The sequence below is a fragment of the Cydia strobilella genome, chromosome 5 (assembly GCF_947568885.1).
Source record: "Cydia strobilella chromosome 5, ilCydStro3.1, whole genome shotgun sequence".
NCBI lineage: Eukaryota > Metazoa > Arthropoda > Insecta > Lepidoptera > Tortricidae > Cydia > Cydia strobilella.
The window spans coordinates 2,332,356-2,476,534 of NC_086045.1; the positions used below are offsets into that span (position 1 = coordinate 2,332,356).

General features: G+C 38.2%; 2 protein-coding genes and 2 long non-coding RNA genes across 4 annotated transcripts; 2 read left to right on the forward strand and 2 right to left on the reverse strand.

Annotated features, from left to right (window-relative positions):
- Positions 1–2,173: 2,173 nt before the first annotated feature.
- Positions 2,174–3,606, reverse strand: LOC134741829 (uncharacterized). The gene is made up of 3 exons (XR_010127900.1): positions 3,514–3,606; positions 2,595–2,706; positions 2,174–2,299 (listed from the first exon to the last, which is right to left on the reverse strand). It is a non-coding gene; the product is annotated as an uncharacterized LOC134741829 (long non-coding RNA).
- A 1,398-nt stretch (positions 3,607–5,004) lies between these two features.
- Positions 5,005–72,431, forward strand: LOC134741336 (uncharacterized). Its single transcript, XR_010127876.1, has 2 exons — positions 5,005–5,047; positions 69,852–72,431. It is a non-coding gene; the product is annotated as an uncharacterized LOC134741336 (long non-coding RNA).
- Positions 10,097–25,702, reverse strand: LOC134741306 (ATP-dependent RNA helicase SUV3 homolog, mitochondrial). The gene is made up of 15 exons (XM_063674051.1): positions 25,206–25,702; positions 25,011–25,131; positions 23,421–23,589; positions 22,223–22,406; positions 20,344–20,421; positions 18,451–18,542; positions 17,214–17,353; positions 16,515–16,649; positions 15,490–15,596; positions 14,904–15,097; positions 14,321–14,500; positions 13,149–13,297; positions 12,931–13,029; positions 12,602–12,731; positions 10,097–10,790 (listed from the first exon to the last, which is right to left on the reverse strand). Exons 1-15 carry the CDS (start codon positions 25,630–25,632, stop codon positions 10,686–10,688), a joined length of 2,310 nt encoding a protein of 769 aa, XP_063530121.1. The 5' UTR covers positions 25,633–25,702; the 3' UTR covers positions 10,097–10,685.
- Positions 25,941–72,431, forward strand: LOC134741325 (eukaryotic translation initiation factor 5B). The gene is made up of 18 exons (XM_063674076.1): positions 25,941–26,159; positions 26,237–26,299; positions 28,597–28,757; positions 30,448–31,577; positions 31,964–32,119; positions 32,853–32,987; positions 33,311–33,529; positions 34,143–34,256; positions 35,101–35,328; positions 36,157–36,339; positions 37,332–37,493; positions 38,740–38,870; positions 40,129–40,261; positions 40,939–41,046; positions 44,443–44,607; positions 46,045–46,152; positions 46,999–47,160; positions 67,418–72,431. The coding sequence occupies exons 1-18, from the start codon at positions 26,113–26,115 to the stop codon at positions 67,523–67,525; spliced, it is 3,513 nt and encodes a 1,170-aa protein (XP_063530146.1). The 5' UTR covers positions 25,941–26,112; the 3' UTR covers positions 67,526–72,431.
- Positions 72,432–144,179: the final 71,748 nt, after the last annotated feature.

The following is a 144,179-nucleotide window of genomic DNA, read 5'->3' on the forward strand; positions in this document are numbered from 1 at the left end:
AGCTTGCCATAAGATGCCCTGTGTTGACCTACCGCAATGAGGTTGTCGAAATTTATTATTTTTATTAAGGCCGTTCCATCGGCTTGCCGCTGTCACTGTCACATTTCGCAAGAAATAACGGGAAAGAGCATGCGTGCCAATCTGCCAAATATTACACATGTGTCAATTTTGATCGAATTTTGTCGATTTTTATTTATTTTAAAAACGTTACCTTACAATATCGAAATTCAAAAGCTATGAAATTACTATTTAAGTTAAGATTGTTTTTTCTTCTTTTTTTGTTTATAGTGTCACATAATAAATAACCGAGTAGTTTGATTAAAAGTCCGAGTTAGAGGTTACTTTGGGAATTAACATTTATTTACATACAAGATATATACAGTGGTACTACGTAAACGAAATTAATAACTAGCTTAAATCTAAAATAGGCCCTTGAGGCATTGTACCAAGGATGCTGGCGGCATTTCCCCGCTGTATCGCAATGCTGATACGTTGTGCGAGAAAGTCGCCAGCTCTTCGGTCACCAGTTACGTCAACCAGACGCTTCGCGATTTCTGCAAACAACTTATGCGCCCTGGGACCCCATGGACCTAGAGTTTCAACTCCAAATGGAACGAAATGATACTCTCTACCGAGGCTCTTATATTTATTACGTTTTAAAATTTCGGCGCTTTCCTTTGGGAATTAATTGTATCGACTGAAGTGTCATAATTCGTGTATCGGAAGCTATGTTATTAAAGATAATATAGTCAAGAACTATAGGTACATATATTTTTTCCACGTCTACGAATATCAACGCCTCTTAGAAAAACATGATCATATAAGGAGATTTTTCGCCTTCTGGCTCAGGGAACCGCCTTAAGTACTTTATATGTTACATACCAGTGACGACAATTTGAGTAGTTTGAGCAGTTTCCCCAGCTCCGTTTCGAGCAACGCATCTATAAGATCCACCATCTTCCACTTCTATGTTCCGGAAGACGAGCTGTGCGCCTCGGTTTTCTACACGACTGCAACAGTACAAGTTTCTGTCACAAAGTTGAATGACAAGCAGAGGTAGATTCGCTAAATCAAAACTGGAATTTCATATAACATGCTGGTCCTCGTGTTTACGCTACAGCACTTGAGGACGAGCGGAGAATGACAAACTCGATAAGTGAATGTTAAGACCTATCTTAACAAGTAACAGATAAGTAGGTGTTAGCATACCTAAATACCTACGTACCTAATCTAGATAGATTAAGTCTCTCAATCATCGGTAGGTGGTACCACAGTTCCATGATAATTAACCTCATTAAGGTGACATCTACCGAAACTCTTGTGTACTAGCATAAGTACTCTCTAAGCTTAGTTAGCTATGTCATATGTCAGTATATGTAATAGTTCATAAACAATCCGTAGTGTCATAGTGTGGCGCTGTACTTAGCTATATAAGCTTCTTAGCTATATACGATCACTTTTTCCAGCCAGCCTTCTGTTAACATTAAACCTAGATTATTAGTATTCCTTGCTTTCATTTGGTCGTCATTACCTCCAACGCTGAACAGTGAGTTTGTGTGCGTGCGAAATCGGCTTATCATAAAGTCACTCTTTCTAATTTCTGGATACGAGTATAGATGTCGACGATTAAGAGATATTGTACCGGTCGTTTCAAATACCTGGAAAAAGCCCCATCAACTCGTTCCAAAGACACCTGAGCGTTGCCTTCCGCCACACATTCCAATGGCAACTCCTCTCCGCGCGTCACTGTCCTCAAATGTCACTGTTGGTCAACGCCAACAGTGACAACGCCTTTTGTCAACGTCAGTCTATGGTAAAGTTGACGCAGCAAGAAACCCCCGCCTGTCTGCAGAGGTACTCGGCAGCGTTTTTGGTGGTTGCCTGTTTAATCTAAGTCAAGTAAGTTAAGAAAGCCCCGTCAAGTCGTTCCCAAGACACCTGAGTCTGCCACCACACACTCCACTGTCAACTCCCGTGCTTTACAGACGGTCGCTCCGAGCGTATAACGAGGCGGCACAACTATCAACTCTTCCTAATCCCGGATAGATAGGCAAGCGTAACGACCTAGTCTCAAATCCTACCTGGAGAAAGCCCCATCAACTCGTTCCCAAGACACCTGAATGTTGCCTTCCACCACACATTCCAATGTCAACTCCTCCCCACGCGTCGCTGTGGGTGTCTCCGGAAGGATGACGACGCGCGGCAACGCCAACACCTTCAGTCTGAGGTACAGCTGACGCAGCAAGAAACCACCGCTAGTCACTTTGCAGAGGTACTCTGCTGCGTTTTCGGTGGTTGTCTGTTAGGAAGAGTTTGATTTTAATGTGCCATTCTCAATCAAAAGAGTACTTATTGTCGGTTGTCAATAAGGCGCTATTTCCATATAGCTTCAATTTGAAATCAACCTTATCCCATTACCACAAATGTACAGTTAGGGAAATATGGCACACGAATTATTATTAGTATTTTGGTATAAAAAAAACTATATTCATCTACGAGAAACTATTAGCCAGTGATTGGGTCCAAGTACCGTCAATTAAAATAATAAATTATTTCAATTAACTTGGTGTTTCCCTTTCAATATAGAAACTTACTCTCTGAAAGATAAGTTCTCTGTCGTTGAGTTGAACATTTTGTGGCAATTGACGTTGATCAAGCCTGCTCCATGAGATTATCTGCTGGTCGTCGCCAGTTTTGAAGTCACAGCTGAAATAGCATAGAAAAGAATAGATGAGTATTACATGAAGTAAAGGTTGTGAGTACTTTACTTTTTAGTATAGGTGACATTAGCATGGGCGTTGAAATGTAGATTTTAACCAAATATACCTATAGCAAACAATTAATTTTTCTATCTATGAAAAATTCAATTCAATATAGTTTGATGGCTGAAGATGATAGCGCTGTATGGCGCCATATGTTGTGTCGTAACTGAATTAAAAAACGTCACGATTTGACAACCAGTGTTACTGCATAAAAATACGGAACAGTAACAAATACATTTTCATTTCTCATGCTCTGAAAGAGGGTCATTGTTGTTCTAAAAGGTGTGCAGAAAATGATACGTGTCTGCACTAGAGCATTTTACGTTCAAAGTACGATTCTTTTTAATTTTTTTACGATACGCAATTGAAATTTGAGTTTAAATAGATTTGTTATACAATTTCCATTCTGATATTTGACTCTCCATTCCATAAATAACGATACTTTTGCCTGAATTGTTAATTGAAAGTACCCTCAAGGAATACTATAAAAATGTATACTTAGTCATGTTTTAAAAAGTAGAGTGTTTAACTCGGGTGAAAGGCATCATTTCTGCCTCGGACTATTGGCGCTCTCACTGCGTTCGAGCGCCAAAATACCTCACCGGCAATGAGTGCCTTTCATCCCTTAGTTAACAATCTACTATAGCTGTACATTTCAAAGCTTATAATTTATCTTAGACTATATCAAGGACTTGAGGATTTTGATAAGCATAGACGGTTGTTCGATTACTGTAAAACTATTATTACTTACCTTATTGTAATATCCTGGCCTTCGGCGACAGGCACGTCAAGTGGCTTAGGAAGTTGGTCTTGACGATACGGTAACGGTATAGCTTCGCTACCTATGAATAAAGTAAAAGACAAAGTAAATAGAAGCGACCTCTGGCTCTTTAGGTATTTTATACGAAAAGTTTCATTATTTATTGTAAACTACAATTAGAATATTGTATTTTGTTACAAATTATGACGTGAAAGTCGCTAAGATTGGTGGATAAATTAAGTGGATATATTTTTTATTTGATAGGGTTTTTTTTTTTCTTTTGGGACATCTTACACATCAACCTAGCCCCAAACTAAGCAAAGCTTGTATCATGGGTGCTAGGCGACGATATACATACCTATATAGATAAATACATAATATACATAGAAACCACCCATGACTCAGGAACAAATATTTGTGTTCATCGCACAAATGAATGCCCTTACCGGGATTCGAACCCACGGCCATCAGCTTCACAGGCAGGGTCACTACCCACTTGGCCAGACCGGTCGTCATTTTATTTAGAACTACAGTGCTGGACAAAAAGAATCACACACTGTTTTATGTGATATTCAGCAAACGAGCAGACGAGCCGCCTGATGGGAAGAGGTCGCCCATGGACATAAGCAGCACACTTATCCGTATTGACCTTAAGGACGTATTTACCTGGTACTATTACAACTTGAACATATTCCGTCCAAACAGTAATTGCGTCCACAAGACCGTTGCATAAGTAATTTCCTCCATCGCCATCTTGAGCGTTGGATATTATCAAAGTGTTTCCATTTGGTCTCACTCTGCTGTTGAAATCGCCTTCCTCCTTTACATGAAAATAATTAAAGCATATTTTTAATCTTTTGCTAAAATATCTTGACAAATAGAGTTGATATAAAACCAAATTCTACCTATACGCATAGGTATATCTATAAGATTTAAGGAGCTTTCCCAATTCTTCTTATCAGAATTCGTCCGCAAATTATTCGTATATTTTTTGTTTGTTTGTTTGTATACAGCTGTTACAATATAAGGAAAATTGGAAAGCGGAGTAATGGTCCTCAGGTGAGGAGTTGACTTAGAAGATAGATAACCAAATTTACTGTTTTGTTATACTGTTGTCTTCCCTGTAGGCCTTTTTGGCTATTGAAAATGATGAATTGATCACCGTATTAAATCAAAATTCTATCGGGACTCTTTATTTGTTACCTTTATTTCCGACGTTTCGCCGCATGGACGTCCAAGGAGAGGCAGCTGCTAAGAGAATAAAATTTGGAACTAGATATATGCCCCTACCCCTCTCCTTGGCCATCGGTTACCCCCCCCCCAACCCCTCTAGCGGTTGTACCTTGTTTTGCAGAAAATTGCTTCATAGAATGTAATGTTTCGCAGAATTTTTATTTCATAGAAAACATAGCACAAAGCGTCGCAGTTCCAACCTAACTTAACCTACTTTTCTGTTAGACCTAATGGGTTCTACATAATTACCTTTTAGCTGTACCTAAAAAGTTAACTGTTTGTGAAAAAAAAAGTTTCTATGAAATGAAAATTCTGCGAAACATTAGATTCTACGAAACAATTTTCTGTGAAAGAAGCGGACACCCCCTCTAGCCCATCAGCTAGCGACGTCCTTTCGACGAAGGATACACTGGTCGTGGATGATGTCCCAACAAAATACCAGTAACTACCAGACGCAAAAGTTGTTAATATGTGTTCAAAACGGGAAAGTTTTAAATATTACAATGATCACCTTGTTCCACTGAATCCTCGGCTGCGGAGATCCCTCGGGAACACACTCAACCGTCCCGCTTTGCCCCCTCGATATTCTTATTTGCCTCACGCTGACTCTAACTCTCGGGTTGCCTGCGTTTTGAGTCTGTGGTTGCGGTGCTGTGGCTGGTTGACGTTGGAGTAATCTGACGGGTTGTTGAGGTTGTGGTGGTCTGATAGGTTGCACATCTAGAATGAAACATGTGGCATCAAAAACAATATTAATAGTAGATACACATACCTAAAGACTACCAATGTGCAACTTGTGAAGATTCCAGATATAAATAATACAAAAATATAATGTTTCCGATATTTTTTAAATCAACAAATTAAGAAAACTGACTTTTCTTAGGACTTCAGCTAATAATAAAATCATTACATTGACAACATATTCACAAATGCCCTGACCACAGAATAAGTAATAGTATTATCATACAGAACGGCCACGCACCGCCCCGCCCCGACTCGAATTACCTCGCCCCGCGACAGCAGATTGACGGCCGTTTGCCGACCGCTCAGTACTATTTTTAAACAGCTTACTCACACTATGACGCATGCCGCGTGTACAGACGTGCGTTCACACATAGAAACGCAAGTGATTTTTGATGTATAGCGTGTCCGCAATGTGCCCTGACTGTCATTACACCGCCCTAAGCGTCCGCTAGTTGGCGTGGGTGCACAAAGCGGGCGCACGCATGCGGGTGCCATTGTAGGCAGTGGCAACCGCGCTAGCTAACGGACGCCCTAACGGAGAAACACGAGAAATAGTGAGTCTAAAATGTATTTAATATATTATATCTGTGGCCCTAGTGAAACAGGGAACAATAAGTCTCGCGAAGCTTAGGTGTAAATAAAAGGGCATAGGTGTTACGTGGAACTAACGCCATTTTACAACTGCGCTGCCCGAGCTGCCATTTTCACTAGGGCCACAGATATCTGGAAAGATGCACCTTACCATTCACCTCGACCAGAACGTACTGCTGTGTGACGACCTTACGGTCCACAACACCACCGCACATGTAATATCCTCGGTCGTCTATTTGAGCATTAGATATTATCAGCGTATTTCCTGATTGCTTGGTTCCTGCTCCGAACTGGCCTCCGTGCTATAAAAAGTAAAATAAAAAGTAAAAACCGAGTCGGACTCGCCCACCGAGGTTTCCGTACTTTTTAGTATTTGTTGTTACAGCGGCAACAGAAATACATCTGTAAAAATTTCAACGGTCTAGCTATCACGGTTCATGAGATACAGCCTGGTGACAGACAGATGGACAGACGAACAGTGGAGTCTTAATAATAGGGTCCCGTTTTTATCCTTTGGGTACGGAACCCTAAAAAGGTCATGAGTAAGAGAAACATGGTTTATTTTGTTCGGGGCAATATATAGTATGAGGAATCCCTAAATAACTACAATTGTTCCTCTTGCCCCAATGTTGATCTTATCCCATCTGACCTCAATAGAGTCCCAGGGTTTGAAATATTGCAACCAAAAACGACCTCAAACTCTTAAGCATGGTTTAATTAAGGTAGCTCTTTGAAAGCATCATTTGGTGACGCGGAACTGCTTTATTTTGCTGAACATACATGGGGTAAAATCGGTAGTCCTTGTGAGGAAAAGAGGACAGGCGTTTCTCCATACAAACGTAGTTCCTATTTTCCTCTCTGGATATTGACATTATGGAAAATATTTTTAAATAATTTGATGTATATTAACCATAGCTATGCCCCTTAGGTATGACTTTTTTCGATTTTTGATTATTGTAAAAATTAGGAGCGAAAAATAGATTTCATACAATTTTTTAAATGCTTCTAACTCTTATAATAATTAAAAATTTGAAAAAAATACGTAGGGGCATAGCTATGGTTGATATACAACAAATTGTGTCAAAATATTTTCAATAATGTTAATATCCAGACAGGAAAATAAGGACCACGTTTGTATGAAAAGGCGATTTCGCGCGGGGCCCCAGTTTTGTCTTAAGGATCATTGACATTAAAATTTGTTTGATCCGAACCAATAGATTGTTACCTTTTTCCACTGTACTTGCGGTAGCGGAGATCCCCCAGGTGTACATATGACCGAGCCAGTGCCTCCCAGTGACACATTCAGTTGTTTCACACTAACTTCAACTGAAGATTCATCTACGACCGCTGGAAAATACACAATTAGGGTCCTACACCAGCTGGATATATCGTAAACATTGTTTCAAAGATAAAGTGGAATGTTGCCGTCGGTTTGCTAAATGAAAATATGCCCAGATAAGAAGCGTCGTATGTGGCTGCGGCTACCGCACAACAGAAAGATGCCACGCTCTTCAGCTTTTTGAAAAAATCTCGAAAAATATGTGTCCAGAATTGTTTTTATTAATAGTTATTCCGAGGGTTGAGATTAAATTTTAATAAAATACTAGGTTTTTTTTTTGTAACCTAGTTATAATGATTCATTTATAGTACTTATAGTTTCGCCATGTCCGTCTGTCTGGTTAGTGCTATATAGAAAGCTGCAATTCGGCAGGGATATATAAATCACGCATGGCGACAGAACGGTAAATAAAAATGACAACATTTTTTTTAGGGTACCTCTTATACAATAGTGTGGGGTATCGTTGGGTAGGTTTTTCAAAACGAATACGGGTCTCCAACAACCATTTTTTGATAAAGCTAATATTTTCGGAAATAATCGCTACAAAAGAAAAAAAAAATTGTCCCCCCTACCCTTCTACCTTTTGAACCACTTTTGAACCATGTGTCCGAAATTATAAAAAAAATCGTAAAACAATAGCGTGAACATGATCGGTCCAGCCATTTTTGAGTTATTGCAAAAGTCTTCTCTTTTTGGTAAAAAATTACATTACATTATGTGGAGAAGAAAATAAAGCATACCTATAATTACCTTGTGTCAATGCAATACTCAGAACTAAATAAAAGAAACACTTCAAAGAAGCCATCTTCTTTCTTTCACTTTTTACTTATTAATTTTAAACATTCATAGTTACGTAACTACACACACCCGGTCAGACCTCGAATGGAGTCAAATAATTATAACTGTTAGTTTATCGTTAATAAAGGTCAAAGTTATCAAAAGTAATAAAAAACCGGTCAAGTGCGAGTTCGTTTAACTCGCGCACCGAGGGTTCCGTACAAACTTTCAATTATCTCATGTAACTTTAAACAAAAAGACTTTTGACCAATTGATGCCTTTTGATGCTAAGTGAAATTATGTTCAGCGCCATCTATCGGCTAACTAATTTGCGCGACCGGTAGTAGGTATGTATGTTGGTTTTACAGGGATAATTCTTTATCATGTAAACCGATTTTAACAATTTTTATCTTATTTAAAAGAAGGCGTTTCAATTGTAATCTCATAGAAATTTTAAGTATAATAAAGACTCGCAAAGCTGGCAAAATTGCACATTCAATTCGGAATAGTGTTTTGATAATTTAAAAAAAAGATTTCATGATAGACGCGTGATTATATTTTTCCTGTAATATTTATGATATTAAACATATTAATAACGGGTCACTCACGTATTTTAAGTCGAAAACGCTCGACGTTTCACTCCGTACCGAAGAGCGTCATCAGGAGCTTGCGTCGACGGTGACGGACCGGCGCAGACTGATACTTAAAATACGTGAGTGACCCGTTATTAATATGTTTAATATGTCTGTGTCTCACGGAAGTTTTGTTATATATTATTAGCATTTTTCAAATTTTATAAAAAAAAATAACACTATTGTTCATGACTATTACAAGTTTCAAATCGATGTGACAGACAGACAGACGGACGGACGGACAGAGTCGCACTACCTATAAGGGTTTCTTTTGTACCTTTTTGGTACGGAACCCTAAAAATGGTAGTCCAGCTTTTTTTAATAAAGCCTGATAACCAAAGAGTCAAGGGCATATGCGAATTTTGTTTGAATTAGCGGGCCGTGTTCCGGGAACTTATGTAATGGTTATCAACTTAATTTTAAAGGCTTATTTTATTAGGCTTATTTAAAATTTTATCTGATTACTTCCGAAAACATTTTTTTTATAACGGCCGCTTTCTATCACCGCACCGCTCGCCGTCGGCAGGGTGTTCATCCTCACACCCTAGAACCTAAATGGTCGCGCATTGTGCGGTTTAAGAGGAATTCCCTCCCGCGGACGCTCCGGCTGTGGAATGAACTCCCTTCCGAGGTTTTCCCGAAGGGCTACAGTATGAGGTTCTTCAAAAAAAAACCGGCCAAGTGCGAGTCGGACTCGCGCACCGAGGGTTCCGTACTTTTTAGTACTTTTTGTTATAGCGGCAACAGAAATACATCATCTGTGAAAATTTCAACTGTCTAGCTATCACGGTTCATGAGATACAGCCTGGTGACAGACAGACGGACAGCGGAGTCTTAGTAATAGGGTCCCGTTTTTACCCTTTGGGTACGGAACTCTAAAAAGGAGTGTACAGGTTTTTAAAGGGTCGGCAAAAAGCGACCTATGCCGTTACTATATAATATATGATTCATCTTGTCGGGTGGGGTCCCGTTTTTACCCTTTGGGTACGGAACTCTAAAAAGGAGTGTACAGGTTTTTAAAGGGTCGGCAAAAAGCGACCTATGCCGTTACTATATAATATATGATTCATCTTGTCGGGTGACCGCAAAATTCAATAAAAAATCTTGATCACGTACATCACTTTATTCCACATTCATTCAGTATTGATCCACTATGTACACGTATTTCAAACTATTTTGTGCTGGACAAATGACTCTAATGCATTTGATTTTCTACCTAAACACAAATGAAATAAAGACAAAATTTAAAATTCGCCACTTTTCAGGTGTTATTAATGTTATTATTTACCAAATTTTTGATCAAACATGGGTGCACTTGACAATTTTGTAAGTCCCATGGTTGATAGTATTTTTACGATCATATAAAACGGACCAGGACTCTAGTACTGTAGAAAATAAAAGCTTAAACATTTCTACTGGAAATAAGGAAGCTGAATTAGAATCCCAAAATATTCCATTAAATAAATCGATGGAAGATCAGAAGTCTCAGCAGAACAAAGCAGATGACGACAGTATGTTTATCCCCGAATCGCTGTCATACTTCGGTTGCGTAGGAAGTGTCTTTTCTGTACGGTAGTACTATTATATATCGTCGCTATACTTACTCAACCTCATATCTGCAACAATCATTTGATGGAAATGTCGCTTTTCTTTCATTCGGAATACGGGTGTTTTTGTCATCAAATGAGTATTGCAGATACGAGGTTAAGTAAGTATAGCGGCGATATTCTGTGGTTTTGGGAGAATTTTGCTCGGCGGGAAATACTATCGCAGAAAGGTAGAAAAACAAATGTATAAAAAAACATCTGGCAAGCACAAACTAAAGATAAATTGTACAACTAGTCCACTCATTTTCTTCTATTTCTATAAGGCTTCCCTCTGATGGCGTCTGGCTTCTTATCTGTTGATAATTCTTGTTGCAATTTCTTTAGCATCTGTGGTGTTATTAGGCCCTAGAAAAAAAAAGAAGGTAAAAATTTACAGCATAAAATAATTTTTAACAAGCAGAAACGTCTGCGATCGATGCTATTAAGCTTAGAATAAATTTAAAAGTGGAAAAATTACTGCCTTGGGTGAGACTTGAACTCACGGCCTCTGGATCGATACTCCAGCGCTCTGCCAACTGAGCCACCAAGACCTCATCCATAGTCAGCAAATCTTCCCACTATATGGGTCTAGGGGACCCTAGCGACATCTACCGTAAGAGTGTTACACTTCTTAATCGGCCACCGGAGTTCCAAGTCATATTGGAAATTCACCAGTTACGATGTGCTACCCATTCTAAATTAATTTTTAACAAGCAGAAACGTGAGGCCGCTCCAGAGGCCGTGAGTTCAAGTCTCACCCAAGGCAGTAATTTTTCCACTTTTAAATTTATTCTAAGCATAAAATAGTTTTTGTATTGCGTATTTTAGTTGGAGTTAAACCTAACTTGGCGTCGACTGTGTAAGTGTTATTTTAAACGTCATAATTCCATAGAAGTTTGACGTTTAAAGTAACACTAGTGTTTGTGCTATCAAAATCGCTGCCAAATTAGCTTGGTCTAACCTTATACTAGAAGCTCTGTGAGTTGTAGACCTCAAGAGATTAAAAAACCGGTCAAGTGCGAGTCGGACTCGCGCACGAAGGGTTCCGTACCATTATGCAAAAAACGGCAATAAAATTACGTTTGTTGTATTGTATGGGAGCCCCACTTAAACATTTATTTTATTCTGTTTTTAGTATTTGTTATTATAGCGGCAACAAAAATACATCTGTGAAAATTTTAGCTGTCTAGCTATCACGGTTCATGAGATACAGCCTGGTGACAGACGGATGGACAGCGAAGTCTTAGTAATAGGGTCCCGGGTACCCTTTGGGTACGGAACCCTAAAAATAAACAATATTTACTTCATTGACTCATTATCACAGTAAACTCACAATGGTCTTAAGCGCCATAAACCTGTACTAAGTCCTTTATGCCAACTTCAGCCAATAAATTATTTAAAAAAAAAAACTACTTTTCCCTGATCAGAACACGATACCGATTATTACCGAATATGCTTACGGATCCCCACTATTTTTGTTACATCCTGTATATCTGACTAGTTTTTTTTGTATAATCCAATGACATAAAATGGGACAATCAACCTGCCTGCAATAATTTTCAGGACGCTATTTAGGCTTTTTCTCACGCGTTCTAATAATAATAAAGTTATCAGTACTTAGTCCATCGCTTTCACCCAATAACCTACTTCATTTTAGATTCCATCAACTCTCAATAGTCCTTACACCCTGCCGGATGCTGTCTCTGCGTGCGTCTCATGACACGGGCAAGGGCATCATCCGCTCAATGTATCCCTTACATTTCATTAAAGTGTCAAAAGGGCATCTACGTGTTGGCTTCGGCTCCGCGCACACCTCCCAAAGGTCCGAAACACCATTGTTTTGTGATGGGAAACACATAGTTACACTTGTACCAGGCGTGGCTCACTCCGCGATTTCGTCGCGTCGCTACAAGTACACGCGGCCCACACCAATTTTGGTGTCTAGCCGTAGTGGTTGCCGCGCACCACTACGGAACGGACGCCTGTTCGCGCTTGCGCCACCTAGCGGTCATATTTGTCGTAATAGATGCATTTTGTTAGAGAGTGAATCTTCTGTACTATTATTTATTTATTTATTTTATTTATTTGGAGATCCAACAGCTGTGACATTAACATGAAAATTATAGTTGATACAGGAAGCCAATTATAGGAACTCACAGGTTTATTAAGGGACTAACCTTAGAGACGAGCATTTCTGACAGTTTCCCCTTGCTCTCGTCTCTCGTTTGAGTTCTCGGCTTTCTGTGTCTCGAGTGTGCGGCGTCCTCACTGTCTTCTCGAAGCACTTGCTCGGAGTTCCTTAGTAACCTGCGAAAGATATCAGTGGACTCGTGAACAAGGACAACGATTTGTCGTGGCGCAGAAAATCTATCAATTTTACATTTTTGCCCCAAAATCGTTAACGGGCTCTTAACCCGGTGTCAAATTGTACTGGTAACCATGGTATCTCCAGGTTAGTGGAATGGTGCTATGGGCCTAAGTGAATTTGACTTACAAAAAAAATTACCTGGTAATTTGGAAAATGCCTTGCTGAATGATGGCGTCCAGTTCTACCTCCATTTCTCTGACCAGCTTCACGTCAGGGAACATGTCAGGAAATCGGTAACTGTGGACAAAAAATAAATAAACATCTATACACCTTATAAAACAAACTCCTCCGCCGCACCATCGACAATAAGTGCCCTTTTTATAGAAAATACGACATATATATATATGTGAACTTACCTTAACCACAGATATAGTTCAAGTACGTCGAACACAGCTTCAAGATGAACTAAATCCATAATAGTCTTTGGCGCTGGCAGCGGCCAATCAACTGTGTTTGACATCCAGTTTTTAGTGATTGGCTCGTTCCGGCTGTATTGGCGGACCATCTGTCAAAAAAAATAGCTTAAGTAAATAAATAAGTATTGTTGCGAACGCAACTCTTTATTGTATTAAAGACCGAATGCAGTAGCTGAACGCAGCCGTCGGGCTCGACAGCGCTCCACATATCATGTATCGCGGCCAATCAGAGGCATACATACATATACTTCAAACCATCTATCTATAACATAGATACATCTAAATACATCTATCTATAACTCAGGAACAAATATCTGTGATTAAACTGATAAACAAAAATTTGAACTTATCAGAGTTCGATCCCACGATCCCTAGGCCTCGTGCTTCGCAGGCAGGATCACTACCTACTAGGCAAGGAGGCCGTCATCAAGTAAAGTCTGATAACATTATTTGTCACCCTAAAGTGTCGCTGCAATCAGCTTACATAGTTATGGCAACTATGTGCATACGTTATGTATTTTTTTTTTTACTAGCCTAATTTAGTGTCCCACTGCTGGGCAAAGGCCTCCCCTCGTTTCCTCCACTCGACCCTGTCGTTTGTAGTGTCCCGCTAAAATCCGGATAAAATGCGTCTAAGTCGTCCCGCCATCTCCTTTTCGGCCTGCCTGCACCCCGGCCAGTTATGTATAGTAAAAATAAAATGTCAGTAGTGGTCATGTAAACTATGGAGGGTAGAGGTAAGCAGAACATTCTCTGTGTATGAAAAAGTGTCCGTCAAAAAAAAACCTGAAATAGGCGGCACAATACCTAGAATATTTGATAAAAAATTTCAAGCCATTGACAAACACACTTCACTCAGTCAATAACGGCTAATTTATAGCATAGCTACTCTAGCGCCACTCTGGAGATTTGGAGCTGTTATTTATAGCTGACAGCTGGACACTTTTGCAACTGTTCTCACATAAGTCATAAGAGAGTTTTCTCCCATAATGTAAACGACCAATTTCAAATTGGAATGCTACGGAATCCTTCGTCCTTTTTTCGATGTAAATATTAAAAATAATTTAAATTGCATCTTTGGGAATCTTTTCTGGCGTTTTTGTTGAACTGACCTTGAGGAAGGTGGCGCACACAAAAGGCAGTTTGTTGTTGATAGGCGCGCAGCAGAAAACGTAGCGTGCGCGCAATGGCAGCGGCACGTGTTGTATCATCTCTGCTAGGAACTTGAAGGCCTCCGTGTTGCACATGAAGTATAGTGAGTCATCCACGGTGCAGAGGTGGACGAATATATCCTGTGAACAAGGTTACAATAATAAGTTTAAAAATCACACGTTTCGCTTATGATGGTTACGTTAATACGTAACTAAACAAGGCTGTATCAAACGTGTGAAACGTGGTGTGGAGAGCTAAGGCGAAGGACGAATGCAGAACTCCGCGTAGGGCCGAAGGTCCGAAGTGACCTAGAGGCGCGCCTACATGCGAGGCCGGAGGCCGAGCTGCAGGAGGTTAGTGCTCAAATACAGGACAATAGTACAAGTGTTTAAATGCGAAGGCCGAATGCCAAGCTTCCGAAGGCCTGAAGCGTCCCGAAGAAGCGCGACTACGTGCGAGGCCGAAGGCCGAGCTGCAGGAGGTTAGTGCTCAAATACCTACAGAACAATAGTACAAATGTCTAAATACGAAAGCCGGACTCACCATGAGACTGCTAAGGCTAGCGTGAGGTAGATGGTACGCGTATAGCTCCATCTGTTCGGAAGTGGGATGGAGACCGGCTTGGCTGACCGGGTCTGGAGGCTTGCTCAGTAACTCCTTCAGTGTGGGCAGGTCTTCCGGCTTGTATGTCGTGACGTGTCCGGTCTCCCAGGCGCTGCCGTAGCGACCGGCGCGACCTTGTTAAGACATTTATATCTCAAACAGAATACAATTCACTTGATATGAGAAATATAGTTATTTTTAAATAGCTTACACAGAAGGTGACACGCAGAGAACTATCAACAATTTCTTAACATTAAAACCACATATGTAACAGGAAAACGTTAGTAAAATAGCTTAACATAACAATGTTAGGCAATGAGAGTACAGCATATTTTAGATGGATGCGGATGAAACGCTCGTAAAAATCATTTTTACGACTTTTTATCTAACTTAACGTAATAGTATGTTTGCGTGGTTGATCACGTTCAAATTTGACAAATAGACGTGACAAAAAATAATATTTTTTTATATAAGAAAATAACTAAATGATTAATGAACTACTGTTGACTATATAAAACAATCTTACCTGCGATTTGTAAAGCTTGTGATATACTTATGACATCCATTTCTTTATCGCCATCTTCGTTTATTACGGGTTTTATTAGGGAGTAGAAAATTATCCTTCTTATGCTCCTAAAAATATAACAATAAATAAAATTACAAATAGTAATAGTTTATAAATAACACATAACGTTACCATGTATATTCACTATTTTATTTTGAACATTTGTGACGTTTTCAACCAAAAGGTACCACATTGTCGCTTGCCGATGAGGTTGATTTCAGATTGAAGCTATATGGAAATAACATCTTATTGACAACCGACAATAAGTACCCTTTTGGATGAAAATGGCACATTTAATAAATAATAGAATATTCTCTAATAAATAAAATAATGGGGAAGGTAACTGTCAAAGTGACATTGCCAGCAATGTTCTTATTATAATGTGTATGGCGGGAAGTTGTTTTAATTTTTTTTTCAACAAGCGTTTGTACAAACAGCAAGACTAAGTTGTTTTTTTTTCAACAAGCATTTGTACAAACAGCAAGACTAAGTTGTATTTTTTTTTCAACAAGCGTTTGTACAAACAGCAAGACTAAGTTGTTTTAATTTTTTTTAACAAGCGTTTGTACAAACAGCATGACTAAGTTGTTTTTTTTTCAACAAGCGTTTGTACAAACAGCAAGACTGTTGTTTTTTTTTTCAACAAGCGTTTGTACAAACAGCAAGACTAAGTTGTTTTTTTTTCAACAAGCGTTTGTACAAACAGCAAGACTAAGTTGTTTTTTTTTTCTCCAACAAGCGTTTGTACAAACAGCAAGACTAAGTTGTTTTTTTTTTCAACAAGCGTTTGTACAAACAGCAAGACTAAGTTGTTTTTTTTTTCAACAATCGTTTGTACAAACAGCAAGACTCATGACTGTACATCGGTAGTTAACAGTGTGGGCGATGGTACGAGACCAGTAAAACGCTCCAAAACCATGTCCTGGGGGATTTGAAGTAAGAAAAGAGAAAGAAAAATATATAAATCTGTTCTAAAAGGCACTTACAAGTTTATCCCAAGTCCTATGGCGTCCGTGGCCACCATGACTTTACAAGAACTGTCTGGGTCGTTGAACTTATTGGCTTGGGCCAGTTTAGTGCCGGGAGGTAAGCTTCCGTATATAACTGCTACTTCATGACCCCTGAAAAGTTTTAAATGTCAAACTAAAAACAGTGAAAGTCATATAAACTTCTACAATAAAATATACCAAACTTTTTAGATCTACTAAACATATTTGATTAACTGCGTAAACCCACTATTTCAGATAAAATAAATTGTAAATTATAGATATAAAATATAGTTATAAAGTCGTCGTAAATAGAACTTGCAAATAATGTTAACAAACCATTTTACCTTTATCACTTCGTAATCTCGCTCTTTAAAAGAACAACCATGGTCCATGACCTTATCAACAGACTATATACTTAGATATTTTATTTATATACATTTTTTGTTTAATTAAATGTTAATTATTAATATTTCAGAGAAAATAACCTTCGTAAAAATGTTAGGTTATATGTCAAACGCTAACAAAATCTGTCATATCTGTTTACATTATTTGCAAGTTCTATTGACGACGACTTTAATCGTAGTTACGTATCATTGATCACTGTTATAATTCAATTTCATTTATTCAAAGATCAATTATTATGAGGATATAGATATATAATCACAGAAATAAGGAATACCTGCCTGTAGGACTGACCTCTGTTCAATGGCTCGGCTCACGCTGTAGATGTCGTTTTTATTAAAGCACACTATACAGTCCCCGGGCTTCACATTGTCGAGTGACGCTAGTGCGCAATCCTCTACTTTAAGCTCCGTTAGTCTTTTGTATGTTCGTACCTGTAAAGTGTGCGTTAAGTTTTAGATAATTAAGCTTAGAATAAATTTAAAAGTGGAAAAATTACTGCCTTGGGTGAGACATGAACTCACGGCCTCTGGATGAGTTCAAGTCTCACCCAAGGCAGTAATTTTTCCACTTTTAAATTTATTCTAAGCTTAATAGCATCGATCGCAGACGTTTCTGCTTGTTAAAAATTAATTTAGAATGGGTAGCACATCGTAACTGGTGAATTTCCAATATGACTTGGAACTTCGGTGGCCGTTTAAGAAGTGTAACACTCTTACGGTAGATGTCGCTAAGGTCCCCTAGACCCATATAGTGGGAAGATTTGCTGACTATGGATGAGGTCTTGGTGGCTCAGTTGGCAGAGCGCTGGAGTATCTATCCAGAGGCCGTGAGTTCAAGTCTCACCCAAGGCAGTAATTTTTCCACTTTTAAATTTATTCTAAGCTTAATAGCATCGATCGCAGACGTTTCTGCTTGTTAAAAATTAATTTTAGATAATTGATATAACAGGAGTTAATTTGCGGAAATGCATATTAAATTAAACAAAAATATTACTTTGCTAATACGTGAAATAATAACGTGCTAGTCAATCAGTGATAACCCAATATAATTACACCCACAATACAAATAATAAGCAAATAAATATAAAAAGCGTCTGTCGTTTCCCATAAAGTTTTAAGTCATAATGTATTGTTTGTCCACATTTTCGTTAGTCATAATTTGGTTTTTCTTAGATCATTTTCGCCGGCTAAGGGGCTGAATTCCGAAAAATACTTTTTTGGTGAAGCTCTACATTTTAAATATTGCTCTACATTTAATGTTCCAAATCTAAAGATCCTACCTTCAACGGTTTAGTCATTGTCCTGCCTGCTATTATTTATATAAAGCAACAGCCTTATATATTTTGATAAATAAAACTTATCTCAGGGGTTCAGGCAGACCGAAAAGAAGATGGCGGGACGACTTGGACGCATTCTACCCCAAATGGTGGGAAAATGCCGATGTCAGGGTCGAGTGGAGAAAACGAGGGGAGGCCTTTGCCCGGCAGTGCCAAAGCCAAGGCAGGCTAATAAAATAAAAAAAAACTTACCTCTACCTCTTCACCCGTCGTGTTGCATATCTCTTCGACTAGATTAATCGCGCCGGCTTCGCCACATAAATGTATTTCATCTGCTTGTAATCCTGCAATGCAATGTTATTAATCAAATGATGAATCTTATTATATAGAAATAATGTGTTGACATGTAAAATAGGTATTTCTATTTTATCAATAAATTCGTAAAAACTAAATTAGCTATAAACCGCTTGTAGACAACGAGCAAAAAAAAAATTATGCTCGGCGTTTGACAACTGAAATGTATAGCCTTGTATCTTAGGGGATATAACTAAACTGAGTAGCCATTAGCCAGCGAGCGTACAATGCTCTACGAATACAGTACAATAACGTTTTCAGGATGCTGATGGGACTGCCACGTCACTGTAGTGCGTCCGGAATGTTCGCGGAGGCGCACACGGACGACTTTTTTGCGATTATACGCAACAGATCGGCGTCACTTATGCGGCGACTGTGTGGCAGTAACAATAGTATCCTGAAAACGTTGGCAGGTAAGATGGATGCACCATTACTCAAACACTGGAACAGTCTACACGTGGCCGCAACAGATGTTGAGAAATGGTGCATCTAGATTGCCTAGATTTTATTCTAGCTGTTATTGTATTTTATTTTATAATTTATGTGTGTGTTTTGTGAGTTGTAATTGCATGTCACTAACCTTATTTCATTTTAAGTTTTGTTGTACTTACTAACACTATATGGATCAAAATGATTCGAATTAAATAAATAATTGAAATTGAAAATAATTGAAATTAACAGGCGTTCCCCTCTGTCGAAAATAGTCAAACACAATGTATGGACTGACGTTTATCTGACATGGCTATTTTGACGTTACGTATACATTTGACGTTCCCCTAAAATTAAAAAATTAGCAGACTTTTTTATACAGCAAATTACAGACGTGGCGGCTCCGTTTGGTTATATCCTTCTAGGTTGCACCAAACGGTTTGTCATCGTTAAAGATTTCGCTAAATTTTATTGTATGGAGTTTCATAGTAAACCGCCGCGGCGCGCCGGGTGACGTTGATCAGTCTGTCAAGTGCGGATGGTGCAACTGGCACTTAGTGGCAACTGAATTGTTAAATGTAATCTTTTGACAACCAGTTACCGTTACCGCATATTCGCATAATATATGTATGTATGTATGTATAACGCCATCTGCAGTAACGTCATTCTCAAGAAATATGTCTGCGGTCTAATTGCCGCGACCCATATATAATTATTTTCTTACAAAATGTATGAAAAGAGTAGTGGCAATTAGACGCAACCGCAGACATATTCTCAGAGAATGACCCTCAAATGCGAAGCATGCATTTGTCTTACAGTGAATGAATAATTGGTAGAAGGTACTATTATTTATTTTGTGCTTTTACATTTATTCCTATAGCATTAAGAGTCGTTCTACAGTTTTATTTATTAATTTACAGATTAATAGGTGAAGAAACTAGACAGGTTCTTCACCCATTGGGCTGCATTTTCATTAAACGCTATTAGGTCCATAGGGTCACCAGGGTACATTCGTTTTGGGCACTCGTGAATTATATGATGGATTGTATAAGCGCTCAGCACAATCGCATTTCGGTGAATTTTTTCACCCACACCTAAACATGAAATCGCCAGATCGACCGTGCCCTGTGCGAAGTCTAAGCTGACACCATTCCCGTCTTGGGGCCGAGAAGCCTTTGTGCTGAAAATTAGTAACACTTTTCGAAATCTAAATGTGACGTTTTCAATCAAAAGGTACCACATTGTCGCTTGTCGATAAGGTTGATTTCAAATTGAAGCTATATGGAAATAGCGCCTTATTGACAACCGACAATAAGTACCCTTTTGGATGAAAATGGCACAAATATGCATACTAGTACGTACCTAAAATCGCTCTTGTCCATGCCCAACCACGCCCTCTGTCTCCAATCATTTGTATTTCGTCAATTATTGCTACTTCATCTGCAAATGATTAAGACAAATGTTTAGTTAGAGAATGAATTAAACACAGACAATGATCTAACAGTCATTGGTAGGTCTTATTTCATTGTAAATCATCAATTAATTTTGTCAACAATGGCTCCGTGTTGGCCACCATGTAACTTCTACTCTAGTTCTAGTGTACTTAGTAGTACTTAAGTAATTAAAATCATAGAGTAACTTATACTAGAGCGGTACTGTCATAGTAAAATTTGTAACCCCAGTAAATTCACTGCCATCTGTCGACACACTTTAAAACTAAAAATGAAGATTTATAAAAATACGATAGAATGTATTTAAATATAGATAAATGATTTTTTTTATTTGCATTAATTATTTTTATGATTTTGACCCATGTTCTTTCACTGATATGCGTTAAAATTGTTAAATAACAAACGAAACCGTCAACGCCATCTATTCGACTGTAGGCCAAAACTAGTAGCGCCCTCTGAACGAGAATCAAATTTTCTTGATTTTCGAGGCACGTTTTTTTCTTAGACTGTATCTATCTATTACGGAGTTATATCTATCTTTGTTAAAATTATGTTAAACACACCATTATTAAAGATGTTGTTAACCTCTATGGAGCGGTGTCTCTTGACACAGGTATTTTTATACTTAAAAAAAGGCACCAACCTGATTCCTGTAAAATAACTTGTGCTGCTGAATAAATCATTTTTTTTAAATAACTTAAATTGAAAACTTAAACATTGAAATAGTAGTTGTAGTATTGTTGAATAAAAAGGTGCTGCCCTCTACAGCTCTATAGACTCCTTTTGCGTTTTAATATCGGCCACGTTGTGGCCTGAATCGGAAATTTGATCAAATAATATAAATATCATGTAACACGTTTTAGTGTAAAAACACTTTACTTCAACATCCACACCCTACGGGTCATGCATAAGTAATAAATAAATAAATATTATAGGACATTCTCACACAGATTGACTAAGTCCCACGATAAGCCCAAGGAGGCTTGTGTTATGGGTACTCAGACAATGATATATATGATATATAAATACTTAAATACATAGAAGACACCCATGACTCAGAAAAAAAAATCTGTGCTCATCACAATGGACTATTATGGACGGAGAACCCAAGAATACTTAATCCCCAAAATTTACAATGAAAATCCAATATTACTAGGTAACCCCAAATTAAAAATAGGAACCTTAAAAGAAAAATTGAAAGAAATATTGTTAGATAAATTCGATAACTCCATAAAACAATAGTAGTAAGTACTTATCCATAATGTATACAGCGCCACTAGCCACCTGTATTTTTACGAGTTGTTAGTTTAAAATAAAACATAGTTATTAGTGTAAGGTAGATTTTTAAGCACCGCTGTACTCCTGTCCCGCGCCCGCGCCACCAGCGATGGCTCACTTATCCAATGTCCACTTATAATATACCTACCTATAGGTACTTGATAAAAAAAAAAAAAAAAAAAAAAAAAAAAGGACTACGCTGGGACGGTAGGACAGTGCAAAAATTATGTACCTGCTTTTGATGTATAAAAGAGCGAGCTCATCGCCAACAAACTGCTCCGCAGTTTGGCGAAACATTGTATTATGGTGCACATGTTGTATTTTCCATGTTATTATCAATAAAAAAATATAAAAAAAAACACAAATAAATGCCCTTATCGGGATTCGAACCCAGGACCATCGGCTTCACAGGCAGGCACTATCCACTAGGCCTGCATGTTCCTTATTCTAGGTACCACAATCTGAGGGTCTATCGCGAAGAAAATCGAAATAGTAATGATTCTATGACTTACAAGTATTATTGAGTGAGGTCATCTCCACAGTGCAGGCGGTGTGGCTGGATGGTGTTAACTCAGTCTCAATCTCTATAAGTGTGTCTGAGTTGTCTGAGGTAGATTCTAGGTCTGACTCAATGAGGGAGCTGCTTTGACTGGCGTGTCGGCGCTCTTCCCCAGTGATTAGGTCGCAGGGTGTGCCCTGGAATTATAAAGATAAGATATATAAAAAAGTGGCTGAAGTAGGTACCTGTACTAGTTCAAAACGTTGATAAAAACAAACGAAATTTACTAAACAAAAAGTACTATTTTTAATCTAATATTTGTTAGTTAAGGAACACTACTCATCTACCCCCGATCTCCAGCAACGGTCCGTGGCCTACGTGACTCCAGACCACGCATCCCCATATCATTCCCTCGTTTTTGGAAGAATATAAGCAGCAACCCCGACCGGCGGAGGGCGGTTCTCATCCAGCAACGAATCAGTAACCAGGCTACACGTGAGCTCCAAATTGCTTGATGTACCGGTACACCCTCGCGCTTCTACACTAGATATTCTTTTAAACTCGTAATTGTAAAGTTTAATAAAGTAAACACACATACACACGCACGCACGCACACACACTAGGTTAAGTTAATTTAATATATATATAATATTGTATTGAATTCAAAATAATTTATAGCATGTCTTATAGTAAATTATAAGTAACATATTGCTACACATTCAATTATATTTTGGTTGTATCCCTTCAAATTATGCAAGAGCCTTCTGCCACAAGTATATTTTATACTTAAAAGAAGGTTCCAACTTATTACTATTGAAATGTAAATTCCAAATAAATTATTTTCATGTAATTTTTGTCAAGCAGCCAGATTTTAATAATTATAGTTTTAAATATCTTTTCATTAGCTATAAAAAAATAAAAAGCTTGTTTTTTAGTAGGGTTCCCTACCCAAAGGGTAAAAACGGGACCCTTTTAGTAAGACTCCACTGTCTGTCTGTCCATCTGTCTGTCACCAGGCTGTATCTCATGAACCGTGATAGCTAGACAGTTGAAATTTTCACAGATATTGTATTTCCGTTGCCGCTATAACAACAAATACTAAAAAGTAAGGAACCCTCGGTGGGCGAGTCCGACTCGCACTTGTCCAGTTTTTTTGGGGTTTTCAGTTAGTAAATATAAGTAAGAAATGCCATGAACAGCAGTAACCTCACCCTTTTATTAGACTTATGATATATCTCCGTGGCCAACAGTTTGAGCGGACCACAGTACACGCCAGACTTCGCTTCTAGGAACCTTTCCATAGCGTGGTATGTCTTTCCAGAGTTTGTCGGGCCAGCGTGGAACACTATCTTTCTGTTCATAGTCCTTGCTTGAGGGTACCTGGAGAAAGACATAGAAATATGAACATGTATCAAAAAAAACTCTGCGTAGGCGGCGCCACTACCACAATCTGAGGGTCTATCGCGAAACAAGAAAATCGAAATTTCGTTATCTAACATCTCTGTGACTCTTGCATATTCGAGTGATAAATAAGCAGATAGCGAAATTTCGGATTCGCGTTTCCCAGTAGGTTCTCTGTAAACAAACCGCCGTGATGCATCAATGTCATGTTTTATTATCTCTGAAAACTTGTCAAACACCTGTTAAAGGTACCGTATGTATAAGTTACTCTATGGTTTACTAAAAAGGCTAGTGCTGCACTCTGGTGGCAGAACATTGCAGTAATATCCCCTATTGGTAATAAGAAGTTGGCATACATAAAAGACTGTAATGCAAATTTATTTTCATTGTTTAGGCTTATTGTGCTAGTTTCCGATCATGCTCTAGTTTTTGTCCACTTTTTCATTTTATTTAATTTCATTTTCATTTTATTTATTTTCCATTCAATCAGCACTAACAGCTCAACCTTATGTGCTAATTGGCATTATAATTAATACTTAATGGCTAACATGCATTAATTGCTAAGTCACTTTACAGGTTAGCAAATAATATATTTCACTTTTAATTTGATACATACATAGAGAGAAAAATATTAAAAATCAAACTGATGGATAAAATACGCCACACAAACATAAGAGCAAACACTAAAGTGATTGACACTCTCGAGCACTCACTCAAACAAAAATGGCAGTGGGCCGGACACGTCGCAAGGATGAACGATATAAAATGGACAAAGCTAACCACTACTTGGCTCGGCCCAGGAGGCAAGCGTGGAGCAGGGCGCCCGCGCGCGCACTGGGCAGACAATATTGAAAAGATATCCCACAACTGGCTTTCGGAGGCACAAGACCGAGAACGATGGAAGAGGTTGGAGGAGGCCTATACCCGACAGGGGTCCTAACACTATAGTATGTAAGATTAAATATATTTTTTTAAGATTGTAAATGTTTTATTAGTAGTTATGGAATAAAAAGGCTTTTTATTTTATTCTTTATTTTTATTTATTTATTATTTAATTTGATACTTGAGAAATATCATTTTTATGTAGATAGATATATTATTCAGACATAAAGGATTGCAATAAGTCCAAATTTGTGCAGCAATGTAGGTTTATATTCAAATTTCGTCAAGTGGACGAAAACTAGCGCAATGACCCTATATTATTACTGGGCTTTTTTTTTTTACAATAAGTTGACAGATAAAGTTGTTCATATTAATAAACCGTAATAAATCTAACACAACTTTTAGAAACCGGAATAGTAATGAGCATAGAAAAAGACATTCAAAAGCGACACTTTTATATCCTTATTAGCTGTTAACTGCTATTTACCGGGAAAATCATTTTTATGAGAAAATCTTACCAGTTTGCGGGAGTTCTTAGGTCAGATATTTTCTTCAAGTCATCTAAACAGTCTAAATGTGGGAAGGCTAATCTAGCATGGCGAAGAAAATAGGGGAACAAGTCATCCACGTGCCCAGCACCTGAAAGTTAAATAATAAACAATATTGACGGAGTTTTCATTCAACAATCAACTTATGTCTTAATAGATTTTTACCTTGGATTATATCACTTATAGTTATATGTAAATCAGGCGGCAGATCATGCTCTAAGCAATGTCTTCTAAAGGACAAGAATGCCTGATGCAATAACTGGTCATCCAAGCCATTCTCAGACGCTAAAACGCGTATTTCTGGCTTTTGATAAAACCGGTTCAAAATCTTCAGTAAATCTTGTTTCTTCAATCGTCCTGTGAACTCCTCGCCTATGTTCATGTCATCAGGATTCGGCTTAACCGGTACAGGCACAAATAAAGCGGATGGACCGCCGCGGTCGTGTTTTTTAGTCCTCTTAAAAACATAACCTATACAACCCAACTTCCCGTTACGAGTACATAACACATTTGTTCTTATAAATGGAGAAACACATGTCTGCACTTTTTCTGTACAATGAAGAGCCAATATTCTTGTGAAGCCTTTATACATAATGAATACAACAAAAATAATTTGACTAAGAATTTAATCTTTCACATTGGTGAATTTGGTTTGAACTTTGAAGTTTGAAGAAATGTCAATGTCAATGGTCATGTGTCAAATAACACCATTTCGGTCAACGAAAAACACACCATATCGCCCGAGTTATCGCGTACTGTTCGGGGCTTTATAAGGCGATAAAAGCATTAAAGCTCTACTGACCTACATTATAATAAAATAACCAGTTGAGTGCAGAAATACGCCTAAGCAATTTAAAAAAAAAAAAAAAAAAATTTAAATATGTCAAACCAAAAATTGACGTGAATGGAGGACGTGTGTCTGTGAATACTGAGTGCGACGGCAAAGTCGTTTTAATTCGGCTACTTAAAATTAGTGCATTGATTACGTTTCACATGATAGAATTTACCAAAATAAAGCAATTAAAACCGTATATAAAAGACGTTGTGACTTAATAACAGTGCAAACATCGCAATGGGTAAAGCTAAGAAGGGAAAGAAACCGCAGAACGCCGAGGACGGGTAATTTCCTCTGCAAATATCTTATTTGTCACTACGAGGCATATTTAGACAGTTTAATAATTAAATAATCTTTTTAGCGACAGCGATGTGGAAACCACTAACACCGAGAGCGTGAAACCTTCGCAAACTAAAGGGAAGAAGTAAGTTATTTTTAGGTTAAGTACTTTCAAAAATCTGACCAGCTGGTGGTCGCATGGAATGACGTGAGACTGCACTTTCGCACGTAATTTTTGAATTGTACTGCACTTGATGGAACTGTATTTTTGAGTATGAAATTATGACTATGTGGCACTTGTATTTATGTACTCAAATATTGTATGTACACAACAGTGTGTAACTATATTAAAGGAACAGTCAAAAACTCATACGATGTTATTATTATTCATAATTGTTTAAAAACGACAGTTATGTATGGTCTCACCTACAAATTGAACATAAGTTCTCAATACTAGACTTATGTAGAAGTATTAAATCAGTTATTTAAACTATTTTTAAGCCCACAATTCCCACAAAGTTAGTTGTGTATAAAGCTATTTGCATGGTACTATTTACAAATCCAACATTTATTTTTAATCAACAAAATTAATAGAAATTGAAAGAAAGCACAATATTATTGATCCCCTTTCCACCCCGTCTGATACCTATGATAGTGCGGGATGTCAGTTTAATGACAATTTTTATGTTTTTTTAACTAAATAAATATTTTTTACCTTAATATTTATAATGGATGGAGCGCAGTATACTAGGTGTTCGCAGAACTGAAAGAATCAGAAACACGGAACCGTGCTCCAGAACTCGAGTTGTAGATGTAGGTGTCCAGACCGCTAAGCTTAAGTGGGACTGGGCTGGGCATGTCTGCCGCATGCACCCTGAAAGGTGGGCCAAAATGGTTACCGAGTGGGACCCACGGAATACCATAGATGGTGCTGGCCGGGGTGCAGGCAGGCCGAAAAGGAGATGGCGGGACGACTTAGACGCATTTTATCCGGATTGGCGGGACACTACAAACGACAGGGTCGAGTGGAGGAAACGAGGGGAGGCCTTTGCCCAGCAGTGGGACACTAAATTAGGCTAGTGAAAAAAAATTTTTAATTTACTAGGGACCCGTAAAGTAATAGAAATCTTCGTATAGAAATAGAAATAGAAATATATTTATTTGCCATTATTATTTATAGAGCCATACACATTTAGACTTTAAAAAGCCATGCAAATTGAAAACTTATACTAAATTTAAGTTTAATTGACATCATTATTTTAATCAAAACATGCAATTAACCTAGTTATAAAGCCATTAGTTATTAACGTGGACTGTTACTAACAAATTATGAAGTGACAGTTAATTAACTAAAAATTCCTTCAGACTGTAGTAACATTTGTCGACAAGGAAAGAGTACAGTTTGTTTTTAAATTTATTGAGTGGTAGCTGTTTAAATAAACAAAATGTTCGTATCTATTAAAATAAACCACATCAAAATCCGTGTCGTAGTTTTAAAGATCTAAGCATACATAGGGACAGACATCCATCCAGACAGCAGGAAGCGACTTTGTTTTATACTATACTGTAGTGATATTTTATTTTAACACGTCACTAGAATTCATATTTTAACATGTCACTAGAATTCATGCATAAGGTAGCAAATCTCAATTTTCCAGTCGTTGTTCGGGCTAATGATTAATCCAAGGCTTCAAGGCTCTAAAAACAGAGAGGACATCCACTGGCCAGGTGGGACAAGAAGGGCAAAATGCACTAGGTCTGGTGGAAACAGCTGGAGGAGGCTTTTACCCAGAAGGAGTCTACAGAATAAAACAAATTAAATTTTAACTTAACATTTCAAAACAATTGTCTGCAGAATAATTAAAGCTTAACACATTCGCGAACATGAATGCTATAGCAGTCGCGTAGTTTTTAGGGTTCCGTACCCAAAGGGTAAAAACGGGACCCTATTACTAAGACTTTGCTGTCCGTCTGTCTGTCTTATCTTATCATATAATTTTGGGGGCCCTTGCGGATACACTTCGACCCATAGGGATCTTTTGTGCAGTTACTTACTTACTTAGATCTGTCCGCTACTCAAGAGCTTTCCCCACCATCTCCATATGCCGGATGATGGACCTTATGGGTAGCGTTTTGAATTCCTTTGGTTCCAGATAGCCTGTTCCAAAGTCCTTCATTCTTTGTCTTTGTCTCGGTCTGTCTGTTTGTCACCAGGCTGTATCTCATGAACCGTAAAAGCTAGACAGTTCAAATTTTCACAGATGATGTATTTCTGTTGCCGCTATAAAAACAAATTCTAAAAAGTACGGAACCCTCGGTGCGCGAGTCCGACTCGCACTTGGCCGGTTTTTTGTTTCTTTTGGCCTATGACACGTGACGTCACTAGGCGTCAGCGAACGTGTTAAAATGAAAAATAATGAATAATCCACTATTTTATTGCAGAATTACGGTAGATTCAGATGAGAGTGACGATGAGAAGCCCAAAGCCAAAGCAAAGCACAAGAAGTCAGTAGACGAAGATGTCAAGGAGGTCACAAAGAATATTAAAAATGTTTCAATATCTAAGAAGTCTCAAAAGAAGAAAGTTGAAGCCAGCAGTGAAGGTATGAATTATTACAATAGGGTATTCTCCTACAAGTCAAATCAGTTTCTTTTTTTAGAACTGTCAAAACGATTTCCTAATATGTAATTTATATGAAACATTACACACTGACGCCAGGTCAACTCACCTACTTTTTATATTTCAATCCGACTGATTAAATATAAATTGTGTTTAAAAATAACTGCTCTCTATGTTTTTCTAATAAAACACCAGATGTTTTATTTCATGCGTGATGTGAAATAATTTATTTTAAGTACAGTGTATTTATTACTTTGATAACACCATATTATATTATATCACATCCCTACAAACAAGTTTCTGTGCATGATGAATGTTAAATCGTCACCACTGTGTGTAAACTGTCAGAATACTGATGATTTGTCTCACGTGTTGTTGGAATGCGTCCGCGTCTAATGGCTATCAAATTACTGAATTAGAAACAAATTGTATAACACTTTAAAAGGAATCATTTACACAAATCTAGTTACCTATATGTCATGATCTCTGTAACTTTAGCTTAATATAATTCACTAAAGGGGCCCACTGACTAACAGTCCGCCGGACGATATTGGCCTGTCAGTGAGAACAAAAATTTGACAGTTCCGAACAACTGACAGGCCAATATCGTCCGGCGGACTGATAGTCAGTGGGCCCCTTTAAACTGATTGTGGTTGCTAACATACTAGCAAAAAAAAACTTGTTACTTATATGTGGTTAGCTTACATTAAAAACCCACAAATTATGTAACAAACACAGATTTAAGTACAAATAAATCTGCATTATATCACAAATGCATGAGATAGCCAGAATTGCACAAGTACATTTGTACCTATATGTACAATAACCATAAAAAGAGTAATGACAAGAGATTTTTTTATTATTTATTTATTGAAGAGAATTATAATTGACTTCCTGACAAAACATGATTGAAATTAATTTCACTTTAGCACTGGTTCAACTCGTTTCACTGGTTTCACTGGTTCAACTAATATTGTAATTGTAATAATATCGAGTTATAGTAATTATGTTTGTTTATGTCTTTAGCACTAATTTATATGAAAACTGATTGTTCAAAACAAATGGTTTATTTCATTTTAACACAAATTAATTAATAACTTTAAATTAATACTTAATGTACAAACACCCATGTCACTAGCTTTACTACTTTAATCTGAGTCTCAGCTTGTCTTGATGTTTGGCACTTATACAATAAGGAAGTGCATATTTGGCACCGTCACGTAATTATTGTCAGTATTTATTTGTAGTTTAGATGTCTTGATGGGTAAATTTATATTATGATGCAGGCTATTGACTATTTATTGTATGGGTATGATAGTTTATGTCTATGCGACAGTGTCAGTCTCTTTTAATCACACGGTGTAGAAAAGTAACAGGTGTTTTATCACATGGATAAATATATCCATTATATGCACACTGGTAAATTTATCACTTAGTTATTATCAGAATGAACATGCAATGTTTTATGTATTGTTAGTATGGAGTTCTAATATGCCAGGGCAAAATGGATGGTGAAAACAGGAAGGCAGACATCACCATTAGATGGAACCAATTAGTGATGAAGTATTGCACCATACTGTGACTTTTGAAGATGGCTGTATAGTGCTTGTTAACTATTCTTATTAATTAAATGTAAATTTGAAATTAATTAGGTTTTATTTTCTGTTAAACAGATGAGTCTGACGATGAACCACTACCAAAATCAGGCAAAGGAAAGAAGGCAGCAGATAAAAGTGCTTTCTCCTTCTTGGAAATAGAGGATTCGGCCGAGTCATTACCTGATGTTGCTATTTCATCCGATGATGAAAAACCTCAGAAGCCACAGAAAAAAGCTCAAGAAAAAAAAGAACCCGCCGGCAAGAAAGGTAAAAAAGCCAAAAGGAAGAAGGATGATAGTGATGATGACTTAGAGAAGGTACTTGCTGAACTAGAAATGGAATATGCTGGAGTTAAGAAGGAACCTACACCACCCACTGAAGGAGAAAAACCGACTGAGCCTGTTGAAGAGAAACCTAAATCCAAAAAAAAGGGTAAAAAAGAGGAAACCAAAGTAGAGCCTGAAGATGAAAAAGAAGGAAGTGATAATGAACTTGATGTGACAGTCAAGACTGCTGCTCAGAAAAAGAAGGAAAAAAAAGAAAGGGAAAAACAGAAAAAACTAGAAGCCAAGAAAAAGGAACAGGAAGGCAAAAAGGATGAACCTAAAGCGGAAGTTAAAGGTGAAAAGAAGGAAGAAGTTAAGACTGAGGAACCAGGTAAGGCACCATCTGAAGAAAAAGAAGATGCAGACACCCCTGCTACAGACGGTAAAAAGAAGAAGAAAGGTAAAGGCAAAGATGAAAAAGAGGAAAAAGATGATAAAGGTAAAAAAGGTCCTGCTAAAAAAACTATTGCTGCTATGCAGGAAGCTCTTAAGAAAATTAAAGAGGAGGAGGAGCGTTTAAAGAAAGAAGAAGAAGAAAGAATAAAACAGGACGAGGAACGTGAGCGGCAAAGACTTGAAGCTATTAGATTAGAAAAAGAACGCAAAGAAAGGAAAAAACAGAAAGAAAAGGATCGCAAAGAGCGTCTTAAAGCCGAAGGGAAACTGCTAACACCTAAACAGAAGGCAGAGAAAGCTAGAGCTCAAGCTATGCTGGAGTCTCTGAAAGCACAGGGTATTGAAGTAGGTGGGTCGGAGAAGAAGCCACCAAGGCCAGGCACGAGAGTTAAACCTACAAAGCTCAAGAGTCAGATATCGCAGGATACTCCGTCGACGCCGCAGGAGGAGAAGAAAGTTGAATTGGAGATTGTAGATAAAAAGGTGAGGCATTTATTTATAAAATTTAGTACTTTGTACTTTATAAATGATTGTTTTATGCCTAAAAGAAGGGGTCTATAATATGATACTTGGGCCTAAGACTTCCTCTCCTTTTAATGTCTTGCGTGATTCAGGGGACATCACATTGGAACAAGCAAGACAATTTGACTAATTGTAGAAAGTTTTCAGTTTCTGGGTTTTGCGTGTGAACGAGTCTTAAACTGCAGTATCTTTACAGGCAGCGTCAATAGTAGCGAGCAGAACTAAATAGTTTTAACGCGTAGTATCCCCCGCTTTTATGGATGCTGATTAGCTGATAGTACTAAATTAGGAAGATTTTTTTACAATAATCCGATTCTCTAATCAATCAAATTTAACTTGATATCCAGGAGGAACCTAAAAAGCAGGAAAAGAAAGAAGAAGAAGAAGGCATCAAAGACTCATGGGACGCGGAGTCCTCCGAAGAGGAACCGGAGCCCGAACCGCAGCCCGAGCCCGCCAAGCCTGCACCCCCCACCCCCGCTAAGGAAAAAACACCGGCCAAGGTAAGTGTAGAGTCATATGTAGAGTCATACCACACTGCTTCAGTAAGGCCAACGTAACGAGATAAATAATTATATTATTTTGTTTTCTTGGCCTTACTTGACACGCAGATACCGACTAAACCGTAATCAATCGTTGTAATGGTAACTACACAAATATAAAGCGGTCTTCACATTAGATGCGCTCCTGTGTGAGTGGAATATCGCTATACACGTGCGTAGCGCTGTCTCGCTCACACAGTGATAATTACGTATGGCATCAATGATTCATGGGATGCAGAGAGAGAGAGAGCAATAGAAAGCCCGTCAAGCCCGCTAAGGAAAAAACACCGGCCAAGGTACGTGGATACTCATAGACCACCTGCAATGGACACATATAGCGCTATGTATCATGCATTTAGATCTATTAAGTACGCAGCGCTTATGGCACTAACGTATCGTCGGGACTACTGACCCCCAAGAGAGGAGTCCCCCAAGGCTCTATTGTAGGCCCCATGTTATATAGTCGTGCATACCCCGCTGGCTCCACAGAAAACCAGCGCCGTTGATCACGCTAGTCATCTCATCACATCTCTATTTCTGTTTTATTTACTTATTTGAATTTGTTTTACTCTTTGTTTTTTGTATTGTTGTGTTGTCTAAATAAATGATTTGTATTCAATTTTATAACGATTTATATTATTAGCAATCATTCTCACTTAATGTATCCTAGTGAATTTGTTACTCTCCTTTTTAGAAGGTGGAAGACGAAGAAAGCTCTTCAGAGGAAGAAGACAGTTCAGATGAAGACTCCAGCTCTGAAGAGGATTCTGATGATGAAGGGATGACTGATGCACAGAAAAAGAGAGAGCTTATCTTGAAGAGATTAGAGGTAAGATACAATGAATAAGATTGTCGAACTAGTGAACAAATTAAACTCTTTGAAACTTCTTGGAAATGTTGTACTGGTTAGGAATTAGGCTTTAGTGTGTTATCTTCTATTTCCATTTCAAGTTGATCAACATACCATATAATACTAACCATTGAGACATGATTTAAATATGTTTAACTTAAGCCAGGGGTTTTCAAACTTGATTTTGACCCGTGTGCCACGGCTTCTAGTTCACGGGCCGTAGTTTGAAGACCTCTGACCTGACAATTTAAAAAGAAAATGCTCACGTCACTAAACTGAACGATTCTCTTAAATATCCCCAGAAACGCAAAGAAGAGAACGAGTTAAACAAACAGAACAACCCTCTCCGCGCGGCCGTGGTCTGCGTACTCGGACACGTCGACACCGGAAAAACTAAAATTCTGGACAAACTGCGTCGAACCAATGTCCAAGATGGCGAAGCTGGGGGCATCACACAACAGATAGGCGCTACTAATGTACCTATTGAGAATATTAAGGAGCAAACTAGACATGTTAAAGGGGTAAGTACTTAGATATCAGTCAGCAATCTTACTAGTATTAGGTTATCGGAAATCGGAAAGACGAAACCTCTGGACAAACTTCGTCGAACCAACGTCTAAGATAGCGGAGCTGGGGGCATCACACAACAGATAGGCGCTACTAATGTGCCTATTGAAAATATCAAGGAACAAACTAAACATGTTAAAGGGGTGAGTAGATGGTCAGCAATTTCACTAGTATTAGGTTATCGGAAAGACGAAACTTCTGGACAAACTGCGTCGAACCAACATTCAAGATGGCGAAGCAAGGTGGGTATCACACAGCAGATAGGCGCTAGTAATGTGCCTATTGAGAATATTAGGGAGCAAACTAAACATGTTAAAGGGATACTTAGTACAGTGACGAGCACGCCACTTTGCTCGGTCCAGAGCGGTATCACGCCAGCTCACGGAGATCCGCCTCCACTCCATCCACCCAACGATATCTAGGACGACCAATAAGACGCCGTCCAGTTGGTCGACCCAAGTGGGCCCTTTTGGCTGCCAGATGTTCACCCATCCGTTCGAAACCTAAGAAAATCCTTTATAATTTTTAATAAACGGGGTATAATAAGGTTCTAAATGTCATTGACAGGTTACCGAGATTGCCTTCAAACTTCCCGGCCTGCTCATCATCGACACCCCCGGCCACGAGTCCTTCAGCAATCTGAGGAATAGAGGCTCTTCGCTCTGCGATATCGCCATCTTGGTAAGAATTTTATGATTGTATGACTGTATTTTCGTAACAAGTACGATTGCGAACTAGGGTATGGACAGTTTGTCAATTTGTCAAGATATTTTCGGATTTTAAGGCGGGTTTTAGTGTCACGCGGACCGTCCGTGCGGATCGCTCCGCCTCGCGCAATTGTATGAGAAAGCTCTCCGCGCGAACCACTCTAAAACGCTCCCTGAACTTAATACATAATGGTCCGGATTGCGGCTGAACACACCCGTAAAAGTCCGGACAGATTATTGTCAAGATATTTTAAGTTTCTTATGAACTTATGAAGTACCTGTATATTAAAATCTTGTCAAAAGTCTGCCAACAATATGATCAGTTATATGTATTTTTTATTATTACAATAAGTACTTCCTTAGATATTTACTTAATGTTTTATTTTGTGCCTTACTATATTTTGTAAACTATTCAACCTTATTTTAAGCCAGCAGTGCTAAATTTTCTACAAAAATAGTGACCAAAGACAATATTTAAAAGGGTCAATCATTGTGCACTTGACACTTTCTTGTTTCCTTGTTGCGACGACTTGTCTGGCCTAGTGGGTAGTGACCCTGCCTGCGAAGCTAATGGTCCTGGGTTCGAATCCCGGTTAGGGCATTTGTTTGTGTGATGAGCACAGATATTTGTTCCTGAGTCATGGGTGTTTTCTATGTATTTAAGTATATATTATATATATCGTTGTCTGAGTACCCATAACACAAGCCTCCTTGGGCTTACCGTGGGACTTGGTCAATCTGTGTAAGAATGTCCTAAAATATTTATTTATATTTGTTTCCGTTAGTGTTTTGTTCAATAACAATTCTTATTTTTCCAGGTGGTAGACATTATGCACGGTCTAGAGCCCCAAACAATAGAGTCCATAAACCTACTGAAACAAAAGAAGACTCCCTTCATAGTAGCCCTCAACAAAATAGATCGTCTATACGACTGGCAAAGTGCTCAACGTAAAGACGTTCGAGATATATTGAAAATGCAGGCGACCAACACACAGATCGAGTTTGAGAAGCGAAGCAAGGATGTTATGCTGCAGTTTTCTGAACAGGTAATTTTAAATAACAGGTATCCTGAATAAAATAGATCGTCTATACGACTGGCAAAGCGCTCAACGTAAAGACGTCCGAGATATATTGAAAATGCAGGCGACCAACACAGATCGAGTTTGAGAAGCGAAGCAAGGATGTTATGCTTCAGTTTTCTGAACAGGTAATTTTAAATAACAGGTATCCTGAATAAGAGAGATCGTCTTTACGACTGGCAAAGCGCTCAACGTAAAGACGTCCGAGATATATTGAAAATGCAGGCTACCAACACACAGATCGAGTTTGAGAAGCGAAGCAAGGATGTTATGCTGCAGTTTTCTGAACAGGTAATTTTAAATAACAGGTATCCTGAATAAGAGAGATCATCTTTACGACTGGCATAGTGTTTAACGTCATATTTTATGTTTTCGCCATATTTTATGTTTCTTTCCTTTATGTTGCTTTCTTTCTGTCCGTTACCTTCCGTGATTCTCACTTGATGGTATCATCGGAAAATCAGCGCTGGAAGTCGCCAGCAACATGCCGAGATGGGGCCATTTCGTGACACTTTCTTCACTTCTTTTAATATATGTCTATTGTCTGTGTGTTTACGAATACGTCCGAGATATATTGAAAATGCAGGCTACCAACACACAGATCGAGTTTAAGAAGCGAAGCAAGGATGTTATTCCATGATCATAGAGATATACCATAACATGATCAACCGAGCGAGCTCGAAGCGTCTCCGTTTGTCAAAAATAATTTTGTATGTCTGGCCTCCTCTACAGATCGGATTACTCGGCTCTTCTAAAATTTAGTAATTAGCTTCGATAATTTCATTTTTATTCCAGGGTCTGAACGCTGCACTGTTCTATGAAAACCCAGACCCCCGTTCATACGTGTCTCTGGTCCCCACTTCAGCGGTGACGGGGGAGGGCATGGGTAACCTTCTGGCGATGATAGTGCAAGCATGCGAAGGACCCCTGCATAAAAGACTGGTGTTTTCGCAACAACTATTAGCTACAGTGCTTGAGGTAAGACATTTTGGATTCTACAGGGTGGAAAAAATTAATGGGCCCTCGAGGGAAAGTGTCTTAAAACCTTAAGTTAGCTCATTTAAAGGAAACATTCTTTTATTTTGAAAAAGAAACAAAACTGCATTCAAAGATTTTTAATTTTTTTGCTTGTCTAAACATATTCTTTAGTACTATATTTGATTTTATGGATATTTTGAACCACAGACGAGTGTAAGACCTAATGTTTCTTGGAAAAATGTTATCTTTAACATTGTATCGAATAGTAGAATAAAATAGCCAGTGTTTATTTTTTGGAATTTTTAGTCGGTTCGATTCCCGCGAATTAAAAAAAAAAAATTGAATGCAGTTTTGTTTCTTTTTAAAAATAAAAGAATATTTTCCTTAAGTAAAATAGCTAACTTAAGGTATTAAGGCACTTTCCCTCCAGGGCCCATTAATTTTTTTCCACACTGTATATGTTACTTAAAGAGCCCAAAGTACGTTATTTATAACCCAGGATTTGCCAATTAGTAAAAGAAACTGTTTTCGAACAGTCGCCATCAGATATATCGGAGTGGCCGAGGTGCTCAAAAATATCTGAGCACGCACTCTAACGCCTTGACAATAGATGCGTGTTCAGATATTTGTGAGCACCTCGGCCGCTCCGATATATCTGATGGCGACTGTATTACCAAAGATTCAATAATACATACCACATAGCTATATTATTATTATTATTTAGCTTTATCCCACATTAGTGGTCCCCAAGGGTATAAGCCTCCTCCATCTGTCTCCACCTCTCTTTGTCGGTGGCAACATCCATCCATTTTTTTCCCGCAGCCTGTACAATGTCATCTGCCCATCTTTTTCTTTGCCTTCCCGCTCTTCATAGCTATAACGATGGTACTAACAATATTGTATGGAATTTTGAACGTTCCGAAATAAAGTTTTTTTTTTTCTTTACATTTCTTCAATCAATCTAAAATCCGATATAAATATATTTTATTTAGGTGAAAGCGATCCCCGGTCTCGGAACGACGATCGACACGATTCTCATCAACGGAACCCTGCGGGAAGGCGACACTATGATTCTCGCGGGCACAGATGGACCAATCGTGACGCAGATCCGATCGCTGCTCATGCCGCAACCCATGAAGGAATTGAGAGTCAAGGTAAATAATATCTTACCAAAACTTCAAATATTTATTCAGCAAATAGGCCACAGGGGCACTTTTACATGTCAATTTTTACAAGCAATAAAATGAAACCCAAAATTACAAAAAACAATTACACATGGACCAATTAAAAATTAGACACTGACAGAGATGTATCCAGTCTAAATGTCAAATTACACAAAAAAAAAACAATTAAAAATATACAAACAACAGACAAGTACTAAAATTGTTTGCAAACCTATACAAGTGCGAGTTGAACTCACTCACCGACGGTTCCGTACTTTTTAGTATTTGTTTTTAATTAATCAATGTTTCTTTATACATCTAACTCTGTCTTGCTCATCCTGTCATTTTATGTCCAACTTGTTTTATAAAAAATAAATATATGGTCCCCTTATTAAGAGCATAGAGTATATTATACTAGAGCGGTACTGTCATAGTAAATTCTGTAACCCCAGTAAATTCACTGCCATCTGTCGACACACTTTAAAACTAAAAATGAAGATTTATAAAAATAAGATAAAATGTATTTAAATATAGATAAATGATTTTTTTTATTTGCATTAATTATTTTTATGATTTTGACCCATGTTCTTTCACTGATATGCGTTAAAATTGTTAAATAACAAACGAAACCGTCAACGCCATCTATACGACAGTAGGTCAAAACTAGTAGCGCCCTCTGAACGAGAATCAAATTTTCTTGATTTTCTAGGCACGTTTTTTCCTTAGACTGTATCCATCTATTACGGAGTTATATCTATATTTGTTAAGAGTCTCCGGCAAGCTCGGTTCTCCATACAAACGTAGTTCCGCTCTCATTTTAAAACGACTAGCTAGTTTGCTCTGAAACTTTGTACTTACAATAGGATAAGGTATATCCATGTCTGTAATTAGTTTATGTAGCTTCAGATACAATAGTAAAAGAAATACAGCAATAAGTTCTTCATACAAAACTTATTTTTGCTCTATTTCGTTTGTTTTATAAACTGAAGCTATATAAACTAATGTAATAAACATATAATTTTTGACTAGGTTAGACAATATTTAAGAAGTTCACGGTACAGTCTGGCAAAAAAGAGTAGAAATTAAAAAGTGGCAACACTAGTGTCGTCCCGTTTTTCTTAGATTGATTTGAAAGGGACGACACTACAGTGTTGCCACTTTTTAATTTCTACTCTTTTTTGTCACTGTATACTTTCTGAATTTCTGATTCCTACTCATCTTATTTCTTGTTAATCAGAACGCGTATATGGAGTACAAGGAAGTAGTGGGCGCGCAGGGAGTCAAAATCGCCGCCAAGGAACTTGAAAAGGCCATCGCGGGTTTGAATCTGCTCGTGGCACAGAAACCAGACGAGATCGACGTCTTGAAGTAAGTCGGAATTTATAGGTCAGATAGACACCAGCTTACGGTCAGCTGCAGAGATAGTTGACCCCCCTGCAAACTAATTTCTATGCAGGGGGGGTCATCTCTTTTACATGACTTTTGTGAAAAATAACATTTATTCAAGTACACTAGTACAAACTAGCCTAATTAATTTCAGTAGGCATTCAATTAAATTCAATCATTTATTAATGAAATTACAATTTTACACGTCATTCAAAATTATTAGGAATACTTGGCGCCTTATTATGTCAAATACACATACTTGTCTGATAGAGCGAATACCTTATAACACAAGTTTTTAACTTCAAAGGAGGATTCGTCGCCTATGTTTGTTTTTTTTTTATATATATATATAAATTTATCGCTTATTATATTAGAATCGAAATATATATCGCTTATACAATATTTGGATTGTAATGTTTATAAAAGGGGCTATCATCCGCAGGGTGCATTAGTTTCATAAACCGAGATGATCTGTTCAAAAGCATCTGCCATACTCTAAAAGTTTATCTTTCTGTGCCATCAATATCAAGTCGTTAAGTCTGTAGAGACGGTTCTTAAATAGGTTCCAACTTACTAGATGGCGCTGTTTTAATCAGGGACCGGCCCGCTATCCCTTATCGGGGTTTTATAAGGGTACTGCATAAGGCTTAACTCACCATACCCTTTGCCAGACGAAACCCTTTGTTTTGGTTTTAAAAACCCTTATATAAAGCTACCACATTTGAGTAATCGGTAGCCCAAATACCCTTACAAAACCCTTATCATCCGCTCACCAACACCTTGCATATTGCTTATAAGGGTTAGCCTTATAAAGGGCTTCCCTTTTAGCATATAACCGTGCTAATTTAAGTCGTCTACCTTGTTCATAAAGCACACATTACTTCGAATCCGAGCGATCGTCGGCGGCGACGGCGGCGTTCTTTGACTAGGCACGTATTTTCTTTCCTTTTCATACACTACCGTAGATATATACTAATCCTGTCTCATTCACGCAAAGGGAAACCTTTATAAAAAGCGCTTAAAAATAAGGGTAACCCTTATTAAGAGCTAGCCTTATTTTTGGTTAGCTTTTCGGTAAGGGTTAGTCAAAGGTAAGGGTATGAATGGGCTTGCAGTTCAAAAGGGAAAGTCTTTCAATGTGTTAGCCGTGTTTAAGTGTCCGGTCGCTGGTTTTAATTTTGTCGTGGTTTTAAAATTGATAAGTTACCTGTTATATACAACAATTTATTTTTCTTTCTAGGGAAGAAGTAGCCCGTGAGTTGAAATCCGCTCTATCATCGATAAAGCTGTCTGAGCGCGGTGTGTACGTGCAAGCGTCCACACTGGGCTCGCTAGAGGCGCTGTTAGAGTTCCTGCGGACCAGCAAGATTCCTGTAAGTTATAGTTTCATTAATATACACGCTACAGACCGACTAACATACAACAAAGCTGATTAGGCTCGAGCCACACTAACCCGATAAAGGGTCCTTCTTAAGGCCGTTCCATCGGTTTGCCGCTGTCACTGTCACATTTCGAAAGAAAGAACGGGAAAGATCATGCGCGCCAAGTGTACATTTTGATCGAATTTTGTCGATTTTTATTTATTTTAATAACGTTACCTTACCACGACCTTACCACGGTTCGGCCACGTAATGCGCCGAAATGAAGACCACATGACTCGAGAGGTACTGGCCATAGAAGAAGGCAAAAGAGGTAGAGGCCGCCCACCAACCACCTGGATACAGACAGTCCAAAAAGACTTGCTGACGACGGGCTTAACGCCAGAAATGACGCAAAACCGCCAAGTTTGGCGAAAAAGTATCAGGAGGGCTGACCCCGAATAGGGATAAAAGCCAGGGGATTGATTGAACGTTACCTTACAATAACGAAATTCGAAAGCTATGAAATTACTAAAAATGTTGTCTCACAAATGTTGTTGTGTAGCAAAGTATATTTAACCCTCGCATCGCTCAAATTTTGGTATCTTTCACTTGTTCGGGCTTCAATATAACAATTCGACTTACTCTAAAAAAAACTTTTAATTTAATACTAAAAACCTATTTTTTTGCAGTACTCAGCCATCAGAATAGGACCGGTGGTCAAACGTGACGTCATGAAAGCATCCGCCATGTTGGAACATGACTCGCAGTGGGCCACCATACTAGCGTTCGATGTAAAGGTATGTTACTAGTCTCATAATATACCTGTACCCGTACCATGAGTCACTGACAGTGTCAAAACCAAGGGCCTGACACTCTTTGGTAGAGAAAGATAGTCTTATTGCGGGGTCTCTATTGTTTGACATAATTATTGAAAGTCATATTGTCATATTATCATTAGTCATAATTTGTTTTTTTTTCAGAAACGCGTAACTTTTCAGGATTGCCATAAAAACAAACCTAACCTATCTATAGAATAACCCGACGAAGATCCTGAAAAGTTAACGGTTTCAGAATTATGACTAATGATAATATGACAATCATTACATTATGACTTTCATTAATTATGTCAAACAAACGGCCCCCTTATTGCGATTCCTATAAGAGGAAAGAGAAAATTGTGCCATGCTTTGTCTTTATCACCGGCCGGGCATTTTTTCATGGTCGGTTATGGCATCATAGCAAGGAGGCGATGGCGAAATACCGAAATTTATAAGAGTGAAAGAGAAAAAGGATTATGCTGCCATACATGAAACTGTCAGTACATGAATATGTCTTTCTCTTACCCCTGGTCGCTCGGTTTCATGTCTATATACTATGTTTATGGTCAAAACTGACATATACGCTAACGTTTACGTAAATTACTTTCTATACATCTCGTTCGCACTACCATAGAGTAACTTATACTAGAGCGGTACTGTCATAGTAAATTTTGTAACCCCAGTAAATTCACTGCCATCTGTCGACACACTTTAAAACTAAAAATGAAGATTTATAAAAATACGATAGAATGTATTTAAATATAGATAAATGATTTTTTTATTTGCATTAATTATTTTTATGATTTTGACCCATGTTCTTTCACTGATATGCGTTAAAATTGTTAAATAACAAACGAAACCGTCAACGCCATCTATACGACTGTAGGCCAAAACTAGTAGCGCCCTCTGAACGAGAATCAAATTTTCTTGATTTTCGAGGCACGTTTTTTCCTTAGACTGTATCCATCTATTACGGAGTTATATCTATCTTTGGCACTACGATGCGAGTACGAGCGAGATGCATAGAAAGTAAATTACGTTCTCGATAGCGTTTATGTCACTGCCAAACTGGTGGTAGCCACACTGATGTATGCAGAGTTCTACGAATAGGGAATATAACGCGAAACTGAGTAGAGGGCGTCACTAGCACAATCATAGGGCCAAACGAAACACGAAAATCTAAAGTTCGGTTCCTGCCTCTCTATCACTCTTGCATATTCGATCGATAGAGAGGCAACGAAATTTCGATTTTCGCGTTTCGCGGTATGCCACCTGTAAACAAACCGCCTTGATGCATCAACGTCATAGCATAGAGTAACTTATACTAGAGCGGTACTGTCATAGTAAATTTTGTAACCCCAGTAAATTCACTGCCATCTGTCGACACACTTTAAAACTAAAAATAAAGATTTATAAAAATACGATAGAATGTATTTAAATGCATTAATTATTTTGATGATTTTGACTCATGTTCTTTCACTGATATGCGTTAAAATTGTTAAATAACAAACGAAACCGTCAACGCCATCTATACGACTGTAGGCCAAAACTAGTAGCGCCCTCTGAACGAGAATCAAATTTTCTTGATTTTCGAGGCACGTTTTTTCCTTAGACTGTATCCATCTATTACGGAGTTATATCTATCTTTGGTCATAGTTAAAACTTGTCAAAAAACTGTTTAAGGCACAGTATACATGTATAAGTTACTCTATTGTTATCGATAGATGCTAGTGCTGCACTCTGGCGGCAGAATTTTGCAGTAATACTCCCTATTCTCTAGTTCAAACTCGTAAAAACTTAGTTTAGCGACTTAACGAGAAGTACCCTTATATTACTTACTGCCTTTGCCATTTAATTAAGAACCGTAACTATCGAAAAGGTCCACATTTATAATGTACCTACTGTATGTAATTGCATGAACTCTATAGTAATTTAAATTTTATATTCTCGCCGAGTTTGTTGCCGGTTCCATATTGGGATACCCTCCTCCAATTGAGGGGGGATTTAAATCTTCTCGGGGCAGAGGTGTAGGGTTAGAACCGGCGTAGCTTTATTTGGCTTTCATAAGCGCATAAACATAAACTTATCTTTATTCCTTTGAATTGTCCAAAACTCCAACTTAGCTGGAAGAGATCCCTTATAGGGATAAGTTCGCCTGTGTACTTCCATTACTGTAATTTATTTTTGTAAACCTGTGTTGTGTACAATAAAGTGATTACTACTTTAGTCCGTCTTGGACAGTACAAAGTGAGGGAGTGTCGTTATAAACGTAATATTCATATGAATTTGTTATCAATAATGACATTGCCATACTTTGGCATCAGAGTGTGCTTAGTCCGACTCATATCTCTCATGCTGCCATTTAAATAGGAAACGTAATTACTGTAGAGAAAATTCAAATATGATTGACTCGCTCATAACCTCATGTGTCTCTCGCTATATAAACCGTAAATATTGTGAATAAGACTCAAATTCCTTCACTCATGCATAACCAGTAACCACATGCGCTCCTTCCATTTAAATATGAAATCTAACTACCTGTAAATAACGTTGAAACCCCTTTGACATTCTCCTCAGATTGAACGCTACGCGCAAGAAATGACTGACAAGATTGTGATTCACAACTTCATGTTAATCTATTTAAATATGAATTCTAACTGTCTGTAAATAACGTTCAAGTCCCTTTGACAGATCGAACGCTACGCGCAAGAAATGGCTGACAAGATTGTGATTCACAACTTCATGTTTATCTATTTAAATATGAATTCTAACTGTCTGTAAATAACGTTCAAATCCCTTTGACAGATCGAACGCTACGCGCAAGAAATGGCTGACAAGATTGTGATTCACAACTTCATGTTTATCTATTTTAATATGAATTCTAACTGTCTGTAAATAACGTTCAAATCCATTTGACAGATCGAACGCTACGCGCAAGAAATGGCTGACAAGATTGTGATTCACAACTTCATGTTTATCTATTTTAATATGAATTCTAACTGTCTGTAAATAACGTTCAAATCCCTTTGACAGATCGAACGCGACGCACAAGAAATGGCTGACAAGATTGTGATTCACAACTTCATGTTTATCTATTTTAATATGAATTCTAACTGTCTGTAAATAACGTTCAAATCCCTTTGACAGATCGAACGCTACGCGCAAGAAATGACTGACAAGATTGTGATTCACAACCTCATGTTTATCTATTTAAATATGAATTCTAACTGTCTGTAAATAACGTTCAAATCCCTTTGACAGATCGAACGCGACGCACAAGAAATGGCAGACAAGATTGTGATTCCCAACTTCATGTTTATCTATTTAAATATGAATTCTAACTGTCTGTAAATAACGTTCAAATCCCTTTGACAGATCGAACGCGACGCACAAGAAATGGCAGACAATCTCGGCGTGAAGATATTCGCCGCCGACATCATCTACCATCTGTTCGACAAGTTCATCGCTTACAGGGACGAACTGAAACAGAAGAAGCGAGAGGAGTTTAAACATATAGCTGTGTTCCCATGCAAAATACGGGTACTGACTTTTCCTATAAGTTTCGATTTTTTAGGGTTCCGTACCCTAAGTGTAAAAACGGGACCCTATTACTAAGACTCCACTGTTCGTCTGGCTGTCTGTCACCAGGCTATCATGAACGATTCTAGCTATCACAGTTGAAATTTTCACAGATGATGTATTTCTGTTGCCGCTATAACAACAAATACTAAAAAGTACGGAACCCTCGGTGGGCGAGTCCGACTCGCACATGTCCGGTTTTTTTTAGGGTTCCGTACCCAAAGGGTAAAAACGGGACCCTATTACTAAGACTCCGCTGTCTGTCCGTCTATCTGTCTGTCTGTCTGTCTATCCATCTGTCGCCAGGCCGTATCTTATAAACCGTGATAGTGATAGATATTTCTGTTGCCGCTATAACAACAAATACTAAAAAGTACGACACCCTCTGTGGGCAAGTCTGACTCGCACTTGTCCGGTTTTTTATTTATTTAATTAATTTACCTCCAGCGTTTCGAGGACGGCGTTGTCCCCGTGGTCTGGCCCCGTGGCGAGGTGGTCTAGGGGTTCGCCCGGATAGCTAAAGACGCCGGTTCGAATCCGGTCTTCACCAATGGCTTCGTCATTTTTTTTTTTTTTCAATATATGACATCTATTTCAGTTTATAATACAACGAGGGCTACTGTTTTTGTGCTCACCAGTTGGCGCCACTGTAGATGTAGGTCCAGTAAAACAGATCTCAAAATTCTTCTATGCTTATTTTTATAAAATCAATACGTTCTGATATACACAAGGGTGTTTTAACGTCTAAATGTGCCATTTTTTCAACCTGTTTAATTTTTGCGTATATTTTAGTTGACACTTTCTTTAAACCACTTTTATTGAGCTATATCTATTGTTCACCTTGATTAATCAAAGATAGACAAAGATTTACCACAATTATGAATAAGGAGTGAAAATTCCCGATAAAACAGCTTGAAACCCTCCAAACTTCTATGCATTTGACATTTTGAAAGACCTCCATCCACACTAGCGCCTCTAGCGGCGAAATTAAACGCGATAGCCCTCATTGTAATGAATGTTATATTGTTCTTTTCTTGATGGACTTGAGGGCGGTGTTGCCCGTAGCCAATGTCACGTAAAAGGGTAGGAACAAAATAAATGCTCTTAGAGCACGACGCTGTTCGGTGGTTGTTGTAGTTGTCTCGTAAAACCGATAGCTGGATTTTACGAGAAGCACGTGGACTACCTGCCGTCGACTCCAAAATGGTGGTTAAACACGCTTTGAGATTAATTCTCCATTCACTGCACACTACCACATTAGATTATTGTATAATAAAGCTATCGATATTACACTTTAAACAATATTAATGAGCAAAAAACAAAGGAATTAATCACGAGGCTACTATCAAGATGGCGTTCGAACCGGAAGTCTGTTATATTGTTGTTGTCTGTGTGCAGGTGTTACCGCAGTTCGTGTTCAACTCTCGCGACCCCATCGTGTGCGGGGTGATGGTGGAGGCGGGCATCGTCAAGGAGGGGACTCCGATTTGCGTTCCAAGCCAAGAGGTAAAAAAAATATATAGTAGATACATTTTTTGTTCAAACTTTTTTATTAACAATACCCGAACTTGATACTAAGACATTTAAAATTCCAATAAGTTGCAATATATTTTGATGGCGACTTTTTTCACCCTTTTCGTGTGGATTTAATATAACCAAAGATGGGATATAACTCCGTAATAGATGGATACGGTCTAAGGAAAAAACGTGCCTTGAAAATCACGAAAATTTGATTCTCGTACAGATGGCGCCACTAGTTTTGGCCTACTCTCGTATAGAGGGCGTTGACTGTTTCGTTTGTTATTTATAATTTTAACGCATACAAGTGAAAAAACATGGGTCATAATCATATAAAAATAGTTAATGCAAATAAAAAAAACATTTATCCATATTTAAATACATTTTAACGTATTTTTATAAATCTTCATTTTAGTTTTAAAGTATGTCGATAGATGGCAGTGAATTTACAGTGGTTACAAAATTTACTATGACAGTACCGCTCTATCTTATTATATACTCATTAATATAACAAACAATTAACAGAAGTTAGAATTTAGTGTCCGTCAGTAGATGTGTTAAAACCTTGTAAGCATCTAATAAACTGTGAGAGCAAAAGTGGTAAAATATATTGCTTTACGCCTTTGTCATCATAGGAATAATCTTGATGCTGAGTATAGTTCACATAGTTCAAATAATGTTATGTCCAGCTGCTTAAGTATAATTCTTAGACCTCAAACGACTCACCTTCCTAACTTGTACTCGAGAATAATTGCTGCAACATTACGAAACATACAAAAAATCACACCTAAAGAATATAATGAACATATACTGATTTGTTTTCCATTTGTCTAGTTCGTGGAGCTCGGCATCGTGACATCAATAGAAAGTAACCACAAGCAAGTGGAAACGGCGCGAAAGGGCCAAGAAGTCTGCATCAAAATCGAACCGATACCGGGCGAGTCGCCCAAAATGTTCGGTCGGCACTTCGACGAGACGGACATGCTAGTCAGCAAGGTTAGCTACAACCTTATGTATTTCTAATAAAGTTGATAATAGATTAACTGTAAGTTGCCTAAAAGTAACCACAGGCAAGTAGAAACGGCGCGAAAGGACCAAGAAATCTGCATCAAAATCGAACCGATACCGGGCGAGTCGCCCAAAATGTTCGGTCGGCACTTCGACGAGACGGACATGCTAGTCAGCAAGGTTAGCTACAACCTTATGTATTTCTAATAAAATTGATAATAGATTAACTGTAAGTTGCCTAAAAGTAACCACAGGCAAGTAGAAACGGCGCGAAAGGACCAAGAAATCTGCATCAAAATCGAACCGATACCGGGCGAGTCGCCCAAAATGTTCGGTCGGCACTTCGACGAGACGGACATGCTAGTCAGCAAGGTTAGTTACAACCTTATGTATTTCTAATAAAGTTGATAATAGATTAACTGTAAGTTACCTGAAAGTAACCACAAGCAAATGGAAACGGCGCGAAAGGGCCAAGAAATCTGCATCAAAATCGAACCGATACCGGGCGAGTCGCCCAAAATGTTCGGGCGACACTTCGACGAGACGGACATGCTAGTCAGCAAGGTTAGTAGCAACCTTATGTACTTAACAATAAGGTTTACAGTCAATTAACTCTGTTACCGCCAAAGACGTCAAATGACGCGCGTTTGCACCCCAATATGAACCTTTCCGACAAGAATAATTTCTGTATTCTCTGTATTCCCTGATCAATATGACCTCGGTCTCTTTAAAACAAGAGTGAATAGGCTGTTACTGAACCGGTGAGCTCCATCTTAGGCCCTGTCTTCACTTTCCATCAGGTGTGACTAGGGCCAATCGCTGATCAGTTTAAAATAATAATAAAAAGGTTCACGATCACGCGCCGCGCACGAGAGGCGTGCTTTCAACAGGTTTTGTGTACAATTTTGCGAAAGTTTTTAGAAGTAAACCATCAAGCAACATTTTCAAGCAACCCGCAATGATATTTTACTAAATAATTCGCCGACTCACTGCTCTGAATGCAGGTTTTCGGGCGAAAAAGGAACTGATAACAAAATTTAGTTCGTTCAGTTGGGAGTTTAAACTCGTTCACGCGCGTCTATGCGACTACTTATCTAACAAGATTCTTGCCGTTTACGAAAACAGTACATTTCTAACAACAAACAGCACTTATAGCACAGTTTTAGAAAGCGACAACGTGATTCGTTGTCAAATTCACATTCACAGTTCAGCTCTGAAATTTGAAAATTTGAGGACAACACATACTCCGACCGGAGCGAATGACAGCGGTCTGAATGGCGGTCAGATAAATATAACGTCTACACTAAGTAATATATGTCAAAGTTTATCGATACCTATCGACTTATAAAGTAACTTTCATTTGCCCTCGCACTATTTAACGTCTAACGTAAAATCTAAAATTGCCCCCTTCAGACCGGCCTATAGTTATCGCACATTATTTTATTTTCTTTTTATTTTCTTTATTGGGGAAAAAACAGATACAGGCCAGTGACAATACACAGATAAGACTATAAAATGATAGGTTTAGCATGCATCCTAACACAATTCCCACTAGGAGTTCAGGCATTAATTTTAAGACAGCGTTGTAATCGGAACTTAAACAGTTAATATGCCAACTAAAACCAAAACTAAACAATAACGATAATTACTCGTATATTCTATCGATGTTCTAATGAAAGAGTTGCAGTATCTACATTATTTCCCGTGTTCGCGGTTGACATCGATCTATAAATAGCGTGCGCATGATTCACTTATTGTTTGCTTCTAACTATATAATTGCTTGCATTCAATATTTGCTTGAGTGAGACGCATTAGATGTGATGTGTTATGATGTGGTTGTAAATTGTCTTCTATTTTTGCGCGACTATAAAAATTCCATAAGTGCTCGATTCGGGTGTTGGTATTTTGTTTACGTTCGTTACCTCAGAACTCCGTCATTTCTCAACCGATTTGACAATTTTTTTTTTGTTTGAAACTATACTAACAGATTGGCCTCGTTTTGTCAAAATCTTGTTCTGATGATGGATTCCATGAGGAATTGAGGGGACTTATCAAATCTTATAAACATTGTAGTGTATACTAGATATAGTTATGTATGTAGCTCATAGGATATATATATAAGGACCATTTACATAAGTATGCAGTGCAGTAATAAAGCATCGTTTAAGCTGAACACTCGTTTCTACTCAACTCCGAATCATCACCTTACATGGCGACCCTGCCATATACGGTATCGCGCGTGCGCGACTTATAGCGGTGTTTTATTAAATCTAAAAAACAAAGCATTTTGGTGAAATTGAACTGTTCAAAAAGACCAGAATAGGACCTCCATGACAACTATTTTACGTCTTGGGGTTAACTATAATGGGGTTGGCCAGTCGAAGTGTTTAGCAGATGGCGCCAGCATAGCTTGCCCTGTCAATCCCTAGAACTGTGTCAATTTTTTTAATGGAATTTTATGCCCTGGATGCCAGCCCTTTAAGCTAAATCTCATAGAAAAAGGGGCAAGCTATGATGGCGCCTCTATGCAAACCTTTGACAGTTGCCAGCCCCGTTGTTACGAGATACACTTTACAGATACACTATTTTAGTGCCATTTTAAACTGTTACATGAAGTTTTTTTTTTCTGTTGAAGATTATTAATGTAGGCAACACCCTATTCGAATAGGGACACTGTGGCTAAAAAATAAGTGCATTCCCGTTGCCAGGGAGGTTGTGGGATTATACTGAGCAGCTTTTACTATGGGACCAACCACGAAATCGCGAAAAAAAATTTGGCTGTTTCATACATTTTGGCTGGTCCATTTTCTATGGGAGGGTAAATTTTTTTTTCGCGAGTTCGATTTTGGTCCCATAGCAAAAATTGCTCAGTATAATCCCAAAACCTCCCTGGGAATGGGAATGCAGTTATTTTTTAGCCAGCCTGTATATTTGCCTGCCTTTCATCCGACCCGTCGCCTCTTCAAAATGCAAGATCTACGCGCCAAAACATGTCACGTTATAATGAATGAGGTGCATGTATCTATTATCTACGACACGCTATACCTACTTACTGACAATAACAGACACACTGACAGAGTTAGAAGGAACTTTAGTCTTCTGACTTCTGAGTCTACATTTGAAAAACTGGACTCGTTTTACGAGACTTGAATTTAAAAGCTTCTGAGTCTTAAATCCCGAGTTGAGTCTTGAGTCTTTTTTAAGCTCAACTTAAAAAGACGAATTAAAACAGAGTCTAGAATTACTACGTCTACATTTTGTAGGTTTTATACAAAATTACACTAAAAAACCGGCCAAGTGCGGCCGACAAATATGAGGTGGACTCGCACACGAAGGGTTCCGTACCATTACGGCAAAAAAATCGCGTTTGTTCTATGGGAGGGAGGTTAAATATCTATTTCATTCTGTTTTTAGTAGTTTTTGTTAAAGCGGCAAAAGAAATACATCATTTGTGAAAACTTCACCTGTCTAGCTATACAGCAGACAACAATAGCAGAAAATGTTCTCTGTACGACTTCACCATTTTGAAGTTCAACCGGAAATCTCCTGTTTATGAAGTCGGTTAATGCGAGATCTACTGGCAAAAACATGTGACGTCCGAATGAATGAGGTGCATGTAGCTATCTATTTCCTGCGATTGACGCGCTATTAATAGTGCGCGGGCGCACGATGCTCTGTCGCATGCGAAATGGTGCCGCATAGCTACATATACGGTACATACGAGTACACAAACACCTTCGTTCCAAGCGTTCCAAAAATATATGTACATGCCTCTCACACACTGACTAGGTCGTATAAACAAAACAACAATAATAATGTAACAAAAATAATGGGGATCTGTTTAAGGGCAGATTTCTATGGGGCAGGTCGTCCAAGTCGGCCAACCGTCCATACAAAGGCCAAAAAAATTTCGCGTCAAAATAATGTTTCTTCTAATTTTCCATAATCAGAACACGATACCGAATATGCCCTTTAACGAATCCCCACTATTTTTGTTATACCTTGTATACAAGGTATATAGGTAGATACAAAATGTACATTTTTGCGATGTAATATATCGGCCGATATATTCGGCAGGCTGATATATCAGTATCGCCGATTTAAATACACCCGATATCACAGTTTGAAAATCTCAAATGCTAAATTATTTGCGCAAAACATTATAGTATGCTAAACTTTGTTTCCTTAAAAATCTACCTAAAGTGAACTTTAATTACTGATTTTGATTTACGTTTGCTTTGATTGCTTGATGATTAGCAAAATTTGTTATTATACGAGTATATCTATTTATTAGACGACCGGTCTGGCCTAGTGGGTAGTGACCCTGCCTATGAAGCCGATGGTCCTGGGTTCGAATCCCGGTAAGGGCATTTATTTGTGTGATGAGCACAGATATTTGTTCCTGAGTCATGGGTGTTGTTTTCTATGTATTTAAGTATTTATATATTATATATATCGTTGTCTGAGTACCCATAACACAAGCCTCCTTGGGCTTACCGTGGGACTTAGTCAATCTGTGTAAGAATGTCCTATAATATTTATTTATTATTTATTTATTATTATTTATAAGAGATAAATCACAATTACATAATATTTGATAAAAAGCATCGTTAAACCAGAATAGTTTGTCCCGATACTCCATAAATTTTTAAAAGTCGCCGAGTCGCCAAGTCGTCGGGTGGCCGAGGCGGGAATGGAACCCACGTCTTCAGCTTACGCGGCTAACGTCCTGACCACTAGACCACCCGGCCACGGCGGTACCGGTCCCAAATTCTCTGGTGTGTGCTATCTTTGAAAGGCTAGGCGCTTTTGATCAACTCTGTGTGTGCTTAAATAAATAATAAATAAATAAATGAATATTATAGGACATTCTTACACAGATTGACTAAGTCCCACAGTAAGCTCAAGAAGGCTTGTGTTGTGGGTACTTAGACAACGATATATATAATATACAAATACATAAATACATAGAAAACACCCAAGACTCAGGAACAAATATCTGTGCTCATCACACAAATAAATGCCCTTGCCGGGATTCGAAACCCACTAGGCCAGACCGGTCGTCAAGTGCTTGCACCTTATATACGAATCCTTTTACTGGATTGCGATATAGCGAGAGAGATGGTGCTACTGTGCAACTAGGGAACAAAATATAGCATACACCAGAGAATTTGGGACGGGTACCGCCGTGGCCGGGTGGTATAGTGGTCAGGACGTTAGCCGCGTAAGCTGAAGACGCGGGTTCTATTCCCGCCTCGGCCACCGGTATCTATTTCAGTTTATGATTGGCATCTTGTCTACGCACCCTGTTGGGGTGTTTTGTGCGTTGTGTACGATTGTTAAACTTTGACTTTTGTTTCTAAATTTTGAATTGTTTTAATGCACCCATCCATACATTTGTGGTATTTTCTATAAAAAGGGACCTTATTGTCGATGGCGCTTACGCCATTATAAACGATGCTCGGATATAAATACAATGCCGTGCGGCGTAAGCGCCTTCGACAATAAGGTCCCTTTTCATAGAAAAAGCCCCATTTGACCCTAAAAACAAACTGGATCGAGGGATACCATTAAAATTTGCCATCTGGCCTATTATGTGAATTACTAAGTAGCTGACTGTACCTATACAACCTGTACATTCTCAATCAAAAGGGTACTTATTGTCAATAAGGCGCTATTTCTATATAGCTTCAATTTGAAATCAACCTTATTGACAAGCGACAATGTGGTACCTTTTGGTTGAAAATGCCACATATTATATTTGTATATCGACCAGTACTAAGTATTTTATGATATATTCCAGAATAGACCGTTGCAAAGTTGTTTATATGAGGTTTGGAAATAGTGCACAATAACGTCTAATAATAGAAATGTTTGTTTTGCTTGATGTTGAGATACCGAGTACTCGGGGTAGAATAACTATTAGATATCGATATCGCATAAATATATGCACGACAACCCAGTTTTTAGGGTTCCTTACTCAAAGGGTAAAAGCGGGACCCTAATTACTAAGTCTCCGCTGTCCATCCGTCTGTCACCAGGCTATCTCATGAACCGTGATAGCTAGACAGTTGATATTTTCACAGATGATGTATTTCTGTAGCCGCTATAACAACAAATACTGAAAACAGAATAAAATAAATATTTAAGTGGGGCTCCCATACAACAAACGTGATTTTATTGCCGTTTTTTTTTGCGTAATGGAACCCTTCGTGCGCGAGCCAGACTCGCACTTGGCCGGTTTTTTTATTTATGACACTAATAAGCACTGGCAATCATTAATACAGTATGTTTCTTTTCGTTGTAGATTATTGGAAATAACTTGTTTTTTTTATCTAATTAAAAAAATACTACTGAGAAGTAACCCTACGTGGAATTTCAGGGTTTGTCCAATGGCTAAGGACACCCTATATAACCGGGTGGTACATTATGCCCACCATTATATCTCTTTCACCCGTGCGATATTACTAAAGTTTATTTAGCAAATGAACCCCGTGGCACGAACGCCTGATCCAACGAAACTTTAGTCACTTAACATCTCTCGTTCCTTAGTTTTGCTTTAAAATGCTTTGAAAACTGCAAATAACAAGGGTGGTCTTAAACATTTAGTAATAGATATTGCTATCATATCATATCATATCATATCGTTTATTTTCATAATAGGATTTTACAATCTCTTTATGACGTCAAACAATTGTATTTACTTAAAAATTAAATATTAAATAACATTATCTAGGTTACACTATGCACATACTTATTAACTCCAAGGGTTAACGTCTTCTAAATAGTCTGATATTTTATAATATCCATTTTTGCACAACTTTCGTTTAATGACCGATTTAAATTCATTTAATGGCAAACTTTGAATATCCAAAGAAATTTTGTTGTAAAAACGAACACATTGGCCAATGAAAGATTTACTTATCCTCTGAAGTCTAGTTGTAGTAGGTACAAGTTTCTCTTTGTTTCTTGTATTTCTGTTGTGTATGTCGCAATATTTCTTAAACATGTGTTTATTTTTCTGCACATATAATAGATTTTCGTAAATGTATTGCGACGCAAATGTCAAAATGTCTAATTCTCCAAATTTGTCTCTTAAGGAGACCCTACATCCCAAATTATAAATAGCTCTAATCGCCCGTTTTTGCAATATAAAGATACAATTAGCATCTGCAGCGTGCCCCCATAAAAGGATGCCGTATGACATTAGGCTGTGGAAATAGCCAAAGTAGACCAGTCGAGCCGTATCCACATCAGTCAGGGTTCTAATTTTTTTGACTGCAAATGAGGCAGAACTGAGCCGATTAGACAATCTACGGATATGAGATCCCCACTGTAGTTTGGCATCCAAACTCATACCCAAGAAGACAGTCGAATCTTCAAAAACCAAAGGTTCATCATTAATTTTAATACTCGAAACTACCGGTTTAACATTAGGCAATACAAATTTCACACACTTAGTTTTCTTTTCGTTCAAGAGAAGATTATTAGCAGTAAACCAATCCACAACACTCGATATAGCAGCATTAACATCATTATAATTTGTTTGCTGTCGGTAAATTTTAAATACTAACGAGGTGTCGTCAGCAAACAGTACAAGGTCATGTTTGTTGCGTACTAGGTGAGGCAAATCGTTAATATTTACGAGAAATAGAAAAGGGCCCAAAATTGAACCCTGCGGGACACCCATTTTCAATTTGCTGCCAGATGAACTTGTACCATTTACAGTCACCCTCTGAGTTCTATCACTTAAGTATGATTCCAGAAGCTTAAGTTCCAACCCTCTAACTCCATAGTGGTGTAGCTTCCTGATCAGGGTGTCGTGATGTACACAGTCGAATGCTTTGGATAAGTCACAGAAAACGCCTAGCGCATCCTGTGACCCCTCCCAAGCATCAACAATATGCTTTATTATTTGAACACCTGCATCCGTTGTTGAACGACCGCGAGTAAATCCAAATTGTGTACTATCCATTAGATTATTACCATAGAAATAATTTTGTAACTGATGTAGTAGAAGTTTTTCAAATATTTTGCTCAAAGTCGGGAGAATTGAGACTGGTCTATAATTGGTAGGGTCAGAATGACTTCCCGCTTTGAACAAAGGTATGACTTTACTGCACTTCAACTGATCAGGAAACTGCCCACTTTCGATACAATTATTAAATATTTGTGACAGATATGGAGCAATATAATCTATTATTGAGTTAATCATGTATACAGATAAGCCATCAATGTCTATTATAAATTACTTTAGCAATATCTATTCTGATGATGCTGCAAGCGTAGGATGGCACGGATGCCATCCTACGGCCACGCCACGCCGCAACGTGCCATCCTTTGTTATACGGAGTTCCGTATAACATGAATAAAGTCTAAGAAAAAAAACGTACCTCGGAAATCAAGAAAAATGTATTCTCGTATAGATGGCGCTACACGTTTTGGCCTATTATCGACTAGATGGCGTTGACGGTTTCGCTTGTTATTTAACTTTTTTAACACATATCAGTGAAAGAACATGGGTAAAATCATATAAAAATAATAAATATGTACAAATAAAAAAATCATCTTTCCATATACACGGTGGCAAAAAAATAAGTGCATTCCCGTTGTCAGGGAGGTTTTGGGATTATATTGAGCAACTTTTACCTAGGGACCAACCCCGAAATTGCAAAAAAAAATTTGGCTGTTTCATACATACATTTCTCGCGGCCGCGGTGTCTTAAGCGGATTTGACTGTATTTATTTCTTACTAGCTTTTGCCCGCGACTTCGTCTGCGTGGAGTTAATAATTTGGGTAGCTTATTTTTTATCAAATCTGCTTTTTATCGATTCCACATACAAACTTCCACCCCCATAAAGGATGATTTCTGGGATGAAAACTACCCTAGGTCCTTCCTCGGGACTTAAACTATCTCTATACCAAATTTCAACTAAATCGGTTCAGCGGTTTAAGCGTGAAGAGGCAACAGGCAGACAGACACACTTTCGCATTTATAATATTAAGTATGGATTTATCCTTTCATGTGTGTGGTGGTCTATGATAATACTTATTATTAATATAATATTACTTATTCTGTGGGTGCAACAGTGCGTGCTTGTAATGGAGGGTTCCCTCGTTTTCTGTTTTATAGCAGTGATATATTTTTATTTTATTTTTTATTCAAAAGATTTAAAAACTTACATCTTGGCTTAGAGCTTGTAGTGGCATCTTTTACAATTTTTACATGAACTGAAATAAATGTAATATACTAAGAAAAAGTGTACTGTTCTACCTTAGGGATGGCCAGGGGGCGCCACACCCTTCAGTAACAAGTGCATATACTTGGAAAATTTCGACCTATGCCGCTGTGGCCCAGTGGCCGAATGGCACAGGCACCTGCCGCGATAGCAGAGGACGCTGGTTCGATTCCAGCCTGGGGCACTGGAGACCTTGGTCACTTTTTCTTAGTATATGACATTTATTTCAGTTTATAATTTATATAGTAGTGTTTCTACTTGAAATAAAAACAAATTAAAGTATTTTCTGAAAATAATTTAATTTGTTCTAATACTTCTAACAGTATATTTTACATGAATTGCCAACGTGCCATAAGATGTTATATGATACGGCCATTCATAGTTGCAGAGGGGGCGCCACCCTCGACCTAGTGACCTGGGCTCACCGATCAATGGAGGGTGCGCCATTCACGGCTCGTGGCTCAATGAAACGGTTCAGTTTCGTTTCTAACCCCCCACGTTTTATATCATCGATTTATAAAGTGATATCCATACTAATATTATAAATGCGAAAGTGTGCCTGTCTGTCTGTTACCTCTTCACGCTTAAACCGCTGAACCGATTTAGTTGAAATTTGGTATAGATATAGTTTGAGTCCCGAGGAAGGACATAGGGTAGTTTTTATCTCAGAAGTCACCGGGGGTGAAATGGGGGGTGGAAGTTTGTATGGGAAATCAATAAAAAGCACTTTGGATAAAAAATAAGCTACCCAAATTACTAACTCCACGTAGACGAAGTCGCGGGCAAAAGCTAGTCTTTTATAATTCTCCGCATGTACTTGAAAAGAAAGAAAGAAAGAAAGAAAATAACTTTATTTTGCATGAAATATGGTACAAACTGGTATGGTACTTGTAGCGACGCGACAAAATCGCTGAGTGAGCCACGCATAAGCTGATAATAGTTTCATGCTAATATTAAAATAAGTTGATTCTTTACGTCTTTTCGTTAAACAAGTACCTATAATAAATTGGATAAGTAAGTACATATAAATATAACGAAGAACGTTTTGACAACTTATTCTATAATATCGATCCTGAGGCCGTGAGTTCAAGTCTCACCCAAGGCAGTAATTTTTGCCACGTGATTTATTCTAAGCTTGACTTATCTATTTCTGATGTTTGTAAAAACATTTCAAGGATGTCATTGTGAGGCAATTATCATTCAAATAAATGTGCCATTTTCAATCAAAAGGGTACTTATTGTCCGTTGTAAATAAGGCGCTATTTCCATATAGCTTCAATTTGAAATCAACCTTATCGATAACCGACAATGTGGTACCTTTTGATTGAAAACTTCACAAATATAATAAATAAATAAATAATATACTATTATATATAATAAGGCATACCAATGGTCAACCCTAGGTACAGTCAAGGACATAAATATATATATATATACATTCCCAAAGTTTCAAAAATATGTGTACACTCTTACACTCTTAGACAATAAAGTCGTGTTCACATATTTTTGAGCCATTTGTCTGGATTGATATTTTTGCCTTCGACTGTACACAGAGTTCTATCGGATATTCAGTGACGTCACGCTGGCATTTGGGCCATGTCAGTTGTCACGGAGCACCGCACACACGCGCCGCGAAACTTAACTTTATTTCAAGTAGATATGGTCTGTTTTTGCGTGAGAGCCGATATTCGTAAGCAGGATGTGCTGAGTGCATTCACATTGCGTAGTGAGCGTAAGCAAGTCTAACGCTCAGAGGGCCGACCGCGACGCGCAGCAACACCGAAGATCGCAAATCGCAAATAGCATCTGTCTCTTTTATTCCGATTAAGGCGTAATTAGAGTGACAGAGAAAGATGCCTGCTATTTGAGAATTTCGGTGTTCGCGGTAGGCCTTCAGGTAGGGATGATGGCGGGCTTGTGGTACTGTGTCGCAGGCAAACCCTGTTATCAATGTTGAAGTTTATGGAAACTAAGAGTTGGCAAAAATAAGTTTCGTACCCTAAATTCGCCTTTATTGCATAAGTTCGCCTTAACTATAAATAAATAAAATAAATAAATAAATATTCTTTATTTGCTTAAAATATGGTACAATGAGATGGTATATAGATAACATATTTCTGCACTAAGACATATTTTGCTAGTTAGCATGCAAATGTACACAAAAAAATAAAATAAAATTATAATATAGCATTAAATCATAATTCCGCTATAAATTGTATCATGGAATGGCGTGTTCAACATTTACGACTTCAAATAAATTTTAGTATAATTTTTATAAGTAATAAAAAAGTGTAGTTGGGGACGGGTGGCGAAGTAAGGCTATTTTCGAATTTTTATTTCTTTTACTTTCATACTATTTCTACTCGGCTTATTTTATTGTAAATTCCGTTTTCTATTTCTTAGTAAAATTATTATTTTAACATTTTACTTGGGCGACGTTGGGCACTAAAGGCGAAGTTATGGTGCCCTACGCTAGATACATTTACAAACACTGATTTTTATTTTTATTTTTATTTTTATTTTCAATGAATTGCAATATTGATAACGGGGTTTGGCGATAACATTATCCAAAGAGGAGACACAAAAACTACTTTCGCCGTGTCGTTTTTAATTGGTCGTTTTTAATCTAACCTAACCTAACAGTCATTAACTAAAAAAACTGGCCAAGTGCGAGTCGGACTCGCGCACCGAGGGTTCCGTACATTACATAATTTTAACAATGTATTTTTTATGTGAAACATGAGTGAAAGGTAAATTGCGGTTTACGATTTATGACGTATTAAAACAAACTACTTACTAGATCTCGTTCAAACCAATTTTCGGTGGAAGTTTGCATGTTAATGTACCTACATCATATATTTTTTTCAGTTTTATCATTCTCTTATTTTAGAAGTTACAGGGATGGGGACACACATTTTACCACTTTGGAAGTGTCTCTCGCGCAAACTATTCAGTTAAAAAAATGATATTAGAAACCTCAATATCATTTTTGAAGACCTATCCATAGATACCCCACACGTATGGGTTTGATGAAAAAATTTTTTTTGAGTTTCAGTTCCAAGTATGGGGAACCCCCAAAATTTTTTTTTTTTTTTTTTCTATTTTTGTGTGAAAATTTTAATGCGGTTCACAGAATACATCTACTTACCAAGTTTCAACAGTATAGTTCTTATAGCTTCAGAGAAAAGTGGCTGTGACATACGGACGGAGACAGCCAGACAGACAGACATGACGAATCTATAAGGGTTCCGTTTTTTGCCATTTGGCTACGGAACCCTAAAACCGGCCAAGTGCGAGTCGGATTCGCGTTCCAAGGGTTCCGTACATTACACAATTTAAACAATGTATTTTTTATGTGAAACGTGAGTGAAAAGTCTTTAAAAAAACCCGTATTTCTAATAGGTTTTCCTGTAATCTATAGGTAAAGATCTATTTTGTGGATTTTTTTCAAAATTTTAGACCCAGTAGTTTCGGAGATAAAGGGGGGAATGGTCATTTTTTGCCTATTTTCTTGAATAACTTCTAAACTATTTATCCTAAAATTATAAAAAATATATATTTGGGGTTCTCACAATGAGCTCTTTCATTTGATATATAACACGATATAGTCTGAAAAACTTTATTTTTTTCATTTTTTCATTTACCCCCCAAAAGTGGCCGCTATGTTAAAAATTCATTTGTTTGCGTTACATGTCCGTCTTTGGGTCACAAACGTACATATGTATACCAAATTTCAACTTAATTGGTCCAGTAGTTTCGGAGAAAATAGGCTGGGACAGACAGACAGACAGACGCACGAGTGATCCTATAAGGGTTCCGTTTTTTCCTTTTGAGGTACGGAACCCTAAAAACATTTAATCACCGATGCTGCCTTATTGAACAGGCCCATCATTGTTGAAGCTCGGAATTAGTAGATATATGTAGTTTACTCTACGTCATAATTATAAATGTTCCATTTTACGGCCCAAAAAAATATGTAATTTCCTAAATTCAACGGGCATTACTAATAAACTTTAAAGGGTCGCCACATCGATCACTGCTTGATCGATGTGGCACTCAAAAAGGCCCACAATACTACAATAATAATAATCGACAAAGCTTCTTCTTCTTTGTCGTAACCTCATGGCTGAGGGACGTGACGAGTGTTCACCAGTGCTCTCCAGGCCGCTCTGTCTTGGGCCCAGTGCATGCTAGCCTGCAGTGTGGCGTTTGTCACTGATGTTATTCTGTCCGCCCAACGCGTGGCGATACGTCCATCCCTACGCTTCCTTGCCATGCGGTCAGTAATTATTAGCCTTTCCAGGCTATCTGGCCCGACAGCAAATCGACAAAGCTACCTTCTGAAAACAGCACGTTTTGCCAAGCCATCCCCGGGGCGACGGGCCCGAAGGCTCGGCAACGAAACATTCAAGGTGATATCCCATAATATGACGTATTCTACCAAAAGGTACTTTATCCATCCATAAGGGCGATTACTAACAGTGTTTTAATAGTATTATGGCCTTACCAACCGTTTCACTTTGTCAATAAGGGCGATTTATAACTGCGTCTCCAAAGCATTATCGCCTTACCGACAAAACGGCACGCATCAAGGTAACTCCCGGGGCTCCGGAGGCTCGCCGGGGCATCCAAGGCTGACCTACTTGTTGTGCCCTAATTCGCTATGACGTCATCCCGATTCACCCCTGCACGGATAGCATGGTCGCGTTTTTATCGCCTGTCGTCACATGCGTCACTTTCGCACTTACTTGTTAGAGCGTGACAGGCAGGCGACAGACGATAAAGAGGCGACCATCTTAGCCATACTGCAATCGATGCGACCGGGTCGTGAATGAATTATAATTATACCGGCTATTTTTAGAACGGCGATATAAAGCAGAAATATTGCGATGTTGCAATTCTAACGCTAACAATTTTTATATTTGTATTTTTTGAGTTTAAATTAGAACCATTAGATCTTCTTCAGTCGGTCCCTCAATACTGAGGGTCGTGACATCATGTCCTTCTGTTGAAGACCAGGTTCCTCCATGGGGTTCTGTTCCTCGCCAAGCGCATGTCCTCGTGCAGTTTTAATTGCATAGGTGCCATAATTTGAGCACACCATCTAGACCATTACCATTAGATCTATCGATCTAGGATTTTTAGGCAGTAAAACAATAGGGAATTAATAAATAAATATTTTGGGACAATCACAGTAAGCTCAATAAGGCTTGTGTTATCGGTTCTAGAAAACGATATACAGGGTGGCTAAAAAATAAGTGCATTCCCGTTGCCAGGGAGCTTTTGGGATTATACAGAGCAACTTTTACTATGGGACCAACCACGAAATCGCGAAAAAAAATTACCCTCCGATAGAAAATGGACCAGCCAAAATGTATGAAACAGCCAAATATTTTTTTTATGATTTCGGGGTTGGTCCCATAGTAAAAGTTGCTCAGTATAATCCCAAAATCTCCCTGGCAACGGGAATGCACTAATTTTTTAGCCACCCTGTATACCGTTTTCTAGTACCGATAGGTAACACAAGCCTTTAGCAATTTACAAGTGCGACAGAGAGGCAACACGTCGAACGTGGTGGAACACGGCGTCACCCGAACGCGCCCGAACAAATGATAAACCACCGCCTTGAGCTTAGTTGACCTCATTTGACCTGCATCGCCCCATTTCTCTATGACGTCATACCATTCACCCCGGCGACTCAATCGATGCCCTGGTTCGTGAATGAAAGCTATTTTTCAACCGATGGAAATAAATTTGGCGGCGCCTTAAGTGTCGAAACGAAATAGACAACACGGAAACTTAGAATCGGATCCTTAGAAATCAATGAGATCATATAACGAAAGAGGAATAATTTATGAAAATATTGTTTGTATTTTTTTATTGGGGCATCTACCAGATCCTAAGCTGCTATCCCAAAATGGTCTAAGGAGACCATCCCTAACATTTTAATTAACTATTATTGACATTTACATTACAGATGTTGGAAAAAATTTAGTCAGTGACAAAATCGACAATATTATTAAAAAAACCGGCCAATTGCGAGTCGGACTCGCGCACCGAGGGTTCCGTACTTTTTTAGTATTTGTTGTTATAGCGGAAACAGAAATACATCATCTGTGAAAATTTCAACTGTCTAGCTATCACGGTTCATGAGATGCCTGGTGACAGACAGACAGACGGACAGCGGAGTCTTAGTAATAGGGTCCCGTTTTTACCCTTTGGGTACGGAACCTTAGAAATTATAAGTAAATATAGTAGGAAATCTGTTATTTAAGTCTTTTTTTATATATTTTTTGACCGTGACGAAGGAAATACGTAAATTATTGGCACATTGTCTCATAGAATTATCAATATAATTTCTCGTGATTCTCAATAGAATTTCGACACAAAATAAATGTTGCGTTTGACCTCCTAATAGCCAAAGGCGTCCTCTGGCTCTGTATATACGTAGTTAATCTCATTCGGCTTGCAGCGTCCTATTTCCCAATGACGTCATACCTACAATTCACCCCTGCGGCTCAATCGATGCGCCCCGAACTGGGTCGTGTGTTCCCATCGCTTGAGAAACAAAAACACTTAATAAACTTAGTTTAGACTCTTCTGAACTAAAAAATACGTAGTACAAATAAATTATACATCGTCCACGTAACAATTAAAATGGACGTGTAAGCAAATTTTGCACCAACTTGAATAGAAGTGAAAGAGTGTCATATTTTCATAGAAATTTGACATTAACGTTGACATCGCGACACTTTGTCATTGGAAATGCCGTGCAGAGTTTACTTGGTCCGACTTTATACTGGTTCTTTTCACACTTCGTTGCGCTCGCGATCGGAACGCCACCCCTGAATCGTGAATGAACTATATATCATCAACGGGCTATTTTTAGTCGTCTCAATTCGGCATCATGGCCAAAGCCGGTTTTGGCGGATGTTGCGACAATTAAGGCATGAATTAAAAGACAATTCGGTGATGCCAACGAACCTACACTTACTTGGCTGGAGCGATAACCCAAAATGAGTCTTGGCCTCCAACACGAGAGCACGCCACTTTGTCCGGTCCAGAGCGATATCACGCCAGCTTTAGCCGACGCCGAACGAACCTGAACATGTTAGAGTTGGGCATGCCCGACATGCCCGTTCACTGAAAAGATCGCTTCCAACTAGTACAATCTCACAACTGTACTAGTTCGGTCTTTTAGTACAGTACACAGAGAGTCGACGTTTAGTTGTAGTTCGGTCGGATGAGTCGGATCACTCGGATCGCTTTGCTGTCATTGTCACTCCTCGGTCCTAGCTCCTATTCTGTTTCGTTCGCGTGTAGTGTACTAAAACGTACTAAGAGCAGAACCATTAGGGAATAGGTCGGTTCCCTAACATAAGTATCCACTTTTCTATACAATTAGTATGGAAACTTGGTTACTTAAGTTGGGGCACCGACCGTACTATAGGTACACAAGCCTAGAACATGTAATTAGCTTTTTCCTGGACACGCTGTTTAGTGTTTGTTTTGAGCTTAATAGTCGGTTTTCATTAACCGGTACTCAAAACTGAGGTCTTTGCACCGATTTGAACAGAAAAAAGTCATTAAGGTGGTTCGACTAGGTTACCCAAAGCTTAAACCCCGCTAGATGGCGTCACTTTCGCAAATTTTCAGGTTTTATTTTTTTGTGGAATAGTGTTGGTATCTGTATACTTAAAAGTATGTTTAGCGCACTTTTTACATAAATATTGAACTATTATAATAAACATTGAATACTTCATTAGTGTAAAAAACACTTTTAAAGTCGACAGAGTGTTTCTGTCATGCTATTTCCTACTATTACTCACACATGCAAACAGTGTTTCCGTGATTGCTTGTAGTAGACAATTTCATGCAGTGTAAGTATGCTGCAATGGCGTTGCGGTATGTTCGTGGAAATACGTGCAAGAGGATTCGGGTTCGAGACTGGTACGTCAGGGGTACTTTTTTTTTGTCCTTTTTGTGTTATCTTATGTTTCTTATACCTTTTATTCTTCGAATTCTTGTCCGATTCCGATATAACCGAAATATATTTCAGTGATATCGGAAACGGCTCTAACGATTTCGATGAAATTTGCTGTAAGGGGTTCGATCTAGCTAGGTCTTATCTCTGGGAAAACGAGCATTTTTGAGTTTTTACTTATGTTTTCTTTTCCTCCCAGATATTCAGTATTATTAATAAATTAGTTTATAACGTTTTATAAAAATATGTGACGTTTTGAACTAAAAGGTACCACATTGTCGGTTGTCGATTAGGTTGATTTCATTTTGAAGCTTTATGGAAATATGACAACAATAAGTACCCCGTTTGGTTGAAACGCCACATATATTGAAAACCTGACTTTCACAAATCTCACCTTTTTGGGTTCTTCCAACTCAGAAAGGATGGAGAATACTGACGATTCTTAGTAGCACTAGCCCAAGGAAGTCCAGGTTTGTAAGTGTCAGGTATCAGTTTTTTTTTAAAGCGCTAAATATAGTTCTACAAGTAAAGCAATCCCTTACTGCCCAGCCTCTATAGTATTTTTCAAACTGGAAGGGTACGATGATAGATTTCATCTCCATACAATTTATAACCTAATAATGCCAAATGTTGCAAAATTATATTGAATTGAGATCTATCATCGTACCCTTGTAGTTTGAAATAGTTATTTACGATACAAGTGCGGAAAAGAGAAAACTCGAAACGAGTGGCGACAGATTAAAACACGACCGCAGAGTGTTTTAAATCGACACGAGTTGCGAATTACCTATTCGCACGTGTATCGTACAACGTTTTACAGTACATATGGCCCTTTAAACTTTCGACATATGCATGAAAAGTGCTCTTTACGCACTAGGGCGAGAAAATTGCACCATATGTACTGTAAAATACTTTTTAGTACATATGGTGCTACATATACGTTACCGCCCTAGTGCGGTAATTAGTACAATACGTGCATATGTCGAAAATGTAAAGGGCCATAATTATGTACTGTAAAACGTTGTACAATACACGTGCGAAAAGGTAATTCGCAACTCGTGTCGATTAAAACACTTCCTTCGGTCGTGTTTCAATTTATCGCCACTCGTTGCCAATTTCCTACTTTTCGCACTTGTATCGTAATGTACTAATAATAAAGTAGTAATTGTAAAATAAAATTAAAACTTTTTTTATATTTATTTTTTTGGATTCAAGTAGGTACAGTGAGTAACAATATTGCATGGCCTTCTAATTATAACTATTATAGAAAACGGGATATTTATCATGTTTATTTATATTATTTATTTCTCGATATTTTGGCCGGTCTTGCAAGACCAGTCGTTGTGGAGATCCCTGGGGAGGCCTATGTCCAGCAGTGGATGTCTTGTTGGTGTAGATGGATTCACACAACAAATGAAATAACATTTTTTCATATTTGTTATCCGTAGTTGTCCCTGTACCTGAAAGAAAAGTAATATCATGATAGCACAAAATCTCTAATGTTTTAGGAAGAAAGATGAAGCAACAATATGGATTCTAATAAAGTTATCATTTACTTACGTAGTAATAATTGTGTTTTTCATTCATAGACAAAATTCCATAATTTTCATCCCCAGGAAATGTTTTATTTTACTTTATTGCAGTGAGGATGGCCTGATTTTTTCTGGCTAATGAAGGAAAACATTTTATTTCCAAGAATGCCTCTTCATTTTGCACAATACCTAAAAAAACCTAGAGTTAGTGACACATTGACTATTCGGCAACCAAAACAGTAATAATTACATTATATAGGTATTGTTCACTGCTTATATCTACCATTACGGAAGAAGTGAGAATTATTTTCTAAAAAGATCGGCACGAGAAAATTACAATGTACAATGAAGGAATGAAACTGTACCTACCTTACGAAACTTCACCATCATGAATTCCGCTTCAATTGAGTCTGAATTTTTCTGGATTTTCGCGGACCAGAACACCGATGATTTTTGTAACTTGATTTAGACGTTGCTACATATATTATTATACTCTTTGCGTTGCTATCATTTTCAATTTATTCAAACAAATTGATGTCACAATAAACATGACCCTATGTGTCAGTGTCAACACTGTCAAATAAAAATGCACTAAACATGACGGCACTGCAAATCCTGCCAGGTCGGCCAGGCAACGTCGCCAACGTCATAGAGTGGCAACGCCGCACGCAACGTATTTGTACACGACATTTGTGACACACACATACGTAAAATTGATGAAAAAATTACGTTGATTTATGTATGATTTCTGTATGAAACAAAGTTTTTCTATTAATTTAGCGCAAACGAATATTCGAAAGTAGATAAATGAACAAATATTTGTGTAGTAATAGTGTGTAGTGCCTTAATTAAAGCAGATTGAATTTTGTATGAAAATCGAACCACCTTAAGAAAACATTTAGAGAGACCCGACACTAGCGTCTCCCGATCGTCGGCGCCTAGTCAACTCTATGTCTGCTACTCGACGCAAGGTTGGCGCTACTGCACTGCGACACCATTTTTAGGGTTCCGTACCCAAAGGGTAAAAACGGGACCCTATTACTTAGACTCCGCTCTCCGTCTGTCCGTCCGTCTGTCTGTCTGTCACCAGGCTGTATCTCGTGATCTGTGATAGCTAGACAGCTGAAATTTTCACAGATGATGTGTTTCGGTTGCCGCTATAACAACAAATACTAAAAACAGAATAAAATAGAGATTTAAGTGGGGCTCCCATACAACAAACGTGATTTTTGACCGAAGTTAAGCAACGTCGGGCGGGGTCAGTACTTGGATGGGTGACCGTTTTTATAGTTAATGGTACGGAACTCTTCATGTGTGAGTCCGATTCGCACTTGGCCGGTTTTTCATGGAATTGACTAGAGCCGACGCCTAAAACACGGCAGTGTGGGGGTCTCTAAAAGTTAGTTCCAAGACGAAAACAGTACAAAAACTTGAACATCAACCGATCCCCAAAACAAATGCAGCTTTTATAAAATTCTTGTTGTTACAGATTTCGCGCGCAAGTATTGACGCTTGCAAGGATTACTTCCGCGACGACCTCATCAAGACCGACTGGCAGCTCATGGTGGAGCTCAAGAAACTCTTCCAGATCCTCTAGACCTTCGGACAGAGCTCACACCCTCGGTAGACCTTAACAAACAACAGAGCTCTCGGAGTAAGGCGCTACGTTGACGGTCTTATCGTTTGATCCATCTACTCCGTTCGCAAAATCCTCTTTTTACTGCACCGGTCAAACTTATGCGGGTTACTGTAGACTGTTGTATTGAATAACTGATACAAACATATACCTAGTATGTCTGCGTGATAATGATAACTATTGGAAGCACGACTAAAAATGGTGCATGGACCCTGGAACTATAGAAATCGGAAATAATGTGTGCTTACATATTCTGATCTGTTTTTGAAAAGGCTAAAGGTCTCCCCTAACCTATCGACGCGGAATCGGCAATAGACGATAGAAAAAGCTTTATATGTACATACATACATATCATCATCATCATCATCATGTCAGCCGATAGACGTCCACTGCTGGACATAGGCCTCCCCCAAGGCTCGCCACTCCGACCGATCCTGTGCCGCTCGCAACCACCGAATTCCCGCGACTTTCACCAGGTCGTCGCTCCATCTCGTTGGAGGCCTACCGGCAGTTCGTCTTCCGGTACGCGGACGCCACTCCAGAACCTTCCGGCCCCACCGGCCATCAGTTCTGCGAGCAATGTGCCCCGCCCACTGCCACTTAAGGTATACATTAGGCACTTATACATACATATAATCACGTCTATTCCACGGAGGGGTAGGCAGAGACCACGGATTTCCACTTGCTACGATCCTGACTGTCCATAATATTCCTCATAAAAGTGCGCCTTTCCTCAGGATTTCCCAGATCTGATCAGAGAAAGTCCGCCGAGGTCGACCCCTTCCAACTCCCGTTTCTACCTCTCTCTTATACACTCTCCTTGTTAGCCTTCTTTCACTCATTCTATCCACGTGTCCAAACCATCTCAACGTACCTTTCTTAATTTTTGTCACTACATCTTCAGTCCACACTTTTCCCTTATCACACTGTTCACACTGTCATCACACTGTTCGAGACATCTTGTTGCGTGGACATAAAGCTTTTTTCTATAGGCTTTTGACATTTACGCGTGATATATGCGGGGAGACCCTAAGACTAACGGTTGTGGCTTGACTCGTGAAATCAGAAAACTGTTGCCTGTGGTTTGATTGTTTCAGTTGAATAAGTCCACCGTATCCGTTGTATCATAGAATCTCAACTTACATAGCAACCCATCCCGTACTATAGCGATTTCAATTTTCGTGTCGGAACCTTTTTATTTTCTTTATTAAAATTGTTAGCCTATTTAAAATTTAATTTGGGCAATTTAAAATATGTCCCTCATTATTAAAATTTAGTTTCTGGTTTGTCACGCAAGTAAAGATTATACAAAAACGTGACGTAACGGAAAAGACGATTTGGGACAATCTTATTATCAAGATGGAAAGCGTTAAGAATTATATGTATGAGAAATAAAAAACTAAGTTCTGAAATCCAAAGTTTTTCGAAAAAAAAATTGAAATAGCTCATTTACATAGACGTAAGGTACAAAATTGGAACATATAGGTACATTGTTTTATAATTTATTTACTCCCATTTAACATTAATAACATTGAAACATCGTGTTGTGGTTATTGTAAATATAAATGAGACATTTATGATACATACATCATATTTTATTTATTAGCCGCGTTTTCAGCCTTTGGTATTTTTATTTCTGAACGTGAATATGTGTTGACTCGGATTTTTTTATTTTTTTTTATTTTAACAATGAAGTCTGTTGAATAACTTGTGGTTTTAGGGTTGGGTATTTCGACCTAACTATAGTACACCTGACTATAGTACAAAAAATTCCAAATATTGTCCAAAATTGTCTCGAAAATCTTCGTTCAGGTAAGTTATTTGAATTTCGCAATTCTAAGACAAAACATTTTCACAAAAGGATGAAAAAAAAACTCAGGCAAAACCAAAAAGAAGGTTGGTAATGATTCTTTATAGAACTTGTGGACCATAGGTTGGTACTGGACTATAGTCGGGTGCATTACGGTACCTGTTAACCGCATCATAATGACCATGGTAGGTATACCTTATCTTGTTGCAAATGGTTTGACAATCCCATAATAATGGCCCGATTTTACATGAAAATGCCCTCGTACTTTTCATTTACCTGTGTCATTTTATTGGTTTGCAGAAAATTGTTTCATAGAATATATTGTTTCGCAGAATTTTCATTTCACAGAAAACATATTTTTTTTACAAGGGGTCGCAGTTTCAACCTAACCTAACCTTCTTTTCTGTTAGAGCCAATGGGTTCTACAAAATTTAGCTTTTAGCTGTACCTAAAATGTTAACGGGTTAAAAAAAAAAGGTTTCTATGAAATGAAAATTCTGCGAAACATTACATTCTATGAAACAATTGTCGATGAAAGAAGAGGTCACCCATTTTATTGCATGTGTGTTTTTGTAAAATCCCCTGTATATATCCAATATAAATGTTACAATAATTAAAAAGCGATCTTATGAAGTGTCTGATCATAATTTATTTCGAGTAAAGTGCAATACGCGATCTCATCGTCATATTGTTTTTGTCTGGCAAAATCTTTTCTGGGTAGTTGTACGCTACACTTTTTCAATTTTTGGAATTTGTATATTATTTTTATTCAGAATCACGAGCGTTTTCGATGCTATTAGGAAAGAAAAGTCTCCCAAAATTTCCGTACATTTTTCGAACCTTCCATTCCGTTGCCGTCATACAAAATATATAAGAAATTGTAACAAAATGGTAGTAAAACTCTTTGGTATCTTTGTTTTTCCTATTTGGATTGAAGGAGCTCGTTATTCTGATTAGAAATAACATAAAAATGTCCAAATTGAATACGAAAGTGTATTGTAAAAAATGTCCCTTCTACGGTGCCTCTGATTCTAACGTAGTGCCAGTTTTATAAATCGATGTCTATTTATAAAGATACCTATGATTAAGTATATAGATGGGGAGTTGAGCGTTTTCAAAAAAAATACTGAAATCCTAAATCTTACAAATCTGCGGCCGTAGCACGGTCGCATTTTAATCACCTGTGCCTGTCACGTTCTAACATGTAAGTGCGAAAGTGACAGGTGATAAAAATGGATCCATGCTGCCACCGTGCACCGCTGGACTTTCTTGGACTCATTCTACTCAGAATCGCCACCATTCTCTATCCTACCCTTAAAAAAAGATGTTACATTACGTTACCTGAAAAAAATTTTTTTTCACTTATAGTACGTGAGATACTAAAATTTCCATACAAATTTTTGGTAGATTTTTTTAGCATCAGGATCAAATATGCTAGTGTGTGTTGGAAAAACCAAAAAAGATCAGGATACAGATCCTGATCAGGATTTCAGTATTTTTCTTGGAAAACGCTCAAATTGTTGGTAAAAAAACGAGTTCTAAGTCTGAATTTGAAAAACTTGATTTAGTTTTACTACACTACGATTGAGTTGTTGGACTCGGGTGTTTTTTGAAATGTATCTCAGGGCGGCCGCGGGTGCCATTGTGGGGTAAAATCCGTCGCACCGCGTCCGCGCCAGTTAGCGTTGCTAATATTATTTTTCGTTAACCCGCTTCGTGCAACCGCGGCAGCTAGTGGTTGCCCTCAGTCTTGAGTCTTGAGACCTAGAGTTAAATACTTTATCTAAATGTATGTCTAGCTCTTTTTTGAAGGTTGGTCTTTCTATTAAACTATGTTTTCCAATATTTTAATAAATCATATAAAGATAAACGCAATTGAGTTTTAACTAGAAGTTAGACTGAATAAAGTTACAGTATAAAACACTAAGTCGAGTTTTAAAGACTCTTAAAACTTGAGTCTTTGCCAACGCCAGGCGAGCACTGTCAAGTGGCAATGAAGTATAGGAGGTAAAGGTCGCCTATTGCGATGGAGTTCGTCTGAGCTAACATATATACAGGTAACATATAATATATGTGGCTTTCCATAGAGATTCTTATGTTTCATGTCCATAAGGAGACTGATGGAAAGGTCCTTATGCACATGATTCTCATGAAACCAGTATGGAAAGCCACATATATATATATGAAATGACAGTGCGGAGATGCCACCATAAATGTCAGTTCAGTTTTCTTCAAAAATGGCTTCCATCAAATGTATGATGACTTCGCCAAAGTCAAAGTGTGCTCGTAGAGCGTGACGTTGTTCGTTAGTTGCTTTCAGTAAAGTGATAGTTGGACTTTATAAACAGCCAAGATAGATTGCAGGATGTTGACTGAAGAATCGTTAATCGCGTTTCCAGATTATTGTTCATTGGCCAAGTTAGTTTGCATAATAAACTATAAATATTACACTTTCAGCTACATTAATGAGCAAGGAACTAAATAATATTCTTCAGACGACTTGCCATTTTGAAGTTGAAACGTCATATTTTCGTAGATTTGGCGTTTATGGTGGCCCTCCCACACTCAGTCACTCCAGTCTATGAATTAGCTTAGTCGAGCGTTTTCTAAAAAAAAACTGATTCTCACAAATCCTGATCTTTTTGGGTTATTCCTACTCAGAATCATTAGCATTCAATCTTGATGCAATAAAATGTCCCAAAAATTTGTATGGAAATTTTAGTTTCCACTACGTCACGTACACACAATTTCACACTAAAATGTGACGTAATGGGACGAACATTTATAGTTTTATTGTGCTAGGATCAAGGATGGAGAATGCTGACGATTCTGAGTAGAATGAGCCCAAGAAAGACTTGATTTGTAAGAATCAAGTTTCAGCCAATTTTTTTAGAAAACGCCCAGTCCCACTACTTGTCTCTCTAGGAACAGGGAAAATAATGGTACAGAGGTTGTATTATTCATGTAGGTATTTCCCTTTTTAAAATGCTTTGTATTATATAGATGGAATCGGACATATTCTTATATTGAAGATATTATATTAAATTATGAAAATTATGTTACGTTTTATTCCTTCTCACCAAGAATATGGCTCAAGTTTATAATTTTTTTATCTGCCATAATTACACACGCTTGTTTATTATCACAGCGAGAAAATAGTTACAATTACAGCCAAAACTGCAAGATATTTGCAATTTAGTGTGATAACCAATGGCAATTTCACAGGCAACCTATTAAAACTTTGAATTCTATCATAACTAGACGCATTTCGGCTCGCAAAACATCCAGAAATTGAGAGTTAACTGACATTTTGCGAGAAATATTAGGGACAATCATACCAGGCATGGCTCACTCCGCGATTTCGTCGCGTAGCTGCTACAAGTACATGCGGCCCACACCAATTTTGGTGTCTAGCCGTAACGCACCGCTACGGAACGGACGCCTGGATGCGTAAATATGCCAATCGTTCACGCTCCATAGCGTAGCGTAGTTATCTCTATCACTCTTCCATATTAGTGCGACAGAGACAGTTGCGTTTCGAGCGTTAACGATTGGCGTCTTGTCTACGCACCCTGTTCGTGCTTGCGCCACCTTGCGGTATCTGTCGTAATAGACGCGTTTTGTGAGAGAGTGAACCTTCTACCTATATCATACACATACAGATCTAGCCTAGTACAAATACGCAAAGCTTGTACGGTTCAGGAATATAATTTATGTACCATTTCGTACCTTGTCACAGTGACAATAGTATGAGGTCCCTAGCGACTTTCATACTGAGTGTCACTATGACAAAATACGAAAACTACAAAATGCTACTGAAATTATATTTTCACATCACCAATTCGAAAAAGGGGTTTTTCTTCCCTGCTAGGAGGGATCAAAGTGGCACTTTTCTTCCCTGCTAGGAGGGATCAAAGTAACACTTTTCTATTCTAGGACACTAGAGCTGTTTTTAAATTTTTTTGCACATTCTTTTTTTACCCTAAATACTATTTGTAACATCATAATTACCTCATAGGTGATGTGAAAAGCAGTGTCACATGGTAGCAAAATGATTTCCATCTTGGGCGTAACACACTTGAATCCTTCGCTTCGTTTAGAATTCAATGTACGCCCTCGCCGTAAATATGTCATCTTGCTCCCTTGTTACACAATCTACTATATTCGACTGTACCTACTAGGTACTGATACTACGCGACGATAGATATACATTTTAAGTAATTAAATAAATGCACACTTACCCACGTACCTAGTTATAAGTTGTGAAAACAAAATAAATCCAGTTACCGGGATTCGATCCCAGGGGCCGAGCCAAATTGACAATCCTTTGCAGAAAACGAAACGAAACGCTAATAATGTATGGAAATGATAGCGTTTCGTTGGCTAGCCCTTCAGGTATTACAGCTTCTTCAAGGTCACTATCGAGTAAATGTCAGCGGTGACTATGCGGACAGCGAAGGCGAACTACAGTAAGTATATGTTTTAGATTTATCCACAAAATCAAATGTGACGTCGCCCTGTGAGTTTAGTTAAAAGAGCTAAAAGATATGGCGATGGCGCGCTGCGCGAAACTTGCGACGGAAGATTTGGCAATCGCGCGGGTTTTAAACTTTTTACTTGTCAAATCACTAGCTATTTTATACTAACATTATATTGCTGTGGTACTGGTACTTGTGGTTGCACATGGTGTTACTTGAGCCACTGAAAACCTGAGACACCCTAAGAGTTTTTTTAAATTCTGAATTCATCATTCTTTAATCCTATAAATATTAAAAAAAATATTAGTTGTTTAGTTTTCTTAACAATTCAATTCGACTAGTAATTCTACACAAGATGCTTCGCCGTTTTAGTGACATCAAACAATTGCTAGTTACCATCGTAAACACTGTTAACTGACCATTTGCATACCTTACTGCAACGAGATAAGGTTTACCAATGGCCAGTTAAGGGTGTTGCTCATTGACAAATAACGTGTCAAATGCTAGTTATCGATATTGTTGCATTACAAACCCATAGAATGGGCATGTAAAAATAATAAAAAATAACAAAAAAATTACCCCCATTAAAACATAGCGCGATCGATTCTGAACAAACTGTTTTTAGGTTTTCAGTGGGTCAAGAAACACCGTGTATATGATTAAAATTAAGTTGAAGTTGTGTTGCAGAGAAGTTATTTCTATGCCTTTGAGTTTCGTGCATATTGCATTTCTTTCATTCTAAAAGTAAAATTGTATGCATTAGGTACCTACGTGTTAACCCTTTCGCAGGTCACAGGAACAAGGTCTTCCCAAAAAATTCTAAATTTATTCTAATTAATCCAGCTCTGATGATTAATTTGAAGACAAGTCACATTTCCTGAAAGTTCAATCGAATTTTAACCTTAAGTCGAAATGCTAAATTGATTTTTTTTATGCACGCGTCTGTGGTCGATAAATTGTACTAATACTTATGGCTCGAAAAGATAGTTAACGTTTTATATAGGTACCTACTCGTACTTACCTAGGTACATTTTACTAATACTACCGTCATAAACTCAATTGGCTTCCAATCCGCCGCCGCAGAGATCTTCACACTCTTTCTCTTCTCTTCAATGTTCTTTTTACACCTTCTTCTCCTGTATACCTCTCTCAAAAATTTCAATTTCTGGCTGAAGGCAGTGGCCACCGTCTCCGTTCTAGCGCGAATTTATCACTTGCCATCCCCTCTCACAAATCTCGTGGATACAACAAGTCCTTCGCAGTGCGTTCAGTGAAGCTGTGGAATGAGCTGCCAGTTTCGCTCAGACAGGCGCAATCGCTTGCGTCGTTCAAGAAGAGGTTAAAGAAGCTATGGTTATCTGATTGATTAATGTGCCTATATTTGTATTGTATGTTGCTTTATATTTTTCTATTTCTTTCCAATTTTTAGTGTATTTTCCCCATTCCTTTTTGTGTAATATATTATATGTATGAAAAAGATGAGGTCCAATCTTGTCGACAAGCTATGGTGGACCGTCTGAATTTGACACTTAAGACAGTGTCCGATTGGGGCGACGCTAACCTGGTCAAATTCAACGCAACCAAAACGCAGGCGTGTCTGTTCTCTGCGAAACGGAGTCCTTTCGGCCTGACTCCTACTTTCCGGGATGTATCCGTACCGATATCCAACCATCTTCAGCTACTTGGCACGAGTATCTCGTCTAACCTGAGCTTTGGGGCGTATATTGAATCTCTGGCCAAATCTGCAGCTAGACGATTGGGCGTCCTCTCTAAGGTCAAGCGGTACTTCACACCGGGGCAGCTTCTTCAGCTTTACGTAGCTCAAGTCCGGTCGTGTATGGAGTACTGCAGCCACCTTTGGGATGGGTCCGCCAAATATCAGTTAGCCGCCTTAGATTCCATAGACAAACGCGCTAGGAAGCTTATTGGAGATGCGGGATTAGTAGAGGCTAGACTGCAGAGCCTTGAACACCGTAGAAAGGTAGCTTGTTTATCGGTGTTCTACAGGATACATTTCGGGGAGTGTGCGATGGGATTACATAATTTAATCCCCCCATCTCCATTCTGTCACCGTGGGACTAGACGCGGACTTGCGTTTCACCCTTACGTCGTTACTCTGCCACTGATTCGTACTAAGCGCTATGCATCCAGCTTTATCATACGAACGGCTAAGGAGTGGAATTCACTTCCTGCAAATATATTCCCAGTCCACTATAACTTGGATCTTTTTAAATCAAGAGTGAATAGACATCTTTTAGGTAAGCATGATCCATCCTAGACTGCATCGGCACTTACCATCAGGTGAGATTGCGGTCAAGTGCTTGCCTTTTTGTAATAAAAAAAAAAAAAAAAATGTTTATCCTATTAATTTTGTATGTATTTATATCCTTTATCTTTCTGGTACCTTGTTGTACATTTTGCTGCATTTGTCACCCTCTTTTCACTTTCTCCTCTCATCTACTCAAAGGTTAACTGGAAGAGATCCCTCAAAGGGATAAGTTCGCCTTTGTACATCTTATTATTTGTACCATGTAATTTTCAATGTGTATATTTGTACAATAAAGAGTTTACTACTACTACTACTAATGCTTTCATCGAAGTAGGAGCTTTTGAACATTGCTTATTATAAGCACTTATAATAAGTGTCCAGCGAGGGAATTAGGGTTTATCAATTCCATTTTTTGTATAATGTCCACAGGAAAGATGAATAACGCTAACTCATACCTACTAAAAAAAGTTCTTTACCCGGATACCTGCGTCCACAGAGCATATCGTACATGAAACATGTACATACGCCTCCTGCAGGGCGCGCTGCCATTCATTCGAACTTGCTGCCACATCGTACTATTCACACCTTTTTATTGTTATAACATAATCGTGTGTTCGGGGAAAGATTTCGTTCCTGTGCTGCGCTGCGCTGTGTGTGTGCTGTGCTGTGTTCTTGTGTTACGCTATTTCTCGCGTTTAAAGAAAGAATATCAACACATGCGTTTATTATTACTTCTTAAAAACTTTAAACCGCCGGCGCAAACGCACGTCTTCAGCTATATCAATTGGTTTTCGAGCAATGGTGTGAAAATGTGTTTTAGTATTTTTCGCAAAAAAACTAGAAATTTGGATAGCAGTTAAAACTGATAAGCTAACCGTTTTCTACTACTGTTTTCACATTGTTGTTCTATAGATAAATTACTTGGCTATCGGCAAGGTATTTTGCGGATCCTTGAATTCGACGCCATTTTTATTTTATTAAACATATTGCGGCGTCGATTGTGTGACGTAACACAAAAAAGTCCCATACATTTTCCTAATTTTTGCGTTACATTTTTGCATATTTTTGTGATTATATTCCAATTAATTAATTAAGTTAATTTAAGGTAGTCTTATGTAGTACAAATTTAATGTATTATAAGTACCCATTTGCATGCTGCCAAAAAACAGCTAAAAAGGCTAGACCATGTCTTTTATAATATCAAAGATAGATATAACTCCGTAATAGATGGATACAGTCTAAGGAAAAAACGAGCCTCGAAAATCACGAAAATTTGATTCTCGATCAGATGGCGCCACTAGTTTTGGCCTACACTCGTATATAGGGCGTTGACTGTTTCGTTTGTTATTTATAATTTTAACGCATACCAGTGAAAGAACATGGGTCAAAATCATATAAAAATAATTAATGCAAATAAAAAAATCATTTATCCATATTTAAATACATTACATCGTTTTTATATAAATCTTCATTTTTAGTTTTAAAGTGTGTCGACAGATGGCAGTGAATTTACTGGGGTTACAAAATTTACTATGAAAGTACCGCTCTAGTACAAGTTACTCTATGATAATATCTTCTATGCAAAACCCTTTTTATGTGCAAATAAATGATTATGATTGTGTTACCTACACTTTTTTTGCAATTCAGTCATTCCGTGCCTATGTCGGTAAGCGCCAAACGCGATAGTAATTTGATATCAATCGGCCATTTATAGATATCTAGACTAGAGTTTTGATACCTACGTACCTAATAGTAATTTGATCTATATCCGAATCGATTCGATTTCAAAACTCGACCTGAACAGTCGCCATCATTAGATATATCGTACCGGCTAAGCCAAACATGTCTATTAAACATGAACTACTTGTGTTTGTGAGCAACTGAGCACCTTGGACAACCCGAGAATCTGATGGTGTCTGTATGTACTTACCTAGGTAACTTAGTTACCTCAAAATCCAAGCAACCTAAAATCGTAGGTCATGTGGATAATCGGTAATTTTGGAGCCTCCTATGGCACCCCAGAGCTGTAAAGGGCCTTCACAAGCTCGAGTCACGCCTTCCTATCTTCAGCGACCCCTCTGGCCTCACTCCAGCTCAACCCGACCGCTCGTAGCTCACTCATGACATGACGGACCGCTGCCAAGAGTGTACAGGGCGCCCGGAGCCACGGCTTCCGTCCGGCATTTTCCAACCGAAAGGGATGGTTGCGTTATTCGTTTCTCTCTCTCTCTCTTCTCAATTTCCGTGTCGCGATTTCTTCGCCAATAGGTGTTTGCAATCCTCCATAGGCCTATATCGAAATCATTACGAATAGTTTTTGGCCAGAAAACGCGAAGGATCGACCTGAGGGACTTGTATACTATTAAATCTAATTGCTTAGAAGCAAAGATAGATATAACTCCGTAATAGATGGATACAGTCTAAGGAAAAAACGTGCCTCGAAAATCACGAAAATTTGATTCTCGATCAGATGGCGCCACTAGTTTTGGCCTACACTCGTATAGAGGGCGTTGACTGTTTCGTTTGTTATTTATAATTTTAACGCATACCAGTGAAAGAACATGGGTCAAAATCATATAAAAATAATTAATGCAAATAAAAAAATCATTTATCCATATTTAAATACATTTTATCGTATTTTTATAAATATTTATTTTTAGTTTTAAAGTGTGTCGACAGATGGCAGTGAATTTACTGGGGTTACAAAATTTACTATGACAGTACCGCTCTAGTATAGGTTACTCTATGCTTAGAAGCAAATCTGCTCCATATATGTTCAACTTAAACATGAAGTTGTCTAGATTGCTATTTAAATAGGAATTTTTTGACAGCGCATACGAAAGGTTAACATTCACTGCCAGCTACCAGCTACCCGCTATAGGCGCGTTTTTTGTTCGTAATAGGCGCTTTTCGCTACAAAGCGGATAAACCACACGTAATCGGCTATGCTCGTAGCGTGTGTGGCAGTGAATGTGTTGCAATAAAATTCAGCTTATACTTAATATGGCAGGGAATAAAGTAAACAACTTTTTACTAAACTTTTTAAACGTATGGAAATTTCGTAACTCAAAGGAAATTTAAATAGGAATATTTTTTTTACCCAACAAAATTTTTCACTCAAAATCATTCAAATGCAATTCGATCAGCCATCATGAGGAAACAATTCAAAATTTACATCAACTTCACCACTCTTCTGAATAAAATGCTTTTTGAAGAACAATAAGAAGCCTTTACGAGCTGCGGTGAAATAAATTTTGCAATAATTATTGTTTTAAGATTATTTTGAATTTGACATTATTTTCCTTGGTATTTTATGTATTAACTTATTGAGATATAAGTACATGACTCATTTTTAGATTTTTAATGTATGACGGCAAAGGCAGAGGGCGCTGTTGTGTTAGGTACTGCGACGGATACTTGTGTTGTAAAGTTTGTAAGTATAAAACAGAGATTTTTTACAAATTAATTTCAATACGAGAATGTAAATTCGATCACTTGCAACAAACGAAGAACTTAAGAATCTACAATGTCCGTATTCACACCCATGTCATTTCCACACAAACGCCTGTCATATATGCAAAATGCACTTAACTTAATGACCTTTTAACATGTCCATACGAACAGGTACCTGTATATGTCGTCTCGTCAATAATAGACCAGGGTCATCTCATGCCCAAGAACCAATGCGATTCGCCAGCCTTTCCGATTGGATGAATCTGAACAAGGTAGGTAGGCTCTTCTCTTAAAAATACTTCCGTAAATTGTGACGTAGATTATGTAATAATCATGATTGAGCTTGATTAGTCAGTTTTCATGTATAAAAGTTCTATTTATTTTAAATTTAAATGTGTTTTATCATACTTTTTTATTGTAGTTTGGTGAGGAAGAATGTTTTTTCGAATGAAAATTGTTAGAGTATCCATGGTAACTTGTTTTGCGTGGGTGAGGGGGTGGATTTCAGGGTCTAGGTCACGCCCCGGCGCGGAGGGCGCCGGCGCAAACTGTTCGTTCAGGAACTGCTCAAACCCCGGACGACTTCCCGTTGGAGTCAACCTCGAATACGAGCAACAACAGAAAAAAAACTCGCATAAATCAATTAAAAAAAGTTAGTGCTCTGTGATTTTGTGCCAGTGTTTTAGTGCGACGATTGAGAAAGTTTTGGCGATTTTTTTTCTATATTGATTTAATATTTACTTCAAATATACACAATAAACAATAATATAACATCGAGTATACAAAGGTAAGTACTAAAAAGTAAATAAGACTATTTTTTTAGTAAAGTCTAAAAATTTGATATTACCTACTCGTTGGTTACATTATCCGTCGGCATAGGTACCTAAATAGGAATCTCACAATTTTTCTTCCGAAGTTGTTGAAAACATAAAACCAGAAATAATAACATCTTTATTATTATTTTAATCAACCGGCTCATTATACAATTAATGACTTTTTTGCATTATTTTGGGTAACAACAATAAATTATGTAAGTGGAGGTACTGGGGAAGTAATGTTATTTGTTGATTTCATAATAATTTCATACAAAAAACACAGTCGCGCCATAAGGGTTCCTTTTGTACCTTTTTGGTACGGAACCCTGATAAACAAAGCTTTTAAGGGATAACATATCGATATTTTAAACATTTGTAAGTATGTAAAATGTCTATATATGTAATGGAAACCTATTTTTGCCTAAAACACAAGATTTATTTAAGATAGAGTGACCAACCTTCTCCTGATAAATAAAAAATATAGTCGGTCAAACCAAATTGTCATTAAATAAGAACAAAAAAAAACTATACTCGTCCTTTTGAACTCATCAGTGCTGGGTGCTAGTACTTAGTGTAAGGCAAAGATAGTATGATTCTCTCTGTATATGTTTGATATTTATTTTATTTGACACAGAGACACAGACATGAGACATGACAAAGACACATACAGACATGATATACATGACATGACATGGTTTTGATATGAGACAGACAGTCCTTTGACAAACTATACATATCATTTTAATTAAGTCCTACACATTACCTTTTTGGAAATATTAAATTATAAGTAACCTATAACCTTTTTTTAGGGTTTCATACCCAAAGGTTAAAAACGGGACCTATTACTAAGACTCCGCTGTCCGTCTGTCTGTTTGTCCCACGGTTTGTCCGTCACCAGGCTGTAATCTCATGAACCGTGATAGCTAGACAGTTGAAACTTTCACAGATGATGTATTTCTGTTGCCGCTATAACAACAAATACTAAAAACAGAATAAAATTATTTTTTAAGTGGGGCTCCCGCTCCCATACAACAAACGTGATTTTTTTTGCTGTTTTTTGCGTAATGGTACGGAACCCTTCGTGCGCGAGTCCGACTAGCACTTGGCCGGTTTTTGTAGATACTTAATACTAATCCGTATTTTTATTTTTAACCGACTACGGCAACACAAAAGGAGGGTTATGATTTTGACCGGTATATATGTGGATGTGTATGTATGATGTTCATACTAACTTCTTACTCATTATAATTTGAACACTCATCTAAGGAAACGGGACGACACTACAGTATTGCCACTTTTTAATTTCTACAGTTTCTTGTCGGACTATACCTATAGATACTTTCCACCGCAATAAAACCGGCTGACTATTTTTTTAATTCATGATAGCATCTAAACTATCATCTGACAAAGTATTATGCTTAATGTATCTAAATTTGTTTTAACTATGCACAATAAAGAATATATTATTATTATTATTATGCTCCTGGCCCGAGGTCTGTATCTGTAACGAAATCATGACCCAAAAATTAATTAAATAATATTAAATAAAGGATAACCGTTTTCGTATGCTACCGGTATACGACCGGTTATCCTTTGAATATTCGGGTTATGAAATTTCTGTATGATAATTTCAGATAAGAATTATATCTTGTTTCACACTTTTTAGAGTGCGATATTCAGTAGTCGGGTTTTAGTTTTTGAACTTATTATTTATTTATTCATTCATTCGGTCACTAGACACGAATGAGTTCGTTTTTCGTAAAATTTTTGTTCCAAAAAATATCCTTTACTTAAACAAACTAGAAAAATATGTCATTTTTGTAAGTCTGTAAACCAGCTTTCAAATAGCACATTTTACTATATACCGCGCCTTTTTTAGACATGATTCTTGGCAAAAGAAATGGCAATTCCTTGAAAATGTAATAACCTGTTTACCCTCCCACATCTATCTGAAGTATTTTGTTTTCTACTAGTAAGCTTTATAATATAAGTCGAGTATGTACTTAGGTATTTGCAAATTAATTATTTTGCAAATAAGTACATACTCGAGCCAATTATTTAGCATATAAGCGCTTCTTAATAAGTGCTTTCGCGTAATGAATAACGATACACTTTAGTTACAAATTAGATAAAGCAAAATTGTAGTATATTTTATATTAGATTTTTAGCCATTTTAATCAAAGGTAAAATACCTTCCATGAAAAAGCTCGAACACGAAAATAAGACCCGTAATCATACCCGTAGGTCTATTAGGTACTTTAATTACTGATCTTGTAAAATTGCCTTGTCTTGTTTGGTTTCCTCGCATTCGATATGAAAAGTAGATTATTTAACTCGGGTGAAAGGCACCATTTCTCACTGCGTTTGAGCGCAGACTAAGTACCTCAGCAGAAATGGGTGCCTTTCAATCCTTGGTTAACCATCTACTATTATTATCTACTTTCAAATTTCTTGCATTTATTGTTACCGCAACTGTAAATATCCGACGTCTGACATTAATTTCTGACTTTTGATTCTGAATTCTGATTATTAAAATTACGAATAATACCTTATTAAATAACGTATTACAAACTAACTTATTTAGAGAATAAAGCTAAATTAAAACTGGCCAAGTGCGAGTCGGACTCGCGCACAGAAGTTTTCGTACTTTTTAGTATTTGTTGTTATAGCTGCAACAGAAATACATCATCTGTGAAAATTTCAACTGTCTAGCTATCACAGTATTCACGGTTCATGAGATACAGCCTGGTGACAGACAGACAGACGGACAGCGGAGTCTTAGTAATAGGGTCCCGTTTTTACCCTTCGTGTACGGAACCCTAAAAAGGATACTAAATAAAACGAAAATACGTCTAAATGTAATTTATTGTAAAACCGATTATGTTAAAAATTATATGAAGATACTGTCTTACGTCATAATTTGTGGCGCTTACCATAAGGACGAAATTGGTTTGTATCTTAATACGAATAACCTGTTAGTGCGTCCTTATGGCAAGCGACAGTGTGGTACCCTTTGCTTGAAAACGACACATTTTATCGACATCGACTAGTATACTCGTAACTCGTAAGTTTTACTTGTCCTCGTATTTTTAAACTATGCAAATTATAATATGACGGCAAAATAAATTCACATAAATAATATTCTTCTATTCGACCCCCTGACAGACATACTCGTATTCTCACAAAAGGAAGGGAACCGAGACTCCTAGCCACTGCAACTCGGTATTTGGAGTCGATCTCCACACCCACGACTATACCGTCATCATAATTTAGTATTATTAGTCATGTATATAGTATAGTACCTAGTAATATATTACTGACATTGTAATTATTGTATACAATAATTACAATGTTTCTACAGTTTATCCGTATTGTCTTGTATTGTTAAATTAAGTTCAATGTATACCTAGCTATAACTTACATGTTTGATATACCTGTTAATGTAAGTTAGTCGATGAATAAATAAATGATATATATATATGCGAAGAAATTATGAGTAGCAATGTGCCAATTTTTTTTTACAAAAACTACAGTTCCCATGAAATGTTATCAATATTTTTTCTGCACGTTTATTGCCAAACCTTCTTAGAGCGTTTTCACATTGTCCGATCATATCGGATCGGACAATGTGAAAACGCTCTTACAGTTACTAAGTTTCGATTTTTACGACACTTGAAATATACGCCAATGAGTGACGTAGGTAAATGTTAAATGAAACAGTCGTCAACAGAAAGAACATTAATTAAGTAATGTAATAATTCCTAATTCGAATAGGAACTTTCTATGTGTGTTGCATGAGAATTTTCTCATGAAGGTTTCCAGTAATTATCGGAAATTTTGAGAATGATATGCAACTTGCAGTATAATTATATTTATGTTAATTAAGTTGATTTACAGTAAGTGATAGGTACTTATAGTAAGTTCTGCAACCCGCAAAGGCAAACGTATAACAGCACAGTAAATTCTTTCGGCAACTGCAAGAGGCCTGCACTGCACTCTGCACTGGGCCCAATAGGTGTGTAGGAACGTATCTAGAGCCTAAAAGCTGATAAACCTTATCTCGTTGATATACAGCTTACAAATGGTCATATTTCATATATTTCATATATTTATTCAGTATAACAATAAACATTGTGTTTGAATTTCTATTATAATTAACTTAACCTAATTAAAAAATTACATTAAATAGTTAAAATTAAATATTATACAATAATCCATGCTCATTATTTTAATTAATTATATACATTTCATTTTCAACTTATTCATTATAAACATATTATTACAATTACAAGTGCGAATACAATTAATATAAATAATGTCATATATGTCTATTGTATACAAAACTAGCATAATTAACTAATATCTTGTATCGTCATTCAATAAATATTCCTCCACTGAATAGAAGCATTTCTTGAGTAGAAAAGCTTTTAATTTATTTTTGAACAAGTTGGCATTTGTGAGCGACTTCAAATCAATTGGCAATTTGTTAAATAGGACAATAGCCTGGTGACCTGCTGAGTGCTTAAATACCTTGAGATTTGATCTAACAGTCAGTGGCAAGTCCTTTCTTCTTGAAGCTAGACGAGCTTCCCGTTTCTCTATGTTTTCAATCTCGTTCAAGGACTTTACCAAATCACATAGCACTATAAGAATGTACAGGCTGGGTACAGTCAGAATTCCAAACTCAGAGAAGTAATTCCTACAGGACGTCAGCTGCGATATTCGTGCTATTACTCTAATAGCCCTTTTCTGGGCCACAAAAGCCGAATGACAATTGTATTGGTAGCTGTTACCCCATCATCGGTCATATAATGTCGGGCCCATTTTTTGTACCTATTTTTTTTCAACCATACGGCGTCGTGTTTGTGATAATAGACATAGATTTTTATACCTAAGTTATGCAGACATTGCCATAACCAATCTGTCCAAAACGATCCGTCAATTTAGTACAAAATATACCCTATCTACTATTATATAACCGAACTGTCATGGAATGGAAGGCTTAAGGATGACTCACGTTAGACCGGGCCGTGTCCGGGCCGGAGCTTCCGGCGCTTCGTTTTCTATAGAAAGCATCACGTGATCACCTGTCATGTCATAGAAAAGTAAGCGCCGGAAGCTCCGGCCCGGACCCGGCCCGGTCTAACGTGAGTCATCCTTTAAGGTACGTATCGTACGTACCGTATAATAAGTAACTCAGAACTCATATTCTAACTCATTTTCCTGTGACATTAAAATTAATCTTTCAGTTTTGATTAAATTGATGGTTCTTCAATTTCTCAACACTGACAGTTACACTATCAGTTCACGTTTTCCCGTCACATTACAATGAGGGCCATCGTTTTTTTGCTCACCAGTTGGCGCCTCTGTTGATGGTGGTCCAAAAGACTAAAGAACAGCTGTCAGTCATTCAAGTGACAAGTGACATTTGACATTTCGAACTATGGAAAAGACCACCATCTATGACTTCCGGTTCGAGCGCCATCTTGATAGTTAGCATCGTGATTAATTATTTTGTTTTTTGCTCATTAATATTGTTTAAAGTGTAATATCGATAGCTTATTATACATTAAACTAATGTGGTAGTGTGCAGTAAATGGAGAATTAATTTTGAAGCGCGTTTAACCACCATCTTGGAGTCAACGGCCGGTAGTCCACGTGCTTCTTGTAAAGTCTAGCTATCGATTTACAAGAGCTAACAAATCACCGTACACTGTCTTGTACAACCGTACAATTTTTGTCGTTTTTAAACCTCTTAATACCTTGATACTGGCGAAATAGTCCCACTGGGCTGAAGCCATAATTTTAAAAAAAGAAGAAGAAGAAGACCACCATCTACACTAGCGCCCCTAGCGGCGAATCCATACGCGTTAGCCCTCATTTCAGTGTTCGTCACAACGTCATTCATTCAAGCTCGCGAAAGTCGCGAATGAATGAGCGCGCGCGCAACAGTAGGCCGCCGCTCGCCGCGCCCGCTGCCGGCGCTCGCGCCCACGACATGATAACGACACGATACGTCAACGATAAGAGTTAAAAACCGAGTCTTAGCACGGTACGCTTATCACCATGCCTGTCACGTTCTAACAAGTATGTGAGTGCGAAAGTGACGGACTTAGTGATAGGGGAACCATGCTGCGCGGGCTTTAAATTCAACGCGGCTCTGCCTATATGTTTAATAATGTATGCTCAGATCTACCTAAATGTGTATGGTAGGGATATAACCATTAGGTACTGTCATAGTAAATTTTGTAACCCCAGTAAATTCACTGCCATCTGTCGACAGACACACTTTAAAACTAAAATGAAGATTTATAAAAATACGATAAAATGTATTTAAATATGGATAAATGATTTTTTTTATTTGCATTAATTATTTTTATGATTTTGACCCATGTTATTTCACTGATATGCGTTTAAATTGTTAAATAACAAACGAAACCGTCAACGCCATCTATACGACAGTAAGCCAAAGCTAGTAGCGCCCTCTGAACGAGAATCAAATTTTCTTGATTTTCGAGGCACGTTTTTTCCTTAGACTGTGTCCATCTATTACGGAGTTATATCTATCTTTGGTATGGTTTAAGGAGTTCCGTGACTCCGTGTAGTTACACGGATCCACCACGGATCCGAAGGATCTTCCGTACAATATGAATCCTGAGTAGACATTCCTAGTGTTTTTTATTAGGGTTCCGTACCCAAAGGGTAAAAATGGGACCCCATTACTAAGACTTCGCTGTCTCTCTGTTCGTCTGTCACCAGGCTGTTTCTCATGAACCGTTATAGCTAGACAGTTGAAATTTTCACAGATGACGTATTTCTGTTGCCGCTATAACAACAAATACTAAAAACAGAATAAAATAAATATGGGCCGTATGCTTGCTTGCCACCGACGTAGTATAAAAAAAAAGTCATTTGAGATGGTGCAGACTATACTAAGGTCTGTTTATGAGCTATATATTAAAATGACAGTTCGAATGGCAAGTCTAGCATAGTCCGTCTAAGGTAACTTTGCACCGACTTAAACAGAACAAAGTGAGGGAGTGGCATTATAAAAAAAATATTTAAAGACTATAGAGTGGCGTTTATTTTAAAACTGGTTTAGCTTTATGTCAGTGCATCCGTTCAGCGACCTTGAACCCCAGTAGCATTTATACGTCATTATGACGTCTGCGACGTCATTATGACGTAATAATGTCTTCATTATGACGTCGCTGACGTCATTTTGCTACCTAGGGAAGTGTTAACGTTACTCATAACTTCAGTAGTTTTATGTTACTGTGCATTCTTGTACTATCGCACGACACGACACGACATCGACAACGACACGCCAATCGACCTTGAAGTTTACTTTAAAAGATTAGTTGAACTACGTTCCTCGATCAGTGCTTTAAAATGTTCTTTAATTAAAGATTCGTTGAACTGAACGTTTCGGCAGTGTCACTGTTAGTTAATTGACGTTACTCATGGTGGCATGTTACGAGTTACCGGATGCTGTGACCTTTGGTAGGTACTGAAATGACCTTCCCAGCTGTATTGAGGTTATTATAGTATCCGCAAACCAAACTGACGACCAGGGTCTTCACATTCACACTCAAGTGGTCGTATGGACCGCGAGCCAGGCGCAAATTTCGTCAGTCATCGCCTCCCGGGCGAAAACTCGTATAGCGGTGAACGGCTATGTATGATGAATTGATGAACCCTCGTGAACGTCAGCTGCCGCTCCGTTGGTGGGTTGAGGAATGGCAGCCACCGAAATGCGTAACACGGTCTTTCCACCGCGATACAAACGGCTGACGATTTGTTTTATTAACAATATCATCTAAACTACCATCTGACAAAGTATCAAACGGGAGGCGATGACGCCGATGACTGAAATGAATTTTCTTTTTTACATGTTCATGTGACCAGCTGACGGTCTTTTCACAGCGATACAATCGGCTGACGTTTTTGTTTATTCACAATAGCATCTAAACTATCATCTGACAAAGTATCAAGCGGGAGGCGATGAAAAAATTTTTTATAGACTATTTGGTGCCATTCCTCAACCCACCAACGGAGCGGCAGCTGACGTTCACGAGGGTTCATCATACATAGCTGTTAACCACTATACGAGTTTTCGCCCGGGAGGCGATTGGTCATGGACAGTGTTGGCCGAACGTTAATTGCAATTAACCATTAACCAGTACAAATTGAACCGTAAACCGTAACGGACGGTTACAGTTTACGGTTCAATTTGTACTGGTTAATGGTTAATTGCAATTACGTTTCGGCCAACACTGGTCATGGAATCTGTTCCTGGCTCGCGGTCTAGTAGGTAAAACGAGTGATATCTACTATATCTATTGATATGACTTTGGAGTCACAGTTTGGTTTGCGGCTACTAAATGTTACCTTAACAAATCCCACTCAACTTTGGTCCAAAAATCCAATACGTAATTAAGTATCAATTATCAATAACAATTTCCAGTCATCTTTTTGGTCTAGTCTGTGATTATTTTTCTTTCATTTATGAAATTATTTTGTCTTAGAACTGCGACATACAAGGAATAGGTATACCTGCGGGAATGCACTTATTTCTTAGCCACCGTGTATACTATCACTGTGACAATGTACGAAATGGGTCGGAAATTTAATTATTTGGCTGTACAATATATAGTTGGTCAAACCAAATTGGCAGTAAATTAAGAACAAAAAAACTATATACTCGTCATCCTTCTCTTTTGGGTGCTAGTCCTAGTGTAAGACAACGATAGTATGATTCTCTCTGTCTATGTTTGAAATGAGACAGTCCTTTGACAAATTATACCTAACAATTTTTAGCAACGAACACTGGTACCAGCCAGCCATCAGACTAGAAATGGGTCGAATATGGACTTTGCCGAATACGAAAATTCGGCCGAACATTCGGTTCAGCTCATACCGAAACGAATATTCGGTTGGGCCAAAAATGCCTAAAAAGCTGAAAAATAGTTCATACAAGTCCGCGGTCTGCACTCATCACGTGTTTTTGATTTTGATTCTTCCGCTTCCAACCGACCGGGAAATTTTATGAAAAGAAACGGAACCGTCTCATGCCTGAGGGAAACCGTGAACACCGAAGTTCTCAAATTGCGGGCATCTTACTCTGTCACCCTAATTACGCCATAATTGGAGTAAAAGAGAAAGATGCCCGCAATTTGCGAACTTCTGTCTTCGTGGTAGGCCCTCTAATTGCGAAGTGCACCCGCAGCAGCTAGCGGACGCCTTTAAAAAACATTGAAAATTGAAACTTACATTGAAAAATATGCCGAATAGTTATGCCGAATACCGAATAATTACCGAATATTCGGCCCATCTCTACATCAGACATAGATGTTATGTTTCGTAAATGTCCATGTAATCAAAGATAGATATAACTCCGTAATAGATGGATACAGTCTAAGGAAAAAACGTGCCTCGAAAATCACAAAAATTTGATTCTCGATCAGATGGCGCCACTAGTTTTCGCCTAATCTCGTATAGAGGGCGTTGACGGTTTCGTTTGTTATTTATAATTTTAACGCATATCAGTGAAAGAACATGGGTCAAAATCATAAAAAAATAATTAATTCATATAAAAAAATCATTTATCCATATTTAAATACATTTTAACATATTTTTATAAATCTTCATTCTTAGTTTTAAAGTATGTCGATAGATGGCAGTGAATTTACAGTGGTTACAAAATTTACTATGACAGTACCGCTCTATCTTATTATATCCTCTTTGATGTAATTTAAGCATGTCATTTTAAAATAAGAGCGTTCGGTTTTATGGGAGCGGCTTTTTGGTGTGTGACTCTTAAAGGTCCTAAAACAATGTTCTGAGCCGGATGCGCCGGCGCAGTTCCGGCGATAACAATCGAGGGCTACCAGTGAAACTTTAAAAGAATAGGTATATAGACCCTTATCAGTTAAGGATCCCCGGCAAGCTCCGCTCTCCATAGTAACTAAGTTTGTATGGAGTCCATACAAACGTAGTTACGCTCTCATTTTAAAACGAGATAGTTTGCTCTGAGACTTTGTACTTACAATAGGATATCTATGTCTGTAATTAGTTTATGTAGCTTCAGATACCATAGTTAAAAAAAATACAGCGAATTTAAGTTTTTTAATACAAAACATGTTTTTGCTCTATTTCGTTTGGTAGGGTTCCATATCCAAAGGGTAAAAACGGGACCCTATTACTAAGACTCCACTGTCCGTCTGTCTGTCACCGGGCTGTTTCTCATGAACCGTGATAGCTAGACAGTTGAAATTTTCACAGATGATGTATTTCTGTTGCCGCTATAACAACAAATACTAAAAAGTACGGAACCCTCGGTGGGCGAGTCCACCTCGCACTTGTCCTGTTTTTTTTTATAAACTGGAGCTTCATAAACTAATTACAGACCTAGACATACCTCACGTCATTGTATGTGCAAAGTATCATTACAATCCAACACGTAGTTTTAAAATGAGAATGAAACTCCGTTTGTATGAGAAGGTGAAATTCGGCCGAGCTTGCCGGGGACTCTTAAGAGCCAGTGAACCTTTTTAAAACATTACTCGTATCAGTTTGGCGCCGTTGTTTTTTGCCAAGATAACCTAAAAGTAAAACATTAAAGTGATCTGAGTCATTTTTAAAAGGTTTTGTAAAAAATATAACCGTAAAATAATTGCTTGTTGTAAATAAGTTCTTGATAACGGCGCCGGCGCCGCTCTCTAATGATTCGATTGTAATGAAATCTAGAATAGTCCGTATAAGCACAGAACAATGCAAATGCCAGTCTTGATCTGACTACTTAGCTTCATTCATTCATTCTTTTAAAATTATGCCTTCAGTCCAGTTTAAAATGAGAATGAAACTCCGTTTGTATGAGAAGGTGAAATTCGGCTGAGCTTGCCGGGGACTCTTAAGAGCCAGTGAACCTTTTTAAAACATTACTCGTATCAGTTTGACGCCGTTGTTTTTTGCCAAGATAACCTAAAAGTAAAACATTAAAGTGATCTGAGTCATTTTTAAAAGGTTTTGTAAAAAATATAACCGTAAAATAATTGCTTGTTGTAAATAAGTTCTTGAAAACGGCGCCGCTCTCTAATGATTCGATTGTAATGAAATCTAGAATAGTCCGTATAAGCACAGAACAATGCAAATGCCAGTCTTGATCTGACTACTTAGCTTCATTCATTCATTCTTTTAAAATTATGCCTTCAGTCCAGTTTAAAATGAGAATGAAACTCCGTTTGTATGAGAAGGTGAAATTCGGCTGAGCTTGCCGGGGACTCTTAAGAGCCAGTGAACCTTTTTAAAACATTACTCGTATCAGTTTGACGCCGTTGTTTTTTGCCAAGATAACCTAAAAGTAAAACATTAAAGTGATCTGAGTCATTTTTAAAAGGTTTTGTAAAAAATATAACCGTAAAATAATTGCTTGTTGTAAATAAGTTCTTGAAAACGGCGCCGCTCTCTAATGATTCGATTGTAATGAAATCTAGAATAGTCCGTATAAGCACAGAACAATGCAAATGCCAGTCTTGATCTGACTACTTAGCTTCATTCATTCATTCTTTTAAAATTATGCCTTCAGTCCAGTTTAAAATGAGAATGAAACTCCGTTTGTATGAGAAGGTGAAATTCGGCTGAGCTTGCCGGGGACTCTTAAGAGCCAGTGAACCTTTTTAAAACATTACTCGTATCAGTTTGGCGCCGTTGTTTTTTGCCAAGATAACCTAAAAGTAAAACATTAAAGTGATCTGAGTCATTTTTAAAAGGTTTTGTAAAAAATATAACCGTAAAATAATTGCTTGTTGTAAATAAGTTCTTGATAACGGCGCCGGCGCCGCTCTCTAATGATTCGATTGTAATGAAATCTAGAATAGTCCGTATAAGCACAGAACAATGCAAATGCCAGTCTTGATCTGACTACTTAGCTTCATTCATTCATTCTTTTAAATTTATGCCTTCAGTCCAGTTTAAAATGAGAATGAAACTCCGTTTGTATGAGAAGGTGAAATTCGGCTGAGCTTGCCGGGGACTCTTAAGAGCCAGTGAACCTTTTTAAAACATTACTCGTATCAGTTTGGCGCCGTTGTTTTTGCCAAGATAACCTAAAAGTAAAACATTAAAGTGATCTGAGTCATTTTTAAAAGGTTTTGTAAAAAATATAACCGTAAAATAATTGCTTGTTGTAAATAAGTTCTTGATAACGGCGCCGGCGCCGCTCTCTAATGATTCGATTGTAATGAAATCTAGAATAGTCCGTATAAGCACAGAACAATGCAAATGCCAGTCTTGATCTGACTACTTAGCTTCATTCATTCATTCTTTTAAAATTATGCCTTCAGTCCAGTTTAAAATGAGAATGAAACTCCGTTTGTATGAGAAGGTGAAATTCGGCTGAGCTTGCCGGGGACTCTTAAGAGCCAGTGAACCTTTTTAAAACATTACTCGTATCAGTTTGGCGCCGTTGTTTTTTGCCAAGATAACCTAAAAGTAAAACATTAAAGTGATCTGAGTCATTTTTAAAAGGTTTTGTAAAAAATATAACCGTAAAATAATTGCTTGTTGTAAATAAGTTCTTGATAACGGCGCCGGCGCCGCTCTCTAATGATTCGATTGTAATGAAATCTAGAATAGTCCGTATAAGCACAGAACAAAGTGAGAGGGTGTGTTTATACATAAACGTCATATTATCATGAAGATTGGACATTAATGATGACATTTCCACACTTTGCCATTGCAAATGCCAGTCTTGATCTGACTACTTAGCTTCATTCATTCATTCTTTTAAAATTATGCCTTCAGTCCAGTGGCACCATTTCGCCAGTATCAAGGTCTTAGGAGCTTTAAATACGAGAAAAATTATAACACTAAACTCTCGCGTTTTGTACACATATTTAATTATACGAACTACCCGAAATTAGTTTATAAAAATGTTAGGGGTATTTGAATTTCCGTGTCTACCCCGAACATTTTTATAAACTAATTTCGGGTGGTTTAGTGTTGTTTACTTAGATCTCCGTTGACATTTTGCTGGGACGTCAGCCTTTCCGTGACCACAGCTGAAACGTCAGAATTTAAGGTAAAAACAATGAAATTAAATCGGGTTAGACCAAAGTTTAGACCCGTTTGTATAATTAAATACGAGAAAAATTGTATTGTATTGTATTGTAAAAATTAATTGTACTAGACAGTGTACGGTGATTTTATTAGCTCTTGTAAGGCGATAGCTGGGGCCCTGTTTATCAAAAGCTTGTAGCTTGTATTGTAATACAAGTGGAAGTCCCTTTCTAAAGTGAGGTTTAGACTAGCAAGAACTTGCATGCAATTTTCGTTACATTGCGGTATCTGATCCAACTTTTGAAAACAGTTTACTTTAATTAGTTTACTGCATAATAAACCAACATACTAATAAACTACCATAGAAGGGAAAGTAAACGGAAGGAGAGGTAGGGGGAGGCCAAGAAAAAGTTATATGAGCCAAGTAAAGGAGCATGCAGGGGCCGTGTCGTACCAGGAAACTAAAGGTCTGGCTTCAGATCGACCAAGGTGGAGACAACTTCATCACGATGCACCGACAAGAACCCACAGCTCTTAAATTGAATGACGATGATAATAAACTATCAGTATTACACTTTAAACAACATTAACAAGCAAAAACAAAGAAATTAATCACGACCCGATGTCACCAAGATGGCGGTCCACAAGAAGCCTCAGCTGGGATGGGATTAATTCCTTCAATTTCCATAATGTGTCATGTCACCCACTCAATTGAGAGAAGTGTCTCTGTCACCAAGATGTTGATTTATAAATGAGCGTTTGATAAGTCAGACTATAGGCATTGCTATTATTATTATTGCTAATATTGCAATATAGGTATACACACTTGTAATTGTAAGTTATTCGTATATATTAGGTTTTCTTACTTTTTTCTCATGTAGGTAGAAAAAAAATTTCAGTGTGTCACAAATGTCACAATGATTATGATATGTAGCGGAAGCAAAAGTTACTAAGCAACGTTACGAACATAGGTGGGTTTACTTAAAAAACCGGACAAGTGCGAGTCGGACTTGCCCACCGAGGTTTCCGTACTTTTTAGTATTCGTTGTTATAGCGGCAACAGAAATAGGTACATCATCTGTGAAAATTTCAACTGTCTAGCTCTAGCTGTCACGGTTCATGAGATACAGCCTGGTGACAGACAGACGGACAGACGGACAGTGGAGTCTTAGTAATAGGGTCCCGTTTTTACCCTTTTGGTACGGACGGAACCCTAAAAATTTGTAACAATTTATGCACAAAAGCTAAAAATATGAAAAATGCTTCTAAAACTGCGCAATCTTATTTTTGAGGGAAGTAAGTAAATATTCTTTATTGCACCAATAGGTAATTATATAATAATTATACATTTTACATACATGTAAAACTGCAAAGAAATTTTAAACAAAAATAGAACCAGGTAACAACAGGCGGTCTTATCGCTAAAAAGCGATCTTTTCCAGACAAGGTCCGGAACCCTAAAATGTACTGTAGAGATGTTTCTTTACTTGTAAAAGTATTCAAGGGTGACAGACTTTTGACGCGTTATTTCGTCCTCTCCTACCTAGTATTGATGCTGTTGTACATATAGAGACAGTATTGTAAAATGGTAGGTACTTCTGACGCTACTTTGGATGTTGACTGTACCTAGTGGTCCTAGTGTACCTAGAACATAGAAATAATCCTTCATCGAGGTCATTCATCTGCCGCCACTAGTACTGAGGTTGAGTTAAAAGTACCATTCGTATTCAGACGACACCAGCATTCATCATCGTTGGCCACATCATCATGACAAATGATTGTTTCGGACGTTCCAGGACAGGAGGATGCTTAGGAGTCCTAAGCATCCTCCGGTACGCATCTGAAACGTGGACAACCTACTCCAAACAGGAGCGCCGCTTAAATGCTTTCCACATGCGCTGCCTACGTATGATTCTCGGAGTCACCTGTAGGGATCGTATGACAAACGAAACAGTTCTCGACCTTGTTGGCTGTTGTTAGGACGCATGATTTGTAAACGAGAATCTTGGTAGAGTTTCAGCTTGTTGTTTTTCCAGACTCGAGCTTGAACCTTTCCAAAGTTGGCCGCAGCCCTACCTATCCGTGTATCAATCTCTCGATCATTGCACAACTTGCTGGTGGTAGTTGATTCTAGGTAAAATAAGTTCTCAACTACTTCAAGAGTATCGTCACCAAGCATGATACTGGGTATATGATCCGTGCCTTGAGCGAGAACCACGGTCTTTTTACTGTTTACAGTCATTCCAAAAAGTTGACAGGTACTGTTAAATTTTGTTAGCAGATCTTGGAGCCCATGTTCTGTGTTAGCGACCAATGCCGCATCGTCTGCATATAGGAGTTCTCTGGCCAACAGGTGGCATCTGTTTTTCTTTGATTTTAACAGACGGATGTTGAAAAGGTGCCCATCTTTTCTTGTGTGCAGATGAACTCCACATTACTGCTGTGTTTTGACAGAAGTCGCAATGCAGTCGGCAATAACATCGCGCTGCTATGCTGCTGCAGTAATACAGCAGATTTAATTTAAATTTCTTGATAAAATTGCTAAAACAAGAATTCGAATATGCATCAATATTATATTTATAGTATGCATTATATATATACTTAGTAGTTTATATTTTTATTTATTTATGTAGTTTATAATTAGGTACATATATGTAGTTTGCTTTTCTTTTTATTAATTAATTTTTCCTCTTTATTCCAATAAATTACATGTCTCTGTTTAGCCCTATGGTTGTCTGGCAGAGAATGCCATTTGGCATTAAGTCCGCCATTTGTTACTTTATTATATATATTTTGTGCAATAAAGTTTAAATAAATTAAATTTGCCTTTTTGACGTCCACTGTACGTAGTGTACCTACACTGACATGTTCTAAGTAGGTACCTACCTACCGAGAACATGTCCTAAATAGTCCGTTATCGAGGTCATTCATCTGCCTCCACTGGTGGTGCGGTGAATGGGCTAATGATAACATTATCAGGAGCCCATTAAGTTAAAGGTGACAAGTAATTGCTGTTTCTAGATATCGTAGTTTAGTGGACAGATGACCTCTTAAAATTAGCTTGTACGTATTATCGGAGAAGGTATTATCTACAAATGAGGAGTGTCTTTTCAAAAGGGTTTATTTCTCTATGAAAAACCATAGAAAAATAAGCCTTGTGTGTCTTTTCACAAGGCTTATTTTTGTACAGTAGGTATAAGTTACTCTATGGTTTACTAAAGGGGCTAGTGCTGCACTGGTGGCAGAACATTGCAGTAATACCCCCTATTTACAGGGTATCAAAAGTAGATTTGCGTTATTCTAACTACTTATACAGAACTTAATCGTATACCTACCTAGATCTTCATTTTATAATGAGCAAACATTACGCGTCTTATATGAGGATATTATTAGAAAACGGACTTCAAACCCTAAGTTAAATGTGGCTTTCCATCAGGGAAGGGACCTTATGTTTCATGTGCAAAAAGGACCATTCTATCAGAATTTATCTTGGATTTTCAGACGAAAAACTCCTTATTTCACTTACAGCATACGGACCCTTCTGAGCTGGAAAGCCACAAGTAAACCCAAATCGATAACTCATATTTTTCACAAAAAAGACACTCATTTTCCTAAACATTTGACCTTTAAGCCCGGTAACCATTCACACCAGCACACTACTCTCGAAATGCAACTCGACGGACAGAATCGTCAACGTATGCAAATGCGACGAATTAGACGCATAACTGATAGTATAGCTTGTATGGGACGGAAGTGGGGGCGAGCCCACGTGGCATCCTTCTGGTGTTGTTGTGACTTGTGATTGCCAAGCGCTGGCGAGACCATTGCATGCCGCGACCACGAACAATACGGTAATGGTTCGATTATTTAGGTACTTTATCGTGGAATAACCCATATATGGACCTTATGGAAATTGGGCAGCACAGGAGCAACCTTAAGGGTAAAGCTCGGTTCTCCATACAAACGTAGTTCCGCTCTCATTTTAAAACGTTAGCTAGATTTCTCTGAAACTTTGTACTTACAATAGGATAAGGTATATCTATGTCTGTAATTAGTTTATGTAGTTTCAGATACCATAGTTAAAAAAATACAGCGAATTTAAGTTTTTACATACAAGACTTGTTTTTGCTCTATTTCGTTTGTTTTATAAACTAGAGCTATATAAACTAATTACAGACCTAGATATACCTCATGTCATTGTATGTGCAAAGTTTCATTACAATCCAATACTTACATAGTTTTAAATGAGAGCGGAACTACTTTTGTATGGGAAGGTGCAATTCGGCCGAGCTTGCCGGGGACTCTTAAGTATGACTCACGTAAGAACTTGTCAGATGGAACATTTGACTAGCTCGCTGCTTGCCAAAGACAACAGTCAGTCTGAAGCTGTTATTGTCAACAATATTTAGCCTTGTGTTGGTCCTCACATGAATCTAGAATGTTTGCCCAACTCGCCTCGCTCAAGGCGTCAGTTACGCTGGATGACAGATGACAGCACGATGACAGGACATTTGACTCGCTCGCTGCTAGTCAACATTTGTGCCCACGCGAACCACTGCAACTGCAGACCAGCTGCAAACGAACCACAGGGACCCGTTTATCAAAAGCTTGTAGCTTGTAATACAAGTGGAAGTCCCTTTTTGACAGCTTTTGTTAGAAAGGGACTTCCACTTGTAGACCTGGGGCCCGTTTATCAAAAGCTTGTAATACAAGTGGAAGTCCCTTTTTGACAGCTTTTGTTAGAAAGGGACTTCCACTTGTAGACCTGTGGCCCGTTTATCAAAAGCTTGTAATACAAGTGGAAGTCCCTTTTTGACAGCTTTTGTTAGAAAGGGACTTCTACTTGTATTACAAGCTACAAGCTTTTGATAAACGGGCCCCAGGTCTATAATGTACAATATTGCCTGTCAAATATCAAAATTGCGCCCAAAATCAGAATACTGACTTTCACGAGTTTTACATGGTTTTACTCATTATTCACAACGATTTAAATTTACCTCCGACGTTTCGAGGACGGCGTTATCCCCGTGGTCTCGGAGAAGACTGGCTAAAGTTGACATCAACATCTAGGCGCGCGAGTTTTTCGAACTACCCGCACTTGATCATGTTTATTAACTGGAACGTTTCAAAATCAGATTGATGTCAAATGTTATTGGAAGTATTAAGAGCCGATCAACGTGCTCACTAGCGCCACTGCTTGGATACTTGTGGTTATTTAAATTTTACGATATTTATCTAAAAAAAGGGGCCGCTATGTACTGTATTTTGTATTTAAGTACCTTTTGAATACATTATAATAGTTTTTACGTTGCTGGATTCGTCAATATATGCGTCCAAAGTTAAAACGGCCGTTTTTGTTTTGAGTTCATAGATCAACGAATCCAGCAACATAAAAACTAGTTTGATGTATTCAAAATGTACTTAAATACAAAATACAGTACGTAGCGGCTCCCATTTTTAAATATCTATCGTTAAATTTAAATAATCACAATTATTTTGCAGTGGCGCTAGTTGATGGGATCTGAAAGACCTGTGGTTACACTGGTCGGACAGAACATTTGGCTCGCTCGCTGCGTCAACGTACAAATGAACAGTGCTGGTGCCCACACGGAGATGCAGAATGCCGTCCGGCCCACTGGTGCTTGCATCAGCATTAATAATTCGATTCATGGCTAATTGCAACTGCAGACGAACCGAAACGTTTTGCAACATTGGGTTGACAAAGTTGACGTCTACTTAGTCCTAAATGGAATGGTTCACTTAAAAGTGTCCCATTTACTTTTTTCGAATTGGCCTCCCTTTCTTTACATACTGTTATAATTAAAGTTATTAGTTATCTGCTTACTTAGAGGCATACAAACTGTTTAGGTACCTACTATATAGTATAAGTTAAGAGATATAAGAGATACTTCCTTTGATGTTTGCTCAAAAACCGACAGAATGGCGATTACGCTCCATCATCGCCTGCAATTGCCCATCATGGCCATGGTGTACGGAAGCCATAAAGTCCGCACACACTTTCATTCCAAGTATTACCTCACGCATGGCGTTCCTATGGTATATCACTACATAGTATAAAACAAAGTCGCTTCCTGCTGTCTGGATGGATGTCTGTCCCTATGTATGCTTAGATCTTTAAAACTACGACACGGATTTTGGTGAGGTTTATTTTAATAGGTAAGATGATTTAAGAGGAAGAGTCAAGAGTCTAAATATTCTTTGTTCAAATAGGCCTAGCAACAAGCACTTTTAAATTGTCAAGTTTTACAAATATTACCTTAATCCAAAGAGGATATAATATTATAGAGCGGTACTGTCATAGTAAATTTTGTAAACCACAGTAAATTCACTGCCATCTATCGACACACTTTAAAACTAAAAATTAAGATTTATAAAAATACGATAAAATGTATTTAAATATGGATAAAAGTTTTTTTTTATTTGCATTCATTATTTTTATTATTTTGACCCATGTTCTTTCCCTGATATGCGGTAAAAATGTTAAATAACAAACGATACCATCAACGCCCTCTATACGAGAGTAGGCCAAAGGTAGTAGCGACATCTGATCGAGAATCAAAATTTCGTGATTTTCGAGGCACGTTTTTTCCTTAGACTGTAGTATCCATCTATTACGAAGTTATATCTACCTTTGCCTTAATCTAAATATCAGAGCAATTTATTGATGCAGTTATTATTATTCTTAGGAAGGTTTATATGTATAATTTGTAAAGGTTTTGTGTAAATAAGTTGAACTACCCGTGCGAAGCCGGGGCGGGTCGCTAGTCACGGTATATTATGTATGCATTGTCAGTACTATCACTTCCAACCAACTCCAACTTAGTGTGGTCGGATGCTATGTCAATATACTTTCTACTTACACCTCAGGCACCACTAGATGCCGTTAATAGTCAGAACTGAACGGCATAGTGATGCTAAAAACTATTGTTCTCTGCAATTTTCCCAAGATACTGTTATAATCACCGTATTTAGATCACTTAACACGTTTAATGTCAATAAAGGCAAGTAAAATTGAAGTGATGTTTTGAATTAGCAGTTTGAAAAAATATTTTATAAAGGGCTTATTATAGGTAAAATTTTCTCTACTGAGCTCGTTCACTTACCTGTACTAACAATGGCATTCTGTTAAACAAAGGCCATTATTTATTTTGTGTGAGCGCGTGGCCATTGTGCCTGAGCGTGTGAGCCTCAGGCACAAAGGCCACGCGCTCGCACAAAAGAAATAATGGCTTCTGTTTAACAGAATGCCATTGTTAGTACAGGTAAGTGAACGAGCTCGGTAGAGAAATTTTTTAGTTTACACTTATCCTGCATTCGGACGGCGAACGATCGGCCGCGACGTCAGCCCCGATATCTGGCCAAAAGATCGTTTTCCTTTTCACGAAATATTAGCACATCGTTTACAATATTTCTTGATGTAAAAAAATAGTTCAACTGCAAAGATATCATACACTAAACTTTTTTGGCTATTCGTGACGACGTGTAAAATATTGTTAACACTTTCGCATTTATAATATTAGTATGGATGGATTCATGAAAAGAATATTAGATTTGTACCAGAATGCGGTAATATCATTATTATAAATACACACCCACAATCGTTATTAACACATTTTAAATATCAGTGTAAGACTGTAAGTTTACGAGCATTGCTAATAACCTACTTGATAGTATTTCATTAGTAATAACTTTCCAATAATACTATAAAGTTGGCAATAATCAGAAATGAATAAAGTATGCCATCGCCTACGTCCCCAGTTTCGTAACTTCGTATCTTGGAACCCACAGTTGTTCGCCTCTGGCTCCAAATTCTCAACCCACAGCGTGGGCAGGTGGAAAGCCGATGTTAACCGAGTTATGCAATCGGAATATGGCACGGGCCATATTGGATGCGAAAGTTGACGTTACGCCCTTCACGTGCATTGATGTTACATCCTGTTGGTATTTGGTCTTGGGAAAATAGGCTGCGTGCAATGCCGGTAGACAATGAGTTATGTAAACGTTACTGCTGCAGAATGTCAATCGCCTTGATAACATAAGTGACTGATTGAACGTTCTTATCGCGACAGCAATGCGGCAAAATTACACTGTAAATTTTCCTTTAAAATAATGTACATTATCAATAATATCAATCCATGTATTCGGGGAGGAAGCGGGGTTCATATCGTTTGTTCAGACCTTAAACACAACACAATTTAAGAAGGATTCTTCCCTGCTGTATGAATTAATAAGTCTTGTAGTTAGATAAGTTAAATACGTCGCTTTCTGTATCAATTCGCGCCTATATTTTGTAACTCGGATGTAAGCTAGTTTCTTACGGGACAGGCATCGCCTAGTGTAGGAATCAGGCCAACTACAGGAAAGCCATACTTACTCTTTCAAATTCTATACCTGTATAAGTTCATTATGTAAAATTAACCTGAATTACAGTGGTACTGGTACTACTAAACGAAATTAATAACTAGCCTAAATCTAAAATTGGCCTTTGATGCATTGTACCAAGTATGCTGGCGGCATTTCCTCGCTGTATCGCAATGCTGATACGTTGTGCGAGGAAGCCGCCACCTCTTCGGTCACCAGTTACGTCAACCAGACGCTTCGCGATTTCTGCAAACAACTTGTGCGCGCTGGGACCCCATGGACCTAGTTTCAACTCCAAATGGTACAAAATGGTACTCCCTACCGAGGCTGAATTTGCAAAGATGAATAAATGTATATGTTTTATGTTTTGTAAGCACGACTTCCTTTTTCGTCACCAGTGCAGTAATAAACCAATAATTGAAATACTTACTCTGGAACGTTTCAAGTGTTTCAACCCCCTAATGGCGTGAAAATAGTACATAAGTATTTGTTAGACCATAATATGTTGCTGATGCTGTAGTTTTAATCCAATGAACTGTATTTGAATACAACACGTTATAATGCAGTCATCACAGCTAAAATCCAGTTTTAAAAGTCATAAAGTTAACTCAATGCCACAAAGGCATTCTGACCTAATCAAACCGAATTGGTTCATTGTGACCTTAGGCAGGACAAAACAACTGAGCAATCCTTAAAAGTCGACTTTAAAGTGTGTCATGTTTGCAAAAACGTAATTATACTGTTCTATATCAAAATGACACAAGTCGCCATAAAATTGGTATATAAAGGGCTTTTTAAAGTACAGGAGTACAATTGTCCTTCGTACATCCACTCGATAATATAACGCCTACCATACGACAACCATAAGATGAATTAAAAACCGGCCAAGTTCGAGTCGCGGTTCAAGAGTTATTTCTTGCCTGTTTTTATTTTGTTGTTTTTTTTCGTCATGAAGAGCTCCGCATAATGGGCGGAATAAATACGCAATCCCAATTTGGGGCAAAAAAGTGTACGTACTTAGGTAATTATCCGTTGAGTTACTAAAATACCTTAGATACGTTTTCGTATCTCAAGGAAAATTTTGTAGGACATTATAGTTAAATCGCGCTTGTATTTTACAGAACAAGGAGTTATCCAAAATCATCATCTTCCTCGCGTTATCCCGGCTTTTTGCCACGGCTCATGGGAGCCTGGCGTCCGCTTGGCAACTAATCCCGAGAATTGGCGTAGGCACTAGTTTTTACGAAAGCGACTGCCATCTGACCTTTCAACCTAAAGGAGAAACTAGGCTTTGTTGGGATTAGTCCGGTTTCCTCACGATGTTTTCCTTCACCGAAAATCGAAGGAGCAATCCAAAATAAAAACCATAAAATAAAATTCTATCACACTAAACTCTCGCGTTTTCTATTTATAATTAATGTCATTAACAGGTCTAACGCGATTAAATTTCATTATTTTACCTTTTTTCTGATGTCTTAGCTAGGTTACACTAGCTGTGGTCTGTGGTCACGGAAGACTGACGTCCCAGCAAAATGTCATGAGATATTGGTAAACAACACTAAACTACCCGACATTAGTTTATATAAATCTTCGGCGTAGACAAATAAATTAATCTACCCGTTTTTAGCTGAAACGTAGGAAAAAATAATGAAACTTAATCGCGTTAGACCCGTTAATGAAATTTTATCTCCCAAAAAGGATCAGGGCACAAATTTACAACCATCAGTAAAGAAATCAAAGAAAAAAAAGGTCAGTCAGAAAAAGTCAAAGAGCTGACGCAGAATAGGGAAAGCTGGAAGCTACTCCACCGACAAGAGAATAACTCTTAAGTTAATGATGATGAGTAAAGAAATATGACTGAAATGATATTAGAGTTAGACCAAAAACAGTCTGCAGAGATTTTGACAAGAGAATAACTATTAGGTTAGTGATGATGAGTAAAGAAATATGACTGAAATGATATTAGAGTTAGACCAAAAACAGTCTGCAGAGATTTTGACAAGAGAATAACTATTAAGTTAGTGATGATAAGTAAAGAAATTATGACTGAAACGATATTAGAGTTAGACCAAAAAAAGTCAGCAGAGATTTTGACAGCACACGCAGTGCCAGTGTTATTTATACGTCATAATTTCATAGAAGTTTGACATTTAAAATAACACCTGCACTGCGTGTACTGTCAAGATCTCTGCAGATTTTCCTTGGTTTGACTGTACTGGTCATTGATAAGCTAAGCCGTAGCCGTAGTGCCCCGGGCGCCATCCATTGGGGGGGCAAAGTGAGTAAAAGGCAGCAGCGGGGAAACTTTTGTCAGTCGTCAGGGGGCGCAACTTTGGTGACTGCCCCGGGCGCCATATCCTCTAGCTACGCCCCTGGCCGTAGGCGGACGGGTGGACTCGGACACACAGATATATATACATAGAGACTTACAACAGCGAAATCAGGTTCCTTGTTGACTACAGAACCCTGAAACTAACGATGTGTTTACATATTATTATAAGAGCTTGTCGTTTGATGCCTTAGGTCTGCCTTAATAAGGCATCGCCTACGCTGCTGGTGACATAATAGGTACACTAAGGCCGTACGTAATATATTTATGAAGTAATTGTTCTACATACCTATATTTTTTTTTTATATTAGCCTATTTTGGTGTCCCACTGCTGGGCAAAGGCCTCCCCTCGTTTTCTCCACTCGACCCTGTCATCGCCATTTTCCCACCATTTGGGGTAGAACGCGTCCAAGTCGTCCCGCCATCTCCTTTTTGGTCTGCCTGAACCCCAGCCTGCACCGTCTATGGTGCTCCGTGGGTCCCACTCAGTAACCATTTTGGCCCACCTTTCCGGGTGCATGCGACAGACATGTCCCGCCCAGTCCCACTTAAGCTTAGCGGTCTTGACGCCTACATCTGCAACTCTAGTTCTAACCTATATTATCTAATAGTAACTGTAGTATTAAATTTAAATTTTGGGAAAATTAGTAATTAATTATCTTGCATTGGTCGCGCAATTATTCATAAATAGCACAATTTTGTTTTTATTGAATGTTTTAAGATGACCGCAATATATAACAACTCTTAAAAAAACCGGACAAGTGCGAGTCGGACTCGCCCACCGAAGGTTCCGTACTTTTTAGTATTTGTTGTTATAGCGGCAACAGAAATACATCATCTGTAAAAATTTCAACTGTGTAGCTATCACGGTTCATGAGATACAGACATATACTGTTGACAGACAGACGGACAGCGAAGTCTTAGGGCCAGTTGCACCAACCACAATTAACAGACTGATTAACGTCAAGCAGCAGAGAACTATGAAACTTTCACAATAAAATTTAGCGAACGGTAAAACGGTGACAGACGGTTTGGTGCAACCGACCCTTAGTAATAGGGTCCCGTTTTTTCCCTTTAAAACATACGGAGTATTCGGACACCTTAAAAATCTTAACGCTTTCACAGACATCGCAAGCTACGCGCTACGCGTGTTGCCGATTACCTACGTGGTTTATCCGCTTTGCAGCGAAAAGCGCCTACGAACAGAGAACCCGCCAAACGGGTCGCTGGCAGTGAATGTGTCAATATACACAATTGTATCCGGCAGGTGGCGGTAAAATAGGGGGTTGTAAAGACAAAGTGTGGTCATGTCCTAAATGTCAAATTTATCTATACCAATTGAAATATTGATTTTTGTTACAAAGTGTTATAGTCCCATTATCATCTGTGGGGGTAAAAATCTTCTTGATTGGACATTGATTGATTGAACCCAATAGGGAGTCGGTTAAAATTTCTATAACTTCTGGACAAGACGCAATTCATTTATTACGTAAGGCAATTTAGGGGAGGAGGGGGTCGACCGTGTCTTTTTTAGAGGGGGGTGGGATAGTCTTGATAGTTCTTACGTAAGATCACAAAAATGCGCAGGTACTTAAAGATTATACTTCGAAAAAGCGTGCGAGAGCCAACAATTGTTTCTTTGAAAATCGAAATAAAAACAAACCCAATGTGTAATCATTTTTCCTTCAGATTCTTACGTAATAAATATTAAACAGCGCGGGGGGGGGGGGGGGGTCGGCCTATTCTTATTTTTTCTTACATAGGGGAGGGGGTCAAAATCTGGCAAAAATCGTCTTACTTACTCCGTTGGCTCAGCGACCCAAAATGAGACTTGGCCTCCGACACAAGACAGCGCCACTTTTCTTGATCCTGTGCGACCTCTCGCCAATTGGTGACTCCAAGTTCGAAAAATCGTCTTACGTAATAAACGAACGGCGCCCAAATGCAGTCAATTGCAACAGCGATTATCAAACGAAACGACTGGCAGTGCCGAAACGTCGTTACACCACGTGATCTTAATGGCTAATGGCATAGAGTAACTTATACTAGAGCGGTACTGTCATAGTAAATTTTGTAACCCCAGTAAATTCACTGCCATCTGTCGACACACTTAAAAACTAAAAATGAAGATTTTTAAAAATACGATAAAATGTATTTAAATATGAATAAATGATTTTTTTTATTTGCATTAATTATTTTTATGATTTTGACCCATGTTCTTTCACTGATATGCGTTAAAATGGTTAAATAACAAACGAAACCGTCAACGCCATCTATACGACTGTAGGCCAAAGCTAGTAGCGCCCTCTGAACGAGAATCAAATTTTCTTGATTTTCAAGGCACGTTTTTTCCTTAGACTGTATCCATCTATTACGGAGTTATATCTATCTTTGTAAGTACTAATACGTGGGCCAAACCTTACGTCATTTATAAATTTCAAAAATGGAACGTCTATTCAAACTTCGAACAGCCCAACCACTTCGTAAACTCGACGTGCGCTTTACCTAACTTTTATAATTTATACTTATAACACTGATCCATAGGCGACAAGGGCCACATTTACAATTTAGAGAAAGGATTGATACGATCCAATATTTCGGTGTGGCGCAGGTCAACGCCCGCGCTCTTCGACACCGAGCTATTTCAAGCGGTCGATCGCGACGCTCGGTCGGCTTCGTAAACAAACATGGCCGCTGTCATTCATTCATTCATTCATGAACGATCATTGTATTGACAATTCGACTCAATATCTGCCAACTACGCTGCTTAAATTGCATAATCGTATGTAAAAAAACAAGTGCGAGACGAACTTACGCTCCACATCATTTTTCCTTATGTCCGACACGCGCGTGACCAATTTTTATTATTGTATGATTTAAAAAAAAATTATATGATTTGTATGTTTTGTTTGACCCATCACGGGCATTTGGAAGGGGTGCGCGGAGCCGAAAGCAACACATAGATTTGTTTGACACTAATGAAATGCACGTTATTATATTATATTATTATTATATAAATAGGTAGCAATAGAAATGCCATTATGAATAAATTTTAAATGTATTAAACATATTAATAACGGGTCACTCACGTATTTTAAGTCAAAAATTTAACGCTCGACATGTTTCACTCCATGACACTCATCGGTACCGAGTGAACCATGTCGATTGTCGAGCGTTTTTCGACTTAAAATGCGTGAGTGACCCGTTAATCCCGTTATTAATATATTTACTATGTCTGTGTCTTACGGAAGAATTGTTATTAAAGTTTTAGATGTCTCACTCTCACTACTAGGTAAGGTTCTTTAGATACAGTAGTAGACTAAGTTAGTAATAGTTCCGTTTGTCACCCTTCGGTTACGGAACCCTAGAATATCTAGTTTAGACCTTAGGATGGTATCGTCTAAGGATGGTTCATCTGTCCAATTTCTTGGTCCAATGTGCATTGCTCACTCTCTCACTAAGCAAAATGTAAGATGCCAATACACATAGGACAAATAAATTCGACTTGAACAGGACAAAGTGAAGTGTAATAAACGTCATATTTACTTAAACTTGACATTAATGACATCTCCACACTTTGTCATTGCAAATGCGCCGCAGAGTTATCATGGTCCGACTCGAAAACACTTTAAGCTAATTCCAGATATTGAAGTCAAGGGCATGTTATATTTAGGTATTGTGTTGTGTATCAGTGCCATAAATGCCATAATGCGTCTAATAATATTTATTTGTGGCTTTGACCCGGCGAATGATAAATGTTATGTCGGTTACGTAACAAACTACAGGATAGGGTGTTTGACTACTAGTTAAATCAGTTGCTTTTTTCGAACTGTCAAAACGATTTTGCTACTATGAAATTCATATGAAACTAGCATGTGTCGTCACAATCAAATTACCTACTTATACTCTTTATAGTTTTATCATCATCATCATCATCATCATCATGTCAGCCGATAGACGTCCACTGCTGGACATAGGCCTCCCCCAAGGCTCGCCTATGAATTTATGACGTATAAATAACGGGATCCTATTGTTTGACATAATTATTGAAAGTCATAATGTAATGATTGACCTGAAACCGTTAACATTTCAGGAATTTCATGAGGTTATCCTGTAGATAGGTTAGGTTTGTTTTATGGCAATCCTGAAAAGTTACGCGTTTCTGAGAAAAACTAAATTATGACTAACGTAAATTCGGGCAAACAATACATTATGACTTAAAACTTTATGAGAAACAATAGAGACCCATAAATAACACTTGCACAGTCTGTGCTGTTAAAATCTCTGCAGTTATCTTGGTAAGTAGTATCTGAATAAATTAGAACACGTCTAATAAGCTAAACCTGCACCGACTTTGACACAAACTACACAAAGTATGAAGCTGTCATTATAGAAGTCATTTTTGACAGTGTGGAGGTGTCATTATATATGTAATTTTTCACACAAAGTGTGGAAATGTCATTATAGAAGTCATTTTTTGACACAGTGTGGAGGTACGTATCATTATAGAAGTAATTTTTTCACACAGTGTCGTAGTGTCATTATAGAAGTAATTTTTTGTCACAAAGTGTCGAGGTGTCATTATAGAAGTAATTTTTTGACACAAAGTGTGGTATGTCATTATAAAAGTATTTTTCATAGAACTGACATTAATGATGACATTCCCACACTGTTATTACAAATCCCATGCAGAGTTAGTTTGGTCCGACTATAGAGTCAATTAATGTAATTGTAATTTTCGATTTAAAAAAACGTGGGTGACCAGTTTTAATATAGATTAAAACTGGTCACCCACGTTTTTTTAAATCGAAAATTGCTGGACGTGTTTTTTGACTTGAAAAATATAAGTGACCCAACCTGTTTTAAATTTTTAATAGTTAGGTATAGGTACCTACATACATATATACTGATGTGTAGTTTCCAAAATTGGAAAATGTCCACATTATAAAATTTCTGAAACTTCTCTTATTTTTGTATGGAGATCGCGACAATCCGTTTCCAAAATGAAAGCTTCTTTAATTTTCTATAAAACTTTCTTGAAATTTTCGAGAACTTTCCAACTATTTGAAACTATTGCTCATCTGTACTTATTTATATGAGTCTCACGGAAGATCTGTCATTAAAACATTATACATATTATTACTATCTTGTCTTATACCTTTAAACGAGTAATTCTTGTACATATATATTACAAATTACAAAATTATATATACATATTACATATTTCGGGGATCTCGGAAACGGCTCTAACGATTTCGATGAAATTTGCTACATGGGGGTTTTCGGGGGTGAAAAATCGATCTAGCTGTAAGTAAGTCTTATCTCTGGAAAACACACAGTTTACACAATAAATCTGATTTTTCAAAACGCGCATTTTTGAGTTTTATATGTTTTTCGAGCAAAGCTCGATCTCCCAAATATTATTTATCAATCAAAAAAAAAAAAAAAAATATATATATATATATATATATATTTTTTTTTTTTATTTATATTCAAACGTAGAACGTAGCACTAGTCACTCGTTAAATTGTGTGATTCATTTTTTTTTTAATGGCTTTCATAAAATATATGATGATTATGATGAATGATGATTATGCAAATGTCAAAAGTGTGCTTGTAGAGCACGACCACGTATGAAGGAGAGTCACACTTACAGTCTGGCAAAAAGAAATTAAAAAGTGGCAACACTGTAGCGTCGTCCCTTTCAAATCAATCTAAGAAAAACGGGTCGTCCCGTGTTGCAACACTAGAGTGTTGCCACTTTTTAATTTCTACTCTTTTTTGCCAGACTGTACCCCGCAGCCATCATATTGACCTTATCAGATATACTTACAGTTTTTAAAATTCGAATGTTTCTTTTTGAAGTCACGACAGGGGACAGTTCGTGTCGCCCCCCGCCGGCGACGTGTTAAGTATTTTATCACGAGTCCCAATCGAGTTTATTGAGGTTTTTATTGGATGTTTCTTTGGAAAGAATTTTTAGCCTTTGATTTCCGTGGATTTTTACATAGAACCAGTTCAATGTTGTTTCTCTATAGGTACTTGTCTCGTTCATACTTTTGATGGTAAATATTTATGGCGTTATTTATAATCGCACATTAAGTCTAACAAGCCCTTGATAATCGTTGGTCATTTTGACCATTGTGTTTGTTAGAAAGGGAAAAAATTTAACAGGGCTTTCTAAGTTCATACAGACTACATAGGACTATAGTTTACGCTTCAGGTATATCTACTTTTGTGACTATAACTGCGGCCAGTCAAGTTCAATTATACGTTTTGAAATTATAAACTGCCGTAAGGTGGCAGTTTTCATAGGCAAATAACTAAAATGTAAAAATAATATTGAGGTAATGTCATCTACAACCTACAATGTTGACGATTCTCGTTTCTGGCGGCATTGTATGGGGGCTGTCAGTCTTTTTTGACTAGACTGGTTTTATGAATATGGAGGTTAGTTAATTTTAGTTACATTTAAATCCGTATAAGATGAATAAAGTCCAAGGAACAAACGTGCCTCGGAAATCAAGAAAATTTGATTCTCGCACAGATGGCGCTACCACCAATACCAACCTTTGGCCTATTCTCGGCTAGATAGGATTGACGGTTTCGTTTGTTATTTAACAATTTTAATAAATATCAGTGAAATAACATGGGTCAAAATCATATAAAAATAATAAATACAAATAAAAAATCACATCTATATATACATTTTTTTTTAATTCGGTGCAGGTTTAGTTACTGCGCTAAAATTAAAACATGTTGTCGTGGGGTTGCTTTAGGTCATTAACGTTTTCATATTCATTATCCTTCTACTTACATATGCTAAATATATGGGCCAAAGTTACACCCTGTTGGATCAATGTAACCCGACTTTACGGTACCCCAAGTACGCTCCGTAAAAAAACATAATTACGTCTTCGCAGGTACTTAGGAATCACATGATCTAATCAAAAGTCCCACCCACTACTATAGGATTCTAAAATCAAATCAGACATTCTCCCAATTTACTTACCTGTCCGCCGCCGAGGCAAATGCGACCTTATCCCGTTCGAATAATGCTCATATCAAGACATAGACGAACACGTGTCCGTTGAAAAGGTGCCAACTGCGATTGCGGGGCTTCCTGTTTACCGTCCGTGGGATTGAATGAATGCTATTTGAAAGATAAAAAAATTAAAAGCTTATTAAAGACTAGCGACCCGCCCCGGCTTCGCACGGGTTAACCTTAAAAAGTTATACCTACACGGAAACCTTCCTCAAGAATTACTATTGAAGGTGAAAACCGTATGAAAATCCGTTTAGTTTTTTAGTTTACTGCGAACATCCCTTATAGGGATAAGCTCGCCTTTGTACCTAAATTTATATGAATTTCATGTTAACAATTTTTGTTTTGTACAATAAAGTGATTTACTACTACTACTAACATAGTAACAGTAACATTCATGAGTCCCGTAGTCTCAAGCTTACTGTTCCTTCTCATCGCACCGGTTTTGTCTCTAACTCCTTCACCCTTCACGCGATCCGGCTTTGGAATGATCTCCCACTCAACATCAGACAGGCTCCAACCAAGCTCTCGTTTAAGCGCATGTTACGCAAGCATTTTTTCGACAAGCTCACTGGTTAGTTGTCCATCGTAGGCATAGTATTATTTGCACTGGGTACATAAAGTAAAGTAATATATATGTAAGTTTATTTAATTATAGTATGTATATGTAAGTTTATTTTCGGTAGTGTGTATTATTTATCGCTATATTTTTTGTTTTAAGTTACCTATTCTGCTTTTTTTTGTTCAATGCCTGCTGCACCTATCACTGTTTCTGTTTAGCCTGGTGGTTGACTGGTAGAGAATGCCTTTAGGCATTAAGTCCGCCATTTGTACTTTATTTGTTATATTGTGCAATAAAGTTTAAAATAATAATAATAATAACATACAGACAGACACGGCGGGGGACTGCTTTATAAGATGTAGTGATACTAGTGATAAAGATAGTTTATTTTTCAAGTAGGCATCTTACAGTGCGCTTATGAACGTCAAATAAAGCTACGCCGGCTAACCCTACACATAGGGGTCACAAACCCGGTTTCACCGAATTCGAAAAAACCGGGAAAACCGGGTTTAGACTATGATAAAACCGGCTTTTTCGAGTTTTTCGATTTTACAGTTTTATATAACAGGATGGATGAAATGGCGACAGGTCACGGGAACCATTTGCGATGCTCAAATGCCTCTTCGATTGAAAGATTGAAGATATATAAAACCATCATAAGACCTGTCGTCATGTATGGGTCAGTGTTGGGCCCTAAAGGTGACGGATGAAAAGAGATTGCATGTAGCGGAAATGAGAATGTTAAGATGGATGTGTGGTGTGACAAGAATGGATAGGATAAGGAATGAGAATATAAGAGGAAGCCTGAAAGTTGCACCTATAGTAGAAAAAGTAAGAGCGAATCGCCTAGCGTGGTACGGACATGTAATGCGGAGGGATGAAAGGCATGTGACGAGAAAGGTATTACGAATGAATGTGGAGGGAAGTATCGGGAGAGGAAAACCGAGGAAAAGGTGGATGGACTGTGTGAGAAATGATATGAAACGAATGCGAGTGAGTGATGAGATGACGGGCGAGAGAGAGGTATGGAAGAAAAAGACATGCTGCGCCGACCCCAAATGAATGGGATAAGGGCAAGTGAATGATGATGATGATGATATAAGTACGAAGTTTAAGGGGAAGCCTGAAAGTTGCACCCATAACAGAAAAAGTAAGGGCAAATCGCCTAGCATGGTACGGGCATGTGATGCGGAGGGATGAAAGTCATGTGACGAGAAAGGTATTAAGAATGAATGCGGAGGGAGGTACGAGGAGAGGAAAACGGAGGAAAAGGTGGATGGACTGTGTGAAAGATGATATGAAACTAACGCAAGTGAATGATGAGATGACGGGTGACAGAGAGGTATGGAAGAAAAAGACATGCTGCGCCGACCCCAAGTGAATGGGAAAAGGGCAAGCGAATGATGATATACGAAGTTTAATTACTTTCATGAGTAACAAGCTAACATAGTACTCCTTCCTGGTCGTGTCCTGCTCAGATATTTAGGAAGGAAGTTGTGGCGGGGAAGATCGCCCTTGAATTTTAGTCTCAGCTCCTTGGTGGCCAGTTTTTTGCACAGGTGAAAGCAGGACACCTCGGTCTTGGAAGTGCTGCATAATATTCATTTGACAGAATGGGTTAGGTTAGGGTTTTCTGCCAAATAATATTATGCGAAAAGAAATTCTGCAGTATGCCAAAAAGTATTTCTGCCAAACGGAATTTCTACCAAGTAATATTATGCAATACAACAATAAGTTTGTATGTTGTAAGCATTAATTATCGTGTACTTTTATTATGTACTTTCATCGAGTTCAAACTTTTTGAATACGTCTTTTTTATTATGTCATAAAACTTTCTGCAACACAATAGGGAACCGTCATATTAGGGATCATAATTCGCCGCGTCAAGTATTATTTGAACCATTGACAAGTTTTAATAAATGATATCTCGTTTACATCATGTTACAAGTAATAAATAAATAGGGAATCCCAAGAAACAAACCAAAGTGGAATAACGAAAATGAGTCGTATTCGTACGTAACAAGGCTGCTTTTGCCGTGTATTAATAGTTGGTTTCCCAAAGAATGGTAGCGAGTTTACTCATTCACCTCATTCATAATTATTTTTATGATGCCATTGATTCATTATAATGTGTGAGCAAGACAGCACATTGTGTACGTATATAGCGATGTCCCGCCCGCATACCGGAGGGGGATGCGGATTCGCAATTGTATCGTAAATGACTATTAATGTAACACTTCAGCAATTTGTCATGTAAAAGTGCGGAGTAGACGGACTAGAAACATTAAGCATAAAAAGAGGAAGCTGAGCGCCATATGGCCAGGCTGCGCGCGCAGACCGCGCAGTACAAAAGGAATATGCGGTACAGATGTGTGCCGATGTGGGCCACATGCCACATGACAATGCGCGCCTACTGCGAGTGCAACTTTACATTTCACATTATTCTACAATATAACAATAACATACAAAAAAATCGGCCAAGTGCGAGTCGGACTCGCGCACGAAGGGTATCCGTACCATTACGCAAAAAACGGCAAAAAAATCACGTTTGTTGTATGGGAGCCCCACTTAAATATTAACGGCAACAGAAAAACATCATCTGTGAAAATTTCAACTGTCTAGCTATCACGGTTCATGAGATACAGCCTGGTGACAGACGGACGGACGGTTTACTGATGTTTCGGCGAAAATTACTTGACAAACTTTCAGTTCCCAAACTATTTATCCCATATTTTTAGTTGGGCGAAATTTCATTTCGCAAATTGACATAATCCAACCTAACCTAACGCAACCTAGTACGTCATTTTCATTTCGCAAGTATGGGGTTCGGAAATGAAATGGTTGCGAAGTAAGGTTATGCCAACCATTGGTTTGCCAAATGAAACTTTGGCTAAAAGTTGGTTGCCAAGTGAAATTTGGCGAAATAAATTTCGCCAAAAAGGGAGTACACCCGGACAGACAGACAGACAGACAGACAGACACCCTTTGGGTACGGAACCCTAAAACGGCTAACACTAACTTTCCATTCAACACACGAGAACCGTAAAACCTGAACGAAGACATTCGAGTCAATTTTGGACCATAGCAAGGAGCTTTAGCGCTATAGTTGGGTGGTATTCGGTACCGTTTTAATAAAACCATAGAGTAACTTATACTAGAGCGGTACTGTCATAGTAAATTTTGTAACCCCAGTAAATTCACTGCCATCTGTCGACACACTTTAAAACTAAAAATGAAGATTTATAAAAATAGGATAGAATGTATTTAAATATAGATAAATGATTTTTTTTATTTGCATTAATTATTTTTATGATTTTGACCCATGTTCTTTCACTGATAGTAGCTGTAGGCCAAAACTAGTAGCGCCCTCTGAACGAGAATCAAATTTTCTTGATTTTCGAGGCACGTTTTTAACTTAGACTGTATCCATCTATTACGGAGTTATATCTATCTTTGATAAAACTAAGAAGCAAAATGTGCTTAGAAATACATCCACTTGGGTACACCTGGATTACGGCGTTTGATTCGATTTTCTAATGCAACTCTACCTAACTTTAATTGTAATTTCTTCTTTTTTCTGTTAATCTGATTATCATCACTCTATTGATTAATTATGTACTATTATAAATATTTGCGCCAAATTGTAATTAATCGTGTAATTGTATTTAGTTCAAATTTTATCTGACTGAGTGACATATATATAATCACTGACAAATATTTTTACATGTCTATCTTGACTGAATGTATAGTGGGAAGCAATGTATATAAATTAAGATCTTATGTTATTATATGTTCATTGTGAATAAACGATTTCATTCATTCATTCAACTGCATTAGAAAAATGGTGGGTTCCCAAAAGTGCGTGTGATCCTCGCCGGGTCGCCATGTTGTGCGGGAAGTTGGAGGAGCAATCAAACAAGTGAATGCTGATTAAAGACTAAAGTTTTATTCAATAAACACGTAATTTATAGCTACACAAACAGCAAGGTTGCATTATTATTTACTTATGAATTAACTCCTTACAGGCGCTAATGGGTTAAGCAGGTACCTTGATTTGTGGCGATTTAGTGCGGTTTTAATTAAATAACAGACCTAAAAATCGTTAAATCGATGTAATATCTACCTATTCCGAAAAAGGTAGGATTTACATTTCTCCCTAAACATCACAATATCCGCGCTTATACTCTGGCAATTCGGCTTTGTCAACAGAAAAAGGCAAAATTGAAAAAGTAGGACTTAGTAGGAGGTATATTAGTTATGTAATAAATTTTCTGCAGAGGGGGAACGCGGCCAGTGTCCGGGGCACAAGGCACAATGCCTCAGGCTAATTTAGGTTTAGAACTTTAGACATGATCATTTTCAATCTCTGTTTTGTGGTAATAAGTTATAAAATTAATAGTTTAAATCAATATAGTTTCTTTATTAAATTAAATAGTTTTCTAGGAAGTGTAAGGAATTCCAAACCTTACGCAGAAGCGGTAGCGATTCCAGACGACCCTGATACAGATAGCGGAGGCAAACAAACGGACAGGCAAACAGGAATACCCTAGAAATGACCTCAATAACTTTACTGACATTGCTAACAACAAAATAACCGTTTTAAGGCGAATATGATCCCGAATGACCTTGATATGATTGGTTTGCTTGCGCATGTAATTTTTTTCATTGAATTAATGAACGATAATTAAAAAAATATTTGTAAAATTTTAGAGTAAGGTTAAGCTAACTTTGCCGACTTGAAGATAACAAAGTGTGGAAATGACATTATAAACGTCATATGTTTATAGAAATTACAAGATATATACAGTGGTACTACGTAAACGAAATTAATAACTAGCTTAAATCTAAAATAGGCCCTTGAGGCATTGTACCAAGGATGCTGGCGGCATTTCCCCGCTGTATCGCAAATATAGAAATTTCACATTTATGCTGACATTGCCTCACTTTGTTATTGCACAGTTAGCTTGGTCCGAATCTAAACATCAAACATTTATTCAGCAAGTAGGCCACAGGGGCACTTTTACATGTCAATTTTTACAAGCAATAAAATTAACCAAAAATTACAAAAAACAATTACAAATATGGAATCAGTCTATAATAGTTTTTTTTTTATATAAACAGGTAGTTATTTTGTAATTAGTCATTTTAATTAGAAATCAATGTTTTCTTTCGTGCCGGCTTAGGTAATACGTACATGAAGCCAGGAAATAGGCCTCTATCTACTACTAATATTATAAAAGCGAAAGTAACTCTGTCTGTCCGTCTATTACCTCTTCACGCTTAAGCCGCTGAACGGATTTACGGATTTTCGGAAACGAAATTTGGAATTGACATAGTTTGAGGCCCGAAGTAGAGTAGAGGATATAGTTTTTATCAATCATTATCATCGAATTTAAACTGTTGTAAGACATACTAACATTAAATAATTTCACAGTTTAGACTCACTTGTCTAAACCGTGTAACATGTCGCGCGAGTGACTAAAACAAGTGAGTCTAAACCGTGAAATTATTTAATCATTGTCATCATTTGAGAAGATTCATACTATATAGTAGGTATTATATTTACGCACGTTGCTCTGACTGGAAACTTTACACGCAAGTTACCCAAGTAACACCAAGTTTTCAGAATGTATGGATATCCGAACGACCGTCGTCCCTCAAAACCGATAATTCCAGCACACTCCGCCTTAACCAAGTTTCCGTGTGTAAACAGTCTCTCAAGTTCCGTGTAAGACATGGCCTTGTTGGTAGCCAAATATTTCTCGTCGTAGAAGATAAGGTCTAGTGACGATGTGTTCTGGTGCGAGTTTCAGCGAATTAACTTGTAAATTGTATGAACCGAACGCCTTCAGCAGAGCGGTTTTCCTTATACCCTGCAACCCGCCCCTTACCCTTTTCTAAGTTTTGAACCGGGAGTACAATAAAAATAAAAACATTAAGCCCCACTAACCGGGGTAAACCGGTTAAATCTGGAGTTACCATGGTTACCAGTACAATTTGACACTGGGTTAGCGGTTTAACCGGTACACCCCGGGTTAGTGTATAGTTATTGAATATAATTTCATAAATACTTTCCACAAAAATTGTTTTGAATATGGCCGTTGGTCGGTTGAGTTGAGTTGAGCCATTTTTTTTGGATAAAACACTAATGTGTTTTATCAAAAAAAAATATTTTTCTATTAAAAGTACGTAAGTGCCCCAAAGGTACAGACAGCATCAATGGTAGCGGACAGGGGCCGGAAACCGGTATTTGCTCCATATAAAAATACCGGTATTATTACGTTCTTTTTCGTTATTTTGTTTATAATTTCATTTTTAATGGGACGTTTTAAAAATGCAAAATTGTTTCCTAAATACATGATTCAGTCCTACGTAATGAGCATAAAAAATTTAAAAATATTGGGCTATTTCGGGGTTTTTAAAAAATACCGGTTCCGAGCCCAAGTATCTCCAACCCTGGATATCATCCAAATAGAGATAAATATATAGTTTGCGTTCAAAAGGGCCTGTATCTTTAAGGGCCACTTGCACCATTCACTAACCCGGGGTTAACCGGTTAAACCTGGATTTACCATGGTTAATGGTTACCAGTACAATTTGACACTAGTTTAACGGTTTAACCGGTTAACCCTGGGATGGTGCAAGTGGCGCTTACAGTCTTAATTGTCCTACATATAGAAGACATCATATCCTTTTGTCAAGCTGTTAGGTTAGAGAATCGAGTACTTACTTATCTCGCGTAGTGTGATCCGTTACTTTCGAAATTATTATCGGGTTTGTATACATACGTATGTCGGGATTTTTTTCTTATACTTATCATGTAAAGAACTATTACAAAAGATATACTATAAGACATAACAGTCTATAACTTCTTCTTGTTGTGCCATATCCTCAGCGGATGTCGGCGACCATCTTACGGAACTTGGTTTTATCCTGTGCCAGTCTAGACAAACTGGCAGTGTCATTAATATTGGACCAGCTTTTAATGTTGTCTATCCAGGTTAGCTTTCTCCTTCCTTTGCTCCTTTTATAATAAATAAATAAATATTATAGAACATTCTTACACAGATTGACTAAGTCCCACGGTAAGCCCATGGAGGCTTGTGTTATGGGCACTCAGACAACGATATATATAATATATAAATACTTATATACACAGAAAACACCCATGACTCAGGAGCAAATATCTGTGCTCATCACACAAATAAATGCCCTTACCGGGATTCGAACCCAGGACCATCGGCTTCACAGGCAGGGTCACTACCCACTAGGTCAGACCGGTCGTCTTTTGCCGTCGATTTTCCTTAAATTGAGTCTAAAACTAGAACCGTTCAAAATGTAATAAAGCGTTCTATAGACAGTCCAGTGACACTATTGAAGAAATGTTATATTATATGGACCAAATGCGTGGACGCACACACGCCAGGCTTAACGGGGGACGCAATTATGATGATTAAATGAAACCAGTTCTCTCGCTCCGCAAGCAACTTGAGTCGGTGGACCTTATATTATTGCAATAAAGTTTATTCTTGTTTGGCTGTGGATTATTCACAACTGCGATGTGGAGTTGATTCCGGCGCCACTGTAAGGTGATCTAATAATCTTTTATTTAAAAAATCAGAGGCGAAAACTGAAATTCGCAAATTGCGGAGATCTTTCTCTTTTACTCCAATGAAGGCGTAATTAGTGACAGAGAAAAATTCCTGCATTTTGCGAACTTCCATTTTCGCGGTTATAAGCCCTGGGGCTATTTCACCACGGTGACTCCTGACATTGACAATTTTGTGTCCATTTCTGGGTCGATATGTAACTATAACTTACTGTAGGAAAGTCATTTATCAAAAAAACGTATTGAAACGAAAACAAATAAAAACCGAGAGTCGGACTCGCCCACCGAGGGTTCCGTACTTTTTAGTATTTGTTGTTATAGCGCCAACAGAAATACATCATCTGTGAAAATTTCAACTTTCTAGCTATCACGGTTCATGAGATACAGCCTGGTGACAGACAGACGGACAGACAGACGGACAGAGGAGTCTTAGTAATAGGATCCCGTTTTTACCCTTTGGGTACGGAACCCTAAAAAAGCACAATAAGTAAGGACAATAGGGCTTAAGGCTTAAGCACAAGTTGTTAATGGACCTATATAAAAATAGTACATTATACGTTACGATACAAGTGCGAAAAATAGGAAATTCGCAACGAGTGGCGATAAATTAAAACACGATCGACGGGTTTTAAATCAACACGAGTTGCGAATTACCTTTTCGCACATGTATCGTACAAGCCGTACGTTTTACAGTACATAATTAGTGCACTTTGAATTTTTGGCATAGTCACGTAATGTGTTAAACTACGTATGGGTCATACATAATTCCTGTAGGCATCGCAGTTAAAAGAATTTAAAACTAATTTTTACGCTGAACATTTGTGACGTTTTCAACCAAAAGGTACCACATTGTCGGTTGTCGATAAGGTTGATTTCTAATTGAAGCTATATGGAAATAGCGCCTTACTGACAAGCGACAATAAGTACCCTTTTAATTGAAAACGGAACACTTACAGGCGTGATACATTTTTTCAGTACTTGAGACTCAAACAAGAAAACTCTGATATCTTTGTACCCGGGTCGTTAACTTTTATTGTATTGTCCACAGAAGAGACATTTTTCTAAAATGTGTTTGACCCTGAATGTGGTAAAATGGTCGATAGCCCGCGCCTTGTTATACCGATTGGAATTATGTTGCTACGGGATATCGATGTTGAAGACATTCTGCACTGCGTAACGCAGGCTTAGTCGATATCAAAGATAGATATAACTCCGTAATAGATGGATACAGTCTAAGGAAAAAACGTGCCTCGAAAATCAAGAAAATCTGATTCTCGTTCAGAGGGCGCTACTAGTTTTGGCCTACAGTCGTATAGATGGCGTTGACGGTTTCGTTTGTTATTTAACAATTTTAACGCATATCAGTGAAAGAACATGGATCAAAATCATAAAAAAAATTAATGCAAATAAAAAAAAACATTTATCTATATTTAAATACATTCTATCGTATTTTTATAAATCTTCATTTTTAGTTTTAAAGTGTGTCGACAGATGGCAGTGAATTTACTGGGGTTACAAAATTTACTATGACAGTACCGCTCTATGGTCGATATCAAATACAATATTCATATATAGTCTGTCTTTAGGGTTCATATATCATATCATATTTAAATTCGATTATGGATTATAGTATGGATTTGGAAAAGTATTCGAGGGTGGCAGATCATTTTGGCGCGTTGTTTTCATGCTGACTACATGTATATAGCCACTTTAATAATTGTCATGTAATTTAAATTTTATTTACTACTACAATTTTTTTGTCATATTTTGATTGGTATAAAATATCCTCAGTCAAAGTCATGTACACATACAGCTCTCCACGACACACTGTTGTTACACATTCTTTAAGTTGCTCTGCCATAATGGCACCGCTAGGTCCATGACACAGACAACTTCAAAATAAAGATTGTCAGTCACCATTATGGCTCCTCTACAGTCTACTCTACACGATAGCCCAGCGTAGGCCAGTCTAAGGGACGCAGGTGGAATGAGATAGCAATATCACTTGCTCCAGCTCTAACGCATAAATGCGTCCCTTGGACTGGCCTTCGCTGGGCCATCGTGTAGAGGAGCCATTAAAAGCCTCTATAAGGAGTTAGTAAAGCGCGTTGGAGGATCTGCCATCTTGTGGCCTAATCGGAAACATAGACATGTGCAATTGTACATTGCCAAACCAAAGCAAGTGCTACCATCTACCGTTCTCGTACGTTTTCTTGTACATAGTAAGTTCTGTCATCGCAAGAATAAACTTCACATTTACGCCTCACGCCAAAAATCTGCCGGCTCTTATTCTGCCCCCTATAGTTCATGCACGCTTACTATAAAGACTTCGAGAGGGCTGAAGTATATTGATTTCGCTTAGAGGATTTAGCATTATCCAGAGGAACAATGCGGCCAGCATTCTGGGCACCCTAATACCAAGCGATCACGCATAGGGCATTTATTTATTTATACGTTATTAATGTGTTCTATTGTGTTTTTCCCACTTTTAATTCGCAAATAAAATAATATTTTAAAGCAATATCAATATCACTAATGAGATTTAAAATATTCAAAGAAGCCTTGGGAATGGATGGAGATATTGTACAAAGTTACAAACAGCAACACTCTTAACTGTCCATCGGTGGACCTTATTCCTTTTGTAATAAGGTTAACGAACAGTCAGTTAACAGTGTGGGCGATAATACATAGACATAGGATGCTTTATTACGTAATAACATAGAACAAAACCGCGACTTGGGCGGCGGACACAACTCACTAGCAAAAATATTGAAAACTAAGGCCTCGCCTATATGACGTCGTCTTAGCGCCATTATGTACGATATTAATGAAAAGAAAATCAATTCAAATCATATTTATAGGTACATAGATTCAAGATAAAACCGTAATTCCAAAATATCTGTTTAACTTTCTTATGTTGTATTTGCTCCCTAAATAACTATACGTAACAATTGTAAACTTATACTATCTTGACTACGGATAGTAATAGTATCAATCTCACTAGTTACATGCTTAGTTATTTTCTGTATTCCACTACCTAATATAAGCATTATCTACTTTAATTTATATTTAGTACTTAGGATAAATAAAAAATATGTAAGCAACATTTCTGTTACACTGCCGTGTTTGCCTGTAATTGGGTGAATACTCAAGCAATCTTATTTTATAACTCGTCATTTATAAGTATTTTTTGTATTGCACCTGTTGGTAAACCTAAATAAATAAATGAAAAATCAGAGACTGGCAGTCTAGACAATTGACTGGTCTCTGGCGCTGCCCATGATTATAGGTGGTTCCCTGTAACGAGTTAAACTCATCGTGATTAGCAATACCGGTTCGAATGTTATTCCCAATTTGAATATCGGACCCGTGAGAAATGTTCTCATATTGGAACAGGGGCGTAGCTAGAGGATATGGCGCCCGGGGCAGTCACCAAGACCCCTGACGACTGACAAAAGTTTCCCTGCTGCTGCCTTTTGTCCATTTTGGCGCCCCCCCTTGGATGGCGCCCGAGGCACTTGCCCCCTCTGCCACAGGGCGGACACGCTATACATCAAAAATCACTTGCGTTTCTATGTGTGAACGGCACGTCTGTACACGCATCATGCGTCATAGTGTGAGTAAGTTGCTTATAAATAGTACTGAGAGGTCGGCAAACGGCCGTCAATCTGCTGCAGCTGTCGCGGGCGAGGTAGTTCGAGTCGGGGCGGGGCGTTGCGTGGCCGTTCTGTACGATAATAATATTAAGGGGCCCACTGACTATCAGTCCGCCGGACGATATCGGCCTGTCAGTTAGAACAAAAATTTGACAGTTCCGAACAACTGACAGGCCGATATCGTCCGGCGGACTGATAGTCAGTGGGCCGCTTAACGTATTCTGTGCCTCTGCCCCCCCCCCCCCCCCTAGTTACGCCACTGTATTGGAGCTATGATATTTGCTATCATTTTTAAAACGAAAGGGGATAAAGTAACGTGATTCTTCATACGAACGTAGTCCTCATTTACCTCCTTAAGAGTCCCCGGCAAGCTCGGCCGAATTGCACCTTCCCATACAAACGTAGTTACGTTCTCATTTTAAAACTACGTGTTGGATTGTAATGAAACTTTGCACGTACAATGACATGAGGTATATCTGTCTGAAATTAGTTTATGTTAGCTTCAGATACAAAAGTAAAAAATATAGCGAATTTCAGTTTTTCATACAGAACTTGTTTTTGCTTTATTTCGTTTGTTGTATATACTAGAGCTGTATAAACTAATTACAGACCTAGATATACCTCGTGTCATTGTATGTGCAAAGTTTCATAACAATCCAACGCGTAGATTTAAAATGAGAGCGAAACTCCGTTTGTATGGGAAGGTGAAATTCGGCCGAACTTGCCGCGGACTCAAAAAGATATGCTATATGCTAATGCCACAGAATAAGTAATAGTATTATCATACAGAACGGCCACGCACCGCCCCGCCCCGACTCGAATTACCTCGCCCCGCGACAGCAGATTGACGGCCGTTTGCCGGCCGCTCAGTACTATTTTTATTAAGCAACTTACACTATGACGCATGACGCGTGTACAGACGTGCCGTTCACACATAGAAACGCAAGTGATTTTTGATGTATAGCGCTTCCGCCCTGTGCTAAAATGCTTCTATATTAGATGCACATTATAATTTGAAAAATATTTATACTTACATATTTTACTGAAGCTTGAATTTGGACCATAGGTTGTAAGTTGTGGAAGCGCTGGTGGCCTAGCGGTAAGAGCGTGCGACTTGCAATCCGAAGGTCGCAGGTTCAAACCCTGGCTCGTACCAATGAGTTTTTCGGAACTTATGTACGAAATATCGTTTGATATTTACCAGTCGCTTTTCTATGAAGGAAAACATCGTGAGGAAACCGGACTAATCCCAACAAGGCCTAGTTTTCCCTCTGGGTTGGAAGGTCAGATGGCAGTCGCTTTCGTAAAAACTAGTGCCTACGCCAAATCTTGGGATTAGTTGCCAAGCGGACCCCAGGCTCCCATGAGCCGTGGCAAAATGCCGGGACAACGCGAGGAAGAAGAAGAAGAGGTTGTAAGTTGTGGAGTAAAGTTACGGTACTGTAGTGTATTTGTAGTGTAATATTCTTGGTGTATGTGTGCGTCGGCCGCGCGTATTTCTGTCTCTATCACGTGGACCGCGAATTGGCAGAAAAATGTTATAGAAATACGTCGCAATTCAGATCGTGCGACTTGAGATGCAAGCGATTTCCGTTATGGGGCATGGCACACTGTCAAGGGGCTTACTAACTATCAGTCCGCCGGACGATATCTGCCTGTCAGAAGGGGCCCACTGACTACCAGTCCGCCGGACGATATCGGCCTGTCAGTTAGAACAAAAATTTGACAGTTACGAACAACTGACAGGCCGATATCGTCCGGCGGACTGATAGTCAGTGGGCCCCTTTAGAACAAAAATTTGACAGTTCCGAACAACTGACAGGCCGTTATCGTCCGGCGGACTGATAGTCAGTGGGCCCCTTTAGTTCCCGATTCGCCAGAGTCTTGTTTCGACACGACAACAAAATAAGATTCGGGAAGGAGACTGACTATAGTGACTATAGGGAGCGTGCATGAACTATAGGGGGCAGCTAAAGAACCGTCAGATTTTTGGCGCGACTGGCGCAAGGCGTAAATGTGAAGTTTATGCCTCCGATGTAGCCCACAAGATGGCAGAACCTATGCACAAGAAAACGAACGAGAACGGTAGACGGCAGCACTTGCTTTGGCGTGAAGTGTTAATGTACATGTTTATGTTTCCGATTCGGGCCACAAGATGGCAACCCTCCAACGCGCACGGTACCTATTGTGACCGTGCACGACGACAGCGCCACACAGCGGTTGCAACTATAGGCTCGTATTTTGCCAAACTATAGTGAATATTACGCGAAACTGCGTAGGTGCCGTCATCTATCGCGTATCTTGCGCCAGCTCTGACTTTTTGATACGACACGGCCCCTAAAATTTTTTTTCACTTGTTATATGTACGTTTTTTAATCTCTTATTAATCCCTAATATCCATAGTACTTAATATTATAAATGCGACAGTGTGTGTGTTTGTCTGTCTGCTACTTCTTCACGCTTAAACCGCTGAACCGATTTAGTTGAAATTTGGTATAGCGATAGTTTGAGTTCCGGGGAAGGGCAGAATAGTTTTTATCAATCATCATCATCATTCCACGCAGACGAAGTGGCGTGCAAAATTTTAAATTCGAACGCATCTTTACCAAACGAACCGAGATACCGGGCACGATTAAAATTACCGTTCGGCACACCATCGCCATAGCCAACCAGATTAATAGTGTGCCAAATAGTCATCTGAACTAGTCGGACTCGCCCACCGAGGGTTCCGTACTTTTTAGTATTCGTTGTTATAGCGGCAATAGAAATTTAATACATCACCTGTGAAAATTTCAACTGTCTAGCTATCACGGTTCATGAGATACAGCCTGGTGACAGACAGACGGACACTGGAGTCTTAGTCCCGTTTTTACCCTTTGGGTACGGAACCCTAAAAACAACAACCATAGTTGTACCTAGTACTAGGCTATAGTTAGGTGGTATGTGGTATTAGTTACTTTAGTCCTATGTTTTACGGTACTTACGGTATGTCATATGTGCCATTTTCAACCAAAAGGGTACTTATTGTCGCTTGTCAGTAAGGCGCTATTTCCATATAGCTTCAATTAGAAATCAACCTTATCAACAAGCGACAATGTGGTACCTTTTGCTTGAAAACGTCACATATAGTTAGATTAATTTCAAATAATTGTCAACACAATTTAAGAATTAAAATTCGAACGCAACTTCAGAGCCAAACGAACATTAAAAATCGTTCCAACTTCCGTTCGGCCCGGGCCCGGCAGCCAGATAAAAAAGATAAATAAGAAAAATAACATAAAGATCGATACGGTGGGACGGTGCTACCTGTTTTTTCACTGCCCGGGGCAGTGGCTGCTCCGTCTTCTTGCTTATTTGCTTTCTATACGGTGTTGCCAGTTAAGGCGCTGTCTCAGTATTCATTTATTAAGTCCCCGGCAAGCTCGGCCGAATTTCACCTTCCCATACAAACGGAGTTTCTTTCTCATTTTAAAACCACGTGTTGGATTGTTATGAAACTTTGCACGTACAATAGCATGAATGAGGTATATCTAGGTCTGTAATTAGTTTATATAGCTCTAGTATACAAAACACACGAAACAGAGCAAAAGCAAGTTTTGAAACTTAAATTCGCTGTATTTTTTTAACTATGGTATCTGAAGCTACATAAACTAATCACAAACTAATCGAATATTGTGAGTGTTGTGTGTCGACCCGGTAGCATTCCTAGTGCGCAAAACGTTCAAGTTAATAAACAAGACCAAGTGCGGGTAGTTCGAAAAACTCGCGCGCCTAGAAGATGTTGATGTCAACTTTAGCCAGTCTTCTCCGAGACCACGGGGACAACGCCGTCCTCGAAACGTCGGAGGTAAATTTAAAACTATTTTACGCGATTAAGTCCCGTGGAGATAAATAATAATACATAAACTAATTACAGACATAGATATACCTTATCCTATTGTAAATATATAGTTTTAGAGCAAACTAGCTAGTCGTTTTAAAATGAGAGCGTAACTACGTTTGTATGGAGAACCGAGCTTGCCGGAAATCAACGGTCATTTTAAGTTGATTCACTTAAATGACCCATTTAAGGCGGTTCCCTGAGCCAGAAGGCGAAAAATCTCCTTATATGATCATGTTTTTCTAAGAGGTGTTGATATTCGTAGACGTGGAAAAAATATATGTAGTTCTTGACTATATTATCTTTAACAACATAGCTTCCGATACACGAATTATGACACTTCGCTCGATACAATTAATTCACAAAGTCACCTCTAACTCGGACTTTTAATCCTACTTTACTCGGTTATTTATTATGTGATACTATAAACAAAAAAAGAAGAAAAAACAATCTTAACATAAATAGTAATTTCATAGCTTTAGAATTTCGATATTGTAAGGTAACGTTTTTAAAATAAATGAAAACCGACAAAATTCGATCAAAATTGACACTTGGCGCGTATGTTCTTTCCCGTTCTTTCTTGCGAAATGTGACAAAGACAGCGGCAAACCGATGGAACAGCCTTAAGTGAATCAACTTTTTCTTGCCACTCGTTGCCATGGTTACGTTCTCCTGTTGTTGTTCAAACGATATAAATTATGATTACAAAAATTAAAACAAAATCATGCATGGAGCTAATTGACAATGACATATTAATGAAATTTCGAATATCGATCGTCAGAGATAGTAGGTACATACTTGCGTTTAGTAGCAAATGTATAAACTCATACTAAACACTAATGAATATGTAAACAGGCCCTAAGCAAGTGTACACGCTCGTAGGGGCCTTATCAGATAAAAATAAATAATTTGTAATCTCCAAAATGGACCTTTTTAGAATACCGGTTTCGTTGAGAAAGTTACTTAACCAACTTAACTTTAAGCTCAGGAATGCACCCTTGAAATTAAAGGACTTTAAAAACAGTGGCGTCGCGTGACCCAATCTGGCCGTGGGCGAAAACCACAATCTGTAAGGCAATTTTCAATGTGTTTTCCGAAGAAATTAAAAAGGTTGGCTTTGCGAGGCCCCCATAAGTGCGAGGCCGTGGGCGAAGGCCCCATTCGCCCACGCCTAGCTACGCCAGTTTAAAAAACCGTGTATACTTATTATTTATATTTGATTGAAGTTTAAATGTCGAGGACAGTTTAGTGTCGGTCTAAAAGTAATTTCTCCGCATTTTTTCTTCCATCATCTGGCAATATTGGTTGTATACTTCTATACGTATATGTATGTAAGTACCTATAGCGGTCGCAGGACGGATGTAGCAACAAGAGCGGGCCTTCCGCCGGTTAAACATTCAAAATCAAATACTATAATAATTAAACTAGCGACCCACCCCGGCTTCGCATTCAAGAATCACTTGATAGGTGAAAACCACATGAAAATCCGTTCAGTATATAGTTGTCGCGTTTATGGCGAGCATAATACATACATACAGACATACGCGGGACTTTGTTTTACTCGGATAAGGTGTTACGGTGTAGTGACAAGTGGTTACAGTCACTAACACAAGATAATTAGATAATTGCTGATCAAGTAGGAGCAACGAATTCTATTGATCGACCAAATGCCGAAATGTATTGCAAATCGCACCCGAAATAGCCCAATATTTTTAATTATTTTATGCTCTTTACATAGGACTGAATCATGTATTTTTGTGAACTTCGTATTATTAGATTGTCTCATTAAAAATTAAATAATAAACTAAAGAACGAAAAAGAACGTAATAAATACCGGTATTTTTTGTATGAAGAAAAAACCGGTTCCGAGCCTTGATTATCGGTAACATTTGGAGAGGTCATTAAAAGCAATTTCTCCGCATTTTTTCTTCCATCATCTGGCAACATTGGTTGTATACATCTATATGTATGTATGTGCCTATAATAGCGGTCGCAGGACGGACGTAGCAAGAGTAGGTCTTCCGCCGGTTGGGAAATATTCAAAATCAAATGGAAATAACTAAGTAGTTACATTCAATAACACAAGATATTTAATTAATTACAATCTTATAAGGAGATGCTTGTTTTATAGATTATATAATTTGATAAACTTGTGAAACAGCTTTAAGGGGCCCAGTGACTATCAATCCACCGGATGATATCGGCCTGTCAGTTAGATCAAAAATTTCACAGTTTCGGACAACCGACAGGCCGATATCGTCCGGCGGACTGATAGTCAGTGGGCCCCTTTAAAGTCTGTTATTAAAGGGCTGTCAACACCCAGTGACCCAGTGTCCTTGAAATTGATGTAACTTAAGCAATTTTTTAGGAAAAACTATTTGTTTTAGTAAAGCATAAAATATATACCTATGTTAATATACAATTTCAAAGACCGCGGCCGTACTCGATACATGATTGAACGAAATCGGCTCGATACAATATAATTGCAAAGATTGGTCTTAAAATCACCATTAAACGGTTCTGTCTTTATTCTTTTGACTTATGGGTATGCCATTAAAATTACAATTTCACAACATTTGAACCTAAACCGCTTACGAGTAATTATTACACAAATAATCCACATATTTTTTTATTTCAATAGTTTTCTTATAATTCCCTTCATTCCGTTGCTTAGGCCCAGTAACATGCGACAGTGCTCATTTACGCCGATACAAATAGACAGAGAGCGCGTTTTAGGTATTGACAGTCTCTGACATGAATGCTGACCGGTACAAAACACTTTTTTTTAATACTACGTCGGTGGCAAACAAGCATACGGCCCGCCTGATGTTAAGCAGTCTCCGTAGCCTATGTACGCCTGCAACTCCAGAGGAGTTACATGCGCGTTGCCGACCCTAACACTCCTCTCCCTCGAGCTCTGGCAACCTTACTCACCGGCAGGAACACAACACTATCAGTAGGGTCTATTTAGTGTTAGTTGGGCTCTGCTCTAGATTTGGAATGACATCCGCTGTCCTGTGCCCTACCACACAAAGCGAGATGTCATTCACAGTGCCCATACCTCTCTTTTGGACGTAGTTTAAGTACATACCCGGGTTCCGGGTACTACGGTAGTACTACTACCGTAACACTAACACCCAACTATACTCGTAAATAGTCAAAAACCTCCCCACAGCTCCAAAAATTCCAAAATTAACTCTTATATAGGTATCTTTCTTTTTCCTCGCGTTGTCCCGGCATTTTGCCTCGGCTTATGGGAGCCTGGGGTACGCTTAGCAACCAATGCCAAGAGTTGACGTGGGCACTAGTTTTTACGAAAGCGACTGCCATCTGACCTTCTAACCCAGAGGGGAAACTAGGCCTTATTGGGATTAGTCCGGTTTCCTCACGATGTTTTCCTTCACCGAAAAGCGACTGGTAAATATCAGATATTTCGTACATAAGTTTCGACAAAATCATTGGTACGAGCCGGGGTTTGAACCCGCGACCTCCAGATTGCAAGTCGCACGCCCTAACCGCTAGGCCACCTGACCAGCGCTTTTAACTCTTATATAGGTATCTTCGTACTATTTTCGAATGACGTATTTTTATGGTAAGGTAAGATATTTATAAAAAACCGGCCAAGTGCGAGTCGGACTCGCGCACGAAGGGTTCCGTACCATTACGCAAAAAACGGCAATCACGTTTGTTGTATGTAAGCCCCATTTAAACATTTATTTTATTCTGTTTTTAGTATTTGTCAACAGAAATAAACTGTGAAAAATTCAACTGTCTATCACGGTTCATGAGATACAAGCCTGGTGACAGACGGACAGACAGACGGACGGATAGCGGAGTCTTAGTAATAGGGTCCCGTTGTTACCCTTTGGGTACGGAACGCTAAAACTGGAAAAAAGTCAGACAAATCCGAAAAATACACTGCTATTTATACTTAATTTAATTACGTATTGAACCATCACTATATACATAAATCAATTTGTAATGTTCCTACCTATTATTGAATTGAATACGATCTGAAATCATCATACATCATTCGAAAGCGTAAATAGTATAATCTTACACAAAATGATCACCTTTCCAACCGGCGCGCATAAAAATTCTTCGAGAATTTAAAATAAAACGGTCGTAATGAGCGATTCTCGATGATTTATAACGCTAAATGATTGCAGAGGAATTAGCATAGCAGATGATGTCATGGTTCCGAGTGTTCCGACCCGGCCATGTTGAATCCGGCTACCCTGATTTACTACAAACATTATGAATATGTAAGTTTATATATTTGGATGTTTGGAAGTTTGTTTCTTCTTCACGCAAAAACGGCTGAACGAAATTTGAAGAAAATTGGCACATATATATGAAACCTAAGAGCAAGTTCAATTAATGGCCAAAGTGAAGAACTTTGTTCAGATATTTGTGAACATCTTGATCGCTTTGATGTATCTGATGGAGACTGTACCTAACACTAGTCTACATAATTAAGTTTCTTTAGATGAAACGTACAAATAAATATACATACCTACATAAGAAACAAAACCACCCACTTATTTAAAAGATACTCGAACTCAATAGAGCAAGTAGTTCAGTATTCTTGTTAAATGAAACAACAAAATTCATAAAAAATACATTAACATTCCAAGATCCGCTTTAGTCAAGTCATTAACTTACAAATCCAAATACAAAAACAATAAATCTTGAACAAAAAATCCTAATTAGAAAACTAACTGTATCCGTATATTAATTAGAAACACTATTATAAACAAGTCAATTTCCTTTCCATACATAATAGCGCCGCAAAACAGCAGATATACGGGACGAATTCCGATAAATGGTAACCCTGAGAGGGGCGAGCAGTATCAAGACTGGTAACTATGCAGCGTAACTCCGGTAGCCGCACAACAGGTCTATGGCACGAGGGGGGGAGCGGGGCGCGGGCCGTAGGAAATCCTTTACACACACATAGGAGCGCTAGTGTGCGCGCGCGCCATCCGGTTTTCTTTCCATGTGCGCGGGCGCTGCGCTAGTCGATCGATCAATGAGCCCGGCATCAGCGCATGCAACTCATTGATTAAGGTTATGAACGTGGAATTGTTTATTCATTGATGAATATTTTTATTTGAAATGAACGTTTTTGTTGTCTGTATTGTGACCTTCACGCGCATGTATTTGTACAGTGTAATCTGGGCGAGATACGCGCGCAGACACTTCGATAAGCCATATCGCTTCTAGCTTAGAATTATAACATAATACAGTCGGGAGGAATGGTACAGACACTTAGTATGGAAATTCTAAAGTAACCCGTTTTCAATTATCTCGATGGTTAATTCCAGTATGTAAACAAAAATGCCACTTGGTGGCTTGTGCCACGTGGTAAAAGGGCATAAACGTTTATTGAATACAAAAATAAACAGTTTAATACAAAAATATTGCAAAAGTACCTAATAGTCGATTAGTAAAGGTCGACCTAAGTGCCCCTGATACTACCTTCAGTCAACATCAAAAATAGCGTACCAAACTATATGCGTCAAAAGTATAAACCATTCTCTGATATCTTAACAGAAAGAGATGCTCTATATGTAGAACAATCCAACTGTTGCAGAAGCCAGAAAGTACTTTTAAACAAAAACTGTCAAGATAATATATATTCGGAAAAGTATTTAAGGGTGGCAGATGGCAGTGCGTTATTTCAGACGCAAATTTTTATGGTAACATTCAATTAAAAATAATAGTAGATTTCCCCCCTTCGCCCCCTTCCTTCCTTCTTCCCTTCCTCCTCCTCCTTGGCCTTCTTGAGCTTACCGTGGGACTTAATCAATTTCTGTAAGAATATCCCTGTAATATTTATTTATTTAATTTGTATGATACAATTTGAGTGGGTAGTTATTAAGAAATTGTCAGGTAAATCACATTTTAAGATTTGTCTCTATTCACCCCAGCCATCACTATTCACCCCGGTTGACGGTATCTTTGTTTGGGCGGGAGCGGGACTATTATTTGAATGACGGAGTTCTGTAGGATTTTTTTTTTCATAAATAGGAGAAAAACCCAATTGGTATTACAAAACCATTGGTATTAAAAATAAGGATATTGTTATAGGGATTTTTTAGGTAGGTTTAGTTTTAGTAGTTTTATTTTATAAATAGTCATAATTTTGTATTATACAATAAAAAAAAAAACAGTAAATGTTAGTTTGTAACACAATATAGTTTAAAACGTCAAAGTTATGATATATTGGTATTTATACTATTTATATTTTAACTTAACTACGAATTTAACTTCTGAACCATCGTTGTAGTATTGGACTGTGGTTGGGTGGTTGATGTTTGTAAAATGGTGGATGAATCCAAATAATTAAATGTTATATTTCTCTTTTGCAGAAACAGCAACATCAAACTTTGTTCAAACCCACATAATGTAGGTGAGTACATCACGCGAAAGATTCGTAAGTTAAACATGTTCACCTAACGGAATTAGGGTTGTCATATGAAAAAATGGAATATTCTCACAAAAGTCCGGACTACGCAGCGTACTAGGTAGGCAAACAATATGCGAACACGAAGTGGCGCGGCACGGGGTAAATCAATCCTTTGATAGCTATAGAAGTCTCCTACGTGGGCGATCTCGTAGCGAACGCCGCGCCGTGGGCCCGCCGCGCCGCTTCGCTTCGCGTTCGTGAGTTGTTCGCTTACGTAAGACGCAGCGTAACAATCCTGACATTTCCTGGACGGTCATTTCTCCAAAAATTACCCGGTGGGCCACTAGCCCCTTAACTCGCCAACATAATTATGCTGTACCTATAGCATAAGCATCAATTTGCTCTGCCTAACTCCACACAGCCGAAATTTTTTGCTTGGTTAGTTAGGTTTCTAAAAACCCCTCACAAAGGACAATATATCACGGGTAAGAGCCTAGCCATTAAGATGGCAATCGTTGATAGAAAACTCCAATCCAAACTTAAAAACATAATGCATGGAATCAGTCACGTGACTTTTCGTAGATTTAGACCCCCTATATTTTTTGGCGTTTGGGTCTCTTCAGATATATCGGCGCGGAATCGGCAAAAGCCGATTTTGCGAAAAAGTCGTCGTTCGGCTCGGCTCGCATCGGCCGACGACGCCTGCCGACGTGTAGACGGCTTTTTCGCTCTTATTACGCAGACATAAAGGTTTTGACAAAAAACTATGGTGTAACATGGAGGAGGCCTACGTCCAAAAATGGACAAACCCACATAAAAATACTAGTTAGTAAAACTTAGATATAATTTCTTTTCTGTAACTTTTTTGAAAATAATATATAAACTAAATTTTTTGTATCATTTATACCTGGGAAATAAAAGGCTTTTATTATTATTTGTTTGTCCTTTCCATATCTCGGGACCATGGGGTCCCGGACTTTTGGGAGGTGTGTGTGGGGCCGAAGCCAACAGCGCAGAGGCGCTTTAGGACAATTTAATCTAAAATATTATTAAAGATTTTTCCCATCGGGTTTTGCCGATTCCGTGTCGATATATCTGGGGAGACCCTTTGTCGATGTACGATTGTCATTTTCAGCGCCATCTGCGTCAAATTTTGCACTTATAAAACGTAATTGTTAAGAACCTCTTTCCGAATTAAAACCCAAACACCCAATTTACCAAGTAAGGCTTAGCCTACTTAAAACAATTCAAGTTTCATTAGCGGCTTCGAACCCACACTATGCCATGTGTCTCAGGCAGGTGTGGGCCGGCAAAAAACCAAGCTATAATGTGCTTTACATCCTTGTGTTAAAGGTGAACAGGTTAAAGTACAGTGGGCTCGGAATTCGCGGCGACGCGCGGGCGTTCCGTGGGCGACCCGTTCGCCCACGGGTCCACACCTAGGCTGTTTCTAAAACAGCTTACCAAGCACTGGTCTTCACCTAACCAGTATACATACAATATCAATAGTCAGGAACTGTTAAATGTACTAGTATCGGCATAGACACGGCGATCCTAACTGTCACACGTCCTCGTATGCAACAGACAATTTAATCATCAAGTCATCATTAAAACTCAGCAAATTCTAACTTTACCGTTCGGCTATTCTGCCATTATTATGACTAATAAATCATCTTAAACGTCAGACTATGGCAGATAACTGAGCAGAAACCCATAGGACGGGAAATCCTTAAAAGGAAATGGTGTTGGATCGGACACGTGCTCCGTAGGCCGGACAACCAGCTGACCAAGCAGGGTCTCCACTGGCAGTAGACGGTTGGGGAGGCCGTGTACTACGTACACGGAGGCGATAAGTTGAGAAAGATGCTAGCTCAACTGGACTCGACTGGAAAGAGCTGGAAGTAGCCGCTCAAGATCGTGACAAATGGAGGCTTTCTTCTGCGAGCCCTATGTCCCTAATAAGGGATAACAGGAATGCATCATCATCATCATCATCAATAAATCTTTAACAACTGTGCATTGAACTTAAGCTGGTTGGTTGGAGGCGAAGATTACAGAAGCGCTCGGAATGTTAAGCGAGCGACGGTGTAAATCACTTCTCCATGCAATGTTGCCGGTTGATAGTCAGATTGTACCAGTTGGCTGCGAAATTGTGATGGCCAGAGTGGGTTTGAGCAGCAATCTTGTACAGTGGAACCTCGATAGGATGAAATTCTAGTTACTAAAAAATAAAATGCGATTCGCTTCCCTTAAAAGCCCTCAACCTCCATATCATTAAGACGAAGTAACCAACTATTCCCTTCACGTTTATCCAGTACAATTTTTATTTTCATAGCTCGAAAAATCAAATTTGACGTCTGTAACTCGAAAAACCATCTGTCATCTTATAGTTATATCACCTTTATTGAAATTATTTAGTAATAAACCTCTGTAACTCGGAGAAAATAATAGGACTGTACTTGCGTGTGTAAAATTACCTCTCTAGTACGATTGTATGAATTTTCAATCGTTTTAACTCTGTAATTCGAAACCTCTTTGATATCCTCTTTAAGATAAAAACTCGTTAACACGAATTATTTGGCGTTTCCTTCAAGTTTCGTACTATAGAGGTTCCATTGTTTTAGTAACTAGCGACCCGCTCCGATTTTGCACGGGTTGAACCTTAACAAATCATTCACCCAAATCTTTCTGAATAATCACACTATTGATAGGTGAAAACGGCATGAAAATCCGTTCAGTAGTTTTTGAGTTTATCGCGAACATACAGACAGACGCGGCGGGAGACTTTAAAACAGTGATGCTCATCACAGCCATCAAGCTGCTTATTATAGCATACCTACCTACATTATTATCAAGGGGTATCACCGATACTACGACATTCATCAAGCGCAATCTAGCGTGCGAGAAAAAGAAGAGTCATGCGTAAGAGCTACCAAAGGATTTATCCTCTAGCGGCCCAGAGTCCCATCTATAAAAAGGTCTCCCATTCCATTCCAATTTTAATCTGACAAAGCAAAATTGCATTTGATTTTGCATGTTTGACATCTGGGTGGCTAGAGGTTATATTTGAAGCCAGAACCCCGAAAACCTTGATAACTTGAAGGCCAAATAATAATAAAGCATTAGGAATCCGACGGGGTTTTACCTTGGCGATCCCAGACATGAATCACACGATTCCCATCAAATCCACGTGTTCGGACCATAATTTATTCAGGCTTCAGAAGCACCATTAAACCAATCATGCGATATGATAATAGGCTAATGTAGCACGCAACGCTCCCCACAAATCATTCTGCGAGAACAGTCTTTCGCTGTTTTCCCACATTCACTATTTTCTCAGAAAAGGCTCACTGTGTAATTGCCTGGTCTTTAACGTTCGAATATTTATGAGGTAAAAAGGTGAACTATCAACGCTGTCGGGATTCGGGCTTCAAATATGAATCCTTTGGGGACATTCCACGAGAATGTCCCTTACGAAATGTTTTTGCCTTTTATGGCAGCTAATTCAATCAAGTCCGTAAAGCTCGAGAATATACTGCCAATTTGTTAGCAAAGTCATGAAATATTACCAGACCCAGCAATATCATTTTCTCAGCCTTTTCAGAACTATTAAAAGAACGGCGTTTCCCAAAGGACATTCTCGTGGAAAGCACCTTTGGTGGCTTTTTACTCTAGCTCACCCTTAGAGACACAACACTAAGCAGGTATGAGGACAATACTACGCATGTACTTGCAAAGCAGTATTTCTTAAAAGAAGGAATTTCCCTAGTTACTTGGGTTAGGTACTTGCTGTTCCAATCTCTTCATCCTTTATTATTCCTTCTTCTAACTTGTATCTGGGGCATGCAAATTTGCAAATACCTTAGACAGCCTACACTCTACTCCGATACCAGTTTTCCTTCTTCCCTTCAAATTTACATATTAATTTCGCCAATGTCAAAAATATGCTCGCAGAGCATGACGTTGTTCGCTAGTTGCTTTTAGTAAAGCGATAGCTGGTCTTTACACTCTTTACAAATAGCCACGATGGATCGCCGGGTATTGACAAAAAATGGTCAAACGCGTTTCTTCTTTACTCATACTCACCCACACTTCCACGTTAGTTCCCTGCATAATAAACTATATTACACTTTAAACAGCTTTAATAAGCAAAAAACAAACACATATTCCATTCGATTTCGCCATTTTGTAGTCTTTAATCGTCATAAGTCCCGTATTGTGTACGAATTTGCTTTACAACAGTCCGTTTGTGGTCCGTTTATATAATGAAATGTTAAAGTTATCACTGTGGCAGTTATACGAAAGATCCTGATTTAAAATATGATCACCCACTTCATCATCACTATTAATAAAAACTTTATAGCTGATTAAACATTAATGAATTATAAGATGATTTACGCGGACTGGAGCCAGCTAATTATTATAATGTTATATTAAAATACCTCAGCGTGTTTTAATTTCTGTTCAGGTTAATATTTGCATATTTCTGCCGAAACGGTTTGACTTCTGGTCAAAGTCAATTTCTTATTTAAATAACGCCGTTATCCGTATTCTATAAATGTTAAAGTCACATATACAACACACAATACAATTGTAATTTATATGACAAAGGTGGTTAACTTAATTTTAGCCTTCTCGCAATCAAAAAAGGCCATGATAATGTATTAAATTGTTAACCTAGGTATTAAGCGTAGATAATAAGAGTTGATTTGTCTTGCTATGTCACATAAGGGTGACATTTTCAATTGTGAAAAAAACCTTTTTCTAATAAAGATTTAAAAAAAATGTTATAGTTTACTTTTTAAAATATTCTCATTTCTCAAAGACAACATTTTGTATTTTTTATTATTCACGACATACTTACTTAGGTAGGTATTTGCGAATATTTTTGTGGTTGAATGAAGCAGCAAATAGTTTATTATCGAATCAATAAAATCTACACGTATAAAACATTATGCAAGAGATATTAACGGCTTGGCCGTTTTGTTACTACAAGAACTATTGTAAAAGTAATGAACAGTGAATACATTTTCCACCTTATACGCCCATGTGACGGTAGCGAAACGGCCAACATATATTTTGACTAAGGTGTAGAGTTTGTGAAGTCTTGTAGAGTTATGGCGTGTAGAAGAGTTAGAAGCTTGGTTCTACATGAGATCTGATAACTCCTTGACAGTACGAGCCTTTGGTCTCGTCTTGGCAATATTTTATGTGAAAATGTTGCGGTGGGATAAGAAATTGTGTGCAAATGTACTTAACAGTTTGAGCAATGCATTATGGAGCACGTGGTGCGGGCGCGGGGGGGACGGCCTCTCGGAAGGTCGACCGCCTCCGATGCCTCGCCCGCGCCACGGCCCGTGTTCCATTCCATGTGCAAGCGCAGAGTCGAAAGAGTCGAAAGCGGAGCGCGCCTACGAACCTCTTCATTCATTCGTTCACTCATTTTATCAAGGAAAGCAGACAGTAATGCAGCTGCAGTTGACATGCGAATGTCACATTGGCTGCATACTCCGAGAGCGCTTAAATGACTAAACGCAAAACTGAGGCAATAAATCCGAGGGCCTACCGCGAACACCGCAGTTCGCAAACGGGCATCTTTCTCATTTACTCCAATTAGGGCGTAATTGGAGTGACAAAGATAATTGCTCGAAAACGAACTTCGATTTTCGCGGTTATAGCCCCTCTCGTAGGCAGAATCACTACGCCAAAGACTCTAATCTGTTAAACAAAAGCCATAGTTTATTTTTTGTGAGCGCGTGGCCATTGTGTCTGAGCGCGTGCCACGCGCTAAAATCATTTGAGAAGATTCAAACTATACATATACTGGTTAAGATCTGTGAGGCATAGTTAGAAAGTTAGATTAGTTAGGTACTGGTTTTGTTCATATTTCGACTAGAGATTGGTTGAGAATAACATTGCGCACGCCCTCCGTCGACCGCTACTCGGAATTTATATAATCACCTTCAGTTCCGACACCAGTTCAAAATAATCCTGTATCCATACGAAGTTTTGATATTGCAACAGATGTAGGTAACAAGCAAAGCATTTGAAAAGTTTTAACCAGACTATAATCAACTAATAGCGACCCGCCCCGGCTTCGCACGGGTAGTTCATCCAATTTACACAAAACCTTAACAAATTATACACCTAAACCTTCCTCAAGAATCACTCTATTGATAGGTGAAATCCGCATGGAAATCCGTTCAGTAGTTTTTGAGTTTATCGCGAACATACAGACATACATATAGACAGACGAAGCAGGGGACTTTGCTTTATTATAACTAGCGTCCCGCCCCGGCTTTGCACGGGTAAACCTTAACAAATTATACACCTAAACCTTCCTCAAGAATCACTCTATTGATAGGTGAAATCCGTTCAGTAGTTTTTGAGTTTATTGCGAACATACAGACATACATATAGACAGACGAGGCAGGGGACTTTGCTTTATTATAACTATAGCGTCCCGCTCCGGCTTTGCACGGGTAAACCTTAACAAATTATACACCTAAACCTTCCTCAAGAATCACTCTATTGATAGGTGAAATCCGCATGGAAATCCGTTCAGTAGTTTTTGAGTTTATCGCGAACATACAGACATACATATAGACAGACGAGGCAGGGGACTTTGCTTTATTATAATTATAGCGTCCCGCTCCGGCTTTGCACGTGTAAACCTTAACAAATTATACACCTAAACCTTCCTCAAGAATCACTCTATTGATAGGTGAAATCCGCATGGAAATCCGTTCAGTAGTTTTTGAGTTTATCGCGAACATACAGACATACATATAGACAGACGAGGCAGGGGACTTTGCTTTATTATAACTATAGCGTCCCGCCTCGGCTTTGCACGGGTAAACCTTAACAAATTATACACCTAAACCTTCCTCAAGAATCACTCTATTGATAGGTGAAATCCGCATGGAAATCCGTTCAGTCGTTTTTGAGTTTATCGCGAACATACAGACATACATATAAACAGACGAGGCAGGGGACTTTGCTTTATTATAACTATAGCGTCCCGCTCCGGCTTTGCACGGGTAAACCTTAACAAATTATACACCTAAACCTTCCTCAAGAATCACTCTATTGATAGGTGAAATCCGCATGGAAATCCGTTCAGTAGTTTTTGAGTTTATCGCGAACATACAGACATACATATAGACAGACGAGGCAGGGGACTTTGCTTTATTATAACTATAGCGTCCCGCCTCGGCTTTGCACGGGTAAACCTTAACAAATTATACACCTAAACCTTCCTCAAGAATCACTCTATTGATAGGTGAAATCCGCATGGAAATCCGTTCAGTCGTTTTTGAGTTTATCGCGAACATACAGACATACATATAGACAGACGAGGCAGGGGACTTTGCTTTATTATAACTATAGCGTCCCGCCTCGGCTTTGCACGGGTAAACCTTAACAAATTATACACCTAAACCTTCCTCAAGAATCACTCTATTGATAGGTGAAATCCGCATGGAAATTCGTTCAGTCGTTTTTGAGTTTATCGCGAACATACAGACATACATATAGACAGACGAGGCAGGGGACTTTGCTGTATTATAACTAGCGTCCCGCCCCGGCTTTGCACGAGTAAACCTTAACAAATTATACACCTAAACCTTCCTCAAGAATCACTCTATTAATAGGTGAAAACCCCATGAAAATCCGTTCAGTAGTTTTTAAGTTTATCGCGAACATACAGACATACATATAGACAGACGAGGCAGGGGACTTTGCTTTATTATAACTAGCGTCCCGCCCCGGCTTTGCACGGGTAAACCTTAACAAATTATACACCTAAACCTTCCTCAAGAATCACTCTATTGATAGGTGAAATCCGCATGGAAATCCGTTCAGTCGTTTTTGAGTTTATCGCGAACATACAGACATACATATAGACAGACGAGGCAGGGGACTTTGCTGTATTATAACTAGCGTCCCGCCTCGGCTTTGCACGGGTAAACCTTAACAAATTATACACCTAAACCTTCCTCAAGAATCACTCTATTGATAGGTGAAATCCGCATGGAAATCCGTTCAGTAGTTTTTGAGTTTATCGCGAACATACAGACATACATATAGACAGACGAGGCAGGGGACTTTGCTTTATTATAACTATAGCGTCCCGCCTCGGCTTTGCACGGGTAAACCTTAACAAATTATACACCTAAACCTTCCTCAAGAATCACTCTATTGATAGGTGAAATCCGCATGGAAATCCGTTCAGTCGTTTTTGAGTTTATCGCGAACATACAGACATACATATAGACAGACGAGGCAGGGGACTTTGCTGTATTATAACTAGCGTCCCGCCCCAGCTTTGCACGGGTAAACCTTAACAAATTATACACCTAAACCTTCCTCAAGAATCACTCTATTAATAGGTGAAAACCCCATGAAAATCCCTGCAGTAGTTTTTGAGTTTATCGCCAACATACAGACATATAGACAGACGGTGCAGGGGATTTTATTTTATAATATGCATAGATATGTAGGTATTGATTGATAATCATCTCTTTATTTTAGAAAATTGGTTGGAATTAGAAATTGACACCTCAAATCAATTGACACCTCATTCACTGAAATCATCTCATTAGTCTTTACACTACAGTGGAACACATGACTCGCAAAAGTACCTACATAATATTTAGCAATATGTTCGCTCGTAGGTTTGCCCGTTGTTCAAAACAAGTTATAATCACCCTTTTTAATGGTGGCCAATTACTTACATCATCATCATCATCATCATCTCACTTGTTATTCTCTTGTCGGTGGAGTATCTTTCAGCTTTCCCTATCCTATTTCTCTTTGACTTTTTGATACAACACGACCCCTACTTTTTCTTTAACTTGTTCTAAAAAGCTGCGTCTGGGTTTTCCTCTACCCCGCTTGCTTCCTATCCGCCCCTCCAGGATAGTTTTAAAGAAGTAGTCGTATCGTATTAAGACACGTGTGTTCAGAATTACTATGTAATTGCCAATTACTATGGAGTGGCAAATAAAATAACCCTAGCAGTCACCTCACACCTTAGTACTGAACACCTGTACATATTACTTGCTAATAATAATCTCATTTGTACGACTAAGGTCATATGATGAACGTAGGCAGGTCCCATGAATGGAACAAGCGTCAAGTCCATTCAAAGAGATCCTTCATATTACGTAACCGCTGATAAATATTATTCGATTAATTAAAAATACTGCTGCAATATGTACCAGCCGGTCATTTATCTCAATAGTTATATAAGTCTGTACATTTAAATACCTACGTTCCGTATCAGTTTCAGCTTAAGTCCCCGGCAAGCTCGGCCGAATTACACCTAGCCATACAAACGGAGTTTCGTTCTCATTTTAAAACTACGTGTTGGATTGTTATGAAACTTTGCACGTACAATAGCATGAATGAGGTAATATCTAGGTCTGTAATTAGTTTATATAGCTCTAGTATACAAAACACACGAAATAGGGCAAAAAAAGTTTTGTATGAAAAACTTAAATTCGCTATAGTTTTTTAACTATGGAATCTGAAGTTACATAAACTAATTACAGACCTAGATATACCTTATCCTATTGTAAGTACAAAGTTTCAGAGCAATCTAGCTAGTCGTTTTAAAATGAGAGCGTAACTACGTTTGTATGGAGAACCGAGATGGCCGGGGACTCTTAAACTATGGTGTGGCGCTACATTTGTGACGTTTTTAACCAAAAGGTACCACATTGTCGCTTGTCGATAAGGTTGATTTTAAATTATAACTATATGGAAATAGCGCCTTATTGGCAACCGACAATAAATACCCTTTTGATTGAGAAAGGCACATTTATGATTATGTTTTTTTTTTTTTCATTTATTTTTCAAAGGCACATATATATACATAATTAATTTCAAAATTACTCGCCAAACTGCATATGCAGTTTGTTGGCGAGAAAGCGCTCTTTTTTACAATTTTATGCACCTACTTAAGTTGCTATCTTACTATGCTTACCCTAAGTTTGACATTAAAGTTAGTCTTAGAAAAAATATACCTATATAATAAAGTAATAATGTATATGATTATGCGTACGTCCAGTGACCTTGTCGCCTGAAAGTACGGGGCTACTTAGAGTCAAATCCGGTAGTTCTGATTTTTTGTAGACTTGTTTATAATATTGGCCCAACCCAATGAATAATCCAAGATTGTGACCTCGAGCGCCGAACGCAACTTTCTCAAAAAACAAAAAATCCTCAGGACGTTTTTAAAGCAGATTAAATTTGCCACAGTACTAGACTAGAATTGTCTGTAGACCTAATAGTTTCCGAGATAAAGCCTTTCAGTTTATAATTTTTTCGAACTTGAACTTAGGCTAAGTAAGTGCAGTGACGCCAGCGACTGACTATGCACTTTTCTCTCAGGCGATGCCGCTTGGCACGATCGTTCGGTCAAACAAAGCTGATTTGGCCCGGTAGCCACGAGTTCGTACCGTTAATTTACTGACGTACTGGCTGGCGCGGCGCACCACCAGTGCAGCACAAAGCATCCTGGCAGGATCGCCATGTGATGTAGGACGTTAATTAAGACAACCAATTGGTTATGTGTGTCTTTATTTTGGATAATGTTTCTAAGTGCTAGCGTGTATATAATACGAGGCTACGTAAGAGTGTGCGTGGCTTGGCGCACACTACACCTACTCCCCAAAAAAGGGGGGGGGACAGGGTCGGCTCCCCAGGTCCAATCTATGCTATATTTTTTCCTGCGCTTAGCAACTAGGGCAAGTTATAATTATAGCATTTACGTATAATTTAGGGGCACGAAATTCGTTTTTGAAATAGTCGTTATACCTGTTCATACAAAAAACTGATTTTTCACAATAAAA

Coding starts and splice junctions, on each gene's coding strand:
- LOC134741325 (XM_063674076.1), top strand. CDS start 26,113: ATGGGTAAAGCTAAGAAGGGAAAGAAACCGCAGAACGCCGAGGACGG. Junction 32,988..33,310: donor TTATCTTGAAGAGATTAGAG/GTAAGATACAAT, acceptor AAATATCCCCAG/AAACGCAAAGAAGAGAACGA. Junction 34,257..35,100: donor TCTGCGATATCGCCATCTTG/GTAAGAATTTTA, acceptor TTATTTTTCCAG/GTGGTAGACATTATGCACGG.
- LOC134741306 (XM_063674051.1), bottom strand. CDS start 25,632: ATGTATAAAGGCTTCACAAGAATATTGGCTCTTCATTGTACAGAAAAA. Junction 17,354..18,450: donor CGACGGGTGAAGAGGTAGAG/GTAAGTTTTTTT, acceptor CACACTTTACAG/GTACGAACATACAAAAGACT. Junction 14,501..14,903: donor CTAGCCTTAGCAGTCTCATG/GTGAGTCCGGCT, acceptor CCTTGTTCACAG/GATATATTCGTCCACCTCTG.